The 121896-nt window shown below is 45.2% G+C and overlaps 12 protein-coding genes and 1 long non-coding RNA gene across 33 annotated transcripts; 5 read left to right on the plus strand and 8 right to left on the minus strand.

Moving 5' to 3' along the window:
* Positions 1-1648: 1648 nt before the first annotated feature.
* Positions 1649-18748, minus strand: fnbp1a (formin binding protein 1a). Its single transcript, XM_032579307.1, has 19 exons — positions 18732-18748; positions 18505-18671; positions 16742-16857; positions 16595-16645; positions 16294-16441; positions 16096-16158; positions 14647-14742; positions 14538-14552; positions 14317-14445; positions 6961-7107; positions 6700-6876; positions 6296-6487; positions 5151-5165; positions 4960-5069; positions 4108-4240; positions 3859-4004; positions 3643-3779; positions 2616-2774; positions 1649-2256 (listed from the first exon to the last, which is right to left on the minus strand). Exons 2-19 carry the CDS (start codon positions 18532-18534, stop codon positions 2228-2230), a joined length of 1893 nt encoding a protein of 630 aa, XP_032435198.1. The 5' UTR covers positions 18535-18671; positions 18732-18748; the 3' UTR covers positions 1649-2227.
* A 7236-nt stretch (positions 18749-25984) lies between these two features.
* On the minus strand, positions 25985-30674 carry med27 (mediator complex subunit 27). 3 transcript variants are annotated; one of them, XM_032579317.1, is made up of 8 exons: positions 30414-30616; positions 27480-27624; positions 27047-27177; positions 26725-26818; positions 26525-26632; positions 26405-26446; positions 26250-26327; positions 25985-26169 (listed from the first exon to the last, which is right to left on the minus strand). In XM_032579317.1, the coding sequence occupies exons 1-8, from the start codon at positions 30614-30616 to the stop codon at positions 26035-26037; spliced, it is 936 nt and encodes a 311-aa protein (XP_032435208.1). In that variant the 3' UTR covers positions 25985-26034. The 3 variants fall into 3 exon arrangements, with proteins under 3 accessions (XP_032435208.1, XP_032435207.1, XP_032435209.1); XM_032579316.1 differs by having other exon boundaries at positions 25985-26327; positions 30414-30674; XM_032579318.1 differs by lacking the exon at positions 30414-30616 and adding an exon at positions 27738-30402 and having other exon boundaries at positions 25985-26327.
* A 539-nt stretch (positions 30675-31213) lies between these two features.
* ntng2a (netrin g2a) lies at positions 31214-44569 on the plus strand. Of its 3 annotated transcripts, XM_032579277.1 has the most exons (15): positions 31214-31620; positions 33663-33998; positions 35447-35705; positions 35867-36012; positions 36101-36339; positions 36759-36931; positions 37011-37034; positions 39701-41371; positions 41804-41848; positions 41958-42032; positions 42803-42970; positions 43190-43333; positions 43423-43512; positions 43597-43771; positions 43988-44569. In XM_032579277.1, the coding sequence occupies exons 2-14, from the start codon at positions 33786-33788 to the stop codon at positions 43725-43727; spliced, it is 3378 nt and encodes a 1125-aa protein (XP_032435168.1). In that variant the 5' UTR covers positions 31214-31620; positions 33663-33785; the 3' UTR covers positions 43728-43771; positions 43988-44569. The 3 variants fall into 3 exon arrangements, with proteins under 3 accessions (XP_032435168.1, XP_032435166.1, XP_032435167.1); XM_032579275.1 differs by having other exon boundaries at positions 43597-44569; XM_032579276.1 differs by lacking the exon at positions 31214-31620 and having other exon boundaries at positions 33552-33998; positions 43597-44569.
* Positions 31510-33787, minus strand: LOC116729594 (uncharacterized protein DDB_G0271670-like). Its single transcript, XM_032578251.1, has 3 exons — positions 33684-33787; positions 32100-33497; positions 31510-31603 (listed from the first exon to the last, which is right to left on the minus strand). Exons 1-3 carry the CDS (start codon positions 33785-33787, stop codon positions 31510-31512), a joined length of 1596 nt encoding a protein of 531 aa, XP_032434142.1.
* Positions 44570-49366: 4797 nt separating the features above from the next.
* Positions 49367-53819, plus strand: endog (endonuclease G). The gene is made up of 6 exons (XM_032579319.1): positions 49367-50302; positions 52445-52638; positions 52713-52854; positions 53179-53288; positions 53362-53443; positions 53517-53819. Exons 1-6 carry the CDS (start codon positions 50123-50125, stop codon positions 53712-53714), a joined length of 906 nt encoding a protein of 301 aa, XP_032435210.1. The 5' UTR covers positions 49367-50122; the 3' UTR covers positions 53715-53819.
* LOC116729452 (uncharacterized) lies at positions 51581-52359 on the minus strand. Its single transcript, XR_004341153.1, has 2 exons — positions 52243-52359; positions 51581-52190 (listed from the first exon to the last, which is right to left on the minus strand). It is a non-coding gene; the product is annotated as an uncharacterized LOC116729452 (long non-coding RNA).
* Positions 53820-54104: 285 nt separating the features above from the next.
* On the minus strand, positions 54105-58519 carry LOC116730242 (transcription termination factor 1). Of its 3 annotated transcripts, none has more exons than XM_032579295.1 (11): positions 58438-58519; positions 57078-57726; positions 56697-56821; positions 56424-56609; positions 56272-56350; positions 56078-56202; positions 55811-56000; positions 55633-55725; positions 55439-55504; positions 55220-55305; positions 54105-54436 (listed from the first exon to the last, which is right to left on the minus strand). In XM_032579295.1, the coding sequence occupies exons 2-11, from the start codon at positions 57719-57721 to the stop codon at positions 54270-54272; spliced, it is 1761 nt and encodes a 586-aa protein (XP_032435186.1). In that variant the 5' UTR covers positions 57722-57726; positions 58438-58519; the 3' UTR covers positions 54105-54269. The 3 variants fall into 3 exon arrangements, 2 of the variants coding, with proteins under 2 accessions (XP_032435186.1, XP_032435187.1); XM_032579296.1 differs by having other exon boundaries at positions 58442-58511; XR_004341284.1 differs by lacking the exon at positions 54105-54436 and having other exon boundaries at positions 55256-55305; positions 55617-55725.
* A 26897-nt stretch (positions 58520-85416) lies between these two features.
* Positions 85417-86227, minus strand: LOC116730253 (myosin light chain 1, cardiac muscle-like). Its single transcript, XM_032579322.1, has one exon. The coding sequence runs from the start codon at positions 86073-86075 to the stop codon at positions 85476-85478; it is 600 nt and encodes a 199-aa protein (XP_032435213.1). The 5' UTR covers positions 86076-86227; the 3' UTR covers positions 85417-85475.
* A 4223-nt stretch (positions 86228-90450) lies between these two features.
* Positions 90451-95669, minus strand: entr1 (endosome associated trafficking regulator 1). 8 transcript variants are annotated; one of them, XM_032579309.1, is made up of 12 exons: positions 95478-95659; positions 95145-95359; positions 94453-94535; positions 94219-94357; positions 94046-94119; positions 92860-92941; positions 92644-92717; positions 92466-92577; positions 92331-92393; positions 91687-91826; positions 90933-91235; positions 90451-90789 (listed from the first exon to the last, which is right to left on the minus strand). In XM_032579309.1, exons 1-11 carry the CDS (start codon positions 95518-95520, stop codon positions 91133-91135), a joined length of 1128 nt encoding a protein of 375 aa, XP_032435200.1. In that variant the 5' UTR covers positions 95521-95659; the 3' UTR covers positions 90451-90789; positions 90933-91132. The 8 variants fall into 8 exon arrangements, with proteins under 8 accessions (XP_032435200.1, XP_032435199.1, XP_032435204.1 ...); XM_032579308.1 differs by having other exon boundaries at positions 92331-92414; XM_032579310.1 differs by lacking the exon at positions 90451-90789 and adding an exon at positions 91356-91513 and having other exon boundaries at positions 92331-92414; positions 95478-95663.
* A 29-nt stretch (positions 95670-95698) lies between these two features.
* chek2 (checkpoint kinase 2) lies at positions 95699-101437 on the plus strand. 2 transcript variants are annotated; one of them, XM_032579301.1, is made up of 15 exons: positions 95699-95834; positions 98282-98518; positions 98595-98719; positions 98822-98954; positions 99036-99126; positions 99356-99452; positions 99578-99631; positions 99699-99763; positions 99865-99964; positions 100026-100112; positions 100200-100363; positions 100429-100544; positions 100633-100718; positions 101105-101212; positions 101290-101437. In XM_032579301.1, exons 2-15 carry the CDS (start codon positions 98290-98292, stop codon positions 101383-101385), a joined length of 1551 nt encoding a protein of 516 aa, XP_032435192.1. In that variant the 5' UTR covers positions 95699-95834; positions 98282-98289; the 3' UTR covers positions 101386-101437. The 2 variants fall into 2 exon arrangements, with proteins under 2 accessions (XP_032435192.1, XP_032435191.1); XM_032579300.1 differs by having other exon boundaries at positions 101105-101437.
* A 394-nt stretch (positions 101438-101831) lies between these two features.
* gstt2 (glutathione S-transferase theta 2) lies at positions 101832-104284 on the minus strand. Of its 2 annotated transcripts, none has more exons than XM_032579321.1 (5): positions 104042-104284; positions 103584-103671; positions 103323-103473; positions 102193-102369; positions 101832-102123 (listed from the first exon to the last, which is right to left on the minus strand). In XM_032579321.1, exons 1-5 carry the CDS (start codon positions 104163-104165, stop codon positions 101977-101979), a joined length of 687 nt encoding a protein of 228 aa, XP_032435212.1. In that variant the 5' UTR covers positions 104166-104284; the 3' UTR covers positions 101832-101976. The 2 variants fall into 2 exon arrangements, with proteins under 2 accessions (XP_032435212.1, XP_032435211.1); XM_032579320.1 differs by having other exon boundaries at positions 103311-103473.
* LOC116730246 (fibrinogen C domain-containing protein 1-like) lies at positions 104033-110099 on the plus strand. 4 transcript variants are annotated; one of them, XM_032579304.1, is made up of 9 exons: positions 104033-104135; positions 106523-106601; positions 107005-107120; positions 107196-107556; positions 107658-107790; positions 107867-108003; positions 108108-108204; positions 109044-109223; positions 109293-110099. In XM_032579304.1, the coding sequence occupies exons 1-9, from the start codon at positions 104098-104100 to the stop codon at positions 109550-109552; spliced, it is 1401 nt and encodes a 466-aa protein (XP_032435195.1). In that variant the 5' UTR covers positions 104033-104097; the 3' UTR covers positions 109553-110099. The 4 variants fall into 4 exon arrangements, with proteins under 4 accessions (XP_032435195.1, XP_032435196.1, XP_032435194.1 ...); XM_032579305.1 differs by lacking the exon at positions 104033-104135 and adding an exon at positions 104732-105264; XM_032579303.1 differs by lacking the exon at positions 104033-104135 and having other exon boundaries at positions 107005-107790.
* A 790-nt stretch (positions 110100-110889) lies between these two features.
* On the plus strand, positions 110890-121411 carry phf19 (PHD finger protein 19). Of its 3 annotated transcripts, none has more exons than XM_032579299.1 (14): positions 110890-111080; positions 111623-111806; positions 111886-111967; positions 112136-112249; positions 112350-112447; positions 112527-112672; positions 112746-112841; positions 119356-119545; positions 119618-119685; positions 119808-119948; positions 120136-120196; positions 120285-120364; positions 120427-120483; positions 120561-121411. In XM_032579299.1, exons 2-14 carry the CDS (start codon positions 111624-111626, stop codon positions 120865-120867), a joined length of 1623 nt encoding a protein of 540 aa, XP_032435190.1. In that variant the 5' UTR covers positions 110890-111080; position 111623; the 3' UTR covers positions 120868-121411. The 3 variants fall into 3 exon arrangements, with proteins under 3 accessions (XP_032435190.1, XP_032435188.1, XP_032435189.1); XM_032579297.1 differs by having other exon boundaries at positions 110891-111080; positions 112524-112672; XM_032579298.1 differs by having other exon boundaries at positions 110891-111080; positions 112524-112672; positions 120430-120483.
* Positions 121412-121896: the final 485 nt, after the last annotated feature.

Here is a 121896-nt window from a genome sequence, read left to right on the forward strand (position 1 = left end):
TTAATAAATTGTTAGTGAACAATCAGCTCCATACTTCCTGTTAAATTCCTCCAAACGTAGAATATCACCGTTTCCATCCAGTAAATGAGTAATTGACCAGATTTGTTTATTCCACCAATCTTCTAGAAACATAGATCTTCTACACATAGAATGGCTCTGTTGTTCCACAGTGGAACATTATGAGGCTGAAGTTGTTTAAACATTAACTTCCACTGTAACAAAACCTGTTGGTGGAAATTAGAGAGTTGTAGGGAGTTTTGATAATTCAAAATCACATTTCAATAACAGCTCAATACCTCCAACTTTTTGAAATACGAACGACAGCATAACAAACCAAATAAGATCACCGTTTTTTAAAAAGGACTGAAGCCATCTAATTTTTAAAGCACCATTCATAATTTCAAAATCGACTGCCTTGATACCACCTTCCTCAAAATGTTTTAGCAAATCACTTTTTGTGATGTAATGGTGCTTGTTTTTCCAAATAAAATTAAAATTTAATCTGTTAATCTGTTTTATGATATTTGGAGGGACGGCTAAGGAATATGCAGGAAACGTCAGCCTTGATAAGGATTCAGTTTTTGTTCATAAAGTTCTACCAAACAACATCAAGCCTCTTTGAAGCCAAATATTTAAGGTTTTGCCACATTTATCAATGTTGTCTTGTAAATCTTTTCTTATGCTGGTAGCTTTGCATTTAGCAATCCACATGCCTAAGTATTTAACTTCATTTTTAACTGGAATATTGGAAATTGAAGAATCAGAACAATTATGGGTACTCATAATTTCACATTTATTTATATTTAGATGCAGCCCTGAGGCTTGAGAGAACAACTTTATTTCCTTTAGAGCTGGAGGAAGGAAGTGGGGAATGTGGGACACCAACCTCAAACCCTTCAACACGAACGCCCATCTGAAGGACAGGAAGGAGGAAGGAGAACCGGAGAACTGGGACCGGGCCGATAACTGGACATAAACATGGACATAATAAAACTAGAGTACTAACTGGACACAAGAAATAAACATAAACTAGAATCAGTAAGAAGCTCTGAATTAAAGTAAAATAATAATTTAAAAAGGCTAATATTATCAAATAAAGACAATGACGAACAAATAATAATGAAACTAGAATCAATGAATCAAAACCCAAAACAACCAAAGATCCTAACAGAAAAGGAGAGAAGAGGAGTCTGTCTGCAAACCAAAGAAAAAACACGACAAACTTATGAAAATAGAATAATAACCACTCTTTAATTTTAATCTCTGCAGGAACCTGGCACAGTTTTTCCTACTTAAGACAGAAAACAAGAGTTCAGCTCAGAGTGGATAAACTAGCCAGTTTAATACGGGACTAGTTAGGCGTTGTGGTTAGTTAGGAGGCACTGAGCGGCTAACGTTGCTAACGTTGTTCCTGTTGATCGAGTGTAAAGTCAATCCCAAAGACCTTCTTGTTGTCCAAATTTGTTCCAGATGAACCATTTATGAATAAATCCATTTATTCCAGGCCAGTGTTAACAATGACTCTGCCACAGCGTCAAAAACTTGAATGTCCTTCCGGGTTCAACACCTGTCAACTACTTGTCACCTCTTGGTTCATATACTGGAGCCGACAGCCCCATCTAGTGACCAAAAACCAAAAATACACATATTTGGCTCCGATAGTGGACTTTATTTTGAAAGTTTTACATACAGGAAGTTACAAATGGCGTGCTCATAAGACTAATAAAAAAAACAGTCAATCAGTTAATAAATAACTTGTCAGTGGGCTAATTATTAAATCGAAACATTCACATTTCACACACTTAATATATTCAATAATCATTGACTAAGGGGCGGAGCCTATGTGCCCCGCCCCTCTCTTGGGCGTGGTTAATATTTGTGTTGCTGGGGTTCATATTTACAGAAGAAACTGAATGTTTTGAATTCACACCTGCTGTGATGTCAGCACAGCAATGACATCACAGCCTGAAAGTTTGCTTCATTTCCTGTTTTTTCAGGTTTCTGCTCCAGATTCTTCACCTGCAGCATCAACTTGATCAACATTTCACAATGTCAGTTAGAGGTCAACGAAAATCGGTCCTGAAGGCTGACTGGCCAGTCAGAGGCTTCTGTTCATCGCAAGTTAATCATCTGCACACTGATTGGGTGAAGTATCCAAAGAGTAATTCTGTCCAATCAGAAGCTGCCACTTCCTGTTGCAAGATGTCCCGATAGGCTGACAGATGAGCTAAACAAGACGGCTGGTCTGTGCAAATCCTGCCAGACAAAGAGACAGAAATGAGACAGGAAGTGACGAGTTTTCTGACCTTCAGGAAACTCGTCACTTCCTGGTGGGATCCAAACTGTTCAACCTTCGTTGTTGTTTCATGAAACCATTTAAGCTTCAGGCTCCATTTAAAAGGAACTCTGCATTTTAAACCAAGTTTACCTCGACAACAGGAACCGGGCCGTTCCTAGAACCAAGAAACTGAATGTCTTTGTCCGGTTTGGTCCAACCAGGACAAAGATCTTCCTGGGAAGTTAATCATGTAATATTCGGTTGCTAGCTCCTCTGACTAAGTTGACCTTTAACCTTTGACCTCCAGCACGAAGAACCGTCCCAGGTCACTCGGTACCTTTGGCGCTGCCGTCCAGAAACACCTTGATGTAGGACGTGGGGACGTATCCCTCCTCCTCCAGGTTCCTGCGGACTCTGGTCCAGCCGTCTCCTTTGTCCTCCTCCACCACAGACAGCAGCTCCCCCTCCACCATCGACAGCGTTCCTTCGTTCTGACCTGCAGGACGAGTCAGAGCGAACCAGAACCAGCGTCACAAACGCCTGACAGGGAGCAAAGCCCATCAAAAGCTTCCCGTATCGCTGTTTTAGCGGGAAAGTCTGTATTTGGATTTTTAGCTGTTTCACCCAGAAAACATCTTTTAGTTTTCCTGCCTGGTGAACTTTGACTCAACGGAGGCCAACAATCAACAAACGTTACATTTTGTCAACACCGTCATCAAAATCTGCAATACAGATCAATATATTGATGAAGTCATTAATAATCAAGATCAGCTCCAACCAGCTGGGTTTAAAGGGACTCAGGGTTTCAGCTGTTTTGCAGTTTTTTTGGCAGTTTGTTCCAGATCTGTGGAGCATTGAAGCTGAATGCTGCTTCTCCTTGTTTCTGTTCTGGTTCTGCTCTGCATCCAGAACCAGAACCAGCAGGTTGATCCAGCAGCAGCAGATCTTTAATCTGTTTCTAAACGACCAACAGTAGATTAAAGTCTCTGAGTGAATGAATATAGAACCAGGTGGTGTAGAACTAGATAGTGTAGAACCAGGTGGTGTCTCTATCCTCCTTGTTCTAGTCAGAACTCCAGCAGCAGCGTTCTGGACCGTGGGGTTGTCAATCAGACCTGTGAAGACGCTGCTGCAGGAATCAAAGCCTGGATGAGTTTCTCTGATCCGAGTCTTTAGTCTCTGGTTCTGGAAATCCCAACTTCTTTGTTAAAAAGTTGGTAAATTTGTTTCAGATGTTTCAGTCTGGAAGGATTGTGATTCTGTCAACTGTTAAAAATAAAATTGCAGAAATGATGGTGATGATGATGATGATGATGGTGATGATGACGACGATAGTGACTGGCCGGTCCAAACTGAGACGGTACCTTGGAACGGGTACAGAGACTTGCAGGTTCCGATGCTCGGTAGCGGTTCTTCATCATCGAAGTCATCGTCAAACTCGGAGCTGCGCGACTTGAAGGTGATTTCGGCCGCCTGGTCCTCGGTGTAGCTGCCGTCGGGGCTGAAAGGAGAGCACAGTTCAGCCTGGGCCGGTCCAGAACCGAGGCAGAGCGGGTCCGTGGATAATGGGTTCCGATCACCTCTCTCTGCTGGCAGGGCTGCGGTTGTTCAGCTGCTTCAGGCTGCTGCTTCCTGGCGTTGTTGCCTGGGAGTTTAACCCGCAACCTCCGCTCTGCCTCCCGCCACCATGATCAGACAGACCACCGTCCATCTCCGAGAGCCACACCTGGACCCAGAAACACAGTAGAACCCGGTCGGTACCAGAGTAAACTCAGAGAACCGACAGAATATATTCAGAGTAATCTGGCGGTCCTCTCTGCTCCGCCCACCTGGCTCCGCCTCAACTCCTCCTCCAGTCGCTGCAGGTTCAGCTTCACTTCCTCCAGTCGAGGCTCCAAACTTCTGGCGTCGCCCATCTGAGGACTTCGTTCATAAACCTCCCTCATCTTCAGCAGAGCATCTCTGAAACACAGAACAGTCCCAACGGTCTAGCAGAACCAGAACCTTCCCCAATACAGGTCTGGTAACTAGTCTTACTTAGTCACCTGTAACTAAGTATGACTAGTTATACTAGTTGAGATGCACCATCTAGTCGACTCGCTGCTGTGACGTTTCATGTCGAGTCGACGGGTCGCGGTTACTGACAGAGTGATGAGGAACTAGGTGAGTTTGTCTGCTAGTGTGAAACATAAAAATAGAAAATAATTTAGCAGTAAAAGTTCTGCAGACTCCAGCCCAGGTTTCCAGAATGAGGCGTGTCGCGGCGCCGTGGGCAGAGCGGCTCTAGACCTGGGCGGTCCCTATGGGTCCCAATGGGACCCAATGGGTTCAATCCCCCCAAAGTTTATCAACTCATAAAACCGTTTCTATGACGTCACAGCGACTAGTCCACTCGACTTGTATCAGGTTAACCTCGACTGTTGTTGAACTGCCACTTTTACCCAGAGTTGAAACTCAGACAATGTTTCAGTGAAACAGGAGCTTCAGTTTTATTGGATATTGTGTTTATATAATTACTTGCCTTTTACCAAATACTTGACTCTGATTTGAGTAATTTCTTGGATGGCTACTTTTTATTTTTACTTGAAAAAAATATGTTGAAATAGTACTACTCTGACTGCAGTACTATGAGTTAGTAGTACTGTGTGTACCCTACGTTGCCCCCTGCCGTCATGTGTTACCTTTGCTCTCGCTCTCTCTGGATCTCCTGGTTGATGCTGTTAATTCGGGCCAGAAGCTTCTTGCGTCTCTGCTCAGGAGGAAGCTGGCTGCCGTCAGTTACACTGGAACCCTGAATGGAGCGGGAGCAACCGTTAGGAAACGCAGCAGAGCTTTGAAACTCCAGGATTTAAATGACCAGTGACACACTGACCAGCTTTAGGGACAGCTGTCCAATCAGGAGAGCATGAAAGAAGCAAAACAAATGAGTTAAACGCTCTGATTTAGCAGAAACATTCGCTCTCTGAGCTTATATACTGTATTTAGATATACAGTACAGACCAAAAGTTTGGACACACCTTTTAATTCAATGAGTTTCCTTTAATTTCATGACTATTGACATTGTAGATTCACACTGAAGGCATCAAAACTATGAATAACACATGTGGAAATATGCACTAAACAAAAAAGTGTAAAACAACTGAAAATAGCCCTTATATTCTAGTTTCTTCAAAGTAGCAACCTTTTGCTGTGATTACTGCTTTGCACACACTCTGCATTTTCTTGATGAGCTTCAACAGGTAGTCACCTGAAATGGTTTTCACTTCATAGGTCAACCTGCCCTGTCAGGTTCATAAGTGGGATTTATTGCCTTATAAATAGTCATGAAAATAAAGAAAACCCATTGAATTAGAAGGTGTGTCCAAACGTTTGGTCTGTACTGTATATATAGATATATAAAAGTGACATGCGATGAGGTTCATAGCTGGTGAGGCTCTGACTTAATCATAATCATATTTACAAATATAGACCCCCTGCATGTTATTGTTTATATGAGGAAATTTCGTGCATGTGGACAAAGCTGGAGGGCAAAAAGATGATTCTGCTACATCCAGAGCCGCCGTAGAAAAACCGTTAACTCAAGCGCAGCTACGTTGCCATAGCAACTGACAACAACGTCACAAAAAAAACACTGATATTCAGTCTGTTGCAGTGGTTTGGCTTTAGGCTTAATGTTTATTGTGAGATTATTAATAAGTGATTGATGCGGTACGAGGAGAAAACTATAAATATATCGCTGCACTTTACTGTATGGCTAGCTCCGTGGCTAGCTCCGCGGCTAGCTCCACGGCTAGCTCGCTGTTACTGTCTCTTACTCTGCAGCTGTGGAGTCTCAACGTCTGGGATCATTAAACCCTGATGCCCTCCAGGCTGAAGGTTCGGTTGGGTAAAGATGTTTCTCTGGGAGAGAGACCTGATGCAAACCCAGGAGGGGCAAAACTCTGAGGAACAGGTGAGGATGATCCATCTGTCTGTGTGTGTGTGTGTGTGTGTGTGTGTGTGTGTGTGTGTGTGTACCCCTCTCTTCAGGCTTCGGAGACACTGCTTCCTGGTTCTGGACCCAGAGCTCATGAGGTCACTAAGCCGTTGTGTGATTGGCTCTCTGGAGCCTGTGGGTGGAGACTGGGAGGAGTTGATCACCTCTCCAGGTGAAGGTGAGGTCGGGGGCGGGGGTGGTGGTTGCCTTGGCGACGACAGGAGATGCAGCAGCTGCAGAGAGACACAAAAGCTTCAGTTCAGGCAACCAGGTGACCCCCCCACCAGGTGACCCTCCCACCAGGTGACCCTCCCACCAGGTGACCCTCCCACCAGGTGACCCTCCCACCGGGTTTAATCCTTTCATTCTCATGTTTTCTTAGAAACCTTCAGGATCTCCCAGAGAAACCGACCGGGTCCAAAGGTGTGTGTGTGGGGGGGGTCACCTTGTTTTTCCGTAGGAAGGGCCACAACTTCCTGCTGTGTTTTCGCCCCTCAGCCCGGTTGTCAAGGTAACTGGATTCAGAGATGCTCCGCCTCATGTTGGCGCTGTAATCTTCAAACTCAACGTCGCCTGGAGGGTCGAAGCCGGATTTATAAACCTCCACCACATGACCGGTGTCCTGCACACACACACACACACACACACACAGATGATGATCCATGGATCAGCTGCAGCTCTAAAACCCTCCAGGCGTGGGCCTCACCTTCCTGGGCTGGATGCTTTCAGCGGCGTCCATCATGGCGTCCAGACTGCGGCTCGCCGCAGGAAGGACCTTCCGCTCCGACTCTGCCGCCGAACGCATCGCCTCGGCGATCCGCTCGATGCGACGCTCCTCCATGTCCTGAATGCGCTGCAACGACCAGACAGAGTCAATCTATGAGCAGAAGATCTATCAAACACTGAATCTATTACACACAGATCTATAGACTGGAATGTAGAATCTATTTATGATAGATCTACTGCTACATTCAGTCAGAAACAAAGACACACATCTAGTCACTTTCTGTGTTTGAGACTTTTATGGCAACAACGCTCTGCAGGTCAGAGGTCATCTGTAGGTCAGAGGTCATCTGCAGGTCAGAGGTCGTCTGTAGGTCAGAGGTCGTCTTGTAGGTCAGAGTGGCGAAAAGCCAGACGGATTTAAACCACTAGAGAACCTAATTGCTGTGGCACCGTTTGGCCTGCAGAGGGCAGCACTGAGACAGTTTTGGGTAAAATCATTTATAATTAAACACGTTTAGATAAAAATGTGAAAACTGAATCAGAAACATGAAGTTTTGTGAGAACAAACTGTTCTGCAGTTAGTCACATGACCTGAGTAAACTGTAAATGGTCAAATTGAAGTTAAACCAGTTAAACTGATTTAAAAGGGTTTCATCGAGTCACTTTGTTTTGTAATTCAAATTTCATTGATTTTCTGAATATTGTCACACATAAAGTAGAAACACAAACAGAAAAGGCTGCAGCTGTTACATCATATCAATGTTACAGTGTTGATTCAAAAACAAACAGTAGCTGGAAAAAGTTAGTTGTCCAGAAAAACCAGGAAACTTCGTCCTGATCAGTCAGCCAGAGGCCGGAGTTCTTATCAGTGAGTCCCGGTCCGAGTCCAGGTCCGTGTCCCGGACCGAGTCCCTGTCCGCGTCACAGGTCCATGTCCCGATCCAGGTCCGAGTCCCGGTCCGTGTCCCAGACCGAGTCCCTGTCCGCGTCACAGGTCCATGTCCCGGTCCAGGTCCGAGTCCCGGTCCGTGTCCCAGACCGACTCCCTGTCCGCGTCACAGGTCCATGTCCCGGTCCGAGTCCCGGTCCGTGTCCCGGACCGAGTCCCTGTCCGCGTCACAGGTCCATGTCCCGATCCAGGTCCGAGTCCCGGTCCGTGTCCCAGACCGAGTCCCTGTCCGCGTCACAGGTCCATGTCCCGGTCCAGGTCCGTGTCCCAGACCGACTCCCTGTCCGCGTCACAGGTCCATGTCCCGGTCCATGTCCGTGTCCAGGTCCGAGTCCCGGTCCGTGTCCAGGTCCGAGTCCCAGTCCGTGTCCCAACTCAGAACCTCCAACATTTGAAACCAAAATGGTGAAACCAGAGAACAGACCCTAACCTGCCCACCTCTTTCCTGTGTATTCTGGTAGGTATAATATCTATGTAGTACTTTTGTATTCTGGTAGGTATAATATCTATGTAGTACTTTTGTATTCTGGTAGGTATAATATCTATGTAGTACTTTTGTATTCTGGTAGGTATAATATCTATGTAGTACTTTTGTATTCTGGTAGGTATAATATCTATGTAGTACTTTTGTATTCTGGTAGGTATAATATCTATGTAGTACTTTTGTATTCTGGTAGGTATAATATCTATGTAGTACTTTATACTGAATACATTTACTTCTGTCACATATTTACCACTGACAGCACATTCAACCATTTTTCTTTTCTCAAATCTCTCTGCCATAAAAGTTTAGTATAACTTGACAGTTTATTAAACTGAGAGGCAATATGTTGATCAGGTGGTATTCTAATATAGTTCTATATATCATTTTCTACAATCGTTTTACATTTTGAGGTAACATAATGTCTCATCTGCAGACATTTCCAAAAATCTGCTCTACCTTCCAACTTAAATGTAAGTAAGTTTGTTGAAGGACATGAATTGCCCGTCTTTATACAAATCACCAAATCATGCATATACCATGTGAACACACACACACACACACACACACACACACACACCCACACACACACACACACACACACACACCTGTGTGAGATTTAGGCATCTCAAATGCCAGACAACAGAGTTTAGGATCCAGAAGTCTCTTTTCCTTAGGAACAGACAATTTCTCTAGTTTTATTCTCACTCTTTTACTTCCCAACAAGAAATGTTTCATCAAATGTTCATAGCTTTAAAATATCAAGTGGAATTGTAATAGGAAGCATCATAAGCACATAGCTACACTGAGGGGCAGTAATCATTTTTATGATGTTAATATTACCCCAGTGTTAGTTTTATCTTCTCCAACTTTTCAAAGTTGAATTTTTGAAAGAAAATTTAGTGAAGGTAAATCTTCCAAATCCCTCCTGAGTCACTTTGTGCCTTCAGGAATCCACTTGAACTGAAAATCTTTGACCAGGTGTGAATGACATGAAGAGGTTGTCATGGCAACAGACCCACTGTCTGTCACTCCTCAGACACAGGAAGTAAAGGACCGTGAATTTAACAAAAAAAAAAGCAAATACAAAAATGACGATAAATCAGTTTTACAATTTGTTTCCTGTTTAAAATACACAGCTTATTGGCCGTGTCTCGGTAATCCGTCAATCATTTTTCTAATATACAGCCTGACAGGAAGTAAGCCTTTCAAAATAAAACTACATTTCACAATAAAAATGGCCTGAACAAATATCAATCTTCTTAACTAAATAAGATAAAATAAAAACCAACCCATCATAAAAATAACTAAAATATGTCCTATTTATGGCTCCAACAGAGGATAATGGCTGGATTCAGATTTAGCTCAACCTGCGACCTTCGAGTTGTCATGGCGTCCATGTTTCTCCTTATTTATCCTAACGCTCGCTGCCAAAGTCTCAGTAAACATAATGAATAACAATGAGAGAACAACCCTGATGGGTCCCACGTGATCAATTCAAAAAGGATGAGATAGTGAAATTAGCCTTTAGTTCCTTATACTCTATTTTAACCCATTTAGTAAAAAATGGTCCAAATCCAAAATTTGAGTGAGCTGAGAAGAGACTTTATCAAACGCTTAGGACAGGGGAGCCCAAAGTGGGCCCTGGAGGGCCGACGTCCTGCATGTTTTACTTCCCTCCCTGGTACCAACAACCTTTCAGCAGGTCAACGTTCTTCTTAGGCCTCTAACGAGCCACCGTTGGATCCAGGTGCGTTAAACCAGGGAGAGATTGAAAGATGCAGGATCCCGGCCTTTGAGGACCCACTTTGGGGCCCCTGGCTTAGGAGATGGCAGACACTGGCTCCTCCTTTGACTGGAGGTGTCATTCACACCTGGTCACACCTGGTCAAAGGTGGAACATTTTCTAATGTTCTCCTAGGAGGAGCGGTTTTCACAAAGCTTGTCTGATTCTGATGAATAACTCCAGGAAGGACTCACAGCCAGAACCTGGGTTCATATTTTACTGTCCATGTTTAATAAACTAATTGGCCTCTAATTTATCCCAATCTTTTTTTGGAATCAAGGATATCGGAGCTTCATTCAGCTGTCCTCTCAAAAATCTCTTGATCCACCTTTTGTAACACTGGAGCCAGAGTGACTGTGGGTTAGGGGCCCTAATCTTCTCTTCTGTAATTGGTGTTTCCAACCCTCTACCTGCTCCTGAGAGCCTTGGCAGATTGAGTTTAGACAGAAAAACATCACAGTCTCCTTGGTTTGTCCCGTTAAAACACTGAGGATGTATATAATGTTTCATAATACTGTTTATGTCATGAAGTGCGGATGTAAGGTGAGGCAGACGCAGGTGGAACCAGGTAGATGAATGATGATGATTTAATGAACATAAAATCCAAAACAGTCCACAAACACCGGGCAGCACGGCCGAGCGGAAGCCAGGGCTCGACGCCGGTAGCAACCGGTTACACGAAGGGACTAGACGCCACAATGAGACGACAGCTAGACAGTATGACGCGAACAAACGACAAGGACCCGACAGAGACGCAGGCACACAGGTGGCATTAAATACACGGGAGGGTAATCACAGAAACGAGACACACCTGGGAACAATCAAGGGGAGGACAGGACAACGAAGAGACTCAAAGACACAGAAAACAATAAATAAATACACAGAAAAACACGGAACATGACAGTTTATGTCTTTAGCTGAGTTACTAGTTTCTCCTTGTTTAATGGCAGGGATGGTGTTAAAACCATCCTCTGTTTGGGCGTGTCGTGGTGGCGCAGGGGACAGCGCGACCCACGTTTGGAGGCCGTGAGTCCTCGACGCGGCCGGCGCGGGTTTGATTCCCGGACCCGGCGATATTTGCCGCATGTCTTCCCCTTCCTGTCAGCCTACGTTCATATAAGAGACACTAGAGCCACAAAAGACCCTGGAGGGGTAAAAAAAAAATCCTCTTTTTTAACTTGACTTGCTAATAATTTGCCCGTTTTCTCTCCTCCCTCATAGAATGAAGTTTTTAACCATGAACAGGGAATATTCCACATTTTTGTTATAAATTTAATTTAACTTAAACTTAAGCCCACAAATATCTCAATAAAGTAAATAATCATAACACCTGCCAAATTGTTTTCTTTAAGTTTCATTTTCAATTGTCAAATTTGACATAAACTCTGTTTTTTCTTCCATGAAGCATATGCAGTAAGTTTACCCTCAGGAACGCCTTAGACAAACCATTCTTCCCTCTGTGTCTTTAACTTGTTTTATCAGTGAAAACTGAATATTTCTCTTAATAAGAATAATTACGTCATTGTGAACACTAGAGCTGAAATGATTCCTCGATTATTAAAATTCCTCCAGGGAAATTTATCTGCCTCGAAGCTTCATTAAGTTATATTTTATTATTTAATGCGCCGTGTTCCGGCCGGGTCGTTATTTGCGTTGCCCAGCGCTCTCACTCCCGCCTGAGTTGTTGATGAAAGCTAAGTGTTAGCAGCATAAGGTCCAGTTTTCAAGTTCGGCCTGGGAGGATTTTATTGATTCATGATAATGTCCGGGTTTGTGTCGTTTTTGGGGGACCAATAAGCATCTTTAAAATGACTGGCGCCATGCCTGGAGTACGGCAGCTTTTCTCCTCCCGGAGCTGCTGGTTCAGAGCGAACGGCGGGACCAACCTGCAGGTGTATTTATACAGGTGAGCGGATAGACTGAACACGGCGGGCGGCTGAGCAGGTGATGGTTACAGTGTAAGTGTAGCTTTACGGATGAACCGGAAAATGTATTTCATATCGTCCCGGTCGCCACTAACGGATGGCGAAGCTCATCGTGGCGTTACAGAAATGATGCGTTTCTGTGTGTGATGAACGAAGGAGTCAAATCCCGTCGCTAACATGAACATACAGCTATAAATGTCTGGGCAAGGTCAGAGTTCAGGTATTAAACTCACTGAAGATGAATACAGAAACCAAAAGCTGGAGCATAGACATTTTTAGAAGTGTATTTGTGAGCCTGCCTCTTTATTATTAAATTAAATATAATTTCAGATTTCTGTATCACTTTTCTTCAGGTTAACTTGGAAAGTGAGCTGTTATTGTTCCAGGTTAGTTTTCCAAACTGCAGAAAAGTTTTTGTTAGAGAAGCTCAAATATGAAAAATTGGACTGATGTTGATATGTGATAGTAAAACTGCTGCTAGGTTAGATTTACCAGTATTTTATTTAATCTGTTTACTTGATTAATCATAAGAATAATCGATAGATTACTCGATTACTAAAATATTTGTTTACAACAGACCCAGTGAACACCTGAGTGAGAGATATGAAAAATATGTTCAACCTAACCTGTTTTAAACTTGGACTGTTCCCCCTCATCTTGGAGAAATATTGTGTCTTTAAATAAGCCAATATTTTGTGCCTTTTGGCTGGATTTCCACATCCAAGATGAGAATTTTCTATATTTTCCAGTCATTATAGATTATAGATTGATGTACGTTTTAAACCTGTAACGATATATCTCTGTCCCCTGATCCCCAACCTACTCTGAGTGCATCCATCCAAAAAGAAAACTATTTACATGAGCCATGAACGTTCCCGTCATGTAAATGAAAAAAAAACTATATGAAAAATAAAAAACAACTTAGAACCTACTCTACTGATGCTGTCTACGGCCGCTGAAGAGAAAACAGGGATAACTAAGAGAAAAACCCCTATGAGGTCGGTGGACTCTCGCTCTGAGAGTCACAGATCTAGAGTCACAGATCTAGAGTCACAATGTTTATGATGACAGAGAGCTCCGCCTCCCGACCGTCGGACCCAGCGTCTCCTATGGGGCCCCTAGGAATGACATCAGTCGGTTGAATTTGGGGTGTCCTCCCCCTGTTCGTTCTCCACCAGGTGTTCTGTTTATCTGTGCTACCCGTAAATCCGTCCTACCTTGTGGTGATGCGCACATGGATGCTTCGTCACATAGGGTCACCCTACCCTAACCCACTGTGGAACCTGTGGAAGTTTGGTTTCATGTGTTTTATTTCAGCGCAGATTACGGTAAGTTTTATTTCATTTATTTTATTCCTGGTTTTCATTAAGCTGCTGAATTACTTCATGGTTTTACTTTACATGACAGCAGCTTGTAAATATATTTAGAAATGGTTTTAGTTTGCCGTCTGCAAAGTCGTAGACAAGTTATTGTTCATCAGGACAAAGTACGTTGTTTTTTGAGCTATTTTGTCCTTATGCTTTAAAATATTTTAGTTTAATTACACTCTTTTTTATGATTAAACTTTGCTAAACAGAAGTTAGCGATAATAAGTGGGACTGAAGCTGTAATAGCTGTGTAATATTAGTGTATATGAATCATATCCTATCATTTCAGTGACCTGCTCAGTTCAGTGACACATTGTGGCTGCATTTAATAAAGTCTGTCATACAGCAGATTAATGTGCATAAAAGAGTCACACTGATCTGTATTAGTCTTTCATTTAATTCCAATAAAAACCTGTTTACTGTTTTATTCTTACTAACCTCTGTATTTAAAATATTTTAACAGGTAGGATATTCTAGTAAAGGATTAGTGCAAACATCTACAGCTTTTCATTTTAAACAGGTAGATATTCAGATGAAGGAAGTCATCTTCTTGTGGTTTCGTCATGGATAGAAATTGTTCCGATGCTAAGCTAACCATAACTGCTTTTTTCAGAAAAAGTTCACCAGCCTACACTGCTACCACACGTTCAGAGAACGATACCAAATAAAAGCGCCTTACCACAGTACAGTCATCTGGTGACATGTTGGGAACAGAGCGCCGTTAGCCAGCTGCCATCTTGTCATTTTGAATAAAACCTTCTCTTAAGAAAGAGTTACATGGAGCTGGCTTCCTCTGACTCTACTAATGTTCACGCCCCAGTCCCTCACCTGGTATATAACTGGAACCAGTGTGCGGTAGTGCTGGTGCTGGTCCTGGTTGAACTGGTTCAGACTGGTCACGTACTCCTTCCTGGACTCCTCAGCAGCTTGTTGCTTCTGCTGAGCCGCTTGTCGAGCCTGAAGCCAGAAAACATCAACTTCAGCTTTTAACACATTTGTTTCATTTCAGAAATCCGACTAATGTGGGTCAGAGAGGAAGACGGCTCTACCTTCAGAGAGCAGCGCTGAGGCAAAACACAGAGAGAGACATCAGGTCAGGAAAGGAGAAACTAAACCGCTGACTGCTCTGAACTGGAGCAGGTAAAGTGTGAGTAAAACCTTTTCTCCATCCGCCTTGTTGTCCAGCTCGATCCTGTCCGAGACGTGCTGAGCGCGCTCCGCCTCCTTGCAGTCTCGCTCAAACCGACGCTTACTCTGAAAAACACCCAGAACGTGGAAACAGTCTCAACCTTTCAGACGTGGGAACCGTTTCCCTGATGCGCGGCTGTAACAAAAACACCCAGCAACATGGCAGCCATACAGCCGGCACGTTACTGTGGTTCTCCAATGGAGCCCAATCACATGCTAACGCTCTGCAGCACATGAGCCACTAGGGGGCGTGCTCTCCCCATGAGGAGCAAAGACCACATGTGCAACTGATCCCTGGTGAGACATGAACCTGCAGCAGCTTTTCTGGGCCAGAGGCGCCGCTGACCATCAACAGGTAACGCTGTGACGCCTAACCCTACATTATGACGTCACCAGGAGACTCGGAACCATCCAATCACTGAACAGATGCTTAGACCAGTCAGTGTGCGGATGAGCCAAAACTTTCTTCAGTTGAACGGAAATAGCGCTGAAGTTTTAATCTTTGGACCTAAAGAGGAACAATCTAGAATTACAGATCTAGAGTCACAGATCTAGAGTCACAATGTTTATTCAACATTTCGTGCAAAGAATATAGAAATGACAAGAGGAGGAGTTGGAGCCAAATTGCTACCGTAGTTGATAAACCCGGTAACTTTTCAGCTGTTCTTCGTTAACGTGACATAAACAGGTTCTAATGATTTTCATTCAGTCAGGACTTTACGCTGACACTAGCCACATGCATTGCAGGTAGATTGTAGTAAAGCATTGATTAATGCCTGGTTTTAAAATTAGTTAACTGAACTTGTAGCCATTATTTTGTGCCCATTGTTGGACACCACAGGCAGGAACGAACCCGATGGAACCGTTATAGCTAGGATTTCTGTCGGCTAATGTGTGGTCTGTCAGGTTTTGAAAATGGGCCGACAATCGGCCGACAGCTCTAAGATCGGGTCGTCTGCGCTGGGCTTTACACTAAGGAAATGAGGTCAGAGGTCAGTGGAGAGAACCGGAGTTGAGCCTTTTTTCATTCGGTGTCATCAACAGAAAGAGAAAAAGGCCGGAAGAGACGATAATGCCGATAATTAAAATGAGGTTGATAGTTTTAATTTATCGTACGATTAATTGATTTATCGTTTATCTCGACAGGCCTAGCATCAGCATTGTGGGAGGAGCTACATGAATGTGGGAGGAGCTACAGCAGGGTGGTGGGCTTTATTCTGCTTCACATCTGCAGCAGACACAGGCGGAGCTGCAGCTCATCCAGCACTACCTCTCTGTTGCTATGGTTATGCAAAATAAAAAAGACGTGAGTCAATCTAGGTTATATATCTATAAATATCAAAAAGCATGATGGAGTCAAACTGTGACAAAGTGAATGAACTGAGATTGCTCGGGAGGGAGGGGTCAAAGGTCACTTACAGACTCCAGCTGCTTCCAGGAGCTTTCTATGTGCTGCTGAGCACGGCGGCCATCTTGGAAATGCTGAAATGAGAGAAATTTGTTGGAATGAGAAACGTCTGCAGGGTTCCTCTGACCATGAATGGGCCCCTGCTCCATGATCAGAGAGCAGGGTCCAGCAGACACCATCCTGGTGTGGCCCCCGGAGCCCCGGCTCACCGTCTTCCTCTCGGCCTTCAGCTCCTGCGTGTAGCGCGTCAGGTCGCAGGCAATCTGCGTGTGCAGGCAGTCGGCCAGGTCTTCTCTCTGAGCCGCCATGTCGTTCAGCTGCTGCAGCGTCGCCGCAAACGCCACACACCAGGTGAACCTGAACGAGCCAATCAGAGCACAGAGCCCGCTTCTGAATGGCCTTTGACCTCCACGGGCCAGCAGGTTACCAATGTCTAACATGACGGCGCTGACATAAACATGAGAACATCATCCAATAACATCCATGTTTCTTTCAGGTGGAGCCACTGACCTGCTGTCGTCTTCTCTGCTCCTCTTCAGGTGGAACTTCTTGGACAGGCTCCTGCAGATGGACGGGGTCAGGGTCAGGGTCAGGGTCAGCGTTAGGGTCGGTGGAGACGCTGAGGGCCCGCTGGATGCGGAGTGCAGGTGAACCTACCTGATCTGCTTGGCGTAGTTCAGCTCGATGTCGGCCCGCTCCTTGACGAACTTGGTGTATCGCTCCAGGAAGTCGATCCCCCAGCTGGTGTGTTTCTCCAGGTTATCAAACTGGTCCTGGAACAGCAGAAAAAGAACCACGTTTACTGGTTCACCTGCCATCTCACAGCTCAACACCGCTGCAGTCACCTGACGCCATCCAGGTGAGCAGCCAGTCCTCCTTACCTGGAGCGCCGGCTGCCCCAATGGCCTGGATGGATGGCTGTGTGTGGGGACCCACCGGTCCTCACGGGGAACCACCGGTCCTCACGGGGAACCACCGGTCCTCACGGGGACCCACCGGTCCTCACGGGGGCCCACCGGTCCTCACAGGGACCCACCGGTCCTCACGGGGAACCACCGGTCCTCACAGGGGCCCACCGGTCCTCACAGGGACCCACCGGTCCTCACGGGGACCCACCGGTCCTCACAGGGACCGAAGGCTAGTCCCCACCAGGGGAAGGAGCGCCAATAGGAGGTCAGAGGTTAGGGTACGAATCCCCACAAAGATAGCCTGACAAACGTGTGTGTGTGTGTGTGTGTGTGTGTGCGCCTGCCGGTGCAGCTATATAAATAATCTGCCTTCCTTCAGTCTCATGATGACCTTTAACCCCAACCCTTCAGTATCTAGCTGCATTCCTGGACGGTCCGTCTCCATGATCAGCGTCTAGGTGTCTCTCTGTTTCACCTGTAGATTCGCTATCAGCAGATCTACAGGTGTATAGATCTATACACCTGTAGATCTGACTGCAGCTGCTTTTAATTCCAGTCTGCAGGACCGGATCTATATGCTCTATTCTATGCTCTAGATACAAAAGACAAACAGGCTTGACGCTGAAGTGACTTTAAATTGTTTTGACAAAAAAACATTAAAATACAGGAAATTGATTGACACCCATCCTCTGATGTCATCAAAAGTCAGTCCAGAGTGCGGCCATTTTGTTTTAAAGGGAAGTAGATTTGACAATCATCCACATATAAATGAAGCCCTGAGGCCGAGCTGCCCCCCCCCAGCCCCATAATTATTATAAATGAGTTATTATAAAGGCTGTTAAGGAAGTTTTCTCAGCTCTGTGGTAGCGATGCTAAGGCTCTGTCAGTGAGTCGGAGGATTTCCAGAGTTTGTTCTCATTGGATGTGAATCTTTGAGGTCAGCAGAACCAGAACCGCCGGTTCATTTAGGCAGAAGATCAACTTTGGATGTTTTAGTGTCAGGGAACTGCAGAAGCTTTGCTTGTTAACCAGGTTAACCTGGTTAGCCTGGTTAGCCTGGTTAACCTGGTTAGCCTGGTTAGCCTGGTTAACCTGGCTGGCGCGTCAGATGGAGACATGAAGGTTTAAATCACGTTCCTCTGATTTGATCAACGACCTTAAAGCAGCAGCAGGGGAACAGCGCCTCCACCTGACGGGGAGGAGGAGCAACAGGAACAGGTGTGTTCGGCCTCTGACCCCAGAGAAGCAAACAGCCGCTGCTGCCCGGGGTTTTGTCTTGCAGGCTCCGTGCTGGCTTGGAAACCAGTTCGGGTTGAAACTGCAGTCAGGTGCAGGACAGAGCTTCCAGATTATTGATTATTGATCAGGAGATATTTCATCCCCTAAGCCCGCAGCGCCCCGCATCCTCCATGATGCTGCAGAGCCAGACGCTGTCGTCACCGCCGTGTTGCTATGGCAGACAGAGGCGCGAGGGCCGCTGCCACGCGCTCATGTGAGAACATGCACACCTACCCACAGTTCGGTGCCCCAGTTGCAGCTCATGGTTCCGATCTGCAGCGGCTCCGCCTCCCGGTACCGAACCTCGTTCAGCGCGACCTGCTGCTGCTGCTGCTGCTGCTGGCTGCGGCGCGCATCCTCCGGACGGAGCGGACCGTCTCCCCGCGCGGCTGTCCGTGGACCCGTCTCGCTGTCCGTGGACCCGTCTCGCTGTCCGTGGACCCGTCTCGCTGTCCGTGGACCCGTGTCGGTCTCGCGCCGCGCGTCCTCTCAGTGGACTCTGTCGTCACAGAGGGATGCTGAGGCTCGGTGTGGACAAATTCACTTGTTTCAGTGTGGCGCATGCGCAGTGACGTCAGTGGTGGTGCGAACAACATGGGACTCCCATGCATATCTACTCTGCTGAGTTCTGTGCAGTTCACGTCAAAGGTCTCCAGGGGTCAGGGGTCAACACCAGTCATTCATTTTTTAATTTTTTTTATTAAACATTTTGAACAAGTGTACAATATCACGTGGCATTCACCCTGTACACCACTGACTTCCAGTACAACTCTGAGTCATGTCACCTACAGAAGTTTTCTGATGACTCAGCGGTTGTCGGGTGTATAGGGGATGGAGGGGAGGGGGAGTACAGGACACTGGTGGACAGCTTTGTGGAGTGGTCTGAGCAGAATCACCTGAGGCTCAACATTAGTAAGACCAGAGAGATGGTGATTGACTTCAGAAGGAAGAAGATACCTTCACGGCCACTAAAGGTCAAAGGGGAAGTGGTGGAGGAGGTGGAGGATTACAAATACCTGGGAGTTGTAATCGGCAACAGACTGGACTGGGCATCTAACACTGACGCTGTGTGCAGGAAGGGGATGAGCAGACTCTATTTTTTAAGGAAGCTGAGATCCTTCAATGTGTGCAGCAAGATGTTGGAGACCTTTTATCACAGTGTTGTTGCCGGCGCCATCTTCTTTGCTGCTGTGTGTTGGGGAAGCAGCATCAGAGCCAGCGACTCTAATAGACTGGACAAAATCATCAGGAAAGCTGGCTCTGTACTGGGACTAAGGCTGGAGTCCCTGGAAACTGTGGTGGAGAGGAGGACACTGAAGAAGGTTCTGTCTATTATGGACAATAAACAGCACCCTCTCCACCACATAGTGGACAGACAGCGGAGCACCTTCTCACATAGGCTGCTCCAGCTCCGCTGTCGTAGGGACAGATACAGGAAATTCTTCCTGCCACAGGCCATCTCACTGTACAATAAAAGCTAAATCATTGTTCTGCACTAATCAGTCCGATTTCGCACAACTGCACTGTGGCACACTTGCTGTACATATATTTAAATATACATATCTGCATTTTTTTTAAATCTTTGCAAGGACTGCTCTAAGTTGCTTTTTATATTAACAGCATATTTTATTTTTATTTTGTCTACATTGCTACTCAGTGGTGGATGTTGTGTGTCTTGTCTCTATGCTATAACTGCGAAATAATTTCCCTGCTGGGATGAATAAAGTAATTCTATTCTATTCTATTCTATAACTCCATACTAAAAGGAAAAACGGTGTGGATTTTGATTTTTTTATTAACCTTGTAATAGGATGATGTAAACATCAGATTAATCTGTAGTCTCAGAAAGGAGATGAAGCTTTGATCACCTTGCTGTCGATCACTGCCATGTGACCTCTGTGAAAGGTCACCTGACCCTGGGATCTGGCTTTGGTAATCTTGGGCCACAGTTCTTCTCTTGCCAGCCGGTCTTCCTTAATAAAATCTGGAGCAAAACGCAGACCTTGTTCTTTGCACACCTCTGAATCCTTCGTCACTTTCCAGACTGTGTCTCGATGGCGCCTCCTGGTGAACTGCAGGATGACCTGACGGGTCCGTCCCTCTTCTTTTCTTCCTAATCGGTGGATTGTATCGATCACATCTCCTATCTGGTCCGCCCACTGTCCTAAGATTCTTGAGAGAAGTTGTTCTGTCTTTTCTCTGAGGTTTTCTCCTTCTTGCTCTCCAACAGCCTCAGGTTCTTGTATCTTTCAGCCTCCAAGAGTTTTTCTTTCAAATTTGCATTTTCTTTATTCATTGCAGCGAACCTCAGTTCAAGGTTTTCCATCGTAGATTTCCATTCAGCAACGCCGACGATGTTAGACTTAGACTTAGACTTGTACTTTATTGATCCTTTGGGAAGACTCCCTCAGGAAATTGAAGTTACCAGCAGCTCCCAGGCAAAAAACAAAGATAACACACAGTAAGCAAAAGTGCAAAAGAATACAAAATACAAATTAAATACTAAGGTACACACTAAATGTGAGTAACCAAAACCTTAAATTATGCAAGAAAAACCTTAAATTATGCAAGAAACAAGGAATAAGAATATAGAATATAAGAATATAAGTAAATATAAATACAACACAAAAAAAAAATATAAGAATTTGGCGGATAGATTGACCAGTGATATCGTATTGCAGTATGTGGTTTGACCTGATAAGTATGGAGAAAAATACAAGGGGTCACTACTCCTTCTACCCTCTGTCCTGTGTCACCTCCCCCCCCAATGAGGAATTGTACAGTCTGAAGGCATGGGGGACAAAAGAGTTCTTAAATCTATTGGTCCGGCACTTGGGAAGCAGCAGTCTGTCACTGAACCGGCTCCTCTGGCTGCTGATGACGGCGTGTAGAGGGTGGCTGCTATCGTTCATGATGTCCAGCAGTTTGTTCAGTGTCCTCGCCTCTGCCACCGTCACCAGAGAGTCCAGCTTCATGCCGACCACAGAGCCGGCACGCCTGGTCAGTTTGTCCAGTCTGGACGTGTCCTTCTTGGATATGCTGCCTCCCCAGCACACCACGGTGTAGAAGAGGACACTGGCAATCACAGACTGGTAGAACATCCAGAGCAGTTTGCTGCAGATGTTAAAGGACCGCAGTCTCCTCAGGAAGTACATCCTGCTCTGCACTTTCCCATACAGGTGGCTAGTGTGTTTTGACCAATCCAGTTTACTGTCCAGCCACAGCCTGAGGTATTTGTAGGAGTCCATGACCTCAACCTCAGTTCCCTCTAATGCAACTGGTCTCGGCTTTGGTCTGGACCTCCCAAAGTCTATAACCAGCTCCTTCGTCTTAGCGGTGTTGAGTTCCAGGTGGTTTGTGTGGCACCAGAGAGCAAAGTCCCTCACCAGACAGCGATACTCCTCCTCTCTGTCGTCCCTGATGCATCCGACTATGGCTGTGTCATCAGCATACTTCTGTATGTGACACAGCTCCGAGTTGTAGTGGAAGTCAGAGGAGTACAGGGTGAAGAGAAGAGGGGCCAGCACTGTGCCCTGGGGGGCTCCTGTGCTGCTGACCACAGTGTCAGACACGGTGTCCTTCAGCCTGACATACTGCGGCCTGTTGGTGAGGTAACTATGGATCCAGGTGACCAGGTGCGGGTCTACTCCCATGCTGTTTAGTTTATCCTGGAGCAGAAGGGGCTGGATTGTATTAAAGGCACTGGAGAAGTCCAAAAAAAGGATCCTCACCGTGCCGCTGCCCTTATCCAGGTGGGAGTGGGCCCGGTGCAGCAGGTAGAGGATGGCATCCTCCACACCAACATCTGACTGGTAGGCGAATTGCAGGAGATCCTGGGCATGTTCCACCTGGGGTCTGAGGAGGCCGAGGAAGAGCCGCTCCAACGTCTTCATCAGGTGTGAGGTAAGTGCCACGGGCCGAAAGTCATTCAGCTCGCTGGGCCTGTTCTTCTTGGGCACTGGGACGATGCAGGATGTCTTCCAGAGAGTGGGCACTTCCCTTAGCTGCAGGCTGAGGTTGAAGATCCGCTGTAGTGGCTCTCCCAGTTCAGTAGCGCAGGTCTTCAGCAGCCTTGGACACACCTGGTCCGGCCCTGCTGCTTTCCTGGGCTTGAGCTTCCTCAGCTGTTCTCTGACCTGGTCTGTGGTGAAGTGGGGCGGGGGTTGTGCTGAGGTGTGTGGGGGGGTTGTCAGTGTAGTGTTGTCTGGGGGGAGATGTGTGGTAAGGAGCAGGGGTGGCTGCAGTGAGAGAGGGGGTTGGGGGGCCATGGACTGGTTGAACCTGTTGAAGAAGTTGTTCAGTTCGTTTGCCCTCTCCATTGTTCCCCCAACGACTCTGGTCTTTGTGTTGAGGCCAGTGATGGTCCTCACACCTTCCCAGACCTCCTTCATGTTGTTCTCTCTCAGCTTCTGCTCCACCTTTCTCCTGTAACTGTCTTTTGCTTCCCTCACACACTGTTTCACCTCCTGCTGTGCTACCTTCATGGCCTCCCTGTCTCCTCTCCTGAAGGCAGCCTTCTTCTTATTGAGGACAGTTTTGACTTCCCACGTTACCCATGGCTTGTTATTAGGGTAACAGCGGACAGTCTTGGCAGGGGATACCACATCTGCACAGAAGATCTGTAGATCTACACATCTAGATCTACACGTCTAGATCTACACATGTAGATCTACACGTCTAGATCTACACATCTAGATCTACACGTCTATATCTACATATCTAGATCTACACGTCTAGATCTACACGTCTAGATCTACACGTCTAGATCTACACGTCTATATCTACATATCTAGATCTACACGTCTAGATCTACACGTCTAGATCTACACGTCTAGAGCTCAACCCTGTTGCATGTTTTTCTGTTTTAACTGGATTCAGATGCTTACAATTCAGCAAACATGGACTCGGTGGACTAGGGGACCAAAGGACTCGGTGGACTAGGGGACCAAAGGACTCGGTGGACTAGAGGACTCGGAGGTTTCTCTCCTCGCTGAAGGAAGCTGCGGCTCCCGGATTTTTCTTCTTCCTTGTTGACTTGTTTGGTGCCCAGGTCCTCTGAGCTGCCAGGTGTTTCACTTCTCCGACTCACCTGGACAAAACAGTGACTCGTTAGCAGTGACTCGTTAGCAGTGACTCGTTTCCAGCCGTTGGCCTCTGCAGAGTCGCTGCTGCTGTCCAGATATAAACTTTATAGATTTTCCTTCTGACACTGATGAAATTCAGGAACTCAGAATCTCGTCTGTATCTTATAAATAATAAACTATTAGTTTATTAACATTAATATTAATATTGTTCTGCACTTTGCACTGTCACATCATCTGTACTTTGCCATATTGGATCTGCTGCTACTTCTTTGGTGTGGTTGAGTGCCTTTAGTTAATTTAGTTGTATATATTGTTATTATTATTATTGTGTGTTTGCTTATTTTTACTGTATATATTTGACTTTTTGCACGGGAGCTGCAATGGAAATTTCGTTGAATCCTGTTCAATGACAATAAATGCTATCTATCTATCTATCTATCTATCTATCTATCTATCTATCTATCTATCTATCTATCTAATAATAGCAGTTATTAAACTTTCATTAACTCACATTCGGGGTTTTTACATTTTATTGCTGATTAATATTTCAGTTTTTCATATTTTCATGTAATAATCTGATTTATTGATTGATCTGGATCTTAGTTGCTATTTGCTGATGCTGGTGCTGACATGTTTACCCATAATCCTTTCCTGTCTGACCTTTGAGGTGACCTGCATTGAGTCGGGTTGATCTACGGTAAATTCTCCTGCCACAGACGCGTCGCTCTGTGAACTTTGCTATATTTGCAAAATGGCAGAAAATACACATTAAAATCTACTAAAATGTTTCTGTTTTGTGGCGACCTGTCCAGGCGACCTCACCTCTCGCCCTTTGACCTCTGGATGAATGGATCTTTGTCAGATGATTCTGCAGCAACTATCAAAGGCCCGGTCCAGTGCTCAGCGCCCTACGAAGTGTCAAAGTCACATCAGGGGTCAGGGGTCAGGGTTGGGGCAGAACGGCCCTGGGTCGTAAGGTCACATCCAAAATGGCGGACTGGTCACTGTTTAGCATCCTGCTGCTAGAAAGTCCAACTACAACAAAACAGATTGTTTTTAATGTACAGTAAAGGTATTTTTGTTGGAGATATTTGTTCTGTTGTGACTTGCTGAATATAGAATATTCAATATAATCTCTCATGTTCAGCAAAACAAAAATTATTTCAATACTTTACTTTTGAAAACTTATTTTATTCCTTTTTCTTTTTTGTAATTGACAGATCGCTCTGTGAACTTTGCCATATTTCCAAGATGGGAGAAAATACACATTAAAACATTCTAATAATTAATTTATCAATCTTTTTGACTAATAGAGACGTGATTTTACCCATAAAACCATCTGTTTTATGCAGCTAACAGTTAGTTTGGTATAAAGTGGAGCTAATAAAGATCAAGTTCAGGACAAACATACAGCATATATTGAAAATAATAAAAATGTCTGATGCTACATTTGAGAAATAAAAAGACTAATGGAACTAAAATGTCCTTTTTAAAATGAACTATGAATGTTGTGACTTTATGAACCAAAGATGTTCCAATAAATTCATCATTTTCTCCTCTAGTCTGAGAAAAACGTTTGTTTAAAAATCATGATAATAAAACCAAGCAGCTTTCTATTTCACTCCCACAAAAGATATTAATTTCATAATTAAGTATAAAGTTTATCTATAATGACTTTCTGCAAAAGAAATTCAAAATAAATATCAATTCCTGCGTTTTGTGATGAGATTTTGAGATAATAAACATTTTTAAAATTGTGACTTCATTGATGTTTTTAGAAAGTTTTCAGAAGTGGATATTGTACAATAAATCTTAGACTTAGACTGACTTTATTATCATTTTGCATGCAGGGTGTATACAGAACCAAATTTCGTTGCATTCGGCTCAGGACAATGTTTTGAGGTTCCAATGTTGTGAGGTTACTCCAGAATAAAATAAAATACAATATAAAATATGAATATAAAATATAAAGTGCAGGACTGACAGTAAAATAGAAGTTATTTAGCTCTGTACATGTGCAAGGTATGAAGTGGAGACCAGATTTTGAGTGCAGTCCAGTTAAGAGTTCAGCAGTCTGATGGCAAGTGGGAAAAAGCTGTTTCAGAACCTGGTGGACCTGCACCGGATGCTGCAGAACCTCTTTCCAGAGGGCTGCAGGGAAAGAGGTTCTGCAGCATCCGGTGCAGGTCCACCAGGTTCCGAAACAGCTTTTTCCCACTTGTCTATTCTATATTGAAGTTTTAATAGAATAAAATTTGGTCTAACAATGATGAAGAGTTAAATTATGATATATTGAATCCTAAATTTAATTCACAAATACTAGATCTGACCTGAATTCTGGATTCACTGACGTAGAAACGTTTCATTCACACGTCTGATTTTCCTGATCATCTGCTGGAATCTAAAGGCTTCAGCTTTAAATCTCGGAGATTTCTGTTTTCATGTGCAGGATGGTTTCTGAGTTAAGCCTTCAGCAGTTCTTCCTTCCCACTGTGGCCACTTGCATGCTGAGGAGGAACCAGCATGGGGTTCTGCCGGTCCGGTCCGGTCCGAAACCGAAGACAACAAACGACTGGAAGAACCTCGGCCGTCTGTCCAGAAGCCAACGCAGCAAAATAACCAGACACAACTGAAAAAAACTCCAAACTTTATTTACAAACAGGAAGTAAACATCGACTGTTTACAGACGGCAGGTGTCATGGAACGCCTCCAGGGTCCTAAAGTCCCTCCACGTTGGAGGCAGACCGTCCTGCAGGAACCGGCCACAGCGCTGACACGAAGACTGGAACAGCTTGATGTAGCTGCGGAGCCACGTCTGTGGACAGACAGGTGAGACAGGTGAGACAGAGACAAGTGGGACAGACACAGGTGAGACAGAGACGAAAAGCGACTCGCCATGAAGGAGCGGACGACCACGTCGGGCATCTGGGGCAGCTGGTAGTGCAGCAGGGCTGTTGTAGCATGGTCAGTTACCTAGCAACCACACAACCAATCAGAAAGCTGAACACTCAGAGTTCCTGAACAGAAACATAGAGGAAGGTCAGTCTTACTTTCTGGAAAACCAGGTACTGAGACTTTGTCCAAATGTCCAGCTGGAACAAAGACACAAGCATTAGCATGGAGGGAACCTGGCTGGGTTACCATGGAAACACTGTCCAGGTGAGCCTCACCTTTCCGTCCTCGCTGTAGACGTTCTCATTAAAACCTCTGACGACGGTTCTGTCGATGAACAGAGAACGCATCACAACGATCGCCTTCAGCACCTTCCCAAGGGTCACCTGAGAACGAGAGAGCTGAGATGGAGACGCCTCCACCCGTTGCCTGGAGACGCCTCCACCCGTTGCCTGGGCTGTAAGCAGTTCTGACGTACCAGCAGCACAGCTGACGTCCCGTTGGGTCTGAAAAGCTCGATGGTCATATCCGGAAACATCCTACCGACCCGGGAAATGACATCATCCACATACCTGCACAGGTAGAAGGAAAGGCCTGTAGCAGGTGCAGCTACAGATGCAGCTACAGGTGCAGCTACAGGTGCAGCTGCAGGTGCAGCTACAGGTGCAGCTACAGGTGCAGCTACAGATGCAGCTACAGGTGCAGCTACAGATGCAGCTACAGGTGCAGCTACAGGTGCAGCTACAGGTGCAGCTGCAGCTGCAGCGTTCGGGGGACCAGGACCCGTCAGTAGGACTCACTGGGGCGGCAGCACCAGCGTACTGGGCTGGACTTTGGGCCGTCTCTTGGCTGAGGCTCCCATCTGATTGGCCGATCGCTTCAGCGACTGCTGGTTCAGCAGACTGGAGGCCAACCCGGCGTGGTACTGCAGCTGAAACCAGAACCGGAACAGACATGTGTGTTGCTGCTTGTTGTCATGGCTACAGGATGTTAACAGGCTCAGGTAGGAGCCGGGACATTAAGTACGTAGACAAGGTGCTGTTGCCATGGCAGCAGCCTGAGTAAAGGCCCGGATGTCCATGGGCAGCTCTATTGGACCGGTGTCCAGTAATGGAATCTTTAACAGGCCCCAGCAGAACCCGACCTCTGGGTCGGCTGCGTTGGACCAGCTGGACGCCAGAGGGAAAGGCGTGTCACCATGGCAACAGCATCAGGCCGGCGGGCGGGCCTCACCTTGTTGGACCACTTGTAGGCCTGCAGCAGCTGAGAGTAGAGAGGAGTTTTGTCCTGAACCGGGTCCAAACTCAGCAGCCCGCTGTTATGGAGCGGATGGGACTCTGAGGGACGGCCCACCAGGCCGCTGAGACGCTCCAGCTCACTGCGGGACACGAGCCGCACTGGTTACCTAGCAACCAGGGAACCGGGCCCACTGGTCCCAGTAACTGGTAACCAGGGACCAACACATGACTTCCTGTCACTGCTTTAGCTAACCCATTAGCCATCTGTTAGCGACGTGGTTTCAGGCTACCGCCGGGTCCAGCAGGATCAGAGTCCGGATCGGGTTCTGGATCGGGTCTTCCCCTAAATTGAATTTTCTGGATAAATCCTAAAGTGCTAATTTTCAGTTGAATAAAGTTTTAGTAATTCTTCAAGTTGGACTTTTATATCCATGCTTTTATTTTGAAGGAGCACAGCAGTTGTATTTCCTCACATCCTATTTTTTTCCGAATGGATTTAATTCAAACAACAAACATAAAATAGAGTGGAGAAAAAAACACAAACATAAATACAATATCTAACGAGGTTATTGAACAAAATGTGAAACTTAAGAACTTTATAGAAATATCATTTCAAGATAAAATCTTCTAACTTCGGTTTTTGTTTCAGGTGTTTGGAGATGAAACCAGATGTGGTTCGTTTCGAAGTGAGAACGGTGTTATAGATTAACTGGTGGGAGAGACAGATGTTTGTGTGGGCGTGGCTTTTTAGGACCCCTTTACCGAACCAGGAAGTAAACAATGCGATAAGCTTAAAGAACTACAAATCTTTGCAAAAATACTATCCTATTCCGTAAGATCTCGGGAATAACAAATTATAAAGACTTGGTCTAACATGGTATGTTGCCTTTTTTTTTTTACATTAATCTGCAAAATCACAAAAACAGGTAAATTACACAGAACTTGTCCTGATTTCTGTGTTGCTTCACAGGATGAAACTCGTCAAAGGAAGATCAAAATAGATCTCGATATGCCATAAACAGATCTGAAAGAAAGATTAATCCCTGAAAGCCACATAAATGCTGAAGAGCCGTGGGATTAAAAATAAAATGTTTAAAAAGGTCAGCTGTTGTTTTTCCACATCTCCCTCATATTGTATGATATTTCAATTAGATATCCACAGAAACTATAGCAAAATCTTTTTAAACACTGTTTTTGTAACATGTTATAGTTTATTTCCTAGTTTATTTACAGAAGACATGGCAGATCTATGTGGCAGTGTCATTTCTTCTATATTGTTGATATTTTTTCTCATAATTTAACTAAATATCTTTGTTCTTTTCATCAACCATAAGAGACAACGCTGAAAAAAAAATTGTCTTGTATACTTTTACATGAGAAACGGTTAAAATCTTAATTCAAACTGAGATTCTGAAAGTGTCACCAGTTAATCCAGGTTTGCCTCTTAAAGCGCAGAGTGTCTGATAGATCAGGATCAATAACAGGTGATTATTGGACTTCTGTCGGCCGATATAGTTTAGTGGATAAAACGTGCCGCGGGTACGAGTTCAGTTAACGCTTTCGTCTAATTCACATTTTGGACCAGTTTATTTTATTGTCTAAAAAAATTATATTCACTTGTGTGGTATATTTTGGTGATATTTCAATGTATTCTTAAATATTCCTTCACATGCAAATAATTATTATTGGTTTGAAGAGATCATAGAGAAAGAGATATTTTCTAATCCATTTATTTACGTTTGTTGCGTTTTGATCAGGAAACGACACAGCCACCTAATATTTACAAACATCTGCGTTGAGGACCCCGTTTGACTGTCACTAGTTAATTTCAATGAGGCTCGTTTTGTTTCCCCTGGTCACCAGCCTGCAAACTGGTTCCCAGTACAGAACACAGACTAATACTGTAGATATGGATCATAATCTGTTGGTGTCTGACAGTAGAATGTAGGAATGTTTATTATTATAATTTTAGTTTGTCCATTTGGATATCACCACCAGCTACAACATTGGCTGTTAACTTTATATCATTTAGATGAGATTTTATTGCAGTATAAAGTATCGACATTACTTGATATTTCTGTCTCTTTGGACACATAAACACCACAAGCAACACCATCAGGTATGTGATTTAAACTTTATTAAATATGATGAAACCAACCTCATTGTTTAGCGACACTTCCTGTGTGTAGAGTCGCTAAAACAAAGCAAAACGTTTAGAACCAGTGCGCTTGTTTTACAGGACCTGAGCCAGAAACACTCACCAGGCTAGAAGTGTTAATAAAATTTAGTTTTCTGATCAGTGCTGGTTACAAAAAGCAGAAACTTTCCACTTAGGTTTATATTGAGGCTGTTCATGAGATGAAATTAATTTATTCCGGTGAACCTGAATGTGAATGGGATTGTCGTGTTACTCACTGAACTGGTTTTGCTCCAATGTGATGTTTTCGAGGCGAACTGAACGCTGCTCTGTAGAAACTCGTTTTGAAACATAATTTTCACATTTAACATTAAACATATTTGCTTCAAATGGGATTTATAGTAAAGTTTAGCAAACGGTTTTGTAACACACGTAGCATTTTTCAACAGGCATCAACACAGCCACCTACAATTTAGAAACAGATCATTTAGCCACCAGTTAATCTATAACAACGGGCCGTTGAATCGCTTTGGATCTGAAACCAGAACCAGAACCAGAACCAATGACCCAACAGACGCTCCAGGTTCTTCTGCCTGCTTTAAATGTCTTTAGAAGTTTAGTTAGCAGGAGAAAATTTCTGGTTTTAAATTTGTTTTGTTTTCGGTGGAATGAGACAAATCTGATCTATCTTATGTCTTCTTTTGAAAAGTCCATGAGAATATTTTCCCTCCTAACTGGATTATTGGAATATTAATGGACGTAAACGCGGTTTGGGTCCGGAGCGGCTCTTACTTCAGGTCCCGGTTGACGGCCTGCAGGGTGTCCTGGAACTCGGAGATGAACCGCTTCTCGCGGCCCTCCAGAGTCTCGCGGTTCTTCATTCCGTCCTTCAGCGACTCGAAGACGCGGCTGACGCTGGAGCGGAGCGCCTGGATGCCGCTAATGGCGTGAGAGAAGGCGTCCAGGTTCACCCCCACGGAGATCGGCTCCGACATGTTGCTGCTGCCGCCGGAGAGGCTCGGCTTCTGCTGCTGCTGCTTCTGGGACTCCGTGGCGCTGCGTCATATCGCACCACTGCCACCATGTGGTAGGGAGGAGGAACTGCACTCAACAGAGACGGATTTTTTCCTTAAACGCGGTTTGTAGACAATTCAGGACCTGAAACGTGTGAAAAATGATTGTGTAAGAATTTAAGATCTTTTATTATTTTAAATCTAGTCGCTGTTGATTAGTTGTTTCCATGTTGTTCTCCTGACAGACTGAAATGTTCTCTAGTTTCCTCAGCAGATTTATGAATATTTCTCTGTAGTTAATCAAATTCTGCTGTGAACTAATGTGAGCTCAGATGATGTGCTTTCTTCTCATAATTTTCTCCGAATTTTATTGTTTTCTGTGACATCCAGGATGCTTCCAGGATGTTCGTGTTGTTGACTGTGCTTCAACTTATTAATATCAATAATCTGTTGAGAAAACAGGAATGTTAGTTAATTTTCACATAATGTGAGTTAAAAAGAAATGAAAGTAAAGTTTCAGTTTGAATAAAGATTTAAGACTTTTCTGTTTTGATTTCCTTTGTTTCTGAAAACATTTGAAGCGTCAGATATTTGATGAGTTTCATTTTAATGGGACAGTTTTGATCTCAAACAGTCAAAATGTTTCAGTTCAAATTAAAACGCAGCAGGAAGTGAAGCTGAGTTCATGGAAACAAAACAGATTCAGGAAACAAGCTGCCCAACAGCACTGTAAAAACTGAAAATTCAACATAACAAAGAGAGAGAGAGAAGGAGGGAGGGAGGGAGGGAGAGAGAGAGAGAGGTTTAGTCTTTGGGGTTGGTAGATTAGAGTCAGAGGCGTCGGGGCGATCGGGGCGATCGGAGCAGCAGGAGGATTAGAGCCACAAAGTGAGGATGAGGAGGATTAAAGAGGAGGAAGAGGACAGGAGGAGATAAAGGGACAGCAGGAGGTGCAGGAGGAGTTGGTACCTGAGAGGAACAGACAGGTGAGTCGATCTGGGAAAAAATGAACCTTTGAGAATTAGACCTTTACTTTAACTAGACTGATGGTCGGAGGTCAGGGAGTCCAGATGCTCTGGATTCAGGAGCCCGTCGGACCGTTGGTTCTGTTTGACGGCGGGTCGGAAAGACGGGTTCTGTCGCTCAATCCGTCCAGTTTATTTGTTCAGCAACGAGGCAGGTCAAAGGTCATGACATCCAAAAGACAAAGTCATAGAAACACAGTCAGCAACTGGAGCTGATTATTGATCAGATTATTGATTATGTTTCCATAGCAACTCCAACCAGCTTTGTTTAGCCTGAAAGAAGCTCAGGGTTTCAGCAGTTTTCCAGTTTTCTGGAAGTTTGTTCCAGATCTGTGGAGCATAGAAGCTCAATGCTGCTTCTTCATGTTTGGTTCTGGTTCTGATGTAGAACCAGAACCAGAACCAGCAGGTTGATCCAGCAGCAGTGATTTATAAACTACCAATGAAGGACTGTAGAACCGGGTGGTGTAGAACTGGGTGATGTAGAACCGGGTGGTGTAGAACTGGGTGATGTAGAACTAGATGATGTGGAACTGGATGGTGTAGAACTAGATGATGCAGAACTAGATGGTGTAGAACTAGATGATGTGGAACTGGGTGGTGTAGAACTAGATGATGTAGAACTAGATGATGCAGAACTAGATGATGTGGAACTGGATGGTGTAGAACTAGATGATGCAGAACTAGATGGTGTAGAACTAGATGATGCAGAACTAGATGATGTAGAACTGGGTGATGTAGAACCGGGTGGTGTAGAACTGGGTGGTGTAGAACTAGATGATGTAGAACTAGATGATGCAGAACTAGATGGTGTAGAACTAGATGATGCAGAACTAGATGGTGTAGAACTAGATGATGTAGAACTAGATGATGCAGAACTAGATGGTGTAGAACTAGATGATGCAGAACTAGATGATGTAGAACTGGGTGATATAGAACTAGATGATGTGGAACTAGATGATGCAGAACTAGATGGTGTAGAACTAGATGATGCAGAACTAGATGATGTAGAACCGGGTGGTGTAGAACTAGATGATGTGGAACTGGGTGGTGTAGAACTGGGTGATGTAGAACCGGGTGGTGTAGAACTGGGTGATGTAGAACTAGATGATGTGGAACTGGATGGTGTAGAACTAGATGATGCAGAACTAGATGATGCAGAACTAGATGATGTAGAACTGGATGGTGTAGAACTAGATGATGCAGAACTAAATGGTGTAGAACTAGATGATGTGGAACTGGGTGGTGTAGAACTAGATGATGTAGAACTAGATGATGCAGAACTAGATGATGTAGAACTGGGTGATGTAGAACCGGGTGGTGTAGAACTGGGTGGTGTAGAACTAGATGATGCAGAACTAGATGGTGTAGAACTAGATGATGCAGAACTAGATGGTGTAGAACTAGATGATGTAGAACTAGATGATGCAGAACTAGATGGTGTAGAACTAGATGATGCAGAACTAGATGGTGTAGAACTAGATGATGTAGAACTAGATGATGCAGAACTAGATGGTGTAGAACTAGATGATGTAGAACTAGATGGTGTAGAACTAGATGATGTAGAACTAGATGATGCAGAACTAAATGGTGTAGAACTAGATGATGTGGAACTGGGTGGTGTAGAACTAGATGATGTGGAACTAGATGGTGTAGAACTAGATGATGTAGAACTGGGTGATATAGAACTAGATGATGTGGAACTAGATGATGCAGAACTAGATGGTGTAGAACTAGATGATGTAGAACTGGGTGATGTAGAACTAGATGGTGCAGAACCAGATGGTGTCTCTATCCTCCTGGTTCTAGTCAGAACTCCAGCAGCAGCGTTCTGGACCGTTGGGTTGTCAATCAGACCTGTGAAGACGCTGCTGCAGGAATCAAAGCCTGGATGAGTTTCTCTGATCCGAGACTTTAGTCTCTGGTTCTGGAAATGTTCTGGAGCTGGGAGAAGACCCACTTTGGGACCGTGGTTCTGACTGGTTCCGGTTGTTCGGTTTCAGGTCCGATGTTTGCCTGGCGACCTCTGACCCCAGCCCATCATGATGACCCGGTCCAGGTAGAGGAGGCGGAGCCTGAGAATGAGGCAGCTGATGAACTTCCTGCCTGACTGACTCAGATGCACCATGCCCCCCCCCCTGCTCTTCATCATCATCATCATCTCTCCGTCCTCCTCTCAGCCCAGCGGCCCATTGGACGCCTGCAGCCTGGGGGCGGGGCCAGGACGGCAGGCCCTCCCCTGTCAGCCCCCCCCCACCAACATGAAGGAGTTCATGCAGATCAGAGTCGACCCCCCCGGCATCACCTGTGGAAACCCCCCAGAGAGGTTCTGCACTCTGGTTGGTACTGCCCTCATCCCCCTTCCTCTGGGTGGTCGGGTTCTAGTGGGGGTTGGGTTCTCCACCAGAGGCCTTCATGGTTCTGGTCAGCAGATGTTTCTCCAGGGTGGGGGTCCCGCGGCCCCCGAGGGTCCGATGGCCGCGGCCGAAGGAGGAAGGCGGAGTCCCCAGAGAGAACCTGCAGAATGACCTTGTTGCTAGGCGACAGAGGGGGCGTGGGAAACATTTTCTGTTTGGATCTGAAATGAAGTCATGGAATATTCCTTCCTCTGATTAATTTAATCTTTATTTATTATTGATACTGGAAGTAGTCAGCCGGGGAGCTCCTGCGGGGCCCGGCGCCAAAGCTTGGACACCACAGAGGCGCCGTGAGTCCCGCTCTCTGGCTAATTGTCCCCGTGGGACTTTCATGCTTGAATTATTAATAAATGCTATATACACTCAAAAAAAACTAAATGTTAATTTATGGGAAAAGGTGGAAAAAGTAAAGTAAAATGTTTTGTTGGCTCAGAAGCAACAGCATCGCCTAGCAACAAGGTCCTCGGTTCAAATCCCTGCAGGCAGTCTCCGGGTGGCTGTCTCTTGTCCCCAGGTCAGTGTCTCTGCATTGTCCTGTGATGGACAGTTGATCCTCCACATCCTGAGACACGAGCAGACGATGGACGGAGCGGCTCGGTTTTATTTTTTAAGGTTTTGTTGGCTCTAGTGGTTTTTATTCAAAAGTAGTCCGACAGGAAAGAGGGTAGTGAGGGCGGGGGAAGACATGCGGCAAATGTCGGCAGGCCGGGAATCGAACCTGCGACTGAGGTCTCCATACGTTGGTTGTGCTTTGCCCCGAGCCACACATGAGCCGGCCTTGGTTCTGGTTCTGACCCAGTCCGTGGAGTGACAGTTGGCACCAGCAGCTTCAGGGATTAGCTCATCAGATTAGAGTCGGTGTTAATCTGCCGGACCAGAGATGACCAGAACCCGTCCATCTGAGCAGAACCCACATGTTGGGTGGTTCTGCTGACCCACTGGTCCTCCATCTTTCCTCTTTGTATCACTTCGTACCGGTTCTACAACCTACCTCAGTCTGTCTGCAGAGGTGTGAGACTGGACCGGACCTGAACCAACTGGACCCAAACTCACCTGACCCAGTGACCTTACCAGAACTGACTGGAACCCACCCAACTGATCCAGTTGGTCCTCTGTCTTTAAAAACCAGGCTGGTAGTTTGGTAGCAGGAGCTTCCAGGTCTTTTCACAGACTGTGACAGTTGACCCTTGACCCAGAAGTCGTGTCATCTGACTGACTCTGACTCTGACAGAGTCAGTCCGACCGGGTCGGACCTAAAGAAGTCCGAGTCCCTTAACCCGTCTTTGCTCTTTCTATAAACAGAAATAATATAACAGAAAGTTGAAGCTCCTGCACCGGCCCGCCTGATGCCTTGTTGGATGTGTTGGCAGGAGAACCCGTACCTGTGCAGCGACGAGTGCGACGCATCCAGTCCTGACCTGTCTCACCCTCCTCAGCTGATGGGAGACAGGGAGAGGGGGGGGCTCATCACCTATTGGCAAACCATCACCTGGTCCAGGTATCCTGAGCCCCTACTGGCTAACATCACTCTGTCATGGAACAAGAGTCTGGAGGTGGCTGATGACATCATCATTACCTTTGAATACGGGAGACCGACCAGCATGGTGCTGGAGAAATCCATGGACAAAGGTAACCTGTCGGCAGTCACTCAGAACAACCAGCCAAGGTTCAGCACCAGGTTCTAGTGAGGATGTCAGAGATAGATAGAAGAACTTTGGGTCGACACCAGGAAGCAGCTGGTAAATGTTTCCTCTGATACTGAGTTGCTGTTGATGCTGTTTGTCCTGCAGGTGCAACATGGCAGCCATATCAGTACTATGCTGACGACTGCCTCGAGGCCTTCGGCATGTCACCTAAACAAGTTTCTGACTTGGCGCCGACCAACCTAACCCGGGTCATCTGCACTGAGAAGTACTCCGGCTGGGTTGGGGCCAAGGTGAGTAACTGGACCTGACTAATGTCTCACTGGGACAATAAAAACTCTGGAAAGTCTTTGAAACTCTGTTGACTCCAAACTGCTCCAGGAGGAGAAGAACGTGGTGTTTGAGGTGCGAGCCCGATTTGGTGTGTTCGCTGGGCCAAAGCTTATCAACATGGATGCCCTTTACATCCGGATGGAGACGATGAAAGGTCTCAGAGACTTCTTCACCTTTTCCAACCTCCGTCTGCGGCTCCTCCGCCCCGCTCTAGGAGGAACCTACGTCCAGAGAGACAACCTACTAAAGTACTTCTACGCCATTTCCAACATTGATGTACCTGCCAGGTAAGCAAACTCCTGAACTTGCTTACATTTTAGAAACATTTCACGGACGTAAGCTCACGGGGAGCAACCCTCAACCAGACGACACATTCTGCACATCTGAAAGTCCTCAGCTATGTTACAAACACATGACCACATGCTGTTAGTGACCAACAACCACACCAGACCTCAACGATCAGGTCTGGAGATGTGGTGGGGTTAGGTAGAGTTATGTCCGACCCCGGGGCTGGGGTCAAGTGGGGTCAGGTCCGTGGAGTCCTTGGACGTGGTGGATCTTCTGAAACTTCAGCAGGTTTTAACAGATGTTGAGTTTTTCACCACCAGGAGGACAGGCAGGTTCCCAGAGAGAAGGGATGTGGTTAGGGTCCTGGGTCGGGGTCGGGCCGTCTCTGATTGGTGCTCCACGCTCGTCTGTTCCTCAGGTGCAAATGCAACCTGCATGCATCTCGCTGCGTGCTGCGGCATGCCACTCTACAGTGTGAATGCGAGCACAACACCAGCGGACAGGACTGCCAGCGCTGCAGGGGGGGCTTCAGGTCCCGCAGCTGGAGACCGGGATCCTACCTGCCCCTGCCCAGAGGCGCCGCCAACACCTGTATGACCCCCCCACACACACTCATACATAGATCCACACCAGGTGACACACAACTCCATCCCTACCTTTTGTTTCCCAGGTGAAGCAGCAGGAAGCGCGGTTGGTAAGCAGAACTCATCGCCCGTTTCCTCACCTGTCTGCTCCACTGTCAGTGTTGCATCATTTTTTCCTCATGTTGTTTAAAGGATTCGTCTATTTTATTATTTTTTAATCAATGCAGCTAAACTCACTTTACTTGCCTGTGACTTTCTTTTGTGTGAGATTCCTGATTCTTCAGCCAATCGGCTGAATGGTTACAGAATCCTGACTTCCCCATGAGAGAAACACCTGAACCTTCATGACGGCTTCTCCTGGGAGTTAGTGCACCAGCAGATGGTGGAGTTTAATCTGTCTTAATGGGTCATCACCTCACACACACACACCCACACGCACACACACACCCACACACACACACACACACCGGTCTTTACTCAACCACCACACCAAGCTTTAGCAGCAGCTTTGCAGGTGGTGCCTGACACACCATCAGTAACGACTCAGTCTCATTAAAGTTGCATTCTATAACTTTAAAAAAGTTTGTTTTACATGTTTGTTAAAAATGTCGCCATGACGATTTAATAGGAGACATAACCTGAAAAACGGAGTTCTTCCCATTGCTCCCAGTTCCAACTGCAGAAATACACCACTCAGTCAGAAACAACCAATCAGAGCCAGAAGGAGGGTGTTAGTGTTGCCAGTCATCCTCGTGTACGTGCTGCTCAGACCCTCTGTCTTCCGCTCTGCTTCTCTAGAGCTTGTTCACCACAACAGAGCCTGAATGCTGAGGCTAGTTAGCATAGCCGCCTATTACAGTGGTTTTCCTGAAACGGTAGGTTGTTTCTGTCTCATGAGCACATTTGCTCAGGTACAGTCTGTGTGTCTGGTACGGCAGCAGCCCATCCGCGGACAAGAAGGCGCTCCAGAGGGTTGTTAGGGCAGCAGAGAGAACCATAGGCTGCCCCCTCCCCACTATGGAACAGATTTACACTTCCAGGCTCCACAAGAAAGTTTTGGACATTTTAAATGACTCTTCACACCCTGGCCATGGTCTCTTCCAGCTGCTGCCATCAGGCAAGAGACACAGAGCAATAAAAACCAGGACAAATCGCCTAAAAAACAGTTTTTACCCGATGGCAATCATGGCACTAAATTCAAAGGCATAAGAACTTCTGCTCTTGACACCACTTTGTTAAAAATGTAAATTCTGTTGCCACACCTCCAGGCGCTGCAACCATCTTCTGATGTCTATTTATTTCTCATTTTGTACAGTTTATTTCTTTATCTTTTTATATTATGTATATACACATAACCTGCATCTTAACTCGAGTCGAGCAAATCTCAATCTGGTTGTAATCTGTTGATGACAATGACAATAAATCTTATCTTTTCTTATCTTATCTTATCTTATCTTATCTTATCTTATCTTATCTTATCTTATCTTATCTTATCTTATCTTATCTTATTTAGCAGCGTATACATGAGGATGGTTCACAATGCCGAGACCCGCCTCCCGGCTCAGACTGACTGTTTGTTGTCGGTTAATTTCTTCAGACGCCTCTAGTAGCTCAGGGAGGATTATCTGTGTAGCGACAGTCTGAACAAATACGTAAAAAAAACTACAATTTTTTAAAATAAAAGTTACAAACTGCAGCTTTAAGCATAAAACATTTAGTTTAGTCACCCATGAAGACAGTTTTCAGTCATTTTGAACTGAAACCTCTAAGATGCAACAGTGGCAGAGATCAGACGTTAGATGGTTTAGAGTTAGCGGTCAGTGGTCGCTGTAGAGCCGCTACCTCAAACCTCTGGACTCTGCTCTCCGTCCAGAAACGTTTGGGTTAGAAAAACATTAGAGGTCAGAAAAGATCTCTGCAGAACACAGACGGGAGCATTATTACATCTTCTGACAGAACAATCCAGCTGCTGCAGAACCTCAAGCAAGTCCAAGGTCAGGCAAAGAAAGGTGGGAGAAAACATCCATATTTCAGCCGACACCTGGGACTTGGAGGAGATTAAGAGCAGCTCAGTGACACCACCCTTTGACTCCACTTCAGACTTCACCTTTTGTGCAGAAATTGGTTTTGTTTCCATGGCGGAGGAACTTGGTTCCTCTGGAAACACCTGCACCAATGTGCCGCTGTGCCAGAGGTTAAAATACACAGGCTAACAGGGTTGGTGGTAGAAATTAGACTGTAAATGATTCATATTTCATGAATACAATGGTCACTTTTTACAGATCTTTAAGGGTTTGATGATTCGCAGATTGTTTGTCAGAGAATCTCCTCCAGACTGAGGATCAGCTGCTGCTCTCTGGGGAAGCTGGAGGCCGACGTCTTCTCCTCAGAGAACCTGATCCGTGTCAAAGGATCAGAGATAAGAGCTCCAAATATAACTGAAAGAAGTCCATGTGTGAAAGTACATGGTGTTATATGCTGGGGTAATGGCACTATCTCTCTGCTGTTACCTGTACTTGCTGTCATCATCACCTTCTCAGGTGTGAAAATGACTCCAAGATCAAATTTGGTACAGAAAGAGAAGATAGGGAGAAACTCTGGACCTAAACAGGGACAGAGCGGCTCAGTTCGGCCCACGAACCAACACAGTTCCGCTAAATTAAGACACCAGGATGGAAATGATACTGGAAAGCTCCCAGTTTAATGTTCTGCAGGGTTCAGCCAGAATTTGTAGAGAACAAAGTCACTAAGAGTCGTCACTCTTCTTCTCTGACAGCAGCTTCTGATGGACCAGATGGAGAAGCTGACATCACGACCTCTGCCCCTGACAGCAGCACCAAGCCTGACCTGAACGCTGCTGTTTGGACATCGCCCGCTCTGACTGACGATACTTTCGCTGGCAGCCAAACTCTTCCAGACAGAACCATGTCCAGCCCCTCTACCACCACTGACAGCATTTTCTCCATGTTTTACTATTCACTGGGTACTTACACAACCACAGGAAGTGCTCTTACTCTACCAGGCGCAGCCAGAAATTCGATTGCCACTGACCCACAGAGTGTCACTGCTGCAGAGACAAGTACTGCCACTGATAGTCCAATTATGACTGATACCCCTGTATTTGGTAGGACTAGCACTATATCCATGACTGACATGAGCAGTACTCCATACTACACCAGTACTACAAATTCTGTGATGGCTGTAGATGTTATCACAGCATCTGAGAGTAGTACTGTAGTTTTTACTGCTGTGAGTAGTACTCGTAGTGCTAGTAATGCTGCTACAACAGGACCTCCAGCAGACATCCGTTCATCCGTCGGTACCGCCCAGGGGAAAGTTACCAACAGTCCCAGTAGCACCATTAGCAGCTACAGTGTAGCCAGTAATAGCTTCACAATCTCAGCCAACACCAGGAACTTGGAGGAGTCTAAGAGTAGCTCAGTGACACCACCCTTTGACTCCACCTTTTCTGGGACTGGTAATACCGACTTGGTGACCAGAGTCACTCCACCTTCTGTTTTTGTAGCGTCATCAACCAGGGCCCAGAATCCAGCAACCATTCCAGAAATCACTCCACCCAGTGAACAGCTGTCTTCAGGGGATGCTCTGTCAACTGGAACTACTCCAACCTCTCAGGAAGGAGACGCTCCACCTCCAGCCAGAGTTGACACTACGTCTGTTTCTCCAGATATTCTAGTCAATCCATTGCCCCCTCCAGATGTCCCATTAGATGTAGCAAGTCTTCCTGAAGAAGCAAAACCCATTTTAAAAGCCCAGAGTTTGCTTCATCCCATGGAACCTCCTGAAGATGTTCGCTTTTATGTACCTTCAGTTTTACCATCTTCAGACGTTCCACCAGGCAGCCTGTCATCTAAAGCTCAAGAAACTGCAACTGATTTGCTGTCTTCTGAGTTACTTCTGCCAAAGGAATCTCCTCCTCTAGGATCTACTTTAAAAATACCTCCAGAAACATTCTCCTCTAGAGATTCTGACAGTTCGATGGCTGTATCTTCTCCTGATTCAGTTTCAGATATACCTTTTCCTGACTTCCCTTCTCGTAATAAACTTCCAGAAACACCTCCTCCAGATGTAGAGTCCTCTAGGACTCCTGGCGCTTTGACAGATGCATCCCTTCCCTCACTAACTCCACCCATAATTCCCCTTTCAGCTCCTGGGGCTGATGTAGAGCCATCGGCTCCCTCTGGGGGAGAATTGGAATTGAATCCAGGTTTTGAAACCTTGGATCAATCTAAACCCAATGCTAATCTAGGTGTGGACGAATCACTACAAAATCCAATGTCTAGTCCAGAACAAGCCTCCGTTGTTGATCCTGCAACCCAACAAGAAGAAAAGTCTTCTGTAGTGGAAGCAGCTCAGCCATCCGAAGAATCGGCATCTGGGAAAAAGGAGTCTAAAGAAGAAAGGACAGATGGAAGAGAGATCAAAGGTATAACTGATTGCATTAAAATAACTCTTTATTCAGATAAACTGATCAGAATGACAAGATCTGGAACCTTAAGATTGTTCCAATCAAAGAAAATGTCATTAAACGATCTACTATCAGCGTATTAGTGCATTCATGTAGCTTGAAACACTTTGGAATCTCTGCGTGGATCTCTTATTTTGAAGTCCAAAAGGAAGTTCTTCATGGTCTGCCAATTTGCTTTGACACAGTTTACTTCTGCGTAAATCCTCTGGATTCTACTCATTTTGGAAACAGACAGAAGAAGCAGTGTATTAATGATGCTAGCGTCTGAAGAGTGGATCTACTGCCTGGTTCCGCTTATTAAACATGGAGGCTGTTAAGAACTAAATATGAAGTTCAGTGAGATGATTAACGAATAATTTAAAACCAACATTTTTTGTCTGTTCACACAAGGAGTCGCCATTTCCAAAGAGGAGGAGAAAGGCTTTGAGAAGAAAGGTACTAACCAACATGGCTGCTGCTTTTATAAGATGTTGGCATGATTGGTCAGACATCTGACCCTTGACCTGTTGTTGCCATGGTTACTCTGATTACTTCATGTTTTAAGCAATCCAGAAGATTCTGATTCCAGGGGGACCAAAGTCCACTCAGCTGTCCAAAATCATTTACGTCAACTTCCAGGGTAAGACCAGTTGCCTCCCAGTTCCCTCCCAGTTGCCCCCCAACAGGATTACAGAAACACGGTCCGGTTCTGAATCCAGTCCCAGATCAGAACCTCCTCTGCCAAACATCTAAAATGGAACAGAATCAGCCGGTTCTGGTGTTAATGGATCCAGCAGTCAGACTGGACTTTCCAGAACCGTCCTGATTCTGGAGCACAGATCTTGGTTAGGGTTAGCCCCTAGCCAATTAATGACACTTCACCACCAGACCCAAAGAAGAGCCACCGGTCCTTTTCAGAACCAGTTTTAAGGTTCTGTTGGTGGTTCTAGAGATCCCAGCTCTGTGAGGTTCTGATCAGACGTTATTCAGCCTCTGCTGACCTGCAGGTCTTCTAGAGCGGTTCTTTTGGAGCGGTTCCTTTAAAACGATTCCTATAGAACGGAGCGGTTCTTTTAGAACAGTTCCTGTCAGCTCAGTGAAATCCAGAACCGGTCCAGAACCCTTCCTGAAGGCCAGCAGAGAGATATTACTCATTTCTATGAATAATTCTTTGATTTCTAGTTATTTATGTTTCCTTATAAATATTCATAAATCTTCTGTTTCCATATTTCCTTTCATTTCTTCTCCTTTTATTATCAATAATTATTTGATGATTTCATGGTTTGTCCATTAAATGTTTGAAGAGATTTTGTTCCACTTGACTGTATAAATAAAGTTTTATTGACAGGGGGCGGGGCTTCAGGTGAGTCCAGGCTCTAATGTGTGTGTGTGTGTGTGTGTGTCCTCCAGACTGCGAGTGTAACGGTCACTCCAACCGCTGCAGCTACATCGACTTCATCAATGTGGTGACGTGTGTGAGCTGCAAGCACAACACGCGAGGACAGAGCTGCCAGTACTGCCGCCTCGGTTACTATAGAAACGCCTCGCTGCCACTGGATGACGACAACATCTGTGTGGGTCGGTACCACCAAACGCATCGGCCCGGTCCGGGTCTCTGACACCCTCAGCCGGCCGGCAAAACCACGCAGAGAAAATGAGAGTAGATTCTGAGGGGTGGCGCCACCTGCTGATTGATTTGTGTATAACACCCCATGACGATGATGCTAGTGCTAATGCTGATGAAGCTAATGTTAATTATGCTAATGCTAATGATGCTAATGCTGAGTGTGTCCTCAGAGTGCGACTGCGACCCGGACGGCAGCGCGTCTCCTCACTGCTCTGACTTGGGTTTGTGTCGCTGTAAAGCTGGAGCCACCGGGCGGCGCTGTGACTCCTGCGTGTCTGGGTTCACCTGGCGAGGAGGCGGAGCCGGCTGCACAGGTACGCTTGCCGTTAGCTGCCTGGGTGTTAGCTGATTAGAGTTCGTCAGCTAAGCTATGTTAGCTGACGAACTCTAATCTGTCCCTCAGAGAACCTCTGCGACTCGGAGCGGCTGCTCTGCCAGAACGGCGGCACCTGCGTCGACTTCCTGCGCTGCACCTGTCCAGGCAACTCCACAGGTAGCTGTACAGCCTTAAGACGTCACAGCTAGGTGTTGTGGGCGGGGTCTGACCAGACCAGGTGTGTTACGTTTGGGTGTGCAGGTCAGTTCTGTGAGCGGAGCGTCTGCACGAAGAAGAGCGGCTGCACTACGAACTCAAAGGGCTCCTCCCCCTTGGTGACATCACAACTTCATCTGGTGACCTTCATCCTAATCAGCTACACCATCAGCTGACCATGCCCCGTTACAGACCACACCCACTATGACATCACAGGCAGGTGGGATAAAGATAATTGGTCCTGATTAAAAGCTAATAATCATTATTTTTTCTGCAGTATGACAGGAAGTGACATCACCCTTTATTCTCAACTGTTACACCTGTCAGGTGACTGTTTAGTGTTGAATAGCAAAGAAACCATCAAAAACCCAAGACTGAATACGTCTCAGTTCCAACATGAACACTACATTACCCAGAATGCTCCTGTGTCCCACAGCGGTGAGGAAAATGGGGCGGCACTGCGATGATGAAGGCGGAGCTTCAGCTGCTCTGAAACACTTCCTGCTGCTGGCGACACGCCGATGATCCCAGGAATCCATTCCTCTGACGACGGATGAAAAATGTCAGAATCAGTCCAAAAATTACGGAAAAACAGGAAGCAGACAGGAAGGAAACAGGAAGCAGACAGGAAGCAAACAGGAAGCAAACAGGACAACCCCATTTTTAAACCAAAGGTTATTCATTTCCATCTTTTTATTAATAAACATATTCCAGGAATGAATAATCTCCAACAGATTCTTTCATTATTGATTATTTTAATCTACAACTTTGGTCTGATTTAACTACAGACAGTATGTAAACTTCTGATTTTGAACTCACTATTTTGTGCTAAAAAATATCATTTCTGCTGAACTTTAAACAATTATAACATGCAAGGACTCCTTATGTCAGTGACGTGTGTTCAGCAGAGGCAGGCAGAGCCTCACTGCCATCATGGAAAAATAATATATAATGAACTGCATGTTCCATGTTCCTCCTGTCTGAACGTCGCCAATAAAATAGTATAACCAACCTATAATATATGAACTGATTTTCCATAATTTAGCTTATTAATATAATGTTCAGTGTTTTTTGTCACCAGCTGTGTGTGACGTGTTTCCTGTGCTGAGCAGCGATCAGAAACCACAGAACAGATTGGAGGTGCGGCAGGCAGTTCTCTGGCCTCATGGCAGGGGGCGCTCATGATCCCAGACATTGAGATTCCACAACTGCAGAGTAAGAGACAGAAATAGCGAGCCAACCATGCTAGCCATGGAGCTAGCCATGGAGCGCTAGCCATGGAGCTAGCCATTATCAAGGAAGAATATTTTAAAATTAACTTTGGACAAAACGTGTGGCTCTCTCTTCCTTAATCTTCCAGGTCCTCTCAGCAGGCGGCGTGCAGCGAGAGTGAAACAACAACAATGCGCGTTGACGTCACAGAATCACAGAGTTTAATCCCATACAAAGCAACGCATGAATCAATCAACAAAGCTGCAGAGGAACAGAGATATGCATTCTTTACCTTATACAGACAAGACAAAGACAGACAAAAAACAAAAACAAAGACGCGTCTTTGGAGAGAGCGATGCAAAAAAGCAAAATAGTGGCAGCTCTCTGAATTTTTAGTGCTGTGCACCAAGTCTTATACTAAAGGTGTGTCTTGTCTTTTTAATATATGCACTTAAGGCGTTCCTCTAGTTGACCAACTGGAAGCTACCTTGGACACTCAGAGAAACTTGGAACTCCCCCTAATTTACGGCAAAGATCAAAGGGCCATCTGGTCTCTGGTAAAACAAAAGAGCGAACCGCTTCGTCCGGACCCCCTGTGGTTCCACGGCCATTTTAGCAAAGAAAAAACATGAGATAAGACTTCACACCATCCCAGATGCTGGCCTCCGGCAGGCCTCCTCCAAGCTCCATTCATTGCCCTGCAGGAAATGCTAATTTTATGGCCTCGTGTGCTCTGGTCTGGCCACACAGCGGGAGGTCCCATTGAGTGATCTGCATTTGGTCCCTGTTTGTCTGAATGCTTAACACAAACCTGTTCAAAATAAGAGTGTTGAATATACCTTTTACCCATGCCGTAAGATTAACTGTATTAAGCACTAAAAATAATCATTTTTCCTCAACACCATGGAGCGCTAGCCATGGAGCTAGCCAGGGAGCGCTAGCCATGGAGCTAGCCAGGGAGCGCTAGCCATGGAGCTAGCCATGGAGCTAGCCAGGGAGCGCTAGCCAGGGAGCGCTAGCCAGGGAGCGCTAGCCATGGAGCTAGCCATACAGTAAAGTGCAGCGATATATTTATAGTTTTCTCCTCTCTTCCGACGTCAACATGGATGACTACATTTCTACACTTAAACAGTTTTCTAAAGTGGATTTTCCATTGAAGCAGGAAATAGTAACTAAAGGAAAACCAACAGCGGAGCTGAAAGTTTTTCTTCAAGATAGTTTGATGATTCTCAAACGAAGTGGTAAACAAGAAAAGACTTGTCTAGACTAGATCTGCTTTTGGATGAACGGATATTTTTGAGCAGAATTAGCGGCGAATGGACTTCATCTATAAGTAAAGGTAAAACGGCAATAACATTTTTTTGCTTAGTTTTCTGATGAAATGTGCGTTTTGTGGGGTACAGTTTGTATGTAATGCAGAAGAGAAACACAAACTTGCTGTTGGATTAGCTAATAGCAGCGGTAGAAGATAATAGAAGATAAAAACACAATCTGCCTCAGCGATCATTACCTAAACCATACTACTGCAACAGACTGGATGTTTTGTTCTTTGTGTCTGAAATATTTGAGTATATTTGGTGTTTTATCCTGAAACATAAAGTGGGGTTGTTGTCAGTTGCTATGGTAACGAGTCTGCGTGTAGCTTGGCCGATACAGACAGCGAGACGAAGTGGTTGCGAGTTGTACTTGGGTTTTTTCTTTGCTGTAGATCAGTGGAGCCCAAAGCGGGTCCTGGAGGCCCGGCATCCTGCATGGTTTAGTCTCTCCTTCTCAGCAGGTCCATGTTCTTCTTCGGCCTCTAATGATCCATCATTGGATCCAGGTGCGTTAAACCAGGAGAGAACTAGAACATGCAGGATGCCGGGCCTCCAGAACTCGCTTTGGGCCCCCTGCTGTAGAGCGTAGCACTAAATTAATGATGCCTACATTTCCAAGTTTCACTGAGTTAATGCAGCTGTGGATGACATGTAACAGAAAAGCCTTTCTGCCCTGCAGCATGTACGCATACGAAACAATAACATGCGTTGTGTCCATATTAATAAATCGGAGTATGTCAGTGAATCACCAGCTCACTGCAAGTCACGACTCTGTTTACATTTATGTGGGAAGAAAAACTGCAGATTGGAGCCAAAATGGCTGATTTGTTCTTTATTAACTGATTCCCATCTGTGGGTCTTAGTGGGGGTGGAGTCTGAAGAGGAAGAAGAAGAATTACTTTATTCATCCCAGCAGGGGAATTATTTCGCAGTTACAGCAAGAATTTTTTTTATACACAGATTAACACACACACACACACACACACACACACACACACACACACACACGACGGAGCTGCGTCTGCAGGCAACCAGCTGAGCCGGCGCCATTTTTGAAGGAGGACATGCGGCAAAGGTCGTCGGACCCGCGACGTCCGCGGGTCTAAGGCCTCCAAACGTGGGGCGTGCTAACCCCCTGCGCCACCACAGCACGCCCGAAGGTGGGGCCTGAGGCAGGTCGGAGGTCAACACCCTCTTCCTCAGGCTCCACTTTTTTTTTTAATTAAATGAACTTTATTTGTTACAGTAAACAACAACACATAACTGTGTATGTTTGTGTTTTTGGTCACTAGGGGGAGCTGTGGCCTCCAGTATGACAGGTGTTGAACCCGGAAGGGCAGACACGTTTTTGACCGCTGAGTCATTGTGTATCCTGGAATAATTGGGTTTGTTCACAAATGGTTCATCTTACTGGAATAAACTGGGAATTTGAACAACATGGAAGATCTCTGGGATTGACTTTACACGCAGTCAACAGGAACAACGTTAGCAACGTTAGCCGCTCAGCGCATCCTAGCAGCAACAGATCAACGCTTAACTAGTGCAGCATTAAACTGGCTAGTACAGTGAACATATCACCAAAAATATGCCAAGGGGAGCATAAACTAAAACAGAAAGGCAGAAAATGACAGTCAAAATAGTCTTGCATAAAGAAAATAATAGTATGAATTGTCACATATGTGCCATAGAGCAGCGGTCCCCAACCTTTTTAGTCCGGACCGGTCAGCCCTTCACAATTTCACTGCGGACCGGGTGGGTGGGGTTAGGGCTAACCTCCCCGTTTTTCGCGGCGGTTACGTTCCAAAAACAACCCGTGATAGGCGAAATCCGCGAAGTAGGAACCTTTATTATTTTTTTTTTACAATTGTTATACAATAAAATACTCCATAATTAGGCCTGTGGTGATAAACGGTAAATCAATTAATCGTATGATAAATCAAAACTATCAACCTCATTTTAATTATCGGCATTATCGTCTCTTCCGGCCTTTTTCTCTTTCTGTTGATGACACCGAATGAACAAAGGCTCAACTCCGGTTCTCTCCACTGACCCTCCCTTCCTAATTTTACTTAGTGTAAAGTCCAGCGCAGACTACACATCTTAGAGCTGTCGGCCGATTGTCGGCCCATTTTCAAAACCTGACAGGCCAAACATTAGCCGACAGAAATCCTAGGTATAACGGTTCCATCGGGTTCGTTCCTGCCTGTGGTGTCCAACAATGGGCACAAAATAATGGCTACAAGTTCAGTTAACTAATTTTAAAACCAGGCATTAATCAATGCTTTACTACAATCTACCTGCAATGCATGTGGCTAGTGTCAGCGTAAAGTCCTGACTGAATGAAAATCATTAGAACCTATTTACGTCACGTTAACGAAGAACAGCTGAAAAGTTACCGGGTTTATCAACTACGGTAGCAATTTCGCTCCAACTCCTCCTCTTGTCATTTCTATATTCTTTGCATGTTGAAAATACATTAATGTTGTTTCCACATATCATCTCCAATGTCCGCTGGACTTCAGGTTGCTCCGTGTCAGCTGTTTGGGATTCCCCGACTTAATTTCCCCTCAGAAAACACGGAGGAGAATCCTCGCTTTCTGATTGGCTGCCTGTCACATTCAACAGGCTGCGTTAAGATCCCAGTCGGGGAAAAACCCTGATTTAGATCGGACGACGATCTACCGTAACACACCACACAATCTTAGAAAGACCAACGTTTTAAGATTGTTGTAAAGGGAAAAATAGGAGCAAAAAATCATGACTTCATAATCTGCACTCTTTTGGTTGAATGCAGTATTTATTTCCACTTTTACTTTATGTTGTTTAGGGTTTTTTTTCAAGTGAGTTTTTTGTTAATGGAGACTGAGAATCCATTTTATTTTTGTTTTTGTTTATTTTGTTTATCAGCTCCAGTATTTAGTGTTCTTTTGAAAATAAAGTGTATCTAACTTTGACAAGAAATCGCATGCATTATTACGTCATTTCCATTAAATCAATGTAAAAATGTCTTCAAACAATATTATCGTTTATCGCAATAATTTTTGAGACAATTAATCGTTCAGCAAAATTTGTTATCGTGACAGGCCTCTCCATAATACATTGAAACCAAAGAAGAAAACCTTTTTGCAGGCCCAAACATTTGTTTAACAAATAAAAAGTACTGTATAAACTTTTTTTTTTTTTTTTTTACAAATAACTACTGTACTGTAAAATAATAATTTTAATATGAACTGAATTGCGGAGATCAGCGCCGCCCCACCGCGACCTGAGTTATTGGATTAGAAAGGGAGAAAATAAAAAATGATTATGAAAAAAAACAAAACAAAGTACAGTAGTGTAAGTAGCCGTGAAAGAGCAGCGGTCATGGAGTAGTCCTCCCTCATCCCGTCCTTCTCGCTCTCAGCGACTCCAGGAACTCTGAGGTTCCAGGGTCGGCCATGGCGCTGGAACCTATGGCCGACCCTGGGTTCGGCCATAGGTTCCAGCAGGACGTTGCATCTTTTTCATTGAGCTCCACACGTTTTTCAACTGAGTTAATTTTCTTTTTGATATCTTTAATTTTTTCTAGCCAGTGGCGGAAAAAGTGACTATGCAGTGTATGCAACGCATCGGGGCGCTGCACTAGAGGGGGCGCAAAAACATGTGGGGATTTTTTTCTAGTCAGCATTTTATGTACTTAACAGCTGTTTGTGTATGAAATGATTAACTACAATCCTCACTATTCTTTCTAAATCCATCGTTGCCAGGTTCTGATTTAAGTCGCATTTATCATCAAAAGTTCAGTTCCAAACTTTTGTGGCTTCTTCACCTGAGAACGAACTGCATATAAACCGGCTCCACCTGCTCACTGCGCTGGTGGAGAAATGATGCGAACCCAGCCAGTGACGTCAGACCAGACACCGGAAGTGACCTTGTTTGCAAGCGCAACCTTCAAACCAGCCTTCCTGGACCCAAAGGTTGAGTTTCTGGTCCAAAATTAAACTCCGGATCAGTACAACAAGGACGCGGCTGCAGGGGTTCGGATCAGCTGATCCACCGGAACCATGAAGCTACTGGGCCGAACCGGAACCGCCTTGTTGGTCGGAGCGGGACTCGGAGCCGCAGTGAGCCACCGGCTGAGCTACAGAAGCCGAGTTGAGGAGGAGCAACAAGCCGGTCTATTGGGGTGGGTTCCGGTCCTCCCGGTACCGGAGAATTTGACCGTCCGGGCATCCGAACTCGCCGTGAGTGAACCGCTGTGTCTGTGCGAGCCTCAGGTTCGGTTCTGGACTTTCTCATAACCCGGTTCCGACCCATTTATCAAGAACCTTTGGGTTAAGTCTGAGACCTGAATCAGAACTACTTTAAATCCTCCCGATCCATTTATCAGCTCCTCGGAACCACCAGCAGTTTAATCGGGTTGAGCTTCGTAGTTTCTTAATAAACAAACTTATCTGATCAAATAAACATGACAGATTGATCGATACTTTATATCATAAAATAAACTTCAGTTTGAAAAACTAAAGAGAAATATATACCTATGAATATGTGCAGTGATATTAAAATATTTAGATAATTGCAAATGTTAAAATTATTCAAATAATTTGCCTGCTGAGTCATTCTTCATTGACAATATTTTTAAATTAATAAAATGCTCTTGTTCCTTCAAAATAAAAGCACCAAATGTAATAACTTTAGCCGCCAGAAGGGGGCAGAACGGACTCCGTAGAAAAATCAATTATCCGAATATTTTGTCTCATTTTCAGACTCCATTCAATCCCCTGAACTGGACAGGAATCAGATATTTATTTATCTCTTTTAATTATTTGCTCTGATGTAAAACCAAGGAAAATGTCTTCTTGTGCAACTGGAAAAATTAAGTTTTTGGTTAATGTAATTTTGATGATGTCATTTCCATCCGTAAAAGTTAGATTTTCTTTCACCATTAATCTTCCAGCTTTGAGTCCAGATAGGATCTGATTTTTTTGGCAGAAATCTTTATTGGTCAGCTGTTATTCATAAAGATGCTATAAAAATAAATTTCCTGATTGTTAGTAAAGTTGCATGGATTATCAAGAACGACCTGCTGATGAAACGTTTTAGCATTAAAATCATAACCGTAAACTTTCACTATATGATAAATTAAGAAACCAGAGTTTCTGCTGTTAAGTGAATTTAAGTAGTTCAACTTTAAAAGCCATTAACAATAAAGTCAAGAACATCGTCTCCAACTTTTTTCCATTCTCTTTACTATAACTGTGATATTTATCTTTCCTAAATAAAATTATTTTTATTTCCAGTTTTAACTGTTGGACATAAAGAACTTTAGCATAAATTTAATATATTCTTCCATAAACAGCTAAGTGTCTTTGCAACAATCTGTTTAAAATCATTTGTTTTCAGTTCTTCATCTTGTTACTACGGTAACATGTGGTTCTGATCCAGAGCAGGTTAGATTCCTGGATTCATTCAGGAAAAAAGTCTCTAAACATCTAGAGTCCAACTGAACCTGGAAGGGTCAGGGTTAAGTATCGCTAAGATAACTCTGGGTTAAGTATCGCTAAGATAACTCTGGGTTAAGTATCGCTAAGATAACTCTGGGTTAAGTTAACCTAAGTTAACTCTGGGTTAAGTATCGCTAAGATAACTCTGGGTTAAGTATCGCTAAGATAACTCTGGGTTAAGTTAACCTAAGTTAACTCTGGGTTAAGTATCGCTAAGCTAACTCTGGGTTAAGTATCGCTAAGATAACTCTGGGTTAAGTATCGCTAAGATAACTCTGGGTTAAGTTAACCTAAGTTAACTCTGGGTTAAGTATCGCTAAGATAACTCTGGGTTAAGTTAACCTAAGATAACTCTGGGTTAAGTATCGCTAAGATAACTCTGGGTTAAGTTAACCTAAGTTAACTCTGGGTTAAGTATCGCTAAGCTAACTCTGGGTTAAGTATCGCTAAGATAACTCTGGGTTAAGTTAACCTAAGTTAACTCTGGGTTAAGTATCGCTAAGATAACTCTGGGTTAAGTTAACCTAAGATAACTCTGGGTTAAGTATCGCTAAGATAACTCTGGGTTAAGTTAACCTAAGTTAACTCTGGGTTAAGTATCGCTAAGCTAACTCTGGGTTAAGTATCGCTAAGCTAACTCTGGGTTAAGTATTGCTAAGATAACTCTGGGTTAAGTTAACCTAAGATAACTCTGGGTTAAGTTAACCTAAGCAGTCCACTCTGACAGAACCAGAACCCGCTCCAGATGGCCTCAGCTGGTCCTGCTGCTCTTTAGCTGTAGTTGATCCGTGAGGATGGGTTGTCGGAGTCGGTTCGGAACCAGAATCGGTCGATGGTTCTGGCACCACCATCCCACTGACTGGTTTGTTTGGTTGAGTCCAGGTGAGTCCAGGTAACTCTGGAGCTGTGATGAAGTATGGCTTCCCCTCACTGGCCAACGTCCGGTCCAGAGAGTCCTACGTCACGTCGTACGATCCTCGCACACGCACGGCATCCTGGGTAATTGAGAGGCTAAACCCCGCCTCCCTGACAGGTCCGTCAGACAGGAAGCGCTGTGAGTTCAAAGAGGACGACAGGTGAGTAGAAGTTGTGCAGACAGGCGAGTCGGGTGGCTGGATGGAGTTTAACCTGCAACGCGTTTCATCGGCAGCGTCCACGTCTTCCACAGAGCCACGAACGCAGACTACAGGGGGAGTGGCTTCGACAGGGGTCACCTGGCAGCTGCAGCCAATCACAAGTGGAGTCAAAAGGCCATGGAGGACACCTTCTACTTGAGCAATGTGGCTCCACAGGTAAAACACACCTGACTCAGGTTACTGGATGTGTACAGGTAGACCATCGAGGACCAATCAGGCAATCAGGACACAGGAAGGACGACGTCCTACGGGGTCAATATGATCAATAATCTAATCAATAACCAATGGGAAAGCAGGTTGGAGAACAGCACAGGATTCACCTGCCCAGGTGTCTGTGGTTCCATTCTCGCACTGAGCAGGTTCTGACCCAGAATGAACCAATCACATCGTCTCATTTTGTCTCAGCCTTGCATTTAGGTCCCGCCCACCCGAGCCTCTGATTCGTCGGATCTAATTCATTTTCTCCACCTGCTTCTGCAGAACCCTCACCTGAACCAGAACACCTGGAACAACCTGGAGAAGCTCTGCCGCTCTCTGACCAAACACTACCTCAACGTCTACGTGTGCACTGGCCCGCTCTACCTGCCCAGGTAAACTGGCCTCTACCTGTTCTTTTGTAGTTAGGGGGCGGAGCTTAGACTCCAGGCGTGATTCGTTTTTCAGGCAGGAAGACGATGGAAAGCTCTACGTCAGGTACCAGGTGATTGGACGGAACCACGTTGCCGTGCCGACTCACTTCTTCAAGGTAGGAGTGGACCGTGTGATGATGTCATCAACTACCTGCCTGTGTTCTGAGCCCACCTGGCCCCGATCTCCAGGTGCTGATTCTGGAGCAGGTGAACGGCCGGGGGGTGGAGCTTCGCTCCTACGTCTTTCCCAACCAGCCGGTGGACGACAAGCTTCCTCTGGAGCGTTTCCTGGTTTCCATAGAAACCATCGAGCGAGCGTCGGGACTGCTGTTCGTCCCGAACATCATGAAGCGGACGAGCAGCCTGCAGGCCATCAGCGACAAGTGAACTACCGCTCCCACAATGCCCTGCTGCAGGCTCTGGGGTCGCCATGGGGACGCATCGTCATTTCCTGCAGTTTTCATGTTTTTCATTAAAGGCAGCTGATCTGAAGGCGTTTCTGATTCATTCATGATGATTTAGTGCAGGGGAGTCAAACTCCAGGCCTCCAGTCGCTGTGCTGCAGCTACAAAACACTGGAATGAAACGGCTTCATTACCTCAGTTCTCCAGAGCCTTAATGACCTCATTATTCTACTCAGGTGTGGTGCAGAGGAGGCTCATCTAAAAGTGTGAGGGCAGCGGGCCTCCAGGACTGGAGTTTGACTCCTGTGATTTAGTGGAAGTAAAGTTAGAGGCGCTGCCTGCTAGTTAGGAGGGATAATAACGCTCAGTCAGCTCAGCTGTGAAACTGATTTCATTTAAAACACAAAGTGACAAAACAGTCAAATCTGGTCAATATATGCAGGATTTCAAAATAAAAGCATCCAACAGTCCACTTCCTGTCCATGATTGCAGCCAATCCCACACTCAGACGGGGCGGGGCTTGTCAAACAATCAGAGGTCAGATGTCGTCCATCTTGCCGTCGTCTTCCAGGTCCGAGTTAAAGATGTCCGACAGCTGGTACCTGTCCTGGCTGCAGCGCTCCTGTAGCTCCGCCCTCCTGTCCAAGGACCTCAGCCGCTTCTGCAGGACAGGAACCACTCGGTGGTACAGGAAGTCGATGATCTCTAAGGTCGGAGGCGAAGGGAATATGTCAGAACGTCCTTCCTGTTGGACGGAACCTCTGCAAAGCACACCTGTGTACATATCGACCCCCTTGACTCTGACGCCTCAAAGAAAGTCCTTCAGAGGAAAGGTGGGCTACACCTTTCCTCTACTTTTCTTACCACTAGCTCTTTTGAACGTTTAACTCTTAGTTTTCCTCATCCCGGTTGCAAAGCACTAAAACGTCTAGTTGGTTTGGCATCGTCCACCACAGCCTCAGCTCAGTTTTTAGATCAGATTCAAGATTTTTATCTGATTTAGTGTTAAATCAGATAAAAATCTTGATCTTGCCCTCTATAATGACAAAATCATTACAAAGGGTACTTTAAAATTCACAATACTGAGGGGCATAGCCTGAACGCAGCCTGCCGTGCTAGCTTAGCCTGAACGCAGCCTGCCGTGCTAGCTTAGGCTACGTTGGCTTCATGAATAGTCTGCAGTCCTTCCCTCTCTGCTTTGTGTCGACGTGTGAAGGAATAACAGAACTTCCCATAACTGTCTGACGGTTTTTAATGAGTTTTTTTAACAGAGTTATTACTAACCTGAAAGAAAATCTCTTCTTAGCTCTTAATCAGACGGCACTGTAAAAACCTTCAGTAGTGTTTAATAACTAGGATCCAATTAGAAAGTCTGTATGATTGGACTTTTAAAGAGAAATGTTTACATTGTTCCACAGTGGGATGAATAGAAATCAATACTGATCAATAGAAACCAGTAAAAATCAATAAAAATCAGGCATCACTCACCTCCAAATGACAACGAGTGGAAATGTGGAACTTTATGTTGTTTAAGTCTGTTGAACATTCGCTGGACGCTCCATGGGGTCACATCACTGCAAGAAGTACTACAGTCAGTACCACCAACTACTACAGTCACTACCACCAACTACTACAGTCAGTACCACTAGCTACTACAGTTGGCAGAAACACTCTCAGCCTCTCCAGCTGTTTGACCTTTGACCTCACCCCACAGCTGCAGCGACCTCCTCCCAGTTGACATCAGCGATGTCGTCCACCGACGTGTCGTACAACCTGAGAGAGATGGGCGGAGTCAGAGTCCGACGGTTGGAGCATTTAAACTGCTGATGTCAGCAGCTTCATTCTTATGACGTCATCAGAGCCATTTTGGTTTGTGACCTCTGACCTTACGGTGACCTTACGTGCTGATGAGGCGGATTTTGGCTTCGTAACCCTCAGCTCCTCTGTTGAAGACGTTTCCGTAAAACGTCATGCGATGATCCAGGATGAAGAACCTGCAATAGAGAGAGTCCAATTACGAGGCCAACTGGACCTGTAGTACAGAACCAGAACCAGAACCGGGACCCAATGCGAACCGACCACTTGCCGCGGCACTGGATCCAGGACCGGGTCTCGACCTCCTGGCTGATCTCCCTCCATGGAAGACTTTGGCTCAGCTGGTTTCGGCTCAAACCGGATCCGTCGGGACCGGCCCGGTTCTCCAGCCGCTCCCTGACCGCCTGCTTCAGCCGCCGTTCCTCCTCGGCAGTCCAGACGCCGTGACCCACACCTGGAGACCGAAAGGAGGTCAGGTGATTGGCTAGGGAGGCCAGAGAGGGCGGCGCGGGGTCAGAGGTCACATCCTACCGAGTGCGGCGAAGCGTTTTTGCAGCGAGTAGACGCTGCGTTCCATCTTCTGTGAAATCAGCTTCCAGTTGTTGCCATAGAGATTATGAAACCGGATCAGCGCCGCCAGCTCCTCCTCGGAGAACCTGTTGCACAGATTGTCAGAACGGGTTCTACAGCGAGCCCACCGCGGGTCCCATGGAACCGCGGCTCACCTGCCCATGTGGTTCTTCTCATCAAACATCTTCAAGGCCCGAAGGTAGACCTGGTGACACGGCCGGGGGATCCCGTCCGCTGGAGGGGCAGAGGTTAAAGGTCAAACACCGGGCCGCCGCCCTGCCGGTCAGACGGTGGAACGGACTCCTACCGATCCGCTCCATGAAGCCGTGCTGCTTCTTCAGCTTCCTGATGGCCGCCTGCTCCTCCACGAACCTCTGAGGGAACAGAAGCTTCTCCACAGAACCGATCCCGGTCAGAACCAGGAAGTCCGAAATGTTCTCCTTGATCTGCTGGTTCTCCTGCACAGAGAACCGACCCGAACGGGCCAGAACACCTGGAGGACAACAAAGAGAGAGACATGAAGGAGAACATGGAGACTTGGAGTCCAAAGAGCAGAACCCGTCTGGTCCAGAACCGGTACCTTGCTGTCTGAACTTCCTGAAGCGATGGAGGTCACTTCTCAAAATCTTCTTGATCTGGTTCATGCATTTCCTCCTGATGTGGGGCAGAAAGTCCTGGAGCTCCTGGACCAGGGCCCAGTCCACCCTAGAACCAGAACCAGAACCAGTTACCTCTGGAACCAGGGCCCAGTCCACTCTGGAACCAGAACCAGTTGCCTCTGGAACCAGGGCCCAGTCCACTCTGGAACCAGAACCAGAACCAGTTGCCTGCACTGTTTGAACCAGAGCTGGAAAGCCGAGCAGAACCGATGTTGGTGAAGCCTGACCCAGAACTGGTTCTGCCTGGTTTAGTTGGACCAGAACCGGTCCTGAGTTAGTAGAGAAGAAGCGCTGATACTCACCCTTCTTCTGGGCTGCTGCTCAGATCTCCTCGCTGCGTTTTCTTCTTCTGTGGTTTTGCGTTCTTCTTCTTCGAGTCTTCCTGAGTTGAGCCCGTCCCGCTGCTGCTCTTCTTCTTCTTCTCCTTCTTGTTGCCGAGGTTCGTTGGCTCAGCCTCTAGAGCTTCCTCTTGGCCTGGAGAGATTGTTGCTATGGCGATGCACATGTGGTCTTCATCTTCCTGCTGTGATGCCATCATCTTCTTTTTCTTCTTCTTGTGGTCACGTGTTGGTCCATCAGGAGGAAGGCAGATGATTTCTTCTTCTCTCCCTTCTGTCTTCTTCTTCTTCTTCTTCTGAGTGTTGAGGTCAACAGCAGCAGGAGGTTCCTCCCCAAGTCTCTTCTTCTTCTTCGTCTTCCTGTCTTCTTCCTGCATCAGTTCAGCAGTGGGAGGAAGAACGATCTCCTCTTCCTCACCTGTGACTCTCTTCTTCTTTGCCTTCGTCTGGAGCTGCTCCTCTTCCTCAGGAGGGTTGAGATGTTCCAGCTGACCTGCTGACCTTCTCCTCTTCCTCCTCTGACCTTCAGTCACTTCATCCACATGATGAAGGCTCAGCTCCTCCTCCTCCCTGCTTTTCCTCCTCCGGGATCGACCTGGCGCCGCCATGATGCCTGGGATCAGAGGTCACAAGATCAGCGCCTGAACCGGCGGTACCATCCAGAACCAAGCGGGCGAATCACGTGACTGGTTGAGGAACTGGTTCTGCTGCCGTTTCACCGGAACATATTCTTGATTCAGGATCTTATTGCGTTTGCAGTTTATTTGTGACGGACCCAAATTTTCCTTGATTGACAACATTTTGATTTCTCCTAATAAATAGTTTGACAGTAAAAATAAACCTCCGCCTGTAAAGTCAACAACCCACACAGTGGATCCGGTGTTGTAACTTCTACAGTTTTAAAAGGACCAGGGTCCAAATCAAGCTGAAGCCTGACCTGACCTGGACCGAGGCCTGAGCTCTGCAGAAACTTCTACAAACCTGCTGCTGCGTTTCTGGCCTCAGAGAAACTGAGGAAAGTTCCAGTTTTTAATAAATGTGATTTTGTGATTCTCACTTTTCTGATTCAACGCCAGGCTTCATGTTGTTTCCACGTTGCTTATTTTATCCACAATATGTCGCAGTAGAAAAAACGAAGCATCGAACCGTTCGGTGCTTCATGAAGCTTCATCTCGACATCACAACTGACCGTAAATTACCGGTTAAAACTGGGTTCAAGCGGACCGGAACCAGAACAACAGAACCGGGTCCGTGTTACCAGCTGATCTCCCATCGACGATATGAAATTTAAGTAGGTCAAAGACCATAGACTTAAAGTTTAAACTTACTGAAAACACTCCGCGCTCCACGCTGCTGCGGCTTGTTTACTTCCCGAATGAGCTCCGCGCATGCGCGAAGAGCCTTTAAGCGTCATGACGTTCGACGGCGTCATTTTTAGTCAGCTTCCATCAACGGTAGAAACAAAACCAATGACTGCCAGAAGTTTAATAAATCTGTGTTGGAGGTTTGGTCAAAACATGAATTATGAATAATTTGTCACAGATTATCATGTAAATCAGTTAATATTTGGTTCATCTGTCCAGATTATGTTCATCCTGGTATTAAAGTCTCCTCAGAGGATTTTAACATCAAGAAATGAGAGAAAATGTATTATTTTTTTCTGCTATGGTTAAAAATAACTGCTTATGTTTTTACAATTATAGTCACTGATAATTAAAGATCAACCATTCAGAGTTTAATCCAGCAGCTTGTCCTCTTAGTGTCCCTTTAATTAATCTGCTCTCTAAAACTGCTACACCTGAATTGTTACCACAGATAACTCTAATCCAAAGCAGCAGCTTCTGAAGGGTAGGGTTTCCTGAATAAAATAATAATAATATAAAAATACAGCTTTTCTTTTGGGTTGGTTCTTGGCATCAACGGAAAGAATAGAAATAGAGATGAGGACAAAACCTGCGACAGACTGGCGACCTGTCCAAAATCAAATCAAATCAAATCAAATCAAATCACATTTTATTTGTGTAGCACATTTCAGCAGCTTTACATCATATCAAACACAGAAACACAAAGAAACAGAATCAACAATCAGACCATGACATTAAGTCAGGTTCCATCAATAAATTTGTAATTTATTACATTTCAAATACAATCCTAAACAGGTGGGTTTTTTTTTGTTTTTTTTTTCAAAAATATCTTTATTAGAATTTTAGTGGTTTAAACAAACAACTTGATCAGTATGCAAATTGTGGCAACAACAATAGTAGTATTACTGTTCAAGTCAAAATAAAATACAAACAAAAAAGTAAAACAAAATGTCTCACAATCTGGTTCCAATACAACCATCACATATTTTACATATCGTCTTTAAATTGAGATTTTAACAGTGTAATAAAATTGTCTTTGGGAACTGCAGTTAACTTGTTCTTGTACCGTCTTCTGAGATGTTCAGATCCTTGAACATCTCCCTAATGAAGGGATCCAGATGAACTCAAACAAATCTTCTTTTCCCTTTAATATATATAATTTTTTCCAGAGGCAGATAACATCTGCTGCAGCCGTTGGTTTATGGTCGGTCCATGAGTCTTTTTCCAAAACATTGATATTCATCTTTTCGCATTAAGCAAACTTAAGTTTATAAATGTCCGTTCATTTTTAGTATAATGATGTTTTTCAGGGTACAGTCCAAACACAAACAGCTTTGGCTCAAGAATTATTTGTTTGGAAATTATTTTCTCAATTATATCTTTTACCTCTTTCCAAAACAGTGTAATTATCCTCCATGCAGTGAACCAGAGTTCCTCTGTCCTCTGTGCATGTTGGACAAACATCAGGAATCTCCCTGTTGTACCTATTAAGGTCCAGTGTTATTATATAAACCTGCATTAACCATTTGAACTGGATCATTTAAAGAGATGTGTTGATAGAGCTGCTGTTTGCCAGTTTACATGCTGTTTGCCAATCTTCCTCAGATATCTCTAGCAGTAAATCTGCTTTCCAAGCCTTAAGTCTATCATGAGATCCTTCTGATATATGTAACATTATTGAGTGATAAAACTCTGATATGATTCCTTTCTTCAAACTGTCCTTTGTTAACATTTTTTCTAAAGTTAATTTGGCTCTAAAGTCAACTCATTATTTTGATTTGTTCTTATGAAGTTTCTGAGTTGGAGATATTTAAAGAAATGTTTCCTATCTAGGTGAAATTTCTGTTGCAGATCCTGGAAGCTCATTAGTTTGTCTGAGTCTGGTTCATAAAGATTCTGAATCATTTGGAGTCCTTTGTTTTTCCATACTTTAAATATTAAATCAGCTCTACCAGGTACAAACATCGGTTACCCCCCACTGGACTGAACCGCGATAAACAATTTGGTTCATGTAAAATTTTTCTTACATCTCTCCATACTCTTATCATATTCTTAAGAAATGGATTTTTAGTATGTTTCAGAAGCTTTGATATTGAATTTGAATATAAATATGAAGGCAGAGTCAATTTCAAATCCTGAGTCTCCATGTCAGAGACTCAGGATTTGAGTCCAATGTCTCCACATTGGACATTCTCAGTCCAATGTGGAGAATGATTACTGTAATAAAACATCATAGACCTAAACTGCACAGAACAGTAATACCAGAGAAAATTTGGGCACTTCAAGCCTCCTCGGTCATAAGGAGGTACAGTAAAGATAAACGGAGTCTGGACTTCCTGTTGTTCCATAAAAAACGCAACATCTTCTTCTTTATTTGTGAAAATAATTCAGGAGGAGGAGGAAGAGCAACATTCTGAAATATATAGAGTAACTTTGGCAATATGTTCATTTTTATTATATTTATTCTTCCAATCATAGATATTGGTAGTGGCATCCATCTTTCAAATGAATTATCTACTTCATTCAATATGAGTTTATAATTGGTCGCAGCAACCTGTTGAAGATCTGAAGAGATGTTTACCCCTAAATATTTAAATTCATGAACTATTTTAAACTGTAAATCATCAGAGGATGGGCTAATTCTTTCATTAATAGAACAGAAGACTTGTTTTTGTTTATTTTGTATCCAGATATCTCACTAAATAATTGAATTATTTCCATAATAATTTGTATTGATGGACTTAATTTTGACATGAATAAGGTCACATGGTCTGCGAACCAGGAAATCCTGTTCTGCAGGTCCAGCAGTGATTCCATGAGATGAAGGTCTGAGCGAATCTGACCTCTATTGATCTTTATTGGCTTAGATATGTTTCTGTTTGTTATTATTTCAGCTGAGGGATTATTGGATAATATTTTAACCCATTTTACAAAATTGTTTCCACAATTGAATTTTTCCATAACTTGAAAAAGAAATTCCCAGTGAACCCAATCGAACGCCTTCTCGCCGTCTAATGATAAAAGAGCAGAGTCTGAGGTATTTTTATTATAATAAATTATGTTTAATACTCGCCTCACCTTATGAAAGCCTTGCCTCCCCAAAATAAACCCGTTTTGATCTCGGTTAATTGTATTTGGTAAAACCTTTTGTAAGCGTCGCCATAGCAACTTAGAGATTATTTTCAGATCAGAATTTAGCAAACTAATCGGCCTAAAGTTGTTATATTTATTTGGAGATCTGCCTGGCTTTGGCAAAAGAATAATCATGGCAGCGTTTACTGAGGGGGGGAAATCATTTGAATGAAAAATGTCTTTAAACATGTCTAATAATGGGGTCAAAAGTTTGTCTTTAAAGGTTTTATGTAGATCTATTGGAAGGCCGTCTGGTCCTGCTCTTTTCCCTGATTTCAGATTATCGTCAGTGGCTAACTCTAACTCTTCTTTTGTCATTTCTAGATTCAAGTTGTCCTTGTCTTCCTCTGAGAATTTAGGTATATTTAAATTATTTAAAAATTGATTTATGTTTTCTAATTTTATGTTTATTTGTGCTTTATACAATTCTTCATAGTAGTTCTTAAAAGCTGCATTAATTTCTTGGGGGTCTTGCAGGTTTAGTTCATTTGATATAATAGATGTGATTGGTTGTTTAGTTTCTAACTGGTTTAGTTGCCATGCCAGTAACTTGCCTGCTTTGTTGCCGTGTTCATAAAATGTTTGCCTGAGTCGCAAAAGACTTGATGCAGCTTTTGAAGCTGAATATTGATCATATTCTGCTCTCAAAATCAATAATTCCTTTTCTAGTTGTGGGTCATTTCCCTTATTTACTTTAACTTGAATTACTTTTATTTTATCTTCCAACTGTATTCTAGTTTTTTCAGTTTGTTTTAGACCCTGTATAACTAATAATATGTCCTCTAAGGAAGGCCTTAAATGCTTCCCATTTTATACTTGCTGTTGTTTCTGTAGTATTAATTTGGATCAATTTGTGTTCCTAAATATTTCACAAAGTTTTCGTCTTGTAACCATTTATGTTGAAATTGCCATCTTGGCGGGTCTCTCTTTAATTTATCATCTTTATAAACCAAACAACACGGAGATGATCTGAAATTACAATATTGTCATAGTAACAATCTTGAATTTAAACTGCAACTCTGTAGAAATTAAAAACTAGTCTATTCTGGAGTGGGTTTTAAAAGTACTTGAATAGCAGGAGTATGTTTTATTAGCTGGTTTTTCTCTCCAAACATCCAGTAACTTCAACTCCTTCATCATTCTATGAACTGCAGCTCTACAGTTGTTATGCGACTGATCTAGTCCGGTTGATCTATCCATGTTTGGATTTAATGCACAATTAAAGTCCCCCCCCCATTATGTGTGATCCTTTAAGCGTTGACAGGGTGAGGAATAAATCATTGTAAAAATTACTGTCATCCACATTGGGTCCATATATATTAGTTAAAATGAGAGTTTCTGACATTCGGGAGCCTTGGAGTATTAGGTACCTTCCTCTTTTATCTTTAATAATGTTTTTAATTTGCAGTGGCACTGATTCATGTATTAGAGTTATAACTCCTCTAGAATGGGAGGCAAACGGTGCCGTGTATATAAATTGCCCCTCCACCTCCTCCTAACCTTTAAGTTGTTCTCATCAAGAAGATGCGTTTCCTGAAGAAATACAATTTTAGAGTCCATTTCTTTCAATTTATTCATCACTTGCTTTACTTTTTGGAGGCGTTGAAGACCCCTGCAGTTCCATGAAATAAAATTAAATTTTACGATTTGAGGCATAAAGTAACAAAAGTAGCGGGTTGCTTAACCTTATAAAAATGTGAGACACAACAAAACCGGATGCCAGAACACACATCCAACACACAACACACAAACCAAACCCTTCTACCATTTTCCTTCCCCAAACTGGGAGAGTCCCACCATATCCTTTAGACTCCCCTTATGGCCAGGAACCAACCCACAACCAGTGAGGATCAGCAGAACCACTCTTGGCCTATTCTGGAGAAAATACCCCCGTTGCTGCTAAATAACATTTTTTACCACTGAAATTTAAAAACCTTTTAAAGGACCATTTTACATTTAAATGCTTATTGTTACAAAATTAGGAACGCAGATATGTAACAAACTTAGGAACATAAATATATAACAAGCACTGAAATGCAAAGAGAAATATGGATACTGTATAGATACTGTATAGATACTGTATGTATACTGTATAGATATTGTATGGATACTGTATAAATACTGTATGTATACTGTATGTATACTGTATAGATACTGTATGTATACTGTATACATACTGTATAGATACTGTATAGATACTGTATAGATACTGTATGTATACTGTATGTATACTGTATAGATACTGTATAGATACTGTATGTATACTGTATGTATACTGTATAGATACTGTATAGATACTGTATGTATACTGTATGTATACTGTATAGATATTGTATGGATACTGTATAAATACTGTATGTATACTGTATGTATACTGTATAGATACTGTATAGATACTGTATGTATACTGTATACATACTGTATAGATACTGTATAGATACTGTATGTATACTGTATGTATACTGTATAGATACTGTATAGATACTGTATAGATACTGTATGTATACTGTATACATACTGTATAGATACTGTATAGATACTGTATAGATACTGTATGTATACTGTATGTATACTGTATAGATATTGTATGGATACTGTATAAATACTGTATGTATACTGTATAGATACTGTATAGATACTGTATGTATACTGTATAGATACTGTATAGATACTGTATAGATACTGTATGTATACTGTATGTATACTGTATAGATACTGTATAGATACTGTATGTATACTGTATACATACTGTATAGATACTGTATAGATACTGTATGTATACTGTATGTATACTGTATAGATACTGTATGTATACTGTATGTATACTGTATAGATACTGTATAGATACTGTATGTATACTGTATACATACTGTATAGATACTGTATAGATACTGTATGTATACTGTATACATACTGTATAGATACTGTATAGATACTGTATAGATACTGTATGTATACTGTATGTATACTGTATAGATATTGTATGGATACTGTATAAATACTGTATGTATACTGTATAGATACTGTATAGATACTGTATGTATACTGTATAGATACTGTATAGATACTGTATAGATACTGTATGTATACTGTATGTATACTGTATAGATACTGTATAGATACTGTATGTATACTGTATGTATACTGTATAGATACTGTATAGATACTGTATAGATACTGTATGTATACTGTATGTATACTGTATAGATACTGTATAGATACTGTATGTATACTGTATAGATACTGTATAGATACTGTATAGATACTGTATGTATACTGTATGTATACTGTATAGATATTGTATGGATACTGTATAAATACTGTATGTATACTGTATGTATACTGTATAGATACTGTATAGATACTGTATGTATACTGTATAGATACTGTATGTATACTGTATAGATATTGTATGGATACTGTATAAATACTGTATGTATACTGTATGTATACTGTATAGATACTGTATAGATACTGTATGTATACTGTATAGATACTGTATAGATACTGTATGTATACTGTATACATACTGTATAGATACTGTATAGATACTGTATGTATACTGTATGTATACTGTATAGATACTGTATAGATACTGTATACATACTGTATAGATACTGTATAGATACTGTATGTATACTGTATACATACTGTATAGATACTGTATGTATACTGTATGTATACTGTATAGATACTGTATAGATACTGTATACATACTGTATAGATACTGTATAGATACTGTATAGATACGCGCGAACTGTAAGATGTCATATAATAAATTTAGTTATTTGGTACTTTACTTTACATACCGTCGTTCTTTACTCAGTGCTCTGTGTGTCCTGAGCTCTCTTGAATTTTCTTGAGAAACTCACTTGCTTCCCCAGGTGTTTTGTTTTCATAAGTCACTAAAAGTGTTGCAGGCTGAGTTGCTCCATTGCCAATGCCCAATTTACGCAGCTCCTCCCGGATCGGACCGAACTTTTTCCTCAGCTGGTGAAGCCCGGTGGCCAGGTCAGGGTAGAAGCGGACCCGTCGTTCCTTGTAGAAGACGTCCTTTTTCCCGTGCAGCTCCAATGACGGCTTGCCTTTCTCGGTAGTTGAGGAAGTTCATCATCAGGCTCTCGGTCGGGCAGCGCCGTCTGCTCCGGGCCCAATCTGTGAGCTCTTTCCAAGCCCACTGAGGGTTGCAGCGCCTCGATCCCCAACGCCCCGGTATCCACTTCTAAAAAAGCACAGAAATCTGAACCTTCGGCACCTTCTGGCAAATTCACGAGCCTTAAGTTATTCAAGCGAGACCTTGTTTCCAAGTCCATGAGTTTGTCCTCCATAGATTTAGTTTTAGCCTGCAAGGTGCTCACGGTAGCTTGTAGCTTAGCCACTTCGTCTTCCGCGGTGGAAATCTGGTTCTCTACTGGCGACATACGTTCATTGTAATCTTTCATTTCTTGTTTTACATCTTGTAGTGTCACCATCACTCCATCAAGTTTCACGGAAAACTCGCTTCTTAATGACTCCAATGCTGCCAGGATTTGATCTGACTTACTATTTTCAGACTCGCTTGTCCCTTCTTTCGCAGCCATCTTTGTTAGCTTTGTTAGCTTCTCCACCGAACAGCTTCGTTTGCTTGGATGCTTCGCTTTTCCCTTTGTGTTGTTTAGTCGAGCTAGTCATTATACATCAGTTTGTCCTTTTCTTTTTGCATAAATCTTTTGTGAACAGCGGTTATTTTCCCCTTATTAGAGCAACAAGCAGCAGGGCGAAGTTCGGTACGTCTTCTCACGTGGCGGCCATAACCGGAAGTCCCCCACAGGTGGGTTTTTAGTCGAGATTTAAAAGAAGTCAGTGTTTCAGGTGTTTTACAGTTTTCTGGAAGTTTGTTCCAAATTTGTGGTGCATAGATGCTGAAAGCTGCTTCTCCTCGTTTGGTTCTGGTTCTGGGGATGCAGAGCAGAACCAGAACCAGAACCTGAGAGGTCTGGAAGGTTGATACAACAACAGCAGATCTTTAATGTATTGTGGTGCTAAGCCGTTCAGTGATTTGTAAACTAACAACAGTATTTTAAAGTCTATTCTTTGAGCTACAGGGAGCCAGTGGAGGGACTTTAAAACTGGTGTTATGTGCTCTATCTTCCTGGTTTTAGTCAGAACGCCAGCAGCAGCATTCTGGATCAGCTGCAGCTGTTTGATTGATTTGTTGGACAGACCTGTGAAGACGCTGTTGCAATAATCAATACGACTGAAGATGAACGCATGGATGAGTTTCTCTAGATCTGGCTGAGACATTAGTCCTTTAATCCTGGAAATGTTCTTCAGGTGATAGAAGGCCGACTTTGTAACTGTCTTTATGTGGCTCTGGAGGTTCAGGTCAGAGTCCATCACTACTTCCAGGTTTCGGGCTGATCGCTGGTTTTAGTTGTAATAACTGAAGCTGTGCATTGACTCTAGATCTATAACTCTAGATCTATAACTCTAGATCTATAACTCTAGATCTGTGACTCTAGATCTATAACTCTAGATCTATAACTCTAGATCGTTCCTCTTTAGGTCCAAAAATAATAACTTCAGTTTTGTTTCTGTTCAGCTGGAGAAAGTTTTGGCACATCCACACATTTATCTGTTCTAAGCATCTGTTCAGTGATTGGATGGGGTCAAAGGTCACCTGGTGACATCGTAATGTAGAGCTGTGTGTCATCTGCATAGTTATGGTAGCTAATATTATTTCCTGTTATAACCTGAGCTATAACCCAAATTTGGAAATTTGGGTAGAAGTCATGGAGCCTTGTTATACAGTGTCCATGTTTCACATGGAGCCCTATTGTGAAGTCCACACACATCTTCTTAATGTGAGTGTAGTGCTTGTAGTGGGAGCATATAAATATTGAATAAAAGGGGTCCTAGGACTGACCCTTGGGGTACCCCACATGTGACCTTTGACCTCTTTGATGAGAAGTTTCCAATTGAAACAAAGAAATCCCTGTTCTTTATGTAGGATTCAAACCAGTTAAGCACTGGACCGGAGAGTCCGACCCAACTCTCCAGTCGATATGTCATGGTCAACACTGAGGTCCAACAGAACCAGCACTGTGGTTCTCCCACAGTCCGTATTTATATGGATGTCATTGAACACTTTGACTAGGCCAGTCTCTGTGCTGTGGTAACCATGGAAACCAGCCTGCCAGGAGTCAAAGTGGTTGGTTATAGTTAGGAAGCTAGTTAACTGTTTAAACAGTTTTTTCAATAACTTTGCTGATGAATGGGAGGTCAGAGGTCAGAGGTCGGCCTGTAGTTCTGCAGTAGTGATTTGTCCAGGGTGACCCTGCCTCTCGCCCAGAATGTTAGCTGGAGAGGCACCAGCACCTCCCGACCCCACTGGGGACAAGGGTGTACAGAAAATGGATGGATGGATGGATGGATGGATGGATGGATGGATGGATGGATGGATGGATGGATGGATGGATGGATGGATGGATGGATGGATGGATGGATGGATGGATGGATGGATGGATGAGGACAAAACCAAAAGTTATTGCTCCGCTGGACAAACTAACAACTAACTGGTCATTATTAAAGTACGGTCTCGGTTCCGCCATTCAGCTAGAAAGAAAGGATCCTCTATCTTGGGTAGAGAGGAGACTGTAACTCAATTCTGTTTCCCATCGGAGAACCTTCTTGGCCAGAGATTGCTGGAGACAGACAATAAGCTGCAGCTGAAACTCATCCCAGGGCAAAGTGGGGTTTGGGTAACACTGGTCTACCCCTGTCCTGCTCTACCTTGGGCAGTGTCTGGGTACCCTAATGTGGAGAACCTTCACGAGTGTAGAACCTGCCGAGAGTCTGAGTGAATAAAACACAAACACGGTTTATTAAGGAAGCGTTAATTTTAATAATTGGAACATTTCTACAAACATGGAGAAAGCAGTGCTCCTGTTTGACTACAGTACCCATAATCCTCTGCTGCGGTTTTGCAGCAGGACAGCCAGAAGCTGTAAGGAGCCCGTCCTGAACGCAGAGAGATATGATCTCGGTGTTAGTGGTTTCATCTACTGACTCGACAGGTGCTCTACCTTAGTCAGGACCTCCAGGTTCTGGTTCCAGCAGGACACTTAGAGGAACATGGGGAGTCCTGTGATGATCTCAGTCTTCAGGGGTCAAGGTGCCCACAGCAACTACCTTCAGTCAGTTGGTGACATCTGAAGATCTGGACGCAGAGGAGACCCCGGACTTCGTCAATCGATGACATAGATGATGGTGAGAGCAGCCAGGTAGCTCCTAGTCCTGCTCTTCCTCACTGCCTGTCAGCAGCACTGATGCTCTCTGTTCATCAATCCTCCTGGACTGGACTCTCTGAACCAGACTGAAGATGTTCTCCTGATCCTCAGGAACTGGACTGGCAGCATCGTCCAGGTGAGGGAGAGAGCACCTCTGGTCTTCCAGACTGCATACAGGCAGATGGTCAAAAACCAGTACAGACACTAGTCCATTAAAGGTTCTGAGAACTGGGTGTACTGGTTTCTGTCACACTGACCTGAGACCAGTCTCTATACCAGAATACACCTGTCACCTGTTATATAGACGGTACCTGGGAGTGGATCAACATGTAGTAGAAGTCTCCAGTGCTGCAGGCCCCACAGCGGGGCGGTTCTGGCGGACATCTACCGGACCTGAAAGTGGTTCCAGTTTCACTCGATGGCCAACCTGTTGAAACTGAGGCAAATATTAAATATCTCGGGTCGTTCCTGGACAGTCAGCTCAACTTTGCTGAAAACACTGGCTATATTTTTAAGAAATGTTTTCAGAGACTTTATCTTTTAAGGGTTCGGGTTAGTTAGAGAGGCAAGTCCACCTCGCTGCAGCAAACAGGAAGGGGCAAGTCGGACTACTGTCAGTCTCAGACCTTATTTGGAAATGGGACCATTGCACTCCGGAAGAGAAGGGGGCGCTATTTCCTATATTATTTGTGGTCTCCTGTTTTTATTTTCTTTTGAAATCTGAGATATATTTTCACCTTTAGGAAGGATTTTTTCACTCTCAGCATGTATTTGAACTTCTCTCTTTTATTTACTTCAGTGCAGCTCACAGTTTTTAACAAATGGGCTCGTTGCACCTCAGCTTCCGCGTTCGGAGAAAAGCGGCTCAATCGTTTCCGATCTATTGAAAAAGGCTCTTCACCCTGGGTGTTTGCAGGGCTTGTCCAAGGTAACAGTTAATGATGAACATCGATCTGAAGCCCCGACAATAAGCTGGAGAAAGGTTTTAAGATGTTCGCCTGTTATACACAGATACGAAGGTGAGTTTTACTTTCTTTAAACTTTGTGGCTAACATTAGCTTTAGCTTATGCTAGACATTTTTCTTGTAAAAATGTATCTAAACATTTTTCATCATTCATTAACAGACAATGTTTTTACCTTATGTTCAAGTATATTACGTGGTTTATTGTCGTTAGTGTCAGAGACCAAGTAACGGGGATTTTACGGTTCAGGCTTTTTGCTTCTGAAGCCTGAGGAACAACAAGCCCATAGCTTAACAGTAGTGCAGCTCTGGTGTCAGAGTTCTAGATCAGCTGACGGTTCAGGTTCAGTTGTTGCTTTTAGAAAAATATGGCCGTGTTCCTTAAGGTCTCCGTGTTACTTCGCTTTATTAGTTTTGCATGTTTCTTGTGAAGCAGGACGGTGTTTCCAGCAGTGTGTACAGGCGGGTCAGTTGCTCGGCTGTCTGGCTCTGGTCTGCTCTCTGGTTCCCATAAACTCTTTCAGGCTGAATACAGAAGTGATTCCATGGAAATAACACAGGAGGCTCCTTTACCTTCTGCTTTAGGCTGAAGAAGTTGATCCAGAGTGAAGTGAAGGCTGTAAACTTTGCTGTGCAGCGTTAGCTTTAACTGGTAGTAACGAATATTTACAAGCCACCGTCTTCTTAATTCAGGACCGCTTAGAAATCCATGAAAACTTAAAAGCCCATTATATTAGGAAGACAGCAATGTTCATAGTATTGTTTTATTTGCATCTGAAATAAGACTTTGTCTTTTCTAGCTGTCATGGTAACTCAGAGCGGAAACAAGAGAGCAGCATTTGCGCATGCAGTTGTGACGTCAGAGCGGCAGGTGCAAAGAGCCCATTCCGTAGCTTTCTGTGTACTTCTAAATCTCCTCCTTAGTCGCATCTTTTCGGGCCTGATACTGCCTCTAGTGGCGTGGGGTGGTAACACAACTAATCTAATTACATTACTAAATCAGAATATCACAAAGTCTTTATTATTTATTAATAATTCTGGCATTACTAGAACAGTAAAAGATAAATTCCCTCACAAAACACCTTACATTTTTATTTCCTTTAGGAAGTAGAGCTAATTAAATGACATAAACAAAACCTGAAAGTGATTCCAGTTTCACTTGATGACCAACATGTTGAAACTGAGGTAAATATTAAATTCCTCGGGTCGTTCCTGGACAGTCAGCTCAATTATACTGAAAACACTGGCTATATCTGTAAGAACTGTTCTCAGAGACTCTGTCTTTTAAAGAGACCCAGTGATCTTGGGGTTACATAACTAGAGGTTGTGTATAACCTCTAGTCAGAGCTTGTTGAGTTAAAATGTTAAAACTTAACGTCCTAACTTGAGTCTTAACTCAACTCAAGTTAAAACAACATTTTAACTCAAGTTTTAACTTTTTATCTCCTCGGCTGGTTTGGTCACATGAGCTGCAGACTCACAGACAATCTTTTAAGAATATTTTCTATGGCAGGTAAAACAGCAGGTAAATGGTGGTGAAACCAAAAACAACTCTGTCTCAACTGTTTGCTGAAAGAACATGAAAGATGGCAGGAATATTTTAGCAGAGAAATCCATCCTCATTATTCATCAGTTTGACCCTCTGAGCTAGGGGTATACCTATAGCATGCTAAGTGTTTTGCTGTATTCACAAATTGTTGATAATGTGATTCTATTAGTATAATTTATTGTTTTAGAGTCAAATGAAAATTTCAACGTTGATAGAATATATAGTTTCATCTTATTTTTTCCTATATATAAAACTCTACCAATAAAAAGTCTCTTGGAATAAAATACATGGCACCATAAAATCAATAATGTGAATTTTTGCTAATATCTGTTTAACAACCCTGGTTGTAACAACCAGATTTGTTATTCTTCTGTGAACCTAATTAATTGGTTACTGACTTTTGCTTGATTAAATTTCTTATGTATACATTGCAAATTGTACATTTATTATAGTTGATCATGTTGTTTTTCATGTCATTTCTTTTGTTCCTCCTATAATTGATGGAGATATATAGATATTATTTATAATGTATAAAAGTATTGTTTATGTCATTTAATTAGCTCCAGATTCTTAAGAAAATAAAAAAATATGGTGTTTTATAAGATAATTTATCTTTACGGTGTCAGTAATGCCGAAATTAATAGTAAATAGTGAGAATCCTTCCTAAAGGTGAAGATATATCACAGATTTCAAAAGAAAATAAAAACGTCAGGCCGGGGATAATATAGGAAATAGCGCCCCCTTCACTTCCGGAGTGCAATGGTCCCATTTCCAAATAAGGTCTGAGACTGACAGCGGTCCGTCCCGCCCCTTCCTGTTTGCTGCAGCGAGGTTCTTCTCCAGCGAGGTGGATTTGGCTCCGTTAGAGCCGCTGAAGAGAGGAGCTAGCTGCTAGCTGTTAGCTGCTAGCTGCTAGCTGTGGCTCTGCAGCACAAACATAAACCCTCCAGTAAGTAAATATTTAAAGCAAAAGACATGAAACACATGTTATTTCCTTTCACTGCTCAATAGGAAGAAACACATGAACAATAAAAATCAGACTGCAGTTTATTTCATTACTTTGAATCTTGATAAATTGCCTTGTTGAGCCTTAAATCCGGGTCACCAACACGGCGCAGCCCGATGGGACTTTTTTTTTATTAAACATTTTTGAACAAGTGTACAATATCACATGGCATGTACATACATGAAGAAACAAGTCTTACAGGCTTAAGGCACACATATAATTATGACAATTAAAAAATTAAAACAGGTAAAATAAAATTATAAATAAATAAAATTTATCAGACATCAAACAGAGAGAAAGCAGAATGACAAAAACAAACAGAAAAAACAGAGACAAAGGGCCTTTAGTTTTCTAATAAATTCACACCATTCTAGGCGTCTAAAAGTTTTATTCATTCCTGCTTGTTTTTCATCAGTTTTAAGGTTCTGCAGTGATTTTTGTCCATTAAAAGGTTTTTAAAAGCTGAAAAGTCAGGATTTCTATTCCCCCATTTACAGGAGTGAGTGAAGAATCTGGTGAGGATCAGCAGGTTGTGAAGAATGAGGTTCTTCTGTCTCTGTGGGTCCAAATATTAGATCCTCTCTTTTTAAGGGACGATGAAGGAAAGTTTGGATGAGATCCAGTCCTGAAAGTTCCTCCAAAATGTTCCAGTTTGCAGACAATAGAAAAAGAGACGATCTGTTGTTTCAGAGTCATTGTCACAAAAGGTCCAGCTGTTGGTATCAAAGTTGAATCTTTGTCTTAATAATTCCCTGGATGGAAAAATGTTATTGAGAATTTTAAAATGAACTTCTTTAGCTTTAGGACTTAGAGGAGATTTAAGGTCAGCAGTTCTCCACTTATTAACCTCTGAATCAGAAAACAAATTTAAAATGGAGTTTTATTTGGTCGGACAGGAAATGTAAAGTTAGTTAGATGCTGACGCATTCGTTTGTTAGAATTACTTTTGTCCAAAAGTGTTATGATCTGTGTTTTTCTCTGTGTTGATTTGAGTTCTTCTGTGTATTTATTTTGAGTTTCTGTCTCTGAGTCTCCCTGTTGTCCTGTCTCCCCTTGATTATTCCCAGGTGTGTCTCGTTTCCTAGATTACCCCCTGTGGATTTAACCCCACCTGTGTTCCTTGTTCCTCGTCGGGTCCTTGTCTGAGTTGGTGTTTTGTCTAACGTCATTTTCTATCCAGCCTGTCGTTCTTTCCACTCGTTTACCAGTTGCTACCGGCGTTGAGCCCTGGCGTCCGCTCAGCTGTGCTGCCTGTGTTTATGGACTATTATTTATCATTAAACAACCATCAATCATCTGACCTGGGTCTCATCGCCCCTGCTTCACCGTCCATCACCCGCACTTCATGACAAAAAGGTTAAATCCAAACAATTGAAGTAACTGAAGATTCGCTGATTGAATGTTTATATTTTAACCAGATATTTGACTGCAGAGGGGTCAGAGTTCATGACTGTGTTAAACTGAGTACCTGAGCAGTTCAAATTATACAATAAGCAAAATTCGTCATAAGACAACCAATCTCCACTGTCATTAAGAAAATGTCTTATGGACCAAATACCTTTTTCCATCCAGTGATCCAAACACAGAGACTTATTCCTGTGTAACACAGATCTGTTGTTCCAGATGGAGTTTGGTGAGGAGTGAAGTTGTGTGTGTACATTAGTTTCCAACACAACAAAACCTGCTTGTAAAGGCAGATAACTTAACAGGAAGTCTGTTGACATCAAAGTCACATCTAAGAACAAAATCCATGCATCCAATTTTTTAAACAAACCTTTGGGGAGACAAAACCAGAAACTATTTCTATTCATTAGAAAAGATTTCAACCAGTTTACCTTTAAGACCGCATTTAAACACTCAAAGTCAACAGCTTGTAAACCTCCATCTTTAAAGTCTTTAACCAGATTTGCTTTCTTTAAGTAGTGGACTCGATTTTTCCAGATAAAATTAAAGTTCAGCTGATTTATATCTTTAATGTATTTGTTAGGTTTGGTCCAACAGGTTCTCCCAAACAGGGTCAGATCTCTTTGGAGCTTCTATTTAACCGAGATTTGCAATTCTGTATTTTATTCTCTATGTTAACAGTTTCACTGAGTTTAGCATCTTTAGTTATTAAAATTCCCAGATATTTAACTGAGGATTTAATGGGATACTATAAGCTTCCGTCAGATCAGAGCCATGAATCGCCATCAGTTCACACTTCTGCAGGTTAAAGGTCAATCCTGATGCTTTGGAGAAAGTATTAATTAAGTCAAGTACTTTAGGGGTTTGGTTTAGACTCTTCAAAAAACTGTGGTGTCATCAGCTAGTTGACTGATTATAATTTGATCATCTAAAACTTTCAATTTGGGTCTATTTGAGTTTTTTATGAAAATACTCATCATTTCAACAGCTAAGATGAAGAGAAACGGGGAAATATTGCAGCCCTGTTTTACTCCCCTATTAATGGAGAACCGTGGAGACGCACCGTGTGGCAGAGCAACTGAACTTGTTATAAAAGCTTTTTATTATTCTGCAGAAGTTTGGTCCAAATCCAAACATGTGTAAAACTTTGAAAAGAAACTGATGTTCCAACATATCAAAGGCTTTGTAGAAATCTAGGAAAAGGATGAAGCCTTTATCCTCAGTCAGGTCACTGTACTGGAGTAAATCCTGCACCAGCCTGATGTTATCATGTATAGATCTTTTGGACATAAAACCTGTCTGTGTTTCAGAAATAACGTCTTTAAGGCCCGTCTTTAATCTATTTGTGTAGATATACGTCAGTAGTTTATAATCACAGTGTAGAAGGTGATCGGACGGTAATTGTCGAGAACCTTGTTGTCTCTTCCTGTTTGGGTTTCAGGGTGATAACTTCCTGTTTCATGGTGTGTGGAAGTGAATTATCACACAAGATCTCTTTAAAAACCTGGAATATAAATTCCCTGAGAACATCCCAGAAGTGTCTATAGAAATTGGCAGTAAGGCCATCAGAGCAGGGAGATTTATCCAGCTTCAAGCACATGGTGGCGCTGTCTAGTTCTTCCATATTAATATCTTTGTCGCAGTTTTCCTTGAAATCATCAGAGATTTGAGGGACAAAGTCTTTGACTTGGTCTAGCAGAAGGTCGCAGTCTGGGGTTGAAAAAGAAGAGCAATAAAGGTTTTGGTAAAAGTTGCTCATTTCTTTTGCCATTAGAATTTGGTCCGTACATTCATTGTTGTTAATAATAAGGGATTGAATGTGCTTTTTAACTTGCCTCCTCTTTTCCAGCCTGCAGAAGTATGAACTGTTTTTTCCCTTCCTGAATCCACGCAGCTCTGGATCTGACAAAAGCTCTTTTCTTTCGTAGATTGAGTCTAATTTAGCTTGTAGGGTCACCAGGTTATTTTTGTCAGCATCAGTCAACATTTGTTTAACACATAGTAGGTTTAACTCTTTAACTAACCTTACTTCTTCCAGGCCATTGTTTCTTTTTAGGTTTTTGCTGAAAGAGATAGAGTAAGCCCGTATCTTATATTTTAGGTATTCCCATTTTTTAGTGTAGGTTATTATTGAATCGTCTAACAGAATCTTTTTCACTAGTTTCTTGATTTCCCTGCAATACATCTCATATTTTAAGAGATTTGCATTGAATTTCCAAAACCCTCCATGTCTCAAACTGTCAGGAAGAGGAGTAATTAATAAATTAATGCTGCAGTGATCAGTGAGAGGAGTTGGGGACATATTACAGTCTGATGTTAGTGTGAGAATATCATCTGTTCCTAACCAAAAATCTATTCTAGATCTGCTTGAAGCATCTGATTTAAACCAAGAGAACTGTTTTCCATTAATATGTTTGTCTCTCCATAAGTCAATAAGACCCAAACTGGTACAGAAATCAGACATCAGGGGCCTCATTATCCACCTTATTCCAAGCCCCCATGAGGCTTTGTGTGATTTATTGCCACGACTTCCGCCGCAAACTGGAACCGCCATTTGTTTACATGTTAGCAACTCCATAACTGGCTTTCGTCAGAGTTTTTAGGCTACAAAATATGTGGGAACTCCAGCTATCAAAGCTTAAATGTAACAATATTGTTTTACCGCTACCTACAGCTAATGGCGACTTGAAGAAATGGCCGCAAATAACCCGCACTAGCATAGTTAGCTACCAGTACTAGCATACTTAGCTACCCGCATTAGCATAGTTAGCTACCCGCACTAGCATAGTTAGCTACCCGCATTAGCATAGTTAGCTACCCGCACTAGCATAGTTAGCTACCCGCATTAGCATAGTTAGCTACCCGCATTAGCATAGTTAGCTACCCGCACTAGCATAGTTAGCTACCTGCATTAGCATAGTTAGCTACCCGCATTAGCATAGTTAGCTACCCGCACTAGCATAGTTAGCTACCAGCACTAGCATAGTTAGCTGCCCGCACTAGCATAGTTAGCTACCAGCACTAGCATAGTTAGCACGCCCCACATTTGGAGGCCTTAGACCCGCGGACGTCGCGGGTTCGACTCCCGGTCCCGACAACCTTTGCCGCATGTCCTCCTTCAAAAATGGCGCCGGCTCAGCTGGCTGCCTGCAGAAGCAGCTCCGTCGTGTGTGTGTTAATCTGTGTATAAAAAATTCTTGCTGTAACTGCGAAATAATTTCTCTGCTGGGATGAATAAAGTAATTCTTCTTCTTCTTCTTCTTTGCAGTAGGTTCTTTTTTGCTTCAGTCCTGTACTAGTAGGGTCGGGTCCCTGCTCTACCGTTTTGTTCTTTTGGATCGGCTCACCAGGTCCAACTTTCTGTTAATACTTTAGGGATTTTTGTTTTTTCTTTCCTGTCTTTTTTTTGTAGGGAACTGAGGATGTTTAACTCTGTCTTTTTTCCTCCACAGTGTCATGGAAAGCGGTGAGGCAAACGCAGCAGATCCAGATGAGATGATTGATGGTTTTTTTAATGTAAAAGATCCAAAATCACACAGCACAAAAATAATGCAAAAGTCCAAATCCCAGGAAGCACTGCTGAGCGGAGAACCAGGGCTCAACACAGGTAGCAACAGGGAACAAACACAGGTGGGGTTAAATACACTGAGGGTAGTCATGGAAACAAGACACACCTGGGAATAATCAAGGGGAGACAGGACAACAGAGACACAGAAACTCAAATCCTGACACAGAAAATCAAAGCAGCTGAACCAAAAGAAAAGTTCAAGAACGTTTCAAAATAAAATCTTTATTTTTTAACCCTCAGTTTTGTCTATGTCCTCAAATATGTTGTGCCCTTGTTGGCCGTAACACTGACCGAAGCATAATGATTTTTTAAATTCGAATGAAGAATCACATTCACATCACACCAAGCTGATATTATGTAGTTCTGCTGTTTTACACTGTCGGCACAAACCTGAGCAGCTTCTCTGCTTTTCTCTCAGGTCGGTTCTTCAGAGAGACGAGCTGCTGATTCACGTTACAAAACGTAAGATGGTGTTTCTGTCGCTCCTGTGATTAAACTCACAGTTACGATCCTCTGTAGCGACGGCCACATGAAGCTTCATGAAGCAGTGAAGCTTCCCGGCTCTTTGCTTCACCAAAGGTTCATCACTCAGCATCTCACTAGTGACACCTGCTGCTGAAACTGTGGCATCCTGTCACTCAGATAGACATACTTCAAAAATTAGTAAATGCAATATTATCACAAAGTTTTTGTCAAACTCATGTTTAGTAACAGGAGAGTCAGTTAAATCCTATGTAAGTAGGCCTGTCACGATAGCAAATTTTGCTCAACGATTAATTGTCTCAAAAATTATTGCGATAAACGATAATATTGTCTGAAGACCTTTTTACACTGATTTAATGGAAATGACGTAATAATGCAGGTGATTTCCTGCCAAAGATAGATACACTTTATTTTCAAAAGAATATTTAACACTGGAGCTGATAAACAAAATAAACAAAACAACCAAAAACAAAAATAAAATGGATTCTCAGTCTCCATTAACAAAAAATGTACTTGAATAAAAACTAAACAACATAAAGCCAAAGTGGAAATAAATACTGCATTCAACCAAAAGATTGCGGATTATGAAGTCTGTATATTATGTTGCCCTTCAGTAATAATTAGATTTAAATTGAGAAGATGGGCACATCGACTACCTGATGCAATAATTCACACTACATGATTTTTTGCTCCTATTTTTCCCTTTACAACAATCTTAAAACGTTGGTCTTTCTAAGATTGTGTGGTGTGTTACGGTAGATCGTCGTCCGATCTAAATCAGGGTTTTTCCCCGACTGGGATCTTAACGCAGCCTGTTGAATGTGACAGGCAGCCAATCAGAAAGCGCGGATTCTCCTCCTGCTTTCTGAGGGGAAATTACGGAGGGGAATCCTAAACAGCTGACACGGAGCAACCTGAAGTCCAGCGGACATTGGAGATGATATGTGGAAACAACATTAATGTTTATTCAACATGCAAAGAATATAGAAATGATAAGAGGAGGAGTTGGAGCGAAATTGCTACCGCAGTTGATAAACCCGGTAACTTTTCAGCTGTTCTTCGTTAATGTGACGTAAATAGGTTCTAATGATTTTCATTCGGTCAGGACTTTACGCTGACACTAGCCACATGCATTGCAGGTAGATTGTAGTAAAGCATTGATTAATGCCTGGTTTTAAAATTAGTTAACTGAACTTGTAGCCATTATTTTGTGCCCATTGTTGGACACCACAGGCAGGAACGAACCCGATGGAACCGTTATAGCTAGGATTTCTGTCGGCTAATGTTTGGGTCTGTCAGGTTTTGAAAATGGGCCGACAATCGGCCGACAGCTCTAAGATGTGTAGTCTGCGCTGGACTTTACACTAAGTAAAATTAGGAAGGGAGGGTCAGTGGAGAGAACCGGAGTTGAGCCTTTGTTCATTCGGTGTCATCAACAGAAAGAGAAAAAGGCCGGAAGAGACGATAAAGCCGATAATTAAAATGATGTCGATAGTTTTGATTTATCGTACGATTAATCGATTTACCGTTTATTGCGACAGGCCTATATGTAAGTCATCTTTTTTAGTTATTAATATGATTTGTAGCCAATCTATGCTGACTGCCAGTTGTTTTCTTTTGTCACCGACTGATTTGACAATAAAGACTTTTTTTTAGTGTATTCAGAGTGCAGCTTGTTGGGGCAGACACTATTCTTTATTCTTTGAGTTTTGATTTGCCTCCTAAAAAAACTAAAATTCTTCAAAAATTCTCTTTTTCTTGGATTCCTATTGGCTCTCTGATCTGATCCCTTATTTTTACTCATCAGGCCAGAATTTTACTCTTCCAGCAGCTTTAGTCTGTTTCTGCTGTGCAAGACTGATGTATCTTTGCAGAACAAAGAAATAGTGAAAATTTCAGGAAGGTGAGAATTTTGGAGGTGAAGTGGTTCATTATTTTTATTCAAGATTATTGTGCGCGATCATTTCAAAGTTTTCCCAGATGTCAGATTTTTTCTTCTTACTGGCTCCATTTCAATCAACTTTATTTGTGTAGCACATTTCAGCAACAATGCAGTTTCAAAGTGATTTACATAATAAAAAACACACAAATATAAAGTCATAAAATCTACCATAATCAACAATTGAGAAAGCCGGTAACAAACATTACATTTTGAGGAGTACCAATGTAAGTGTCACTAAAATGATTTATGTCATGAGAAAATGTATGTGTATTTCTAAAAGTTAGAATAATGTATTTTAAGTTGTTTGGTTCACGTTTTAAGATTTGTGTTAAATGATTGCATTTTATTTCGTCTCGAACTATTTTGTTGGACGTTATCGCGAGATTTGTGTTCACGCGTGAGGCTGCGAGACTTGAATAAACAGAGAAGGAGCAGAGCTACGTGTCCTGGAGCTGTCCAGGTATTTTGTACTTATGTTTGTTATGTTTTGTGAATTTATTGGTTATGGTGTTTAATTACTTAATATTGTGGTTTAGAGTGAACAACGACGAATTAATCGGTTAAAGTCCTCCGAAGTGGCAGGCGGCCATGAGGCAACTTTTGTCAAAGCAGGTGTCACCTGTCTGTCTGTAAATGTATCCATGTCTAAAGCTTTGACTTTTATTTCTGTAGTTTTCAGGCGTTTACTAAAGAGCCCGTCAAAAGGAAGCCGTTCCAGAGTTGGAGCTACAACCATCATCAAAACGATCAATACACGTGAACTATGTTGGTCAAGGTTCCTTTTATTTCGGCCACTGCTGGAAACCAATACTCTGATGCGATCAAATACAACAACCCATGAAGCGGCACGGCTCATCATGCTTTTATTTTGAAAACCGACACGCAAAATGAAGCAGTCACGTGACCCATGTAACAGTTTGTTGCCAGTCACGTGGTTTTCATGGATGCAAGTCGGCATGGAAGTGGGGCTTCAGGTCCCATCACTAGTCCGATCTGACAGCAGAGGCGCGTCCAACAAGTTTGACTAAATATTGTACAATAACCCAAAAGACAGATGTAACTTGTATCATGAATATAGACTAGCAAAAACACTAACTACAATGAAATACTGCGACTCTGGTGGAAGTCAGAGCCAAAAATCTGTTGCTGCTTAAATTCATGCGATTTAAATTCATATTAGAATCATCAGCTACAAAGTGGCCACTTTAAAGTTGATGGCTCTCTTTTTAAGATGGGGAAACATCTTACCGGTTTATGTAATAATAGAGCAGCACTGGCTGCCATCTTGGAAATCCGGCGGCCATCTTGGAGCGGTCGTCCCTCCAAACCAAAACGGCAGCAGGAGCCTCAGCACCGCCGGATATTTTTGTTCATATCGACGAACTATTGTGAGATCTCGGGGGATAACGTTTCACAAGTAAGATGGACATATTAGTGTTTATATTTTGTGAATAGAATATTACTAAACTGTATTTATGTCCACCGGCCAAATGCCAGCTAATATTAGCTACAGTGCTAACGGTGTAACACCGGGTTCAGCTATGAAGGCTAACTGAGACTTAGAAAATCTAAAGTTTGAATTATTCCCTTATATTATGCGACACAAAGTGGCAAAGACTGTTATTGATGTTTAATTCTTTCACTTTGTCTAAATTAAAATAGTTCCTGTTTTAGTTTCAAGGTTTCATAAAGACGATGTGAGGAAGAAAGAGAAATGTGTTAAAGGAGAGACGGATTCACTGCTGATGAATCTGAAGCTGCAACTGCTCAGCTGGAAAACATGAATAAAACATATGTAGATATTATGTATATAACCATTTGTACTTTAATACATATTATTCAGTAATAATTATTATTTAATCATATTTGTTTCTCTGTGATTGTATTATTTTGTTTATTTATATAAATATGTATTGATATTACTAAATAATATATTAAAAAATTATGACTGGTTGTGTTCTTTGTAAAATGCTCATCATACATCAATATCAAAATATTCTATTCCGAATCTATTCTGTTTTCCCCACTAAGAATATTTAAATATGCTGAACCATGCAGCAGTCAATTCAAAAACACTTTAAAAATAATGTCCTTGTAAATGTATCTATGAAAGCTGTTTGAATAAGGTTTACAGCAAAACATCGTGAAAATCTGTTTAGTATTTAGCGAGTTATGATCGATTAAATGCGCGGATTCTTCGTTGCTCTTGTCAAACATAAAACACTCAGTTGACCTCTCCAAGATGGCCGCCCTGAATCTCGTCAGCAACAACAGTCAGGAGGAGCTTCTGTTGTTTCTGTGTCTGGTTTCCACAGTAAAGCTGAAGCTGCTGACCAGCCCTGGTTTCTGTTTAGTGAGAATAAATAGATGAATTCAGACGACGAGTTTCACAAACTGAGCAACATGATTGGAGTGAGGTTTTCACATGTAGCCTTCACTTAAGCAATATTAGTAAATAAGTGAGTTTTGGGTTCTTTACTTCAGTATACTCTCTACTATTTAATTTGAATCTCTCTAATACTTTTGGATCAATCAGCATTTGAACACTACTACAGTAAATTACACTACACACTGTGTAAAGTAGACTCAGTAACCCTCTTTTAATTAGGCAAAAATAATAATAAAATAAGGAAATGGCAGGTTTTTGGGTTTCAGGCAAAACAGAGCATTGTTCCAACAGTACAATGAATCTGCATAAACAGTGTAAACACCAGTTATATAACCCACTATTGTAAAAACCTAATGCGGGCAGAAAATATACTCTACGTTGCAGGCCTGTTCAGATGCTCATGCATGTAGGAATCCCACCGACTCAACAGTTCAGAGCCTCTTCACTCAATGAGCAAAATATTAAAGTACAACTCAGTACCTTGTGTAATCGTGATTTTCCACAGATGAATCCGGGCAATACTTCGTCCTGTGTTCAGAAGGACCTTAAAGCGATCCGAAGAAACAGCGGTTCAGGAATGATACAGTTGTGTGGTTTCCATGTGCTCCACACCTACTGGCCCTCAGTTCCCACGTTGCCAGAGGTACTCTGAGCGACGCGGGCACTCAGAGTGACTATCTGGGGTCCGGCTCTCGTTATCCAATCCGGTAACGATCTTCTGTAAACCTTTAAGTTCCACTCTAGCAGCGAAACAGCGGCCTACAGTAGTCCATGTTAGCGAACAGCTAGGTTAGCTTCGCTCTAACTCCCGAGTAAATACAGCAGCAAAGAAACAAACATACAGACCAACAGCTTCTCTTTAAACTCTACTGTCTCCTGCTAACTTGCATACTGTATATTATAACTTCTCCTTACGACAAGTCTCAGCTTACTAGTGATGTTACGTGATGTGCCGAGGCTTCGAGGCGTGTGTCGAGTAATGGAGGGGGCGTTTCCGTAAAGCGCGTATCGAGGCTTGCTTCATTTAGGGGAGGAGCCGAAAACGATGACGTCCGAAGCCTCGCTGCCTGGCTGTACCACGTGACTGCTTCGGGAAGTGGCTCAGAGTTTGGCGCGGGGTTTGACAGCTTTAGAAACCCCACAGGCTGCATTCAAAATGTGGGTTGTTGTAGGCAAGTTGCAGTCAGTTGAGAGAGTGGATAGAGTTTTGATAGTTTGGATAGCAGAGTTTGGATAGTGGTTATTTAGTTTGAGACAGTTAGTTTGGTGTTTGGAGAGTTTAGGAGAGAGATAGATAGGAGATTTAGGAGCGCGAGGACAGGATAGGAGTAGGATGGAGCCGGCGAGAAAGAGGAGGATTTCCCCTATGTGGGAACATTTTGATTTGATAAGCCCTAACAAGGTAAGGTGAACTGAACATTTGCAGATGCATTAGGTTTGCTTATGAGGAACTGTATTTTTCACTGTTTCTTATTTTCTGTAAAGGTGAGGTGTTTATTGTGCTCCAAGGAGTTGGGGTACAATAATAACACCTCATCCATGTAGTGTCAAAAAAGAGAAACCGTTTGAAACCAAAAACTGTGGAGAAATTGTTGTTTCTTAATAAAAATGCATGAAATCATCCAAGTTACACAAGCATTAGCCTATTCACTACCCCCTCCCTAGTTCCACAAGCACTTTCACTGTCCTCTGCCTGATTAAGCCCAGGCCATTTTTCTAGAGTCACAGAAAAACATTATTACACAACATGCCATATCACATGACACTACTATTTTGGGAATAATTACACACAGAGGATACATTCAAACAATATTTTATTATACACATATGTGTATACATAATTTATGTAGACAAATGATTTCGTCCTACACCTTTTGTGACGTCATTCCCAAGAGCCATAATAGACAAAAATTCAATGCATCACATGTGTTAAGATACAGCTGGCTGTGATTATACACCTGGCCAGTAGGTGGTTTCGTGTGCACATGAAGCCTCAAGAAATGAACCCTTTCTGAACCAGTTGGCTCAAGTGGTTCAATGCCTCATGAGGCTTCATCTCACCATCACTACAGCTTACTTACTCTGAAACCAGCTAACTGCTCCTCCTCCGCTATCACCTCTCTCGCTCAACCAACTCTCTCCTCTCTTCTTCTTCGCTGTTTTTTCTTTCTCTTCACACCTGTGTTACCTTCACAGACCGTACTCCCGTAGGAAAATACAATTTTCACTGGCAATTCCCCACAAAGTAAAGATAACTTATTTTAAACAATGCAAACATATTTTTATTAACTTTATATGAACTTTGCGATGTTACTTGAAACAAAAGGATATAATAAATGAACTTATCCTTGCTATTTGTTATCTTATACATCTTTTATGTTTTTACTATCCAGGTTACACACATCCTTTATTTTTATTTTCTTTATTTTGTGTCAGGTTATTGTCTGAGGATAAATGTGGTTCAGTTTCATGGTTTAAACACTAAAATATTCAAATCATAAAAACATCGAGTTTGAAGCTTCCTGGTCTGAATAACTGAATGTTGTCAAATTTCAGTGGATTTCTGTGAGTTTTGACTCTAGTTTGATATTATTCACTAAAGTTTCATATATTTACACAAACTTTGACGCCACGTTGATTTTCAGACTTTCCGACTTGTGTAGTTTAGATAGGAGGCCCCTGAGGGCCGTTCACTGCAGCTGCTCGTGTCTCCGAGTCTTTGTCAGTTTGGTGTTAAACTAAAACAGAAAACAATTTAAAACTGACATCTTGAGACTAATGACTGAAGAAAATCTTATACAAGTTATTTTAATGAACTGAATTAGATGGTGAAGTTTCTCATGTCAGACCCACTGGGTCTCCTGGGGTCCATGTGTGGCAGAAACTCCACGCCGCTGCTAAAGCTGCAGCTCCCAGCCGGGGCCCCTGTAGCTGCGGCTCCCAGCCTGGGCCCCTGTAGCTGCGGCTCCCAGCCTGGGCCCCTGTAGCTGCAGCTCCCAGCCGGGGCCCCTGTAGCTGCGGCTCCCAGCCGGGGCCCCTGTAGCTGCGGCTCCCAACTCCATGAGGTTAGATTATTCTGCATACCTGGACTTTGTACCGACCCACTGAACTGGACCGGACCGGTTCTGATGGAACCAGCCAGCCACTAATGGAGCAACAGAGACCGGAAGTCTGAGGGACAAAACAACCATAAATGGACCGGAACCAGAACTCTGGAGACAGAAAGCACACAGAGCCAGAGCTGTAGGTGTTTTATTAAGGCGGAGCGCCGCCCCCTCCCCTCCCCCACTTGTTGCTACCCGGCCAGGATGTGCTTGACGAACTCGGTGTAGTTGACGTGTCCGTTGGCGTCCTCCTGGCCCGCCATGAGCCGGTCCACCTCGTCCTCCGTCATGCGCTCCCCCAGCGTGGCCAGGACGTGGCGGAGCTCCGCCCCCATCACGGTGCCGTTGCCCTCCTTGTCGAAGACGCGCAGCCCCTCCACGAAGTCCTCCATGTTGCCCTGCTCCTTGGCGCGCGCCACGTGCTGCAGCATGGGCAGGAAGGCCTGGAAGTCCAGCAGCGAGGCGTGCATCTCCTCGGCTTTGGGCCGGCCCAGCAGCTTCAGAACCTCGTCGTTGGTCGGGTTGTGCCCCAGCGCCCGCAGCACGTCGCCGCACTGGGCGTAGCTGATCTTCATCTCGCCGCCCGGCGTCTCGTCGAACAGGGAGAAGGCGTCCCGGAACTCCTCCACCTGGTCCGGGCTGAACTCCACCACCACGCTGCGCAGGTCCACCTCCGGGGCCCGGGGCTCCGGCTCCGGCTCCGGGGCCTTGGCCGGGGGCGCCGCCTCCTCCTTCTTGGCCTCCACCTTCTTCACCTCCGCTTTCTTGGCCTCCACCTTCTTTGGAGCCATGCTTCGCCGCAGATGGAGGCGAGGCGCCGCGGGCGGCTTATAGCCGCTGCAGATGGGCGAGCGAGAGAGGAGAGAGAGAGAGAGAGAGAGCGCCGAGGACCAAACATGGAAGAAAACTGAAATAGCAGCAGGAGATAAACCAGAACCAGATAAACCAGAACCAGATAAACCAGAACCGCCAGCAGGACCCACTGGGTCAGATAAACAGATTCAGGCTGCAGCAACACTCCGCTCAGCTCTCTTTACCGGTCCGGTCCAGTCCAGTCCAGTCCGGTGCTTCCTTATTTCTAAGGAAAAGCAGCAAAGTCACTGCGGACCAGCAGGGGGCGACAGTGCCCAGGGAAAACTCCCCTTTAAAAGGAAGGAACCAGAACCAGAGCCAGAACCAGAACCAGGCTCCGTACCAGCAGCCCTCTGTTTGGCGGACTGGAGGTTGGAGAAAACACAAAGAGAGAAGGATCAGGTGATGGCAGCATCATGCCAGTGATGCCCCGCCTCCAGGAAGGAATCAGCCAATCAGAACGCAGACCAGGTGGCGCTTCGGTTAAAGTAACGGTCCGGTCCGTCCTGTAGCATCGTGACTACAGAAACGGCTCAGCACGACCCCGGACAGCTGTAAGAGGCAGAACCTGCACTGTGGTACCAGATGGTTCTGCTGGAACCTCTGGACCGACCAGAACCGATCAGGATCTGATTATTGAGGGTTTCTCTGTGAGATTCTAATCTGGATTATCAGGGAATCTGATCTCTGCTTTTAGTTTCTGCTGCAGCTTTTGGATCAGATGAAGGATTTTAACTTTATTATGAAGGATCATCATCATGGATTAGATTACAGATTATAGATTATAGATTATCAGCTCCACTGCTGGACAGGATGTTGATCATTTCTGAAGGAAGGAAATCGGTTTAATCTGAGATTTAAATGACATCCTGGTTAAAATAACTCAGAGTTTCTTTACCTGATCAGATCAGTGATCCACTGATCAGGTTCTGTTCAGAGGTTCTGGTCCAGAAACAGTCAGGTCAGGATTTACAGCAGGAAGTTTGGAGCCATCCAGGTTTTAATGTCTGTAATCTACTAACAGGCTGGATTAACCTGGATTATAGATAAACCTGAGTATCATCAGCAGAACCTCAGTAAAGCGGATCGGGCCGGGCCCAGAACCCGGCTGGACTCCACCAGCAGACTTGGAGAGTTCTGGTCCAGGAACAAACTGGGATGAAACCAGTCTGCTGCCACTCTGACCTACTAATGTGATTGACTGGATCAGAACCAGAACCCAGGCCCCGCCCCCCGCCCTGTCCCAACCAATCACAGCAGAGCTTTGGTTCTTCTCCACCATCTGACACCCAGACGTCCATCAGGATCCGTTCCACCGGTTCCACTGGAGATCTTTACCCAACCCAGTGCTGCAACTTTCCGATCGGGTCCGTTGAGCCTGATCCAGATCGATGGTTCTGGTTCTGTGGAAACAGAACTGGTGATGACAAGGAACTGGAACCAGTTTGATGGACTGAAGCGTTGACGTCAGGGTGTGGACATGTCTCTGTCCAGCTGTCCTTCAGTCTCTGTCCTTCAGTCTCTGTCCTTCAGTCTCTGTCCAGCTGTCCTGTCCAGCTGTCCTTCAGTCTCTGTCCGTCCTCCAGGATCTATTTGTGTCTCTTTATCTTCGTCCCTCAGAGACGATCAACATTCCAGCAGAGATAAGGAGCTGAGCAGGACCTGCAGCTGAGGACCGGGCCTCTGTCTGTCCTCTGTGTCTCTGAAACAAAAGACACTGCAGAGAATGAAAGCTTGAAGTTCTGTCTGAACCCCTGGTTCTGGTTCTGGTTCTGGTCTATTAACCTGCCTGGTTCTACAGGCTCAGTTTTGGTTCTGAGTATGAGACCCGGCCAGCAGCGGCTCAATGGACAGTAGAGCAGTGTGTGTGTGTGTGTGTGTGTGTGTGTGTGTGTGTGTGCGGGCACAGCCCTTTTCCAGCCTCTCTCTGGTTTCCATAGAAACCATGATGTCAGCCAGGGACTAAGCCCCGCCTCCTTACTGGGGCCATAAACTGGGAGTCTTTTAAGACTCATTTTGGGGTCAGAAATGTAAAATGTGTTTAAAAAGTTTTGAATGTGTTGAAGCTGCAGGACCAAAACTGACTGAGTGAAGAAACTCAGACGTGTTTTTCTCAGTAAACAAACTATTGAGACCCATAAAAGTCAAATGAAGATTTAAATGTTTAGATATGAGTTTGGTTCAGTGGCACTGATATCATCTCTGCTACACCTTTCTGAAAATTTAAGGCTAAAAATAAAAAGTGTTAATGAGTTACTCCACTTGATAAAATTCCTAATAAATATTGATTTATTGCAGTGGCTCTCAATACAAGTTTTGTATTATTTAAGTTCTAACTTGCTAAGTTGCTTTATGTTTAAATCTTTTGTGGTTTTTCCGTCCTGGATGGCTGAGAATCTATAAGTAGGTAGAAATAATGAGGATCTGGGAAGAATCAGAACTTCAACTTAACGCTCAAAGCACCAGAGTTTTTATAGAAAAATATCCAGATTTTTTGTGTGTGTGGTTTTAGAGGCTCTATGTTGAAGATGGTAAGAAATCAAATCAGACATTTCTGTTTTTCTGTCTCTGCTCCCGGCTCCCACACACTGAGCCGTCGGCTAGTTGTAGCGCTCAGCTGCTCCCGTTTCAAACTCTTCTCATTAACATAAGAGTTAGAAAGAGAAATATGATTAGATATTTGCTACCTTAACAAAAAAAAGCTTAAGTCTATCAAAGCAATGCAGCAGTTTTGATTTAAGGCTTAACAAGGCAGTTTATCAAAATTCAACCAAAGTAATGAAATAACAAACTGCAGTCTGATTTTATTGTTCATGTGTTTTTCCTATTGAGTGTTCAGATGACTGAATGAAGTGAATTCAGACAGAACCGGGTCGTCTTGTCCTGGAAAATTCAGCTCAGCTTATTTCACCAAAGTAGGACTGGAACTAATTGATTATTAATCAGGTTCATAGATTTGAAAAAATATGGACACAGTTTCTGTTTTTACAAACTAAAGTCTGGAGCCGGAACCTTTGTGTTGTGTTTCTGGTACGCCTGTGAATCTGACGCACAGGAGACATTAATTAACAGCAATGGAGGACGAACTGCTGGACGCTCCATTCAAAACCACTTCAAACCAATTCAGTTCATGATCAGGATTCCTGAAACTCTGGGGAGTGGAGCGGCTAACGCAACGCAGTCTGGTGGCTAACGCAAAGCAATCTGGTGGCTAACGCAAAGCAATCTGGTGGCTAACGCAAAGCAATCTGGTGGCTAACGCAAAGCAATCTGGTGGCTAACGCAACGCAGTCTGGTGGCTAACGCAAAGCAATCTGGTGGCTAACGCAAAGCAATCTGGTGGCTAACTCAACGCAGTCTGGTGGCTAACGCAACGCAATCTGGTGGCTAACGCAACGCAGTCTGGTGGCTAACGCAAAGCAGTCTGGTGGCTAACGCAACGCAGTCTGGTGGCTAACGCAAAGCAATCTGGTGGCTAACGCAACGCAGTCTGGTGGCTAACGCAACGCAATCTGGTGGCTAACGCAAAGCAATCTGGTGGCTAACGCAAAGCAATCTGGTGGCTAACGCAAAGCAATCTGGTGGCTAACGCAAAGCAATCTGGTGGCTAACGCAACGCAGTCTGGTGGCTAACGCAAAGCAATCTGGTGGCTAACGCAAAGCAATCTGGTGGCTAACTCAACGCAGTCTGGTGGCTAACGCAACGCAATCTGGTGGCTAACGCAACGCAGTCTGGTGGCTAACGCAAAGCAGTCTGGTGGCTAACGCAACGCAGTCTGGTGGCTAACGCAAAGCAATCTGGTGGCTAACGCAACGCAGTCTGGTGGCTAACGCAACGCAATCTGGTGGCTAACGCAAAGCAATCTGGTGGCTAACGCAAAGCAATCTGGTGGCTAACGCAAAGCAATCTGGTGGCTAACTCAACGCAGTCTGGTGGCTAACGCAACGCAATCTGGTGGCTAACGCAACGCAGTCTGGTGGCTAACGCAAAGCAGTCTGGTGGCTAACGCAACGCAGTCTGGTGGCTAACTCAACGCAGTCTGGTGGCTAACGCAACGCAGTCTGGTGGCTAACGCAACATGTTGCTGCAGTCTGACCGCTAACGCAACGTGTTGCTGCAGTCTGACCGCTAACGCAACGTGTTGCTCAGTCTTATGGCTATAGATCTGTTATAGATCCGCTTTGCTCAGTAACCCTTTCAGTGAAACTCGTTTTAGATATTAATGTTTTTATTTCTGATAATTCAGATTATTTTCTGCTTCCAGGAATTTCATTAACCAGCCAGATTAATCTGAACTGGTTTAATTTAAACCAGGTTAATCTCCTGAACCAGTTCTCCAGCCTGGTCCAGATCGTCTTTGTTCTTGTCGAGGGCGGCGCCGAGTTTCACCAACATGGACAGCACAGGCTTTTATTTTCAAATATTTTTGTGCTGAGAACATGGAGCGTCCTGATTGGCTAAGGACACGGAGCGTCCTGATTGGCTAAGGATCAGTTCCTGGTTGGTCGGGTCTAGATTTTACTTTCTGGAACAAATCAGCGTCTCTCCACTTTACTGAGATTCTTCAGGTTTGTATTTATTAAAGGAGAATTTATTAGAGGAGGAACAGTTATTGATCCTGCAGGTTTACATCAAAGTCGAGGTCAAACCTTTAGCAGAGGTCAGAGTTCAAACCAAACCTTTGTAACGAAAAATAAAATAAATCAATCATTTTCTCAAATCTGGTCATTTTACTCAGAACCTGGAGGAGGAGGAGGAGGAGGAGGAGGAGGAGGAGGAGGAGGAGGAGGAGGAGGAGGAGGAGGAGGAGGAGAGCTCAGCGCTGAAACCTCCAGATCTTCATCTTCATCATCATCTCACAAAAATCAAAACAACAACAGTAAAAACTTGGAGTCCAGGAGGACAAATCTGAAGCTGAACCTCCTCCATCTTTCCTCTCTTCTTAAAGTAAAACCTCAGGGTGCCAACTCCACCGTTTCCATGGCAACTGCACCCTCAGGTGTCCTGCAGGTGTTCAGGCTGAACACTGGAGATCTTATCGATGGACTGCAGGAGCTGAGAGACCAAACGGAGAGTCTCTGCTTCCTCCATCAGCTGCCTGCAGACACACAGAAAGGTGAAAGGTTAGTGAAGAGCTCGGCTCCAACTGGTGGAAAGTGGAGAAACTGCATTAGAGAGTGAGCTCCAGAAAACCACTGAGGTGCTGTGGTCACATGACCTGAAGCAGCCAATGGCGGCTCAGCTCCAGCCTCTGGGACCTGAACATCTGGACAGGCTGAGAGCATCTGGAACTTGGACTTGTCACTCCAGAAGCTTCCAGAGGGGGAGCTAGAGAGCAGCTCAGAGTGGCAGAGGAAGAACGTCCCTTCAGGTCATCTGGGACCAGGAAGTGTTATGATCAATTAGAATGATTATTGCTAGTGACCCCTAACCCCAACATGGTGCACATGCTCAGTGTACTTTAAGTGTGGCAGACGATTGTTTTGATTAAACACGACTCAAATTGAGCCCCGCTGGCTCCGCCCGCTCAGTGTCCTGCAGATACTGACCTGACGGAGGAGTGGGCGTGGCTTGCTGACTTGCTCAGGTACTCGGCCGCCACCTGAGCGTTTTGTCTCATCGTCATGACGACCTCAGATTCAGCAGCCTTCAGACGGTTGTTTTCTGATCGCAGAGCATCTGCCTCCACCTACACACACACACACACACACACACTGCTGTCAGGCTGGATCAGGCGGTTCTGTCCAAGTTCTACTGGTTGAACCTGAACGGGTCAGCACCTTTGGCCAGTTAGATCAGTGAGGAACTCTTCAGCAGTTCCTCTGGAGGAACCGTTCCCGGTATAACAGAAAGATCCTGGACGAGCCCCCAGTTGTTCCTCAACCCTCTTGATCAGAGGGACCCAAAGTGGCCCCTGAGGGCCGCCATCCTGCATGTTCTAGTCTCTCCCTGGTTTAACACACCTGGATCCAATGATGGATCATTAGAGGCCTAAGAAGAACATGGACCTGCTGAGAAGGTTGTTGGTACCAGGGAGGGAATAAAACATGCAGGATGCCGGGCCAAAGGACCCACTTTGGGCTCCACTGGTCTAGAGGCTCCATTTGGGCTTCCTGTCTAGAGCTTGTGTGTGTGTGAGTATGTGTGTAGTGTGTGTTGGTAAGAACCAACACACACCTGGATCCAGGTTTACCTGCAGCTGCTGAAGCTCCGCCTTCAGTCTGGAAACGCTGCTCTCAGCCTTCGCTGCTCGCCTCTGAAACACACACACACACACCTGTCAGTCCAGGTGTGAACCAATCTTCCTCCTCCTCCTCCTCCTCCTCACCTTCATCAGCTGCAGGTTCTGCTCCACTGACTGCACCATGCTCTCCAGGTCCTGCGCCTCCTGCTCCTCCTGGCGCTTCCTCTGCTGCAGCTCCTCAGAGAGCCGCCTCGCCCTGCAGCAAGGCATGCTGGGTAAACAGGCCGCCATGCCACGCTGTGATTGGTCGGTTGACGCTCACCTGGACTGGTGGAGGTCGGCTCTCCTCTGCAGCTCCCTGACGCTCCGCCTCAACGCCGAGTTCTCCTCCCTCATCTGGACCAGAACCAGAACTCAAATCTTTTAGTGTAGTTACTAAAAATACTTAAGTATTTTGGTGTTTCTGTAGAGATGGACCCGGTTCTGATTTTGATTCTGGTTCCCGAAGTGGCTCCAGGTGTCTACCTGTGCTTCCTACCTGTTGGATCAGGCTCCGCCCCCTGCTGGCGTCCGATTGGCCGAGGGACATCTCGTCTCCTCCTTCAGGGTTGGAGGAGTACCTGGAGGACAGGAGTCAGCTGTTACCATGGAAACCCACAAGTGAGCCAGGTCATCTCTCCCTAGCAGCTGCACCAGGCCAGAGCCTTCAGAACCATCTCAGGTTCTACTGGGTCCATTCTGGAACCAGAAGCTCCAGAACTCGGCCCGCCTCAGGTGAGCGGAGTCCAGAAGAAACCAGGAAAACCCTGAGAGGTTCTGGAGGTTCTGGAGGAGAGAGACTGGTACCGGAAATGGGTTCTCCTTGGTACAGCCGGGTTCGTTACCCCAGACTGACGGTGTTCTGACAATCTGTGCTACCTCATCAGATTTTCCTACAGTAGCACGGATAGATGGCTAAGTCTATCTGTCTGTGCTACCCGTCCAAAGCTGCTACCGTCATGTTTACAATCAGAAAACTATAGCAGGTTGTTAATGTTAAATATATCGGATAACAATATTAGAGTGACTGAAGTGGAAGCTTAGCAGTTATGGTTAGCTTAGCATCAGAACAATTTCTATCCATGACGAAACCACAAGAAGATGACTTCCTTCATCTGAATATCTACCTGTTTAAAATGAAAAGCTGTAGATGTTTGCACTAATCCTTTACTAGAATATCCTACCTGTTAAAATATTTAGATACAGAGGTTAGTAAGAATAAAACCGTAAACAGGTTTTTATTGGAATTAAATGAAAGACTAATACAGATCAGTGTGACTCTTTTATGCACATTAATCTGCTGTATGACAGACTTTATTAAATGCAGCCACAATGTGTCACTGAACTGAGCAGGTCACTGAAATGATAGGATATGATTCATATACACTAATATTACACAGCTATTACAGCTTCAGTCCCACTTATTATCGCTAACTTCTGTTTAGCAAAGTTTAATCATAAAAAAGAGTGTAATTAAACTAAAATATTTTAAAGCATAAGGACAAAATAGCTCAAAAAACAACGTACTTTGTCCTGATGAACAATAACTTGTCTACGACTTTGCAGACGGCAAACTAAAACCATTTCTAAATATATTTACAAGCTGCTGTCATGTAAAGTAAAACCATGAAGTAATTCAGCAGCTTAATGAAAACCAGGAATAAAATAAATGAAATAAAACTTACCGTAATCTGCGCTGAAATAAAACACATGAAACCAAACTTCCACAGGTTCCACAGTGGGTTAGGGTAGGGTGACCCTATGTGACGAAGCATCCATGTGCGCATCACCACAAGGTAGGACGGATTTACGGGTAGCACAGATAAACAGAACACCTGGTCCAGGAGTCAGAACCGACCTTTGGGCGTGTCGTGGTGGCGTAGCGGTTAGCGCGACCCACGTTTGGAGGCCTTGAGTCCTCGACACGGCCGTCACGGGTTCGATTCCCGGACCCGGCGATATTTGCCGCATGTCTTCCCTCGTTTCCTGTCAGCCTGCTGTCATATAAGGGATACTAGAGCCACAAAAGGCCCCTGGAGGGGTAAAAAAAGAGAAAAGAACCGACCTTTGACCCTGAGAGGGAAAAACCCACCTTGTCTCCTCTCCTCCATCGTCTTCATCTGCATCCTCTTCCTCCTCGCTAGCGCAGAGGAAGCTCCGCCCCAAAGCCTCCTCCTGATTGGACAGAGAATATAACAGCTGCAGTGGCGGCGATGGCCAGCAGGTGGCAGCAGACACACAGAGCTTCACTGGATCTGCTCAGTCAGCGTCATGCAGGTGTTTCCTCCAGGTGTGAGCTAAAGCTGACCCCAACCCAAATCTGGGTCAAAGGTCGCCGTACCTGACCCTGAGGCATTAATCAATGAATCCGCCATAAAAACTGAAGGTTCAGAGTTACAGAAAATTATTCAGCCACACATAAAATATTTATAAAATGATTCATAAACAAATGATATCTGATCATATCAGGACTCGTCTCACTGAACCACAGACTCACTTCTGCTCCTTTTTCAGGAATTTTCCTACATTTATTTCCCAAAACGTTTTTCATAACTTTTCCCTCATTGATATAAAACTGTTGGATTCTAATAAAACAAACCGATTCTATCATCAATCTCATTTTATCAGTTTAAAAGCATCAAACATCACAAACCTTGCTTTTAATTTCAACAATGAATCAAAATGCATAATAATAATAATAATAATAATAATAATAATAATAATAATAATAGTAAAGCTGATAGAACATTTCCATCATCAGGTCCAGGTTCTGCTGGTCCATACCTTTCTGTGTGTCTGGTCCTGGTCCTGGTCCTGGTTCTGGTCCTGGTCCTGGTCCTGGTCCTGGTTCTGGTCCTGGTCCTGGTCCTGGTCCTGGTTCTGGTCCTGGTCCTGGTCCTGGTTCTGGTTCTGGTCCTGGTTCTGGTCCTGGTTCTTCCAGCGCAGAAACTCTTTGAAGGAGAACGGGTTCAGCCCATCCTGGACCTCCTCTTCCTCATCTGCAGAGAGGAGAAGCTGAAACGGAATCGGTTCTGATCCAAACATAGATCAGCTCTGGTTTTGATCAGAACCAGAACCAGGCAGTCGGACTGTTCCGGACCGAACCGCAGGACTCACCGTCAGTGATGATCAGGGATTTCCCGCCCCTCTGTCCGGACATGACGAACCGGCTCGGCTCGGCTCGGCTCGGCTCGGCTGTCACCTCTCGCTTATCGATCTCTTATGGATCATTTTAACGATCAGATGGTCTCAAAAGAACCCGACCAGAATCGGGAAAACACGTCCGCGTCGACCGTAGTTTCCACGTGACCGCAGTTTCAGCTTCCTATTGGCTGTAACAGTCACGTGACGTGAAGAGGGGGGAAAACCAAGGAAGCAGGTTGTTCCGGTGAGCCTCCTGCACATGCATTGGTAGTTGTGGAGCTGCAGATATTCCCTGGAGAACTGGACCCGAACTAGAGCCCAACTCAAGAGGTGAGTGCGGCTCCTGTATTTTGCTCCTGTTATTTCTGGTTCCGATACCGGTCAGACGGCTAGCTTCAGAGTTTCACCCATTCCGAACTCCCTTAGAAAATCCTCTAAAATAAGGTGGTCTTATTGATGTGCTGCTGCGGTTGCTGGGACCGATATTCTGAAAGGTTCTGGTCCCTCGTGGACCGAGTAAGGTACACCTGTCGCCGAACCCAAGACAGACGCATCATGCATGTGGACCTGATATATGTGGCGGTTCTGGTAACTGATAACCGAACCACAGTAAAATCAAACAGTTTCTAAATGGGACTCGGTGCTGAGAGTATCTTCAGCAGGATGCTAGATTCTTCCATCCTTCTGGTGGGAACGTCATGGATAGATAGATTTTCTAAAATATGATAATTAATAAAACTATACTATACTTTCTGAATGTATACTATTATTCCAGTTGCTAACCCTAAGCAACTGTTACTTTGGCATTGTTCTGCCTAAGTAATGTTAGGCAGAAACACTGAATCCACGTTGAAACCTGACATTGAAATTACTTACATGTTGAATGAACGTTTCAACCATAACTGACACCATATTAATGTTGATTCAACCATCTGAATGTGGATCTACATGCACATTTGGGTTAACTTTACATTGATTGAAAGCTAAGAAATCAATGTTGATTCATGTACATTTTCCCTCTGATAGGCCTACAGTACATTCTGGTCCAAATTATAATTCTGGTCCACCATCCGGCGTCTCGGGGGGGGAACCAGTACGGCACCAACACTGTTTATAGTGGGAATGGTGTGCTGCTGACCTCTACTCGGGACTGTTGTAGGATTGTGTTGGCTCTGCAATATTGCATGGACATCGGGGGCAGTTCCCCTGGATTGGCAGACTGGGGTGGTGGTCCCCCTGTTCAAAAAGGGGGACCGGAGGGTGTGCTCCAATTATAGAGGGGTCACACTCTTAAGCCTCCCTGGCCAGGTCTATTCAAGGGTCCTGGAGAGGAGGGTCCGTTGGATAGTCGAACCTCGGATTCAGGAAGAGCAGTGTGGTTCTGGTTCTGGTCATGGAACACTGGACCAGCTCTACACCCTCGGCAAAGTCCTGGAGGGTTCTGGGACTTTGCCCAACCAGTCTACATGTGTTTTGTGGACTTGGAGAAGGCGTTTGACCGTGTCCCTCGGGGAGCCCTGTGGGGGGTTCTCCGGGAGTATGGGGAACCGGGCCCTTTGATACGGGCTGTCAGGTCCCTGTATGACCGGTGTCAGAGTCTGGTCCACATTGCCGGCAGTAAGTCGGGCTCGTTTCCGGTGAGAGTTGGACTCCGCCAGGGCTGCCCTTTGTCACCGATTCTGTTCATCACTTTCATGGACAGAATCTCTAGACCAGCCAACGTGTTGAGGGGATCCGATTTGGTGGCCTTAGGATCTCATCTCTGCAGATGATGTGGTCCTTCTGGCTTCATGAGGTCATGATCTGCAGCTCTCACTGGAGCGGTTCGCAGCCGAGTGTGAAGCGGCCGGGATGGGGATCAGTGCCTCCAAATCCGAGGCCATGGTCTTGAGCCGGAAAAGGGTAGAGTGCTTTCTCTGGGTCAGGGGGGGTGTCCTGCCCCAAGTGGAGGAGTTCAAGTATCTCGGGATCTTGTTCACGAATGAGGGAAGAAGGGAGCGGGAGATCGACAGGCAGATTGGCGCAGCGTCTGCCGTCAAGTGGGCGTTGTACCGGTCCGTTGTGGTGAAGAGAGAGCTGAGCCAAAAAGCGAAGCTCTCGATTTTCCAGTTGATCTACGTTCCCACCCTCATCTATGGTCATGAACTTTGGGTCATGACCGAAAGAACGAGATCGCGGATACAAGCGGCCGAAATGGGTTTTCTCCGTAGGGTGGCTGGGCTCTCCCTTAGAGATAGGGTGAGAAGCTCAGTCATCCGGGAGGGACTCAGAGTAGAGCCGCTGCTCCTTCACATCGAGAGGAGCCAGTTGAGGGGTATCTGGTCAGGATGCCTCCTGGACGCTTCCCTGGTGAGGTGTTCCGGGCACGTCCCACCGGGAGGAGGCCCCGGGGAAGACCCAGGACACGCTGGAGGGACTATGTATCTCGGCTGGCCTGGGAACGCCTCAGGATTCCCCGGAAGAGCTGGAACAAGTGACCGGGGAGGGAAGTCTGGGCCTCCCTTTTGAAGCTGCTACCCCCGCGACCCGACCCCGGATAAGCGGAAGAAGACGGATGGATGGAGAATTTGACCACAAAGCAACATTCATTCAATGAATCATTGAACATTAGTTAATTGGCTAGAAATGGAGGATTGTTTGATGGTTGATCCAGAAATCACCTTCCTGACCAGAATCCACCATGGAGTGTCCATCTGCTGTCCATCCTGTTTAGACAAAGACTTCAATCCTTCAATGTTTATTTCAGGAAGTCTTTAAAGAACTGTTTTGTTCTGCAGGCGTCAGAATGTCTGCAGAGAGCTCAGCTGAGGGGGAGCCGTCCCAAAACCGACCCCCGTCCCAGCAGGGGTCCGGTTCGTCCAGCGGTCCTGCCTCGGCCAGCCAGTCGTCCAGCGGCTCTGGGACGCTGAGCAGCGTGGACACGCTTCCCGTCACGCTGCCGTCTGTCCCGGAGGAGGCGGAGCTTCAGCCCTGGGGCCGCCTGCTCCCCATGGCCCCGGGTTTCCGGAGCCACGGTGACCCACTGTCCTCTCCTCCGCTGGGCCGGAACCGGGCCAGAGCCAGAACTCACCCACCTCTCTGTGCTTCCAGACTGCGTGGAGGACCGGTACCTGTTCGGACGGGACGCCGCCTGCGACTACGTCCTGGACGACCCGCAGGACAGGAAGTCCAAGAGGTTCAGGATCTACAGCAAGAAGCACTTCAGGATCTACAGGGTGGGAACTGGGCCGCTGGTTCCGGTGGTTCAGCAGGAAACATGTCTTTCCTGCGACTGGTTTAGTCTCACTTGTCCTCACTTGTCCCCCCTCTGTCCCCAGGAAGGCTCGGAGGTCTTCGTAGAGGACTACAGTAACAACGGGACGTTTGTGGACGGGGTGAAGGTCGGCCAGAACAAGAAGCTGCCTCTAACGAATAACGCCGTCCTTTCTCTGGCTGAGCAGCGCAACAGAGGTGATGCACCTGAGTCATATGACCATTCACCTGGTCTTCCTGCCTCAGTCTGACTGACCGCGTGTCCTCTGTACACTGCAGTGTTCGTCTTCATCGACCTGATGTCCGACTATCAGTCCAGTTTGCCCAGAGCTCTGCAGGACAAATACGTTCTGACCCGCCAGATCGGAACGTGAGTCTGCTAGAGCTCCACTTCCTGTCTCTGGCTCCATCCGGAGCTCCACTTCCTGTCTCTGACCTGATCTCTGCTCAACTTCTTGCTGTTTCACATTCTGTTGGGTTTTGGAAGATGGGTTGAAAACTCCAGTGTGAATCCGGGTTCATGAGAAGCTGAAGGTTCTGGAGGCCCTAACCGGTTCTGCAGCATTAGCCGGGTCCGTTAACCCCCCGCTGTGTTCCAGGGGCGTCTGCGGCGAGGTGCGGCTGGCCTTCGAACGCTCCACCTGCAGGAAGTTTGCCGTTAAGATCATCAACAAGAAGAACTTCCAGTCTGAGGGGGTGGGTCTGCGATGTGATTCGCTCTCAGGTCTCCTTCCTGTCTCTGCTCGCCTCAGGACTACAAACATGGCGGCACGAAGATTGTGGTGAACGTGTTACCCATTTGCTTTATTGTCCAATCACAGACAGCGAAACGGAACGCAGAGACGGAGATTGAGATCCTGCAGAGGGTCGATCATGTGAGTAAAACCAACGAAGAAGAAGAGTCATGTCTCATCTGTCCTGACAGACGTCTGTCTCCTGCAGCCGTGTCTCATAAAGACGGAGGACTTCTACCAGACGGAGGACAGCTACTACATCGTCCTGGAGCTGTGAGTCCCACCAGAGCCTTGGTTACTGTGCCCCGCCCTCTTATATCTGGTCCTGCCCCATTATCTGTAACTCCGCCCCTTATGTCTGGCTCCGCCCCCAGCATGGAGGGCGGTGAGCTCTTCCACAGAGTGAAGTCTCAGCAGCAGCTCGATGAAGGCGTGGCCAAGCTTTACTTCTATCAAATGCTCTGTGCCGTGCAGGTGAGGCCTACTGCTGTTGCCATGGTAACCAACACTGCCAGATAACTCTTTGTGTGTGTAGTATCTCCACAGGAACGGGATCATCCACAGAGATCTGAAGCCAGAGAACATCCTCCTGTCCTCAAGTGAGGACGAATGTCTCATCAAGGTGAGTCCACCTTCCTCGTCCTGCTAGAGGGCGTCCTCTTTGCCCTCCTGTGACCCAGCCCTCCGGTGGCTCCGCCCCCTTGTGAAGGTGACGGATTTCAACCAATCCAGGATCCTGGAGGAGGCGGCCCTGATGCGGACGCTGTGTGGGACTCCGTCCTACCTGGCCCCTGAGGTCTTCACTCACGCCTCCAGCACCGGTTACGGGCTGGCGGTGGACGCCTGGAGCCTGGGTGTGCTTCTGTTTGTCTGGTAGGCTCCGCCCCCCTCGCCGCCGTGCCGGCCGTGTCCCCGGTCTAACTCTGTGTCCCTGGCAGCCTCAGCGGCTACACGCCGTTCCACGAGAGGTTCGGCGAGCGTTCGGTGACGGAGCAGATCATCCGCGGGGAATTCACCATGATCCCGTCCAAGTGGAGGCACGTCTCCAATCAAGGTAACCACGGTAACCGGGGGAGGGTGCAGTTTCCCGTCAGGGCGAGGCTGCCCGGGAGCTGACGCTGAGACGGTCACTGGTGTTTCAGCCAAAGACATGGTGAGGAAGCTGCTGGAGGTCGACCCCACGCTGAGGATGACTGTGGATGAGGCTCTGCAGCACCCCTGGCTGCAGGTAGGAGAACTGCAGCCACTTTATCACCACACATACTGTGATGGGAGAGGATATGTTTTTTTTTAATGTATTGATGTGTTAAAATGTTTGTTGGTCGTTTTTGTGGATGTTATTTGTATGCAATGTTTAAATATTTTGTTTTATGCTGGTTAAATCTAAATTAAATAAAGTAGAAACATAGAAACTTCTTCCTGTAGTGAATATCTGTAGAACCGCGAGTCACTTCTAGTCAAAACCAAAAGCTCCTAATTCCTCCTTTCATCATGGGAGGTGTAGTCTGGAGCAGGGCATGATGGGAGGTGTAGTCTGGAGCAGGGCATGATGGGAGGTGTAGTCTGGAGCAGGGCATGATGGGAGGTGTAGTCAGCGGCTCTCCTGTGCTTCAGGACCAGCCGATGCAGCAGACGGCTCACAGGCTCATGAAGCCGGCAGGAGGAAGAGGAGATGCTGCTGCTGCTGATGAAGATGATGCTCTATCTGCTGCTGTTTCCACGGTAACCACACATGACCACACACCTTCATGCCACGCGAAGCCCTGCTCCTTACGGCAGCCCGGCTCCTCCCCCCGCAGGAAGCGGATTCATCCTCAGCAGGAAGTTTAAATCGGAAACGAGGAAGAGGAGAGGAGGAAGAGGAGCATCTTCATCCTGCAAAGAGGAAGTTCTAGTGCTGTAGAACCGGTCCGGTTCCAGAGCAATAAACGGAACCATAAAAAACCATCTGCAGTGTTTTTATTTAAAACATAAAATCATTGAAGAAAACCAAGATCAGAACCAGAACCACAGAACTGTCAGAACTGTGGTTCTGACGGCGAACCACAGTTCAGATCCAATCAGTCTGAACTGATTGGATCTGGTTCTGAGGATCGGTCTGTTCCGGTCCGGTCCGGTCCTCAGAACCAGAGACTAAAACATTTAATCCAGTTTATTTATAATCTAATCTAAATTATTTCTATTCAAACCTTAAAATTATCAAAGAAACTAGTTATTGGAATCGGGTCCGGTCAGAACCAGGTCCAGTCAGAAATAATAATCTTTGTTCATCAGAACCGGGTCAGGACTGGGTCCATTCAGAACGCCACTGCAGTTTCAGGTGAAGAATCAGAACCACAGATGGAGAAAATAATCATCTTTATTCATCAGAACCGGGTCAGAACCGGGCCAGGCAGGCACGGTCTGTCACATGACATCATTAGGTCGGCCAATCAGTGTCCACTGTGCTCTGGTCCTAATGAAGAGGCTCCACCCCCTTGGTGATGTCACAGCCTGGCGCGGCGGCGGTCTCTGACGGCGAACAGCACGGCGTGAGCGTCATCGAACGACTCGCCGACGGCTGATTGGACGCGGCTCCTCCAGCGCCGCAGCTGGGGGCGGTCCTTCAGGATGTCCCGCCCACTTCCCAGAGGCTGCAGACACACAGTGAGCGCGCTCAGAACCGGCCGAGCCCCGCCCCTTCTCACCATTCACCAGCTCACCTGCATGAGCTCGCAGACGGCGAGCAGGTCGGCCACGGTGATGTCATCGCCGCAGAGGAACGGCTGGCGCCGCAGGAACATGGACTCCAGCCGCTCCAGCGTGACGTCCAGGTCCGACAGGGCCTGGTCCAAGCGGCGCTGGTCCACCGGGCCGCCGAGCTGAGCAGGGAGCAGAACCTGGGGGCGGAGCCACAAGGGAGGGGTGGAGTCACAGGGGTGGGGTGTGTTTCCAGGAAGTGTCAGTGTGTGTGTGTTTGTAATCAATCAATCAATTTAACATTTCAGCAGCAAGGCTTTTCAAAGTATCAGCGGCTGTCGTAGTTGTACGTCGCGTGGTTTCTTTCTTAATATTTTAATCCATACTAAATATGTCGAGCAAAAAAAAAAGAAAATGAACAGACTTTGCTCTGAAGATGCACCTGCCAAGGTGAAGCCACGCCTCTCTGAAGCCACGCCTCTCTGAACTGGTCTCCCAAAGACAGCAGCAGGAGTCTCACTGATTTGCAGGTATGTAATTTGTGCAATACTTTATTCTGGCCCCAAAAAAGTATTTTGTGGATTCAAAACGACAAAAAACAAATAAAATTTAAAATAAGAAAAATTAAGTTATTAAAGAAAATTTTATTCTTTGAAAAAAATCCAAATTTATTTTTAATTAGTAAAATAGTAAAAAAATATTTTGGGGGCTGAAATTCTTTTATGGGGCCAAAATATTTTTTGCGGGCCAGAATAAAGTAACACTGTAACTTGCTGTGAGTTCATGGTTTTGTTCTTTGAGCAAAGTGACGTTCATGCACGGCTCATTTTGTGCACCAGCATGAAAACATATACTGTACCTATGTCTTGAATTTGGAAAAAAAAATGTATTTATCACTAAAGAAGGGTTTGGTGAATGCGCATATGAAACTGATGGGTTCGGTACCTCAAAAAAGGTTAAGAACCACTGATCTAGATCTATAACTCTAGACCTATAACTCTAGACCTATAACATTAGCTCTATAACTCTAGATCTATAACTCCAGATCTATAACTCTAGACCTATAACATTAGCTCTATAACTCTAGACCTATAACTCTAGATCTATAACTCTAGATTGTTCCTCTTTATTCCAGAGATTCCTTCAGGTTTACCTCCAGTATGAACACCTTGGCAGCGTGCGGTCTGGTGTTGCTATGGTGCCAAGCCGTGTACTCGTCCACGCGTGCGCGTCGCTCCGGTTGCCATGGATACCAGTGTTCAGGGATGTCGAACGTGGTGGCCAGGTACTTCAGGATGGCGTCACTGCAGCAGGCCGACAGGTGAGAGATGAACAGAAACCCCAGAGCTCCACCTCAGACTCTGCAAGCCTGTTAGCATGTTAGAGGTCAAAGGTCATGCAGGTGAAAGTGCACCTCTCCGTGAGGACGAAGCCGCCGTCCACCAGCACCGGTACCTTCTGCATGGGGTTCAGCTTGGAGAACTCCGAGGTTCTGTGTTCCCCTGCAAGCATCAAGCATTCAGATGAAACTACCTTACTGTCCAAAACTCTGACAGTCTAACCATCACCGGGTCGTTTCATGAGCCGAACCCAGGAGCTGACTCCTCCGAACCGGGTCCAGGTGTTAAACTTTGCCTATATTTCTTCCGGTCCTCAGGATCATAAATAAACCTTTAAACGATCAGAATTTACACGGAGTTTGGAGAAACTAGGTCAGAGTTCAAAGGATCAAAGTCCAGAGCAGGAACGGTTCAGTTCTTCAATGAGTGGACCGGATCAGCGGCTCAATGAACTGGTCAGTTAACCTGCTGACTACTTAATTGGACTGGTAACTCGTTAACCTGTTAACTGGTTAGACTGGTAACTGCACACCTTTCCGCAGAGCCACGCTGTGGACCCGGTGCGGGATCTTGGTGCGGGTCAGCAGGATGTGGACGGCTCTGCAAGGCTGCGACAGCAGGTCCAGGTAAACCTCCACCACGCGTCCCGTTGCCATGGAGACCAGGTGTTTTCTGTTAACTGGGTGAAAAAGTCTCAAACTGACGGTGAATGCAGTTGCTCTCCCTCTGCGGTCCCCCGTCTGTCAGCGGCTCCTCTGCTCCCCCTGCTGGCAGCGAGGCGAACCGCACAGGCGTCTACGGCAGGGCGATTTAAAATAAAATCAGCCTCAGTGTCAGTTTTGACACAAACACTTTCTATCTGTCCTGAAAGATAATTTCAGATTTGTGATGTTTAATTCTGTCTAGAGAAAAAAATAAATCCAGAAATCTTCAAAACGCGATTGAATATTTCTGAAATGATTCGTCACCTAAAGAGTCACACATCGGTAATTATAATTCAAGATATCTGGAGCTTAATTATGACTGATCAAAACTACAGTTTCAGATATCTGGATAAATAAACTGTGCATAAGGGCCTCTGACTGGGGCTGCCCAAACAGCTGCCTGCATTAAATATTCAGAAGATAACTGAATGTACGTAGAAAGAGGGTGGCATTAACTTACTGCAGAAATCTGCAAACTGTTTCCTTTTTCTGCTCTGCCAAGAGACAAACATTTAAACCGAAAAAGCTCAAAGTGCTGCTGGAGGCACAATCTGTTCAGTCTGAAATATCTCCCATCTAAAAGTACATTAAGGTAGCTTTAATTAGAATTATGACCAGTCAAAATAAAAACTGAGATATCTCCAATTTTCTTTATATTTTCTTTTAAATGAAATCTATATCTCAGCTGGTCAATTAACTAACGCGTCTATTCAGAAATCAGTTGCAAGTTTTGGAACATCATTATGGTTCACCTGATTTTATGTTAAACAGCTTGCCATAGAGTCCTTTAGTCCAGGAGTTAAAACTTAAGAAACGAACCAAAGAGTAAAACCAGCAGAACCACAAACCTGGATCTGGACCTGGAGCCGGACCTGGAACAAAAACTAGGCCCTCCCAGGTGCCACCCTACTGAGCATGCTCAGTGGCGTCCAGCTGGAGGATAAATCCTCGGTGCTGATGGGATTAGCAGAGCAGATTCTCTGAGCTGAACAGAACCAGCATCAAGTTCTGAGGAGTTCTACTGGTTCTACTGGACCCTGAAGCCTGGCAGGTCAGTGATTGGTTGGGGGTAGGGGGTGTAGCTGGCAGGAGACTGGGTCCGGTTCTGATCCACTCCCAGACCGACCTTGACGGGTTTGTGTCAGAAGTTCTGCTGCGGGTCCAGACCGGTTCTAATAGAGCGACCTGGAGACCAACCGATCCAAACTTTGGTTTGGTTCTGCAGTTCGGACCTTGAACCGGGCCAGACCTCGGATAGGGAGGTTCTGGCAGCTCCTCACCTAGACTCGGCCTGAATCGGGTTGAAGGCTCAAATTTGATTAGATTAGAACGTAGCAGAACCTCCCAAGAGGCTAACCGAGCCAGAACCGGGTCAGAACCGCAGATGGAGGTTCTGTTGGTCTCAGAGACAGCTGGACTTCCCCAGGTTCTACTGGCCTAGATGCGGGCCTTCAGCTGGTTCTGGTCCAGCAGCAGAGGCTCAGAACCTCCATGTGACCAGAACCGGAGGCGCATCGGCGGACGCCCGGGGCGGCCGGCGCTGGGGGCGTTTATAGACCTGGTGATCGTATTTCTGAAGTTCTACTTTCCACATGGAGCGCATTACCCAGCATGCATCAGTTCTGCTGCTCCGTGTTGGTTTGGTCTAGTCTCTGGTTCTGAACGTCTTGCTGGAGCCCCTGCAGCAAGTCAGAGGTCAGAGGTCAGCTCAGGCATTTCAAACATTCAAAGCATCATAAAATAAATAAACATAGTTGAAAACAAACAAATTTATATAAACACAGGAAACAGAATTAGAAGTCAGGGAGCCTCCGGCCAGCAGGGGGAGCTCCAGGCCCAGAGTTTAAAGGAGCAACCTCAGGAAAAGCCATTGTTTTGTTCTGGAGGTTTTTATTTTGAAAGTTTTTCAAGTTTCCAAATCGTAGAAAAGTTAAAGCAGATTCAATAAAAAACTAGAACAGTGATTCCAAACCCGCTTTCATATTAGCGATTAGCTTATCATCAATTATCGTTCCAAAGTGTCTGCAGCTCGCAACAAAATCAATTCCTGAATACTGGAGCTTACAGAGGTCAAAGGTCATATCCTTCATTTCTGTGATGTTTGCTTTTCAATTCATCTTGACGACACTGAGCAATACAGCAACAGCCTCCATGGCAACAGTATCTATTACTGATTTGTTGGCATGTGGAGAACCAGAAGAGATGAAGACATGTGACCTCTGACCTCTCACCCCGTGCATTAAAGGGGCAGCAATATGTGCCTGGAAAACACATACTGGCCCTTTAAATAATCCAGGCGTGTTTGCCAGGATGATGCTGAGCGACGACTGGACCGTGATGAACAACAGCAGCTCAGAGCTGGACGGCAGGAGGCCCCGCAGGTCAAAGGTCAGTAGGTCGTGTTAATCTGCACTTAATCCGTCAGATCAGGGTGTGGCTAATCTGCAGCAGCTGTCAGAGTCGCTGATCTGCTGGCGAGCCTCTGAGCAACACGCTGGGGAAAGTATTCACACCCCTGCTGGCTGAAGCTTTGACCCAGTTTCAGCTCAAACCGGCTTAAAGAGACAGAACGCGATTTCAAAAAAACAATTACATCAATATGGGAGGAAACGCCCGGACCTGACCGGACCCGACCAGCCGGTTGGCCCAAGCCAACCAGTCCGGCTCCAGTCCGGTCCGGTCCGCTCCGGTCCAGACCTTCCAGCAGGGGTGGGGATACTTTTAGAGTCCACTGGACTCTGAGGTTCCATGAACCCAAGTCCCGGTTCTGTGTGTGTGTGTGTGTGTTCAGAGGTGCTGCACCTTCCTCTTATGGTCGGTCGCCGTGCTGTTCGCCATGGCGGCCGTCGTCACGGCAACAGTGACGGTCCTCCATCTCCACCAGCTTCCTCTGCCCATCTTCAGCAGGTAACGCACCTGTCTTCTCTGCTCGCTCGTCTGTGTCTCCGGCTGCACCTTCACCTGCCGTTGTCATGGCAACAGGGGCGGGGCCTCCACGCCAGCCATCTCTGCTGGCTCTTCAGAGTCAGGCGCCCTGGTGACCATCTCCCGCGTGGCGGATGGCGAGCCGGTCAGCGTCTTCCTGGACCCCGCCTGTCCGGACCTGAGCCAGGACTTCCTGCGGCTGGAGGCGCTGCACGGCTCGCTGCTGCACGCGCTGACCAATCGCAACGCAGACGACCACAGGAACGGGGGGGCCGTCCAGAAGCTGGGGGACGACCTGAAGGCGCTCTCAGGCCACACCCACAACCTGAGGCTGGAGGCCGAGTCGCTGAAGAGGGGCCAAGGTGCTCTGGACCAGCGCATGGACCGCCTGCAGAACGAGCAGAGCCGCATCATCCAGGTAGAGTCACACCTGGCTGTGACATCATCAGCCAGCACAGCTTCGGCTCATCAGGCCGGACCAGTGGGGCGTTAACCAATCGGGTCTGTCCACCTGTCCAGGTGCTGTCTGACAACCACTCCGGCATCCTGAAGCTAGCTGAGAGCTGCAGCGATTCTCTGCTCGGCCTGAAGAGGGAGACGGAGAGCCTAGGGAGGCTGAAGAGCGAGCTAAGCCGCAACATTGCCCAGACAGGTGAGACTCGGGTAACTCGAGCAACAGCGGCTGTTAACGGGGCTCTGATTGTTTCCATGGCAACCTGTCTCCGCAGCCGTCCAGCCCAGAGACTGCAGCGACGTCCTGGCGTCCGGCGTCTCCGTGGATGGAGTCTATTCTGTGTTCCCAACCCACGACCCTGAGGGTTTCATGGTCTACTGCGACCTGAGCACAGACGGCGGAGGCTGGACGGTACAAACACAGCGGTGCCCCCCGCTGGCCATAGGGGGGACAGGTCCACCTGTCTCCACATGGCGGGACGCTACTGTCCTCTAATGTCCCTGTGCGTCTCGCAGGTGATCCAGAGGAGGGAGGACGGTTCCATGAACTTCTTCAGAGGCTGGGAGGCCTACAGGGACGGCTTCGGGACGACCACCGGGGAGCACTGGCTGGGTGGGCCCGGCTTCACCTGGACCAATCAGAGCACGGAGACGCTCTGACGGACCAATCGGAGCCGTCAGAGCGTCTTTTAAGAGACTTTTTTAAGACTACATTTTTCAGCCGAAGGGCCCTGTATTGATGCTCATCTCCAGATTAACAGCCTAACGGCTCTGATTTGTCTCGTGGAGCTTCACCTCTCCAACACCTCAGCTGATAGATTTATGGAAAAAATGGATATTTGCAAAACTAGAAATTTGAAAAAAAGGCAGTTCAAAAATGTAATCTTAAAAATAGTCTCTATCAAAAATTACATTTTGAGTCCTTTATAATTTACTTTTGGTTTATTAACATTAGAGTCATCTTTAAAGATGACTCTAATGTTAAGATAGAACCGTCGGCTAGCTGCAGAAACATGAACATGGACGTCTGAATGAGACACTTTGGCACGCTAACTCTCACTCTTAGCATGCTAACTTTCCCACTTAGCACGCTAACTCTCACTCTTAGCATGCTAACTTTCCCACTTAGCACGCTAACTCTCACTCTTAGCATGCTAACTTTTCCACTTAGCATGCTAACTCTCACTCTTAGCATGCTAACTTTTCCACTTAGCATGCTAACTCTCACTCTTAGCATGCTAACTTTCCCACTTAGCACGCTAACTCTCACTCTTAGCATGCTAACTTTTCCACTTAGCATGCTAACTCTCACTCTTAGCATGCTAACTTTCCCACTTAGCATGCTAACTCTCACTCTTAGCATGCTAACTTTCCCACTTAGCACGCTAACTCTCACTCTTAGCATGCTAACTTTCCCACTTAGCATGCTAACTCTCACTCTGCCCGTTTCAGGCCTACACAGGATCTATACCCTCACCAGGTCAGGAGGCTACGAGTTGCGTATCGACATGGCTGACTTTGATAACGCCACGGCGTTCGCTCGCTACTCGGATTTCTCTGTCGGTCGAGACTCGGTGAACCCGGAGGAGGACGGGTACCCACTGACCGTAGACGGCTACTCTGGAACGGCAGGTACTGGACCACACAGTACAACCCAGTACCACAGTGTACCAAACAGTCCTGACCTTCTGCCTCCTACAGGAGACTCTCTCCTGAAACACTCGGGGATGCGGTTCACCACTAAAGACCGGGACCAGGACCAATCTGAGAACAACTGTGCGGCATACTACCAGGGGGCGTGGTGGTACCGGAACTGCCATACCTCCAACCTGAATGGACAGTACCTGAGAGGAGGCCACGCCTCCTACGCTGACGGTGTGGAATGGTCCAGCTGGACCGGCTGGCAGTACTCGCTGCGGTTCACTGAGATGAAGATACGACCCAGAAGACCAGAGTCCTGAACCGGGCCCAGAACCTGGACCAGAGAACCTTCCCTCTTTAATAAATTGTTCTGATCCATTCCTGAGCCTCTGTGTGCTATTTGATGATCAACTCTGTGTCATATTGATGAGTGACTATGGGATTTATTAAACCGTCCTGGACTGAACCGGTCTGACTGAGATAACAAATATAGAAGAGAAATTCTGACATGAAAATAAGAACCACCAAACATCTCCAGAACTTTAATATGCAGACCAATGGTCAGAAAACGTTAATATTTCATCGTATTTAGCTTCATTTTAGCTCTGATCCATTTGAGTCCTATAAGTTCTGTCAGATTTTCACCTCAGATCCACCAAACCACCTGAGAGCCATTGGACCTCAACGCAGAGTAGGTTCAGTTATTCAGCCCTGTTTTCAGTTTGCTCCATTCAAACAATGAACATGATAAACATAGTAAACATAACATAATACATCATTATAAATTATATATATATATATATATATATATATATATATATATATATATATATATCAGTCCTATTTATGATTGTTTTGTGTCTAAAACAAGAACAATAAAAATAAAATAATCCGCTGCCATATAAACTAAGGTGCCAGTGATTCCACTGAGAGAGAAGAACCTCCCTGAGCTTTGAACAGGATTGGCCAAAGTGATGCTGTTTACAGAGCCTGTTAATCTACACATACATCTGATCTTAATGTTTCGAAGCACAGCAGCACAAGTTGGTACACTGGCACTTACCAACATCTGACTGGCACTACTCCATCGGGCACCCAAAGCAGCATCCTCATGCCATCATTGTAAGCGACCTGAAATTTATGCATACTGCTTTTTCTGTAGCGCCACCAGGTGGGCAGTGTACATCGGAGTACAGTATGCTTTAAAGTGTGCAGTCTTGACAGATGCTGAGCACATAGAGAATGTCTGAAGGAGCATATTAATTTGTACATATTGCATCCAGCGCTGCCTGTAAATGTCTCTATCATCAGACAGGTCAGCGGTGATGTAATGTCCCAAATATTTGACCTCACCAGTAACTTGGAGGATGCTGCCAGACAGGGTGAAGTTAGGGAAAGATAGTTTAGTGTCTTCTTTGCTCTTGACAATCATGATTTTGCTCTTTTTTGCAGTATCCAGAACTGTTATTATAAATATATTATTTATCCTAATAAATAATATATTTATTATTATATAAAATGTAATAATAAATATATTATATTTAAATAAACACAGCCCGGACCGTTTACCGCAGCACTCCACTGCGCGGTCATGCGGTCACGTGACCAAGCCGACAGCGTAAAAAGAACAGGCTGTGATTCGCGGGAAAAAGAAAAAAATGGCGGCTGAGAGAGTTTGAAGTTCAGTGCCGCGAAACAGAGACAGGAGAACCAGACGGAGACTGAGGACAGAGCGGACCCAGAGACTCTCTGAGCCGGTACCGAACCCCTGACTGTCTCACGGCCACCGGACCCTGAGCGGCTCGCAGAGGACCGGGAGGAGGACAGACCGTGACCGCTTCAGTAGAGGTGAGACCGGGCCGGGTTCTGCTGGCTGACACCGGTCCGGCTCGGTCCGACCCAGTTTGTTTGTCAGAACAGCTCAGTGTCAGATGTCTGAATGTAGGAACTATGATAAGAACTGGATCCGGAGCTGAACCAGAGAGGAAGACGGCAGCTACTGGCAGTAACGGGTTAGAGATAGGTTACCGGGGTTACCGGGGTTAGGTTACCGGGGTTACCGGGGTTAGGTTACCGGGGTTACCGGGGTTAGGTTACCGGGGTTACTACCGCAGTTATTAATAGAGTTATTACCGGAGTTATTAGACATAACTCTAATAGCAGCTCAGGGTGTGCTGCTTTCTGTGGTTAACAAGTTAGTTAACGGTTTATCATCAGAGGATGTACTGCGCATGCTCCGACCTGTCAGAAACCCCCTGAGAGTCCAGGAATGAATCACAGCCGCAGACTGAGCAACTGTCTGTTTCTTCATCTGTCTGTCGGTCGCTTAGGGAGCTGACTGAATCCTTCAGCAGCCTGGAGACTCAGATGTCTCACCTGTCTGTCTGCAGGATGTTTGAGGATCTGACCGAATCCTTCTGCAGTCTGGAGCCTCAGGTGTGTCCAGGGGGCGGGGCTTGCCACAGCACCGGGGTCCTGGAGGACGATGAGGGGGCGGAGCCTCACCTGAGCGAGGGTCAGTTTGTTCTCTGCTGTTGGTCGGATGGTCTCTACTACGTGGGGAAGATCCAGAGGGTGAGTTAATCTGCAAACCGTCAGCGCTCTGCTGTGATTGGCCTGGAGCTCTAAGTGTGATGCTCTGATTGGTGGACAGGTGAGCCCTCAAAGGCAGAGCTGCTTCGTCACATTTGAGGACAACTCCAAGTTCTGGGTCCTTTGGAAGGACATACAACACGGTGAGGGGATCCTAGGGTCAAAGGTCATATCTTCATTCATCAGTCGGGTCCAGAACCTGTCTGGAACCGTTCTGACTGAAAGCTGTGCCTCATGTTGTTCCGTGTTTTGGTCAGAGGGGGCGCTGTTTGTCTCATTCAGCTACTAAAATCTGTCCAGTCACATTGCAGCTGGAATCCCAGGGGAGGAGCCTCGCTGCTCGGTGTGCCAGGGGGCGGAGCCTAACTCGGGCAGCCAATCGGAGCCGAACAATGGCATCCTGATCTGTGGAAAGTGTGGCATTGGTGAGTCTGCTGCAGTTGTCCTGGTAGCTAGGTGAGGCTGCAGTGAGCATGTGGGCCTATAGAGGGCAGCAGCCTTATGACATCAGCTGCTCTGTTTCAGGTTTCCACCAGCTGTGCCACGTTCCTCCAGTAGAGGGCAGCGCCACCGAGCTCAGTCCCTGGTTCTGCAGGCGCTGTGTCTTCGCTCTGGCTGTCCGGGTACCAGCTGTCCTCTGTCCACTGTGGCACTGTCTCTCTCCCCTCTCTCTAATGCCACCCTCTCCCTCTCTCTCAGAAGGGGGGCGCCCTGAGGAAGGGTCCGATAGCCAAGGCACTGTGGGCGATGAAGCAGGTCCTGCCGTACGATCTGGTAGCGCTGAACTGGGACTCTCAGCATCGGACCAATCAGCAGCATTGTTACTGCTACTGCGGCGGACCTGGAGAGTAAGGCGACCAATCAGAGAGCTCTCTCCAGGTTCTGGCTGTTACCTGGATACTGATGATGCTGTGTCTGCAGGTGGTACCTGAAGATGCTGCAGTGCTTCAGGTGTCAGCAGTGGTTCCATGAGGCCTGCACCCAGAGCCTGCAGGACGCCATGATGTTCGGGGACAGGTGGGTCCTAGTGTGGCCCTGAGGGCACCTGGATAGAGCGGCTCATTTCCTCACAGCCAGGCAACCTCTAACCCTATCAGCTTTTGACCATTTACCAATAAGCAGCTAACTGCCAGAAATCCAGTCATGTTCACATCTTCAACATCCGGAAACAACAGTACGGACAGACACACAGTCTGCTACTTCCCCAGGAATCCATGGTCTTTCCAGCTGCATTGGCTCCGTTGAGGTCAGAATGGGCCCTATCAGGGCCAGAGGGCTCTGCTTTGATCAGTTGCTCAGAGAAAATTTCATCCATTACATTCAGAAATCAGCTGACCAGATCCTTGATTTACAGTCCAGAAGATTAACCAGACAGGACAGAGAGCAGAGCAGGGCAGAGAGGGAGGGAGGAGAGATGGAAAACATGGCCGCCTTCACCCAGAGCAGGAAGAGGAAAAAATATATAAAAAACACATCATAAGAGGCACAAAGACCCCTTGTGATGAATACAATCAATGGAAACAGTGTTCCCTCGCCCAGACGCGGGTCACTGGGACCCCACTCTGGAGCCAGGTCTGGAAGTGGGGCACGTTGGTGAGCGCCTGGTGGCCGGGCTTTATCCCATGGAGCCCGAAGAGGAGACATGTGTCCTGCTTCCCTTGGGCTCACCCCCTGTGGGATGGGCAAAAGGGGTGCAGTGTGGAATGGGTGGTGGCCAAGGCCGGGGGCCCTGGCGGTCCGATCCTCGGTTGCAGAAACTGGCTCTTGGGACGTGGAATGTCACCTCTCTGGTGGGGAAGGAGCCGGAGCTAGTGTGTGAGGTCGAGAGGTTCTGGCTAGAAATAGTCGGTCTCACCTCAACGCATGGCTCTGGTTCTGGAACCAGCCTCCTTGAGACGGGCTGGACATACTTCTACTCTGGAGTTGCCCACAGTGAGAGGCGCCAAGCAGGAGTGGGCATACTTGTTGCTCCCCATCTTGGTGCCTATTGTTGGTGTTTACTCCAGTGAACGAGAGGGTAGCCTCCCTTCGCCAACAGATGAGGGGACGGGTTCTGACTGTCGTTTGTGCTTACGGGCCGAACGGCAGTTCAGATTACCCACCCTTCTTGGAGTCCTTAGAGGGGGTACTGGAGAGTGCTCCTCCTGGGGACTCCCTTGTTCTGCTGGGGGACTTCAACGCTCATGTGGGCAGCGACAGTGAGACCTGGAGGGGCGTGGTTGGGAGGAATGGCCCCCCGATCTGAACTCGAGCGGTGTTCTGTTGTTGGACTTCTGTGCTCGTCATGGATTGTCCATAACGAACACCATGTTCAGGCATAAGGGTGTCCATATGTGCACTTGGCACCAGGACACCCTAGGCCGCAGTTCGATGATCGACTTTTTCGTCATCTCATCTGATATGCGGTCATGTCTTGCACACTCGGGTGAAGAGAGGTGCGGAGCTGTCCACTGACCACCACCTGGTGGTGAGTTGGCTCTGATGGTGGGGGAGGAAGCCGGTCAGACCTGGCAGGCCCAAAGGGGGTGGATGAAATTCGCCCGGAGTTCCTTAAGGCTATGGATGTTATATGGAGTAGGTTATCTTTTCCATTTGATATAAGTCCATTACTTTTTGAACCCATAAGTCGTAGGAAGGTGGCTCCAACTGCATCCACCTGATTGTAATGCATTTCAGGGCTGCTGTAAAAAGGACATTTAACAGATATACTTTGGCCCGTCCTTGCAAACCACCTGGTATAATACCAAGTAATCCAACTGTAACATCCTTTGGTATAACTTCCGGGAAGATTTGGTTTATAGCCCTGTACACCTCATCCCAAAAGTTTTGTCTTTTGGGGCATGACCAAAACATGTGTGTATGATTGGTGACCGCTGAGCCACAGTTTCTCCAACACAAGCTTGGTACTTTAGGATCCATCTTGGAAACTACATCTGGGGTCCTGAAATGTCTGCTAATAATTTTCCATTTTTATTTCCGCCACGTATTTGAGTTTGTGACTCGATGTGCCTCAGTCCAGACTTCCTCCCATGTTTCGTCAGAGATTCTTTTGGCCGTCTCTGCCTCCCATCTTTGTTTTGTCCAAGTGGTTCGTTAAGGTTAATTGACAGAAACACTCAGTATAACTTTGCTATCAAATTTTTATCTTTTTGTAAATGATTTAGCAAGTTCTTTATTGGTGTGTGATTTAGTACTCTTTCCTTGTATGCAGACAAAAAAGAAATCATTTTTCTGGAGATGAAAATTCCTACATAACTCTTCAAATGACATAAGGTTGTTCCTGTCGATCAACTGATGAAGAAATGGAAGCCTCTGTTCGGCCCATTTAGAAAACTTTTTGTCTAAGAAATTGGGTGTGAAAGATTTAATATGTCCAATGCTTGTTAATATTGATAAACCTCTTGGTAGCTTGAAAGAAATTCGCACTTTGTTCCAAATGTTAAGTGTGGTTTTAGTCCACAATGGCAGTTCCTTTACTGGAATATCTAAAAATGGCTTTAATACCTTTAATGGTACTGAGCACTTTGCTTGCTCAATGCTCAGCCATCTTGTTTGAGAATCTGTTGGATCCATGAAATTAGAGGCTTTAACTGAGCTGCCCAGAAATAGTATTTCAAAACAGGAAGATTGAGGCCGTCTTACTTCTTTGTAGTGTTTTATATTTTATGCGAAGGCGCTTGCTTTGCCATATGAATTTTGATATAATTTTATCCAATTCAACAAACATGGACTTTGGTATGATAACTGGTAACATCTGGAATAAATACAATAATCTGGGTAACAGATTCGTACGAATGGTTTCAATGCGACCGAGGAGGGACAAAGGCAATGCTGACCATCGCTCTAGGTCATTTTTAATTATATCCAGTGTTTTGCTGTAATTGGCATGATACAAATCATTTAATGAGAGAGGAATATTAATGCCTAGGTATTTAATGCCCTTCCCTTGGCCACCTGAAGCCGCTCTGTTGTTTAACCCCCAGTGGAAATTGCTATTGACATCCATTGCCTCTGTCTTATCAACATTTATTTTATAACCAGAAAAATGTCCATAAACAGAAATCATTTCCCTCAGACGTGGTATTGATGATGTAGGATCAGACAGATACCGAAGTACATCATCTGCGTAAAGAGATATTTTATGTTCCTCTGTGCATAAAATAATCAAAATCCCTTTAATTTCATTATTGTCCCTAATAAGCTGGGCTAATGGCTCCATACTAATTGCAAACAAAAGAGGTGACAAAGGACAGCCTCGCCTGCATCCGCGCTCCAGTTTGAAACTTGCCGACCTGAAACCATTAACTCTTACAGCCGCTTGTGGGGATGAATATAAAGTATGTATCCAATCTATAAACTTGGGCCCAAATTTAAATCTCTTTAATGTTTGAGTAAGGTATTTCCATGACACGCGATCAAAAGCCTTTTGGGCATCTAAAGATATTACAGCTGTCATAGCTTTCTTTTCTTTTTGGTGAGACATAATATTCAATAAACGACGCAGATTATTTCCATAGTGCCTCCCGACAATAAATCCGGTTTGATCTGGATGTATGATTTGATTTATTATGGCATTTAATCGTCTCGCCAGAATACCAGTTAGAATGCGTACGTCCCCATTAAGCATCGATAATGGTCTATATGACCCACAGTCAGTGGGATCCTTACCTTCTTTATGCAAAACAACTATTGTGGCATCAGACCAGGATGGCGCCATTGTTTTAGTTTCTAAAGAAAAGTGGTATGCTTCCAATAAAAGTGGAGTAACGATGTCTATGAAACATTTATAGAATTCATTTATGAAACCATCGGGACCAGGACTCTTATTATTTTTAAGGGATGAGATAACGTTTTAATTTCTTCTTCTTGAATTGGCTTATCTAATTGTTTAGCTACAATATCGGATAATTCAGAAATATTTATATTTTGTAAGTAGTCTGCTATCTTACTCTCATCACCGCAAGTGTCAGTGTCTCGGTATAAAACCTTGTAAAATTCTGCAAATGTTTCAGCAATATCTTTTGGTTGTAAGATGGATTTATTGCCCGATTTCAGCTTTTGAACTACATTTGAAGACTGTACCCTAACCCTAAGTTGGAAGGCCAAAAGTCTGCTCGCTCTATTTCCATTTTCATAATACTGTTGCTTGGCAAAACGAAGGTTACCTTCTATCTTTTCTGAAAGTAAATCTTGGAGCTCTCTGCGTGATGTATTCAAATCATCCAAAATCCTGGACGCTCTAGTCTTTTTATGTTGGAGATCCAGTTCCCGAATTCTATCTTCTAAATATTTCTGTTTGGCTGCCTTTTGTCTTTTTTTTGCTGTCGTGTAGGAGATGATGCTGCCTCTTAAATAGGCCTCTGCACAGTCCCATAACATGATAGGAGATGTTTCAGGGGTATTGTTTATGTCCAAATAATTTTTGAGGTCTAATTTAACAAATTCAACAAATTCTTTGTCATTAAGAAGGGAGGCATTAAGTCTCCATTGCTTAAATGATGGTGTCAATCCTATATTCCACTGGAGAGTAACAGGTGTGTGATCAGAGACTGTGATGGGCAATATTGTGATATCCTCAACTCTGTGTAGCTGGGCCTTGGCAGTAAAAACATAATCTATTCGTGAGTAAGATGCATGTCAGTTGGAGTAAAATGTCTCCTTTGGGAATTTGGATCGCCATACATCCACTAATCCAGCTTCCACAGACATTTTTAAGCATTTTACCCATCTTAGATATGGGGGTTCGAGAGGCTGGGTGCCTATCTATATTTGACATTACACAGTTAAAATCCCCCCCCCACAATCAGCAGACCGGAGCTGTACTCTGCAATCATATTGAAAACTGACTTAATAAACCCTGGTACATCTTCATTAGGGCCATATACATTCCTAAAGGACACTGCTGTTCCATCATTTATCCCTTCTATAGAAATCTACCCTCCCTGTCCTTATGTACTAACGTTTCAGTGAAGTTAATTTGCCTATTAATATAGCAATGCCCCTTTTCCTACTTGTTAAGGTTTGTGTACTCAGAACTAATTTAAAAAATATATGTGGTAATGTTAAGTTGTGTTGGAGGCAGCGACGGCTAGCTGAGTAAAATGGAAGCTGAACACTAAGATGATGAAATAAAATAAAAATAGTAATGCTGTGCTGTACAATATTGTCAAAACTACGATTCAAATGCGCCATTTTTTAGATGTAATAAGATCCTTGGGGAACAAAAGGATCAGAACGCAGAAAACACATCAAGTGTGCATTGCTAACATAATGCAAGGTAGTGGCTTTTAGGCCCTAGCCACTTAAAAAGCAGCAGCAACTACAACCCAAAGAGAATTGGATGTGTAGAAAAACTACAAAAAGGAGAACGGTGTGGAAGTTCAGGCTCCTGCAGGTGACAATAAGTATGGCTACTGTAACCACAACGTAACATCTACTAGTAACATTAATGCAATACTGCGTGAAGCAGATCTAATTATGACTTCGTAATGTAACAAGGTTAGAAGTGACAGTGTTAGGCACCTATCAACGAAACGCACCACTTTAGAAAAGGGACATTGCCGAACATAATCACAGTTAGCATTTGAGCAACTTAAGACACAATATTTCAGAGTTGAGATCTACTGATCCTAGTTGCGCCATATTAGCATTTACAGCTTCGCTTACATTTCAGTTCCAGTTGTTGCAGCGGGATGGTCTTCCTGATGTAGTCCATGGCCTTCACAGGGGGATTCTGCAATGGACATCCAGGGCAGTTCACTTGGATTGGCAGACCGAGGTGATGTGAAGCAGCCGGGATGAGGATCAGTGCCTCCGAAACCGAGGCCATGGTCTAGAGCCAGAAAATGATAGAGTGAATTCTCCGGGTCGGGGAAAACGTCCTACCCTAAGTGGAGGAGTTTAAGTGTTTTGGGATTTTGGTCACAAATGAGGGCAAAAATGGAGCGGGAGATGGACAGGCGGATTGGTGCAGTGTCTGCAGTGAAGCGGGAGCTGCACCGGTCTATCATGGTGAGTCAGCTGAGTCAAAAAGCAAAGCTCTCAATTTACCGGTTGATCTATGTTCCTACCCAAAGCTCATGATCACGAGCTCTGGGTCATGACCAAAAGAACGAGGTCACGGATACAAAATGAGTTTTCTCCGTTGGGCTCTCCCTTAGAGAGAGAAGCTCAGTCATCTGGGAGGGACTCAGAGTAGAGCTGCTGCTCCTTCATGTCGAGAGGAGCCAGTAGAGGTGGCTCCGGCATCTGCCACCTCTACCTCCAGGACACCCTGGAGGTACGATGTTCCTCTGCTGGAAACACCTTGGGATTCCCCCGGAGGGCCTGAGAGAGGAAAGTCTGGGCCTCTACTGAGGCTGCTGACCCTGCGACCCGACCCCGGATAAGAGGAAGAAGTTGCATGGATAAAAAACACATTAACATGAATCCAACATGGCCGCCTTCACCCAGAGCGGTTCTAATCCAGGTTCTACCTGCACCTCTGCGTCCGGTGGTTCCATTGGTTCTGATGGTTCTGCTTGTTCTCCAGGTTCTATCTGTTCCTGTGCGCCGTGTGTAACAGAGGAAGTGAGTACGTGCGCCGCTTGTCTCTGCGCTGGGTGGACGTCGTCCACTTGGCGCTCTACAACCTGTCCATCAGCAGCAAGAAGAAATACTTTGAGCTGGACGAGATTCTGGCCTTCGTCTCTGCTAACTGGGACCATCTGCAGCTGGGAAAGGTAACGGAACCGCCCCACCTGGTTCCGACCCAGACGGACCGGCCCTGACTCCTCCTGTCTCTGTGTCCTCAGCTGTCCAACAGTCCTCCAGCAGAAAGGGGGCAGCACCTGCTGGACGCCCTCAACAAATACAAGAGCAAGTAAGCAGCCGGGTCCGAGTGCACCCGTGTCCAGAACCGGGTCACCTCCTGTTTTGGGCCTGGTTCTGGGCACGTGTCCTCTGGTGGGTTGGACTCTGAGACGTGTGGACGTTTGTCTCCAGGTTTCTGTGTGGGAAGGAGATGAAGAAGAGGAAATGCATCTTCTGCCTGAGGACCCGCGTCCCCCCCAGCCCCTCCTCCAAGCTGTTTCCTGAGCGCGCTCAGAGCGACGCTGGGCGGGGCTCCAAGAAGCCCGCCGCCAGGTGAGTTCTGCTGTCCCCAGGTTTCCCCCAGGTCCAGACGGTTCTGCAGGAATCCGGGGATGCCCGGATGCATCTGGGTCGGGTCCTGAGGACCAAAACCCGGCTGGTTTCTTGTTGTTGGTTCTGAAAGCAGCCTGTCTGCTGGACGGAACCAGCAGGGTTCTGATGGGTTCTGTGTTGGCTCCAGTGTTCTGGCTGAGAGGAAGAAGAAGAAGTCCAAGTGGTTGCTTGAGGACGCCATTCCCACCGTAAGCCTCTTCTTCTTCTGTGGTTTTTAGGTCGGGTCAGACCTGGTCCGGTCCGGTCCTGTCCAACCTCACCTGTATGTCATTGCAGAGCGAGCTGAGCTGCAGCTGGACCTCCAAGATGGCCACCATCTTTGACTTCTCACTGGATGAGCTGCGGAGTCGCCAGAGGTGAGCTGCGGCAGGTCAAAGGTCAGGTCTTCCTCTGTGGCGCTCACCCTCTTCCTCCTCAGCAGCTCCCGGAGCTTCAGTGTCGACCGGGACTCCGGATCCGGCTCCTCCCGCTGCAGGTAACCCTCTCACCTGCGGCCGGTTACCGGGGCAACAGCCGGGCTAACACCTGGGCTGACCTGACGTCTCTCCGCAGGAGCAGAGTGGGCAGCAGGAAGAGGAAGTTGCCTAGCAACAGCTACAGCCAGTGGGCCAATCGCAGCGAGGTGTGGGATGAGCCGTCTGATGACCCCGCCCACTTGACCTCTGAGCCTTCCTGCTTCCTGTCTGACTCCGCCCACATCACTTCCGACTCCTCCATCCTTCACTCCTCCATCTCCTCGTACTTTGGCGCAGCTGGCCGGCTGACCAACGGCGAGCGGTACCAGGTTCTGGCCCGCCGGGTCACACGTCAAGGGACGGTCCAGTACCTGCTGGAGTGGGAGGGGTCAACACCTTATTAGGAGGCCCAGGTGTGGGAGGAGCTCTGACCTGATTGGTCCTCTCCTGTCCAGGGGACGAGTCAGAGCCGACCTGTGACCTTTACAGGCAGTATTTAGCCCACCAGGTGTTCTAGTCAACCAAAGACTCTAGTTCCTCCTTCTGACTCTAGGTGGAGCTCTCCTCCACAGCTTCTTATCTGTTAAACAGAGTTGTATCTACAACGCCCCCTAGCTGTAAACAGAAGCACCTGGGTCGCATGTTTACAAGCCCCGCCCCTTTGCTGTTACTGAAGTCTGATTGGTCCGAGTCTCTCTGTGTTGCACTGTGGGCCAATCAGAATCTATGCAAACACCCAGCTGATCATCGGCAACAGTTAGCTCCAAGCTAACGCTGCCCATTGATGTGAATGAGGAATGCTAGCAAAATCTGAGATGTTAAACTGTCACTCTGTCACTTTAATGCTGCCATGGTAACCACGCCCCGCTCCTATTGGCCTGGTGGACGGCTGTTTTGATCATGTGACGGTTCAACCATTCACAATAAAGTTATCTGACCTTTGACCTATTGCTGTGTCTGTGTGGGTTTATGTCAAGAGTTCTGGTTCTGGTTCTGGTCCTGGTTCTGGTTTTGGGTCAGGCAGTGAGAGTGTAGCAGGTGATTATCTGAATCCAATTAAGGTGTTAAAAATCACGTGAAGAAAAGCAGCAGCTCACTGTCAACGACGTGGGTTCTACTGAGGGACGGGTTCTACTGAGGGACGGGTTCTACTGAGGGACGGGTTCTGTCTACCTGTTGGACTAATTTCTCACTAAGAAGACAAACTGGAGCTTCAACCTGCCGGTATGTTTAATGAATGAATACTTTATTAATCCCACAGGCGACTTCACATGGTTACTGACTGGTTAGTAACTGGTTACTGACTGGTTGTCTGGTTACTGACTGGTCAATTTTCCTGCCTCAGTGTAAACAGTCTGGTCACCAGTCCGTGGTGTTGATGTCTGAAACTCAGCAGTGGACGGACAGACAGGAGGACATTTCAGAACGTCCTC

This window comes from Xiphophorus hellerii, chromosome 12, assembly GCF_003331165.1.
Source record: "Xiphophorus hellerii strain 12219 chromosome 12, Xiphophorus_hellerii-4.1, whole genome shotgun sequence".
In the NCBI taxonomy this organism is placed as follows: domain Eukaryota; kingdom Metazoa; phylum Chordata; class Actinopteri; order Cyprinodontiformes; family Poeciliidae; genus Xiphophorus; species Xiphophorus hellerii.

Bases quoted from the DNA above. Each gene is read 5' to 3' on its own strand.
- ntng2a (XM_032579275.1), top strand. From the start codon at position 33,786: ATGCCCCCCCCCCTGCTCTTCATCATCATCATCATCTCTCCGTCCTCC. The intron at 41,849-41,957 runs GTACTAACCAAC...TCATGTTTTAAG, and splicing joins GAAAGGCTTTGAGAAGAAAG to CAATCCAGAAGATTCTGATT. The intron at 43,513-43,596 runs GTAGCTGTACAG...TTGGGTGTGCAG, and splicing joins CTGTCCAGGCAACTCCACAG to GTCAGTTCTGTGAGCGGAGC.
- entr1 (XM_032579308.1), bottom strand. From the start codon at position 95,520: ATGTCCGGACAGAGGGGCGGGAAATCCCTGATCATCACTGACG. The intron at 94,358-94,452 runs GTGGGTTTTTCC...CTTATATGACAG, and splicing joins GATGGAGGAGAGGAGACAAG to CAGGCTGACAGGAAACGAGG. The intron at 91,236-91,686 runs GTCAGTATCTGC...GTGTGTCTGCAG, and splicing joins CACGCCCACTCCTCCGTCAG to GCAGCTGATGGAGGAAGCAG.
- gstt2 (XM_032579320.1), bottom strand. From the start codon at position 104,165: ATGGCAACGGGACGCGTGGTGGAGGTTTACCTGGACCTGCTGTCGCAG. The intron at 103,474-103,583 runs GTGCACTTTCAC...GGCCTGCTGCAG, and splicing joins GGCTTCGTCCTCACGGAGAG to TGACGCCATCCTGAAGTACC. The intron at 102,370-103,310 runs GAATCTCTGGAA...CTCCGCCCCCAG, and splicing joins TACTGGAGGTAAACCTGAAG to GTTCTGCTCCCTGCTCAGCT.
- phf19 (XM_032579297.1), top strand. From the start codon at position 111,624: ATGTTTGAGGATCTGACCGAATCCTTCTGCAGTCTGGAGCCTCAGGTG. The intron at 112,673-112,745 runs GTAAGGCGACCA...CTGTGTCTGCAG, and splicing joins TACTGCGGCGGACCTGGAGA to GTGGTACCTGAAGATGCTGC. The intron at 112,842-119,355 runs GTGGGTCCTAGT...CTTGTTCTCCAG, and splicing joins GCCATGATGTTCGGGGACAG to GTTCTATCTGTTCCTGTGCG.
- LOC116730242 (XM_032579295.1), bottom strand. From the start codon at position 57,721: ATGGCGGCGCCAGGTCGATCCCGGAGGAGGAAAAGCAGGGAGGAGGAG. The intron at 56,351-56,423 runs GTAGGAGTCCGT...CTGCCCCTCCAG, and splicing joins CGGCTTCATGGAGCGGATCG to CGGACGGGATCCCCCGGCCG. The intron at 56,001-56,077 runs GTAGGATGTGAC...TTCGGTCTCCAG, and splicing joins AAAACGCTTCGCCGCACTCG to GTGTGGGTCACGGCGTCTGG.
- LOC116730253 (XM_032579322.1), bottom strand. From the start codon at position 86,075: ATGGCTCCAAAGAAGGTGGAGGCCAAGAAAGCGGAGGTGAAGAAGGTG.
- med27 (XM_032579316.1), bottom strand. From the start codon at position 30,616: ATGTCGGAGCCGATCTCCGTGGGGGTGAACCTGGACGCCTTCTCTCAC. The intron at 27,625-30,413 runs GTAAGAGCCGCT...CGTGTCCCGCAG, and splicing joins GCCGTCAACCGGGACCTGAA to TGAGCTGGAGCGTCTCAGCG. The intron at 26,819-27,046 runs GTGAGTCCTACT...CTACCTGTGCAG, and splicing joins ACGCTGGTGCTGCCGCCCCA to GTATGTGGATGATGTCATTT.
- fnbp1a (XM_032579307.1), bottom strand. From the start codon at position 18,534: ATGAGCTGCAACTGGGGCACCGAACTGTGG. The intron at 16,858-18,504 runs GTAGGTGTGCAT...CTGCTGTTCCAG, and splicing joins ACTGGGGCACCGAACTGTGG to GACCAGTTTGATAACCTGGA. The intron at 16,646-16,741 runs GTAGGTTCACCT...GTCCATCTGCAG, and splicing joins AACTACGCCAAGCAGATCAG to GAGCCTGTCCAAGAAGTTCC.
- chek2 (XM_032579300.1), top strand. From the start codon at position 98,290: ATGTCTGCAGAGAGCTCAGCTGAGGGGGAGCCGTCCCAAAACCGACCC. The intron at 99,127-99,355 runs GTGAGTCTGCTA...GCTGTGTTCCAG, and splicing joins CTGACCCGCCAGATCGGAAC to GGGCGTCTGCGGCGAGGTGC. The intron at 100,545-100,632 runs GTAACCACGGTA...CTGGTGTTTCAG, and splicing joins GAGGCACGTCTCCAATCAAG to CCAAAGACATGGTGAGGAAG.
- LOC116730246 (XM_032579302.1), top strand. From the start codon at position 106,962: ATGAACCCAAGTCCCGGTTCTGTGTGTGTGTGTGTGTGTTCAGAGGTG. The intron at 108,205-109,043 runs GTGGGCCCGGCT...TGCCCGTTTCAG, and splicing joins CACCGGGGAGCACTGGCTGG to GCCTACACAGGATCTATACC. The intron at 109,224-109,292 runs GTACTGGACCAC...TGCCTCCTACAG, and splicing joins CGGCTACTCTGGAACGGCAG to GAGACTCTCTCCTGAAACAC.
- LOC116729594 (XM_032578251.1), bottom strand. From the start codon at position 33,787: ATGGTGCATCTGAGTCAGTCAGGCAGGAAGTTCATCAGCTGCCTCATT. The intron at 33,498-33,683 runs GTCGCCAGGCAA...TGACAACCCAAC, and splicing joins ATGATGGGCTGGGGTCAGAG to GGTCCAGAACGCTGCTGCTG. The intron at 31,604-32,099 runs GTAGTTTATAAA...TGTTCCTCTCAG, and splicing joins GGTTCTACAGTCCTTCATTG to GTACCAACTCCTCCTGCACC.
- endog (XM_032579319.1), top strand. From the start codon at position 50,123: ATGAAGCTACTGGGCCGAACCGGAACCGCCTTGTTGGTCGGAGCGGGA. The intron at 50,303-52,444 runs GTGAGTGAACCG...GGTTGAGTCCAG, and splicing joins TCCGGGCATCCGAACTCGCC to GTGAGTCCAGGTAACTCTGG. The intron at 53,289-53,361 runs GTAAACTGGCCT...TTCGTTTTTCAG, and splicing joins GGCCCGCTCTACCTGCCCAG to GCAGGAAGACGATGGAAAGC.